A 144179-nucleotide genomic window follows, 5' to 3' on the forward strand; every position below is an offset into this window, starting at 1 on the left:
GAAGGGGGAAGAGTCTGGGACATGTGGAGCGTTGTCCCGGGTGTTGTAGGGAAGGTTTAAAAATAAAGATTTAAAAACCCTTACCAGGCTGATAGAGTTAATCTTGTTATCATAATTTGTCTAGTGTCCTAAACCTGCTTTAAATGTCAAATTAATATAATAGGTGTTATATTGGCCTAATCCATTCATGTACTCTAGTCTGAATTTAGGCCAATATGACAGCATTTATATTAATTGACATTTTAAGCAGGTTTATGACCCTAGACACATTATGATAATTATGATAACGAGATTTAACTCTATCACAGGCAGTGCCCACTACCATACAATTTCAAATCATACATAACCTACTTTCCTGTGTGGACAAATATTCACAACCAATTATATACAGTAATTAGCCCCATTAGCAGTGAGGATCTAAGGATGGCTATAATACGTTTGTCAACGATATCTCAAAAAAAAATATTGGCTGAATTGCCATGCACCTTCATGTTCCCCATTGGATGGCCTTTCCTCTAGCACCACCATTAGGCCAAAATGTCCACTTACCCTCGAGATTATCACTAAATCTAATCGACGGATTGCTATGAATCATCCTGAGCTTATTAATGGTCCTTGGAGAATGAACCCTAACTATTTGAGTGACCCTGTTGTTATCTTTCCTCTGAGCCTCACCCTCAAGCCTCCTCAAGCTTTTGCATGCAAGAGGTCCCATAATCTAACAGGCAGATTGCAAGATGAATCATCCTGATTTTGGTGACCCCATGGCCTTCCTAGCACCACCCTCAGGCCCAAACCTCACTTGTTTTCTATTTCAACATCACTTTTAACTTTTTGTGGTACTTTATTTAATTTAACCTCCAAAACCTTTTGCTGTTTCTTTTCCTTCGGTGAATATAAATGTACCCCCCCCCCCCTTCTTGCACTAATAATAGAAGTGAAGTGAGATGTCGGACCAGATGGAGGGGTTAGAAGCAGTGGTGGAAAAAGTACTCAAATGTTTTACTTAAGTAAAAGTATCAATACTGCTATGTAGACGTAAGACGAGTAAAAGTAGAAAAGTTTTGGTATCAAAATGTACTTAAAATACCAAAAGTAAAAGTACTAACATGTTTGAAAATAGCAGATCTACAAGCTCACAACGCGTCGCATCGCGACGCGTTGTGAGCTTGTAGATCGGCTATTTTCAAATAGCCTAGGTATAAAATAGAGCTAAAGTGGTTAATGTATGTTTCATAATGTAATCATTTTTATCTGAAAAGTAACTAGTAACTAAAGTTTTCAAATAATTGTAGTGGAGTAAAAGTACAATATTTGCCTCTGAGATGTAGTGGAGTAGAGGTAAAAATATTGGAAATTGGAAATACTTAAGTAAAGTACAAATACCTGAAAATTGTACTTAAGTACAGTACTTAAGTAAATGTACTTAGTTACTTTCCACCACTGGTTAGAAGAAGGGTGAAGAATAGGACAGTGGGGGGAAGAATAAATTGGCAGAGATGTGACAAACAGCAGCACATATGAGAGACAAAGGGGAAGGATGATAAATGGAGGAGAGGAGTAAGATCCATTTTTACACTCAGATTTAAATGAACACTCAGGATTTTACTGTGCTGTGGACAGAGAGGCTAGCACACGGGACGTGAGGAAGGAGAGGGGCACTAATAGAGGTCAAAAGCATTAGTTCAGAAATCTGGGTTAGGGCGCTGGAGGCCAAGGCACCTGCGGCTGAGGGGTCCGACACCAATGGTGTCCACCTTGATGTCCGTTGGAATCGTGATGAGAAAATGGTCTCAAGGACCGCTGCTTCAGCAAAACCAGGAGTATTTATCACCGGATTTCTTGAAAAAACGGTATGTTGTTGGAAGTCATCGTCACACGCCCATGCGCACCCTGACCCACATGTGTGTATATACACAGACACACCCACACACACACACAAGCACACACATACACACGCACACACACGCGCAAGCATGCACGCACGCACACACGCACACACACACACACACACGCACATACGCACACGCGCGCGCACACACACACACACACACACAGTATACTTTTACCATCCTCCATTCCTTATCGGAGAGGAAGTGATTGGTGTTCAGCCGAGTGAAGAACGGAAGCACTTTCTTATCTACAAATGGTTCTTGAACAGCTGCACTTCTGTCACTGTCTCTGTTTTACACACACACACACGCACGCACGCACGCACGCACGCACGCACGCACGCACGCACGCACGCACGCACGCACGCACGCACGCAAGCGCGCGCACACACACACACACACACACACACACACACACACACACACACACACACACACACACACACACACACACACACACACACACACACACACACACACACACACACACACACACAATCATGTGCACATTAGTGATGGGCAAGACTGGGCCGAACAAATGAAACAGCATGAATCCTTTTGGATGGCTTTATAAAGCTTATTTTTTATGTTTGACGTAATTAAAGTCATAAACATTTGAACTGTGGATGATGTTTGGAAAAGGGCCGGAAAGAGTTAAAAGCATCCTGGACCTGACTTCCTAACTGTCAGACCACAGTAATTGTTGTGGGCAGTCACACCTTTAACACTGGCAGAACTGTCTGAAGTTAAGTGGTGCCAAGAAAATCCCCACTAGGATTTTGCTGCTTGTACCTGTATGTGTGACACATAATCCCTCTTGATTTAAATTCTTGGGGTGTTCAGATCAATCACAATGTATTATTTGATTGTGACTTATTTGCATATTTACATCAAATATAAAGCCTAAAATAAAAAATATATGTATGTCTAAATAACAACTTTTGGTCCAATAGGAGAGGCAGAAGGTTTCATAAACTACAGAACCAAGCCTGTCACTGCTAATTATTAGATTGTATTTGTGATGGGGCCATAATTGATTCCTCTGTGAATAATTATATAAACAATTGGTCTTATTGGGCTGTGATGTTTGAAATATAACTCCCAAGAATGAAAACAAGCCACGAACATTTGTGACAAACATTTGTAACTCAAAACTTTGCTTCTGGGGGGTCCCTGGAACAAAATATTTTGATATGGGGGTCCGCGGCCAAATACATATCATTTTTGATAAACCATGAAAAGGTTTGCGAACCACTGATTATAGTAACATGTTTTTTTTTAAACTGTCTTCTAAAGGATTTAGAAGACATTTTGTAGAATCGGAACATCAGGCACAATGACAGCTCATCAGTGAACAAACTCCCTCCCTATAGCCTCGTCCTGTAGTAGCATTAGGTCTTCACTGTCATTCAGATATGCAGTATACTGTAGTATCATGTTCTTTTGACATGTAAATATCTTTAGGTTCTGCCCTAAGAAGGGTTCATATGTCTCTTATCGTGTCCATCTAATAACTGTGTACTATGTCTTTAGGCTCTGCTTCGGGGGGGTTTGTGATCTCAGAGTCTGTGTCATGCTTGCGCAGATTGTTCTGGTGCATTGCGGGAGCAGAGCCACACCACCAAAAAATACACTGCACTATCATTGTTATATATAATATAAATAGAAGGTCCTGACTGAAGTGGGTTTACCCCAGAAGTACATAACATTTCTAGTTTTTATAAATTGGTTGAATGCAACACTTCTCTGTAAACAAAACTAACACAACTATTATCAGGGATGCATTGCATATACAAGTGAAATGATTATGTGGCTGTCATGAGAAATTTCACAAGGCCCTCTGTGGACACACAAACCCACGCACGCACGCAGGCGCGCGCACACACACACACACACGCACACGCACACGCACACGCACACGCACACGCACACACACACGCACACGCACACGCACACAAATAGAGAGAAACAACATTAATTATACCACAATATGATAAACATAGCATACTATTGTTAATTACATTCAGTTGATACAATACCTGTTTCAATAAAAGCAGAGCAAAGATGATTGATTGATTGATTCATTCATTAATGTACTTTATTTAGAAAGACATGAGAAAAACAGTACATGGAAGTACAGATTCACAATGCAAGGTCTACTAAACTGGAAGGCTCATAAAGCACTGAGCTTGTTTAAAATGAGATCCCATGCACAAATCATGATGACATATAAGAGACAGACAGATACACACTACTATACAGAACGTCATACAATCAGCTTACAGGTTACTGGTATGAAAAATAAGAAATATGTACAAGCGGAGTACAAGAGGGGGCGGGGGGGGGGGGGGCGGTTTGGTGGGGGGGTTAGGTTAAGACTTTGACAGGGTCCTGCAGTGTCAGTTTGCTTGCCACTGGTTCCGGGTGCCTGACGCAAAAACACCAATGTTTCTGACAGTCTAGGCTGCCTTCTTCAGGGTTTATCGCTATCATGAACAGGAACGGGGCCAGAGTGTCACCCTGTAGGACGCCCACTCGGATCTCAAAGTCTTTGGTGTCCCCGCCCTTGAGTCTGGCTGTATTTTGTCTCTATCATCTGAACCATCTTCTCAGGAACTCCGTAGGCCCGTAGAATGTTCTTGAGTTTACCCCGGTGGATGGTGTCAAAATCCTTTTGGAAGTCAATGAAGGTGATCACCGCTGAAAGGTTCCGCTCCCTGACTCCTAACAGGATCCTCCTCAGCGCCCACCTGTTGTTTGCTCCGGGCGGAAGCCGTTCAGTTTCTCAGAAGAGGGTCTAAGTCAAACAACATTAAAAGTCACTTGAGAACTAGACTGGAGGAGCCAGCTCTATTGAAGGTCTTGAAGGGCGGATCCAAAGCCTTGGGCCTATTGCTTCACCAATCTATGTCCCCCCCCACCCCCCTCCACCCCCGCCTGTGCACGGAACACGCTGACGTCACCAAATTTAAAGCGACGCCCCTCTGCACTCTGATTGGTTAGGAGATAACAAGGTTTAGAAACCACCGTTCCTGCAACGTTCCCCCAGGCTTTTTTTTCTTTCGAAAAAAAAAGGCATAGGTTTCCGAGGCTACTTGAGTACTAAAACCTTGTATTATTAAAACATGGGCCTTTTTCATTGACATGTCCTACCTTTTGATTCTTGCTTGCACCAATCTAACAATGATCAAGCATACAAAGTAACTTCCAGGTCATGCCAGGAGTGAACAAAGGCAGTACTCTCAGGGTTTCCTCCTCTTATTTGCAGGGGTAACCTTCACCTTTCTGAAAAACACACTTCTTAACAGGCCAGACTAGATTCACTGCGATATAATTAGCAGTGGTTGTGAGCATTTCTTGACAGACAATTTATGTATGTGCAGGGTGATAGTTTATGGTGGTGTATTTGTGTGGAGTGGACTGCTTCTTTAGAAAGATATCCCAGCTGTCAGTTAGGTTGCTTTAACACAGCACTTTTCCAATATACCATCTTATTTAATTTTAAAAACGGTGTCTGTGCACTCTCCTATTAAAAACAATCTTAAATTCCCACATGCGGTGTCTGACCCCACTTTTGGTGTTATATATTGATGGAAAGTTTGCCTCATTTACGCAACTTAATAATAATAATGTAATAATGTAATTATCCATAATGTAATTGACCATATTCTTTCATTTACCCCACCCTGCAGGAGCTCTGTATAATATCATTTGAAACATTACTCCGTGCTGGTTGGGGGGGGGGGGGGATTAAGGAACAGTGGGAGACTGACCTTGGGGAGGAATTGTGCGATAGCCAATGGCTATCGCACAATTCTACTTGACCTCACTTGACCTCGTTACTACTTGACCTCATTCATTGTCTCCGCCAGGCCGAAAGGCATGGCGAGAGAGTATGTTTTACCCCCTGTCCGTCCGTCCGTCCGTGTGTGTGTCCTGTCCGTGTGTTACCAGCTAATCTCCGGCACCATTGGCCCGCTCGCTGCGAAACTGCGCACACACACTCCCTCAATACCAATTCAGAACCTCTGACCCAAATTTTTCACATGGGCCTGTTATAGCGCCACCAGGAGGCCGATTTGTGCAAAACCCATTTTTTGACATTACTCCTACAGATTTTATTTAAACGTCATGCAAATCGGCACACAGTATCTCTATAGTCATGTGATCAACCCGGATCTGTCCGATTTCCCATATTCCATCCTGATTGGCTAAGGTTGGCTTCCAAAATTTGCAGGATTGGTCTGTTTAGAACAAAATGCCTCGAATCATGAACGCAGCTTGCAATTTCCGTGAAATTTCACATGCACATTCCCACTAGGCCGAGGAAGAAATGCCACCAATTTCACATTGGCCTGTTATAGCGCCACCAGCAGGTCTAATTTAGCAAAACACATTTTTGGAACAAAATGCCACAAATCATGAATGCAGTGTCCGATTGCCGTGAAAGGCCTAAGAAGAAATGACACCCTTTTCACATAGGCCTATTATAGCGCCACCAGGAGGCCACCTGACCTGGCGGAGACCTGTGCTCCGAGGAGCACTGTTTCTAGTTCCTCATCTACTTGTGCCAAACATATACTTAAAGTTGTCCTAAGTGTCCACTTAACTAATGCTAAATTAGCTCAAATCTATGCTACTATAGACCTGTCCACTGTAAAGCACAACCAACAGACCATATACTGTACATATGTTCTGGTCTTGTCCTAATCTTGCCAAGTTCTGGTCTGACATTTTTAACACTTACTCTGAGATATTTCAAAAAGTAATAACTCCCAGCCCCATTTGTGCACTATTAGGTTTTACACCAGAGACTCAATCTATACAAGGCAAAGCATATGTAAGCATAGCCTTTACATCTTTGCTCTTGAGGAGACTTTATCCTCCTTTCATGCAAAACTCTCCACCTAGCTGTAAAACTAGAGAAAATAAAAATTCTAGGAGCTTTGGACCCCCTCCCTTGATTATTATGAGCGCTTACAGGTGCCACTTAACGAGGAGGCCTAATTGGGTGGAGTACTAGGCGAGACAGCAGGGTTGCCCTTTCCCTCCTTCCCTTCCATCTCTCCTTCCTTTTCTTTTTTCTTTTTCCTTCACTTGACTGTGTCTAAGACATTGGTGTTGGGGAGTGATGGGGGAAGCTCTGGAGGGAGACACTAGTCTCTCTCTGCTGTGATGAGATCTACAATAAAGTATGGAGTTTGATTCCTGACACTGCAGTCCTGCATCTTTCTGAACTCTGAATCTTATTAAGAAACAACTAAAAACTTCCATTTCAATTTGGCACCCCAGATGGGATGGATGCTTTGCTGTGCCACGTACAGCAAACACTCGTTTTGAATCTAAAAAGATGGGAGCAAAACAGAGCAGGAAGAAAATGCAGCGACAAATCGACGACAACTCGATGACCAACGGAAGGCCGCAATGCTACTGCGAGAACACCTTGACAGAACTATGGTGACATTAGCAGATCTACAAGCCAATACTCCTCCCTATGACTACAACATCAGGCAGAAGGAGCCAAACTGCAGGAGAGACACACAACTAACTGTTACTACACCCAAGGAACACCCCATGATGGTATCAGCGGAGAAGAGACACCTGAGCCCATCACAAACAATCAAGGACAGGGGGGAGCAGATGTCACAGAGACACGCGTACTCTGCAACAGTACATGTTCAGCGAAACTGGACACCTGATGAATTTAATGACATTGTGAAGGACCTTCCAGACCCCAGAATAGACGTGGTACGCTGGTGTGAGGCTGTGTTAGATTTGATTGAGATGTATGAGCCATCGGCAAGAGAGCTGGGATCAGTATTTCGCAAAGTCTTTGGATTAAGGTGGCCACGTCTCAGGGGAAACTTTGATGTGAATGCAGCGAGAATTGACATCATCACTGGACAGCTGCAGAATCAAGATGGTCTTTTTGACAGGGGGAAAGCAGCATTTCCAGTACGCACTGATTGGCCGAAAATTCACAGCACTAAGCAATGGGCTGATGAAACCTGTGACGCATACAGGAATAGAATGGAGAACTGCTTTCAGAAGCATTGTGGTGTGACACTAGACAACCCGGCTTACAATGACTTGTTAAAAACTGCCGTGATCAATGGCTTGCGCCCGTCCATCCATAACCGGGTTATGACTTCCTGTGTTGGATGGGAAAGTCGGAGCCTCACTGAGGTGTGGGGACAGGCACAGCATGCTGAGAGGGCATAAGGATCTGGGGCGCTGGCATATCGGTTTTGTTTATGGTTATGTCTGAGTCATAGCAACGTGGCCGTGGTCCAGCCTATATACTGTATGGGCGTATCGGGTTTGTTTGGTTGTCTGAGTCAGAGTGACGTGACAGTGGTCCGCCCACCCTCCCATTAGCCAATTTCAATTTCAAAACATGAACATTCATCATATTTGCCCCCTCGTAGACTAATATTTCCTCACAGGTCGAATTCATTGGAGCTTGTGGAGAATAGCTCTTGAACAAGGTGGGAGTTGGTTATGGCCTAATCTGAAAGGTGCTCTATAAATAAAGGTTATCATTATTAGGATTTTTTTTTCTTTGTGCAAATGCACTGTATGTGTTTACGTGTGTGTTTACGGATACAGTATGTGTGCGTTCATTTTGTGTTGAAATTGTTAAAGAGAAAAGTACCCTCATCATCATGCACTGACCAGTAGCTGTAAGATAGCCAAGCCTCACCTGCAGGTTGTGTGACATTTAGAATGGAAAAGAACCACCAGAAGATGCGAACCCCCCTCCCCATGTGTCATGCTCTATTGACCTGCTCTCTATCAGGCCCTTCCAGTAAATGAGCATGCCCCCCCCCCCTCCTGTGTGGGCCCTGCACGTAGACACGTAGGCTGTGGAGTCGATGGGGGAGCAATCAATGGGACATCAATGTTCCTTATCACTATCTGTCTGTCTAACCATCCGGCTGTCTGTCTGTCTCATGCTGACGCTTGTCAGTCTGATCACTCTGATGGACTGCAAAAGTTTGCATGTGCATCAGTGTTGATTTCGTCGACTAAAACTATGACGAAAAATGTACGTCGACTACCTTTTTTCACTGACGAAAACTAAATAAAAACTAAGCAACGATGACTGAAACTAAGACTAAATATATTTTGTCAACAAATACAAACTACACTAAAATGTTAGGGAGGGACTAGTCAAGAAGAGATCCAGTAGAACTAAAAGACAAGTCATTTTATGTTTGGTTGCGCTCAGGTGTTGCGCTCTGAAAATAGCAGATCTACAAGCTCACAACGTGTCACAGCGCGACACGTTGTGAGCTTGTAGATCTGCTATTTTCAGCTTGCAGCCAAGTGTAAAATAAGCCATTACGACGCCATCAAGGCCTGCCAAAATAATACATTTTAGTCGACTAAATCAATTGTAGATTTAGTCGACTATAATCTTATGATATTTAGTCAACTAAAACTAGACTAACAGTAAAACATTTCACATGACTAAAATATGACTAAAACTAAATGGAATTTGATTCAAAAGACTATGACTAAAACTGAATCAAAATTTGTCAAAATCAACACTAATGTGCATGCCTACAACTAGCAGCGGTGCACCAGAATTGTATATGTGTTGGGTACGTGTACTGTAGATCTTTGTGGGTGTGATGTGAGACATGACATTGCCATAGAGAACTTCAACATCATTTGATGTTCCAATGAGAGGCTGGATGAATGTTGTGTGCGAGACGCAATCATACAAACAGTGGATTCACAAAGTGATTTTGTTAATGAGGGTATGCAAAATGAACACTGGATTTCGATATATTTTATTGCCGTAACACATGTTTTAGTTAAAGTATTTGTCTTAAACAGTATATAAACCAAAAGAACTGCTAACAACAGCCTCCATGGCTGAGAGAAGGAGCTACAGATGCTGAGTGGAGAGACAGACATCAAAGGGGGGCTATGACGACGCTTAAAATGCCTGGAAGCTTAGATAACAAGTGCTGATTTATCAGATAATAACATTAACTCCCAGGGTTTTGATCTGGCAGTTGATACTGAACAAATGATCATGATTCATTCTTAAGTCCAGTAAAATGGGAGAGAGGAGGAGGTTGCTTAACAAAATCTTGAAATATTAATTGAATCAGCATGTTGGCAGATATACAGAAGGGAAGAGTTTCCTCATTTGTCAACAAAAGTGCTCTTGCAGGAGCCCTCATTCAATGCCACTTTGACTATGCTTGCACCTCTTGGTTCTCCAACATCCCAATGTCACTAAAGACTAAGCTTCAGAACTCCCAAAACAAACTGATTTGACTACTTCTCTGCCTGGGGCTCATGGCCCACCTTTTTCCAACACATTTTGCTAGTCTGAGATGGCTCAGGGTAGAGGACTGGGTTAAGCAATTAAAATGGAATTGGTTTTCAAGAGTAGTCAAAGGAGCTCTGCCCTAAATGCCCTCAATAATACCCTCATACCTGACTAACTACCTCACCAAAGTGAGTGACACCCACAGCCACAATACCAGAGGGATCGACAACAATGATCTGGTACCACCCACCTATAGGACAAACATGGGTAAATTATCTTTCTACTGCACTGCCACCAAAGTGTGGAATGTCCTGACACCATCCCTTAAAACATGTGGATCACTGACTTCCTTCAAAACAGGCCTGAAAGTCCATCTTTCAGGTGGCCGAAAGGGGAGGTAAATTCACTTCTCCCATAGAAAGGTGATGCATTAACTGGTAAATTGGGATTAAGTGACTATGACATCAAAGTCAAGGGGCCAATCCCAGATTACTTTTCAGCCTAATTATTAAAAGAAAAAAACAGACCACAGGAAATCCACTGAATGTTCAAAGTTCAGTTTTTTGGGGTGTAATTGAGGTCATAAAACCCCCCAAAAAACATTAAAAAAAAAAAAAAAGTGAAAATGAATGTCATAGAAATAGAATCTTTAATGATATCGTATTTGTGGTGTTGTTTTTTTATGCTATGTTGATTAATTGACTACATAGGACCACAATGGAAACAAGTCCCAAGGACTTTTTTGTGTAATCCTTTTGTCTGACTGTTCCTCGTGCTGTTTACATTTCTGTCTAATAAAGTATTCAATCAATCAATCAAATATACTATTACTTAAGGTGGTAAAAAAACAAATGGTGGTTAAACAGATAATCAAATTAGACCTTTGTCAAAAACAAAGGTATGTGGGGTTAGACATAAGGTGCATGAGCATAGCACCAAGTATAATGTACAGGATATACTGTAGACATTAAGGTGCAGAGTATCAGCGCATGTCAGGTTCAGCCACATACAGTAGTTAACTTTCACTGGTATAATCCAGTGAAAGTCATACTGTTACACTGTACAATAAATGGGTTCCTTGCGCAGAACAAAGAGTGGACTTTGTGTATACTTGCCTGCCTGCAATGTGCCTGTAATGTCCCTGCAATACTTGCGCCTGCAACAACAAACAAACGTCATCTTACATCTTGCTTGTGGACTTGTGCCAAGTGCCAAACTCATGAGCTCATCCTGCATTAACGTGCATTAACGTGCATTAACGTGCTGATGTGATCGAGTACAGCTAGTGTCAGCAACTTCTCTGATTTGACTGTTGACCGTTGGTCCAGGTTCAGAAATTCTACTGTCCGTTGAAGCAACATTATTGTGCTATATATTATAGTTTTTTGAAAATAATTTGTACCTTGTACATGTCAAAATAATCACACTGGCACATATACACATCCAAATCTACAGTATACTGCACAGCACAGTAAATATGCACAGTAGGAATGAATGGGGTGTTAGCTTATATGGGTGTAGAGTGCTAACACGCCAGGAGGTGCATGTCATGATAGTTCATCATGACCAGGGCCGGATTTATAGGAGTTGACGCCCCTGGGCCCCAGTTGGGGGGCCCTGGGCTGCAGCCCACCCTAGCCCAACGGTAAGTCCGGCCCTGATCATGACAGATACTGCTATAGTTTTTCAACGCTTACATCCCCACTTCCCAGTCTTTATCTCACCACCTTTCTTTGCCCCCATCTCTCTTCCAACAATGTCCCCAACTCCTCAGGGGATCAGTGCCCACGTATCTGTCAAACTTCTTCACTAGAGGGAGAGACGCCCATGCACAGGCACAACACCAGAGGGAGCCCCACTGATCTTGTACCTCCCAAATTTGGCACAAACAAGTGGTTGATGATTGATTGCATTCTACTATTCTGACACCAGAATGTGGAGCGCCCTATACCACCAGACATCAAATGTTGAGACTCCCTATCTTCATTCAAAACCACCGTAAAAGAGCACCTGCCCGCAATTCACAACAGGACCTAGTCTTCTAGCTTGCCACCCGAGAGTGTTATCCTTTTAGTATTATATTGCTTGCTTAATTGTACTTGCTGTAGGCTACTGTTTTCAAACTGTTAATAAAGTATTCAATCAATCAAAAAAACTCGTTAGAAGGAGGCCATATTATAATCTGTCAATAGCATAGTGAGTAGCTGTGAACTAAGTGTCTATCAGGACACCCAGGCTTCCCCTCAGGGGGAAGGGAGAACCCCTAGGGTCTGTTTTTTTTTACCCACAATCCAGTTTGCTGTGATGGTGGTCAGTGGTATGGGACTGTAATTAGATTTTGCCAGCTAAGTAATGGCCCTGCAGCCATAAAGCTGCTAAAGTCATTAGTCTAATAGAGGCAGGCCATAATGGAGGGCCGTATTCGGCCACTGGCCCCGGACCATAAAGAGTCTAGATAGACCCATCTCATGCCAATGGAGCCAGCCTTTTGTCTCCAAAAACTTTGAGTGCCAATTTAACCTGGAAAGTGTATGCGAAGGAAATATTTGCATATCCACTTTGTTCAGATGCAGGTCAGTTGGACAATGACAACTGAAGCAATCATGAAAAAAGTATTTCATGAACAAAAATCCTGCACACCGCTCTTGCTCAGCAGCATCAGTTTTTATTTAAATTGACAGACGTTTTGGTCCCTCTGGACCTTCATCAAGAGTGTCTTACCTGGAGAGCGTAAAAAATAAAAAAAAAAATTTGCACCTAGGAATTTGTAGTGTTCCGGTTCGATCCCCGGCTCCTCTAACCTGACTCCGCCAAATGGAAGAAGCTTGCGACACACATTTTGTTTCACAGCCTACTTCCATCTGAGACGCAAGACGCCGTTTCATTTTCACAAGCTACTTGGCAGGCGAGTGGTTGATCCCGCCCCTAGCAGCCTCTGATTGGTTCGTACACACAGCGACCGCGTAGCTTTACTTCCTGAGCGATCCCAGATGCAGGGTGTATTGTGAAACTCAATACCGCCCCCATCTGGTTGAGTCAGGTTACGGCTCCTCCTGGCTGCTTATTAAAGTGTCACACACACACACACACACACACACACACACACACACACACACACACACACACACACACACACACACACACACACACACACACACACACACACACACACACACACACACACACACACACACCAAGGCAATTGCATTAGGTAACCAGATGATGATCTATTTGCATTTAGTGGCCAGCTGGGAATGAGATGGGAGCACAGTTGTTTTGGGAGCGAGGTTTGTGAAGTGATTTGGTCACTGGACATTTTTTTTGATTGATTGAATACTTTATTAGTCAGAAATGTAAACAGCATGTGGTACAGTCAGACATTAAGGCTAAAAGGATAACATAAAAAGGTCCTGGGGACTTGATATTAAAATGCTTTAGAATACTGAGAACAGCAGGCAATCAAAACGAGGGACAGCGAGTGCATTTCACTACAAAATAGTAACTTGAAAGGATCAGCAGCACTCACTATTTAGGATCTTTTATCTAATAACCCAGCAGCAGCAACAAAGGCTTCGTCCGGAGCCTTCCTCAGTGTGATAATTGATTGTGAAGTGTCAAAAGTCCTATACTTTTAGGCACACTGGTTGCCTGGCTAAAAGATTTAAGTCCAAAACGTCCGTGGAGTTCATAAACAAAAAAGTTGTATTCTCTGTAGCCTAGTAGTTGTCAGTCTCTTCAGCATACAATAAATACAATTAAACATAAAACAGTTAAACGCACAGGATATAGACCAACAGCCCTCACAAACACAATCAAAAAACTGTGTGCCTTTGCCACAAGCAACACCTGCGCTTGATTAGGGATCTTGTTAAACACCTGGGCAACCTTGGCCTTGACCAAGCCCTGCGGTGACGGCATGAAATAAGAAATAACAAACATATATATATATGGCTCTTACAGATTGATTGCATAATGGGAATTATAGGCCCAGAGAGAATGTCTGAAATAGATGTAACAGGAAATGATCTATATTATGGATTGTATCATAGCCTAAATATTGTTGGTTCTATATGGACTATATGATAATAATCAACATTTATCAACAACAGTGTGTGTTTCCCCTTAAGAACTAATCATGGCATGCGTTGAAAAGCAGGGATCAGCAAAATATCTTCACTTTCCAGGCTTTTAGACATTATCAGATCCTTGTGAGTACTGTTGGTCTTCTCGGAAAAAGACGTTCAAGAAGAGGAAAGATGCACAAACAACACATGGATGGCACACACACACACACACACACACACACACACACACACACACACACACACACACACACACACACACACACACACACACCACATCCTGCCATGCTTCCGTCTGATTAGTATCCAGAACAGTTGGGTCTTATCGCGTCATCTTAACGAAGCGCCAGATAAGAGGAGCTACATCCCAATAATCCTGCAGACCTTTGCCTACGCCCCAAATCAACCCTTATCATACACGTTACGATAAATACATCACAGAGCCACACAGACTGACACGCGGAGGGAACATGAACAGACAACATGCACTCCATACAAACACACACACTGACACACAACATAGCCTATGAAAACATGCAGAAAGAGAGCCAAACAATGCATCTCAAGAACATCCTCCTTAAAACATATTAAAGAGTTTTTGGCCTACCAACACCCAATATCACAGACCTTCTCACAAGCAGTCACATGCAAAGCCAAAACAATCTGTTTCAGTTCAGCCACTACTACACCATCATGTGTCTACATGTGATCTACTGTATACATACTCACAGTCACAACGTGTCACACCCCACAAAGCTGCCCCTACCTGCTCCATCAGTTCTTCGATCTCCTAATTACATTATTGTAATGTGTTTTTGAAGTGCTCTTAAATAAAATAAAAAGAAAATCGGATTGTGATCAGCTTCAAAGTCCCATGGCATTTACACTAAATTAACCAGGGCAAGGAAAACATGCTAAAGCTGTGATACTTTTGAATATCTCACATTTAAATGATGCCAAATCTGGAGTGTTAATTTAACTCTGAAAGTATGAACATTTACCTTTCCTTAGATTAACACCGGAATGATGTAAAATATGTACATGTGGAGTGGTTTACTTAGAATAGCAAGACATATAGGCCCTACATACATTTCTGCTGGTGTGTTAAGGTTAGGTAAACAAGGAAGTTAAAGCATGGTAAGGGACAGGACTTTTTTTTTAAATATAGCTGCAATATGGGGGCCAAGGAATGCGATAGCAATATGTAAAATGCTATATGCAATACACGTAATAAGCCAGAAACAGAATACATTGAACTTTAGAGAAAGCAGCCCGTGCAGTTAACAAATGAGCATTGAAAACAGTTGAGCAGAGTTCTGAGGGATTGTAGATATTAACTAAAACGCATTTCTTTATCATGTTGCTTAAAATGGCAGTTTTCAAACTCATGTTAAAAAATCTCTCATCAAGATAAAAGTTTGCCAAATGTTTTACTTCATCCACACAACATGGACAGATCCTAGTACTCTATTAGGTTGTAGTTTTTCATCACAATTCCTTGCCGGTCGGTTTAGCCATGGCCTGGATTCGAACCTGTGACCTTCTGTTTCCCAGGCTTCCTTTCTACCCATTCAACTCGAACAGTCCTGTTTACATTTGTTGAAAAGCATAACCTTTTTCTTTTTCATGTGCCATGCCCATGTTTCACTAGAATCTACGTCACAAAATGTTAAACATATACTATCAAAATACCATTTCATCTAGTATTTTATAAGTGCACATGCTTTAATTAATAAGTCATGATTTTTGTTCGGTAAATTACATTTGGACTGGATAAGTCGAACCTTCAGACTGACAGGTAGACATTTTACCGACTGAGCCAATCACAGATTTAAGATTGAGAGAATTTATACAATATTCATTGGCTCATGAAGGCTCATTTTGTTCATGTACAAACTTCTCCTCAACTGGGACCTTAGATAATGATCCATAGATAGTGCGTAGAACGTTTCACGCAAATTGCTCAAAGAAAATCCCAGAAGAAAAACGGATTTAAGTGTTTTTCAAACTGCTCAAAATGGCAGAAAATCTAAGGGGGGCGGAGCTTACTGGCCAAAGTGACAGATGTGTTCCTCATGAGTCAAGGCACATGTGTAAGCAAGTTTCATGGCTGATGGCCAAACGAGGCATGAATTATGCCTGTTTAAAGTTTGTATTTTCAAACTATTGCTATAGCCCCCCTTTGGCCAATTGGAGTAAGATTGGTTTCAGTGATATTAGGAATGACCCTCTACCATGCTGCAAAGTTTCACAAATATATGACTGCATCTATGTGTTAGGGGCAGAAGAATAATTGTCATAAAACTTAAATTTTCATTGGCTCATAACAGCTTAATTTTTTCACTTAAAAACGAAAACCCAACATTTTCTTTAGATATTGGTCCAAAGTTTGTGTGTAGAAAGTTTCGTGCACATTGATCAAACCCCCCAAACCTGTTTTTCATATAATTCAAAATGGTTGGAGATCTAAAGGTCAGAGGTCATAGGTCAAAGTGACACATTTGTTCCTCATGAGGAGACGCATAATGTGTATTGATGTTTTATTGCTGTCGGTCAAACGGTTCATGAGCTATGCCTGTTCAAAGCAATCAAAATTGATTGCTATAGCGCCACACTTTGGCCAATGGTTGTGAGTTTCGTTTCTTCGCCGTTTGGCATAGCCCTCTACCACATTGCAGAGTTCCGTAAAAAAAACTACTGCACGGTTAAACCAGAACTGCAAAAAACGGCAGAAGAAGAAGAAAACCTACAAAAACTAAAGTGTACCCCTAAAAATAATAAAATAAATAATAATACATAATTTTATTGAGCACTTTCTTTCAACAAAGTTGCATGTTGCTTCAATTCACCAGGCTCAAAATGTTTTTGTGTAAAAGCAAGTTCAGAAAGTGAAAAGATTATGTTGATCATTATAGGCTAATTGTAGCTATCAACAATGCAACTACTTCCTGTTAATGAAATAAACCGCTAATGTTTTAATAACTATATCAGCTAATCATAATTATGATAATAGACATAATTGTAAATCAAGTAATAATCATGTTAATGTATGACTTTGTCATAGCGGTCAGATTTTATCATTAGTCATCTGCCCTCTTTCCTTGTTCTTTCCACAGTTCAATTCCTGGTCCTATAACTTTTCTCCCTGTACATCCTTGGTGTCAGAATTATATTTCGTATCAGTGTATTTCAAGTCTACTTAACAGTAATAAATAATGATAATTTTAACTTATGTAGCGCCTTTCAAAAAACCCAAGGATAAATAAACAAACTAGCTCCTAAAAGAATAAGTGTCTCTTCAGTGTGTATACTTCAAATCTACTGGATATCATATAACATTCTCCAGCTTAACCTTGACAAAATAGAATTAATGAATACATACATACATTAGCAGAAGTGCTAAGGGATACAGCTGAAAAGGTACTTGGGGTCTCTTTGGGACAGAGGAAGGAAGACCATGAGACCTAGTGGTGGATATTTGAGGGAGTACAGGATAGCAAATGGAGGAAGAGGAAATGGGATAGTCAGAGAGATGAAGAAAGTAGACAAGAGTACTAGGTGATGCGGGGACGGGGTAAAGTTAAGTTAAAGCAGAAAGTGAGGGGAATTGGTGAGGGCAGCTATGAAGAGAATGAAAAGTGTGATGGCCGTTGTTCCATTTGACATACCCGTTGAGGTGTGGAAATGTTTAGGAGAGACAGCAGTGGAATTCCTCACTAGATTGTTTAAAATAATCTTGGAAAGTGAGAGGATGCCTGAGCAGTGGTCTAGAAGTATACTTATACATTTTCATGAATGTACCCCACTCACCTGGTCTGAGAAAAGGGGGGCAGACACTTCCTGGCAAGCAAATCTGTATTGCCGAAAACAGTCGTCTCCTTTGATTTCTGTTTTCGGAATCAGTGGGGTCAAATAGTGCTGGCATTGTGTCTTTGGGGCTGTTTTGAGTTGGCATAGCCATTTTCATTAATTTACCACTCACCTGGTCAGAGAAAAGTGGGCCGGACACTTCTTGGCAGGCACATCTTTATTGCCGAATAAAGTCCCCCTGCTTTAACACTTTAAATAGTACTTTCCCCCTTATTATATTTGTACGCCGTTTCTCATAACCCCTGATAAGATCCCCCCCCCCTATAAGGTCTGCCCATAATCCCTTATCAGTTGATTTAATCAGGTGCGCAGGTGAGGACCCAAGCCCCAAGAACCGCGGAGAATAGTTGAAGCCTCAGAAGCCTGGTGGCTAAATCTGGTATTGCAGGACTTCCGCATTTGGGAGGCTACTGCGCATGCTTCTATTAGACCCCTTACCAGACAACGTCACACTGATAAGAACCAGTATGCGCGCGCAGGCCGGCACCAAATGAACCCCACCACTCATAAGATGCAATGTAAAACTGGTCACTGCAATCTCGTGTAAAAATGCATCCCATCAAACTTTCAGATGCTGTTTTTCTCCCAGGATAGAGGAAGAATGCTTAGGATTTGTACTGTGATCTCTCGCTCTTGAAATATATAGGTTTCTGTTGTGTAAACAATAATAGAGATTCAAAACAGTTGTCCTCTAAACCCCACCTACAGTTTTTTGATTGATTGATTGAATACTTAATTATAAGTTTGCAGAAAAAAGCACATGACAGTACAGTTCAATACAAGGTCAGAATTCAATACAATATGATTTAAAACCCAAGAAAAACTATGGCTTGTTTCCATTGGGGTCCATTGTAGTCAATTCATAGAGACATTAAATGAGACATACACTACTATGCAGAACATCATAAAAACAAACAAAACAAGAAATATGTACAGTAAAGTTTAAACAGTTCGAGATGGGGGGTGGGGGGGGGATCTAGGCTTTGACTTTTACAGAGGCCAGTTTCGAATTGCAGCCACTGTAGGTACTATTCTTGCTGACCAGAGAGGAAATCCTATACAAAAATCGTGTTCTTTGGTTGATTACTCTTGTAGCCATTTTATCACTGGAAAGGTTTGTCTCTAAAATGGAACCTATGGTAGGTTGCTGTCAGGTAGTGGCTGTCATCAGATCGGATCGGAGCGCTCTATGATCACGGCACATAGCCTGTTCTTTCTTGCGCAGCTGCAGCCCCTCAAGCATAACTTATGCTCCGTCCTGTGAAGGTGTCACCACTGTCGCACACCTTTGGCTCCAAAATTGGAGCCAATCCAGGAAGTAGAGGTACTTCTACTTCCGGGTGCTTCATGCGCTTGTGAGCAACTTTCATTGAAATTAATTGGTGGGGGCGGGGCAGTCCGCCCTTTAGATATAAATTACTAGACTTATGTGAGGACCATTACTTAACCTGGAGGCCACCCAGAGAGACACTGCCACCATCAAAGTGCCAATGCGGTGCCTACCTATCACATATCAATAATCCAATCGAAGTGCACAAATATATATAAACACCATTTGGCTCATACAACATGTATCTTATTAGATTTGCTCGACAAAGAGAAGATTCTTTCTGACGGTGACAAAGAAAAGAAAAGGGATAGGATGAGACATAGCAGCTACAGTCTCAAGAGTACCACGTTAAAGATTCAGTGTCAAAAAGTAATCTATGTTAAAACTAAGCTGCTTAAATAAATAAACAATCTATATTAAAGGCAAGGCTAAGATACCGCTTGAAATAAGGCCTGTCTTGTTCATTCTCAGTGAGTCAGTCAACCTACCTTTAGACATACCAGGAACGCTGGACACAAGGGTAATTATCTGGCACTTAGAGGGGAAGTCAGTACGTGCGCATGCGTGGCATTGCGTGCGTGTCTGTGTGTGTGTGTGTGTGTGTGTGTGTGTGTGTGTGTGTGTGTGTGTGTGTGTGTGTGTGTGTGTGTGTGTGTGTGTGTGTGTGTGTGTGTGTGTGTGTGTGTGTGTGTATGTGCGTTTGTGCTATTGTGTGTGTGAGAGGGAGAGGCCAGGAGAGAGAAACAGGAAAACATAAGAGGAGAGACAGAGAGAGAGAGAGAGAGAGAGAGAGAGAGAGAGAGAGAGAGAGAGAGAGACAGACAGACAGAGAGACAGAGAGACAGAGAGATGAACGGACCTCTACTTGCTTCTTTTCTGATCCTGCTATTGTCATTTGAATTCCATATCTCATCTCTCATCAGTCAGAGTACCTCGGCTGTGACCCTGCTTACTATTGGTGATTGGTTTTAATGTTGATGCATAAGTTGCTTACGTTCGTTTGGAATAGGAGTATCTGCAAAGTGCTGTGTAAATGTGAAATTATTAAGGCAAAAAGAGAGAGAAACAGAGAGACAGAAAAGGAGAATGAAGAAGATCTGAAAATGCACATGGGCATTGATCATTTGAATATGCAGTGATTTTTCACTTTTCCCAAATGTATTTTTGATTGATTGAATACTTTATTAACGCAATTGTTCACAGTACAGTTACAGTCAAAAGTTGTGATAAAAGGATAACACAATTACAGTTTTCATTGTAGTCCATTGTACTCAATTAATCAGTAATACATACCATACAATACAATACTACAACACAATATAATACAATACAAATACAAAACAAAACATATTGGAACTAGAAAAAGTGCTCCTCGGAGCACATGTCTCCTCCAGGTCAGGTAGGTTATTGTGGGCCAGCAAAGCAATGTTCGAAATTCGCCAATCAGGATGGTACATAAAAGAATCTGACAGATCTGTCTTCATCACATGACTATAGAGATAATGTGTACCGATTTGCGTGATATTTGGACAAAATCTCTAGGAGTAATATACATTTTTTTTTTAGCAAAAATCAGCCTCGATGAGTTTCATCAAGGCCCAATTTGGCCTTGTTCCTCAGGGCCTATGTTCCTAAAGTAAGTAAGTAAGTAAAAATCTGCCTCCTGGTGGCGCTATAACAGGACAATCTGAAAAGGGTGGCATGTCTTCCTCTGCCTAGTGGGAATGTGCGTACAAAGTTTTACGGCAATCAGACGCTGTTTATGATTATGATTTGAGGCATTTTGTTCAAAACAATCCACTCCTGCAATCTTAGCCAATCAGGATGGATTATGAAAAATCGGACAGATCCGTGTTGATCACATGACTATAGAGATAATGTGTACCGATTTGTTTAGGAAAAATTTGTAAGAGTAATGTCAAGAAATGTGTTTTTTCAAAAATCTGCCTCCTGGTGGCGTTATAAAAGGCTCATGTGAAAAATGCAGGGCAGAGGTTTTTCCTTAGCCTCTAGGGAGTGTGCATGCAAAGTTTCACACCAATTGGTCCAGTTATATATAGGTAAAAACGTGAATCAGCCTGTTATAGCGCCACCATAAGATTTTGAAAAAATGTAGGGTGGCATTTCTTCCTTGGCCTATAGTGGCAATGTCCGTGCAAAGTTTCTGGCAATCACACTGTGTTCATGATTTGAGGCCTTTTGTTCAAAACACGTTTGAGCCGGATTTTGGGGGAACGAGGTCAGATGATCTCCTTCTGGTGACTGGTGTTATGCCCATGGGCATCACTCACTCTAGAGAAGAAGTTTGACAGGTATCTGCGGGCACTGATCCTCTGAGTATCAACCAACCCAGACTATCAAAGTGAGCTGGGTAAGAGAGGCGAAATGCTAGCATAGTTGAAATGACATTGAACATTTGATCAATGCACTCTTGTTAGTGCAGGAGATCCTGACCCAAAAATGTTGTTCTTTGGTTGACTTTCATTATCACCTTTGTTGCCATTTATTTCCTGGAAAGTGTGTTATCCAAAATACAACCCTAATGGGTTACCAGTTCTTTACTTGTGATTAAATGGTCACCAACTGTGACCGTAAAGTCTTCAAACTTAGGCTATTGAGGTTGATTTTAGACCCTAAAACAATGGATTCAGTTTTTCCCAGGTGTAATGACTTGAATGTAATGAATTATCAGAGAGCCATGTGTGGATATTGTTGAGCTCATATAACTGGGGGCTTTTTGACCATGTTGCCGTGCATGTCACTAAATCTTGTGACACAGTGCCCTCCAGTGGGATATACTGTATTTATGAAGATCGGGGTTAGAGTTTGTGTTAGGGTTGAGGTAACATACTTATATGCTCCCATTACTGCAACAAGCAATGTTTGTCTGTCAACAGTCATGAGTCCGTTTTGAAGTGCCTTTGAGCAACACTGACCCCCAATATGCAATAAATTGCATATTGGGGTTGAGATGAGTAGAATGGAGCTGGGGAAGGTGCTGTGCCAGTGTATTGTAGTTTATTCAATACTCAATAGTGTCATATTTATTAAAACATTGTTTTTAAAAACGACACCCATCCCTAAATGATGATGAAATAAAAGGGCAGTTGGTAAATTAAGAGCTCAATAAGGAATGGTAACCAGAGATGATGTATATCACATATTTTGAAACAAAAATGTTTATGTTTTTAATATTTTGATTTAAAAAACAAATCAGTGATGGGGTAACAAGGCTCAACCATAGATAGATAGATAGATAGATAGATAGATAGATAGATAGATAGATAGATAGATAGATAGATAGATAGATAGATAGATAGATAGATAGATAGATAGATAGATAGATAGATAGATAGATAGATAGATAGATAGATAGATAGATAGATACTTCATTAATCCCTGAAGGAAAATTCAGATATCCCATAGCTCATACAGTAAGGTTAGTTAAAACACATCACAGGTTAAAACTGGCTGAGAGAAGACCAATATATCTGCAATATATATCTGCAATGGAGTCTATTTTCCAATAGATGGCAGAATATCACAGTAATGGTGTTCTATGTGGTCCTAGTCCACCTGAATTCATAATACCATGAAATTGTCATCATCTGTGATTTTAACGTCTGGTTAAGGGAACTATACAATACATTGAAATCTATTTAGATGTTTTATTTAGATCAGAAATATTCAAGTATGTACCCACAGATAATGCCTTAAAAAAATATATGGGTGCATTATATGTCTCTATCTCTCCTCATAATGCCCAGGTGGTGAAAAACTATGACGTGTTAACCGTGTTTGCCAAATGTGGACAGTGTGTGTGTGTGTGTGTGTGTGTGTGTGTGTGTGTGTGTGTGTGTGTGTGTGTGTGTGTGTGTGCGTGCGTGCGTGCGTGCGTGCGTGCGTGCGTGCGTGCGTGTGTGTGTGTGTGTGCGTGCGTGTGTGCGCGCGTGCGTGTGCGTGTGCGTGTGCGTGTGCGTGTGTGTGTGTGTGTGTGTGTGTGTGTGTGTGTAATTAATTAATTAATTCAAATTAAAACATTGAATGCCTGCCACGAATAATAATAATTTTGACACTAATTATAATGAGCTGGCTGCTGTCACTGTCAATCAGTTTCACGTTCACCTTCACCTGACCCCTATGCACCTGACACAGTGACATCACGTGCCCTCAGACCTCCTTTATGCTTTGCAGCTGCGACCACCCAGAGTGAGGTGCTGTATTAATGGTGAGTTCTCACCAGCTCTCACATTAAGTACATTTACTCAAGTACTGTACTTAAGTACAATTTTGAGGTATTTTTACTTTACTGGAGTATTTCCAATTTTCTGTACTTTTGCTTCTACTCAACTACATCTCAGTGGCAAATATTATACTTTTACTCCACTACAATTATTTGAAAAATGCAGTTATATAGTTACTTTGTAGATTTAGATTTGTTTTACAAAACATACATTACCCACTTCAGCCCTGTATATACATTTTGGCCATTTGAAAATAGACTATCTACAAGCTCACAATGCATTGCATTGAGAGCTTGTAGTTCTGCTATTTTCGAAAGATTTGTATACATTTGAAAACTTGTGAAATGGGACATTCTGCATAATGAGTACTTTCTACTTTTGGTACTTTAAGTACAATTTGAGCGCAATACTTTTGTACTTTCTACATTGCAGTATTGATCATTTTACTTAAGTAACACAACGTTTTCACCACTGGTTCTCACAATTTTCATTCGGTTTCATTTGATGTGACAGTGATTGATACCCCCAACCATAAATGGTTGCTTTTACACTTACCTTTCTGTGCAGTTTAAACAAATGAGCCACAATGTGTAGCATCGTGACACAATGTGTGCTTGTAGATCTGCTATTTTCAAAAGATGTTTTTTGAAAACATTCTGCACAATGAGTAGCCTACTTTTACTTTTGCTACTTTAAGTACATTTTGATGCCAATACTTTTATTCAATTTTGAATTCAGGACTTTTAGCCTACTTGTAACAGAGTATTTCTACATTGCAGTAGCCATTTGATACTTTTACAAAATATGAGTAATTTTTCCACCACTGGTTAACCGTTTCCCCACATTTCCAATCGGCTCCTGGCAGTATAGCTCTTTATTATTAATAGGCTATTGCTTTAGGCCGACTTACATTTATTTTTAAATTGCCATTTTCTTTTGTGCCCCCGACATACCTCCCTGTCAAAGACCATCCTACAGGGCAGTGGTTCTCAACCAGTGGTCCGGTGACCACCAGTGGTCCTTGAGGGGGTTCCAGGGGGCCCCCAGACAAATTAATAGTTAAGAACCAAATTGACCTGTAACTGTCTGTAACTCTGGTTCCATTTGTACACACTCAGAGTTAAATGAATACTGATGATGATGATACTACAGTGTAGATTGGGACCCCCAAGAAATCAAAATGGCTGAGTCACAGGCACATCTTTTCAAATGGGTGTCCCTGGGCTAATAGATGTCAAATTGGGGGTCCTTGACACGAAACAGGTTGAAACCCACTGCTACAGGGGACAGTGGAGAGCAAGCGGAGAAGAGGCAGGCAGAGAAAGTGCTGGATGGACAACATCAAGGAGTGGACTGCATGGCTGCAGCTTCCAAACCCTGCTATGCACAGCAGAAGCTCGAGAGCGCTAGAGATCCCTTAACTGCCCAAGCATCCACCATGATACCTGATACCCCTAGGACACCCTAGGCCATGGGATATAAGTGAACTGAACTGAGTGAGTGAGGATATCTGCCCATCAACCCCCCCCCCCCAATACATTTTGGCAAAACTGGCATCTTTTAAGGACAGCCTTAGTTATACTTCACAAAAATATATGGCTTTCAAGAATCTAGGCTTGAATATCTAGCATGATTAGCCTATATATAATATATAGCCTAAAGTATATATATATATATATATATATATATATATATATATATATATATATATAATTCAGTCCCTAGTCTGGAAATAGTAGCCTATACAGGGTGAATCTTAATGCAGTTTGTCAAGATTCATGTTATATTCTGTTTGAAGTAGTTAATTATATAGTTAATTATGTTAAATTATTGTAATTTATTGTTAAATTATGTTTGTGCATGGTGTTTTTGCTAACTTGTGTGTGTGCGCGCGCGTGTGCATGCATGCGTGTGTGTGTGTGTGTGTGTGTGTGTGTGTGTGTGTGTGTGTGTGTGTGTGTGTGTGTGTGTGTGTGTGTGTGTGTGTGTGTGTGTGTGTGTGTGTGTGTGTGTGTGTGTGTGTGTGTGTGTGTGTGTGTGTGGCTACCCTCCAAACCCACAAACAAACCACGGAGATTAGACTCTATAGACTAAAGACTTCTAGAACAGTCCAAATAAGATAAGTATAGGCCTACAATTCCACCATTTAGCCACTGTAATTCAAAATGAAATGACATGATAACACTCTTTATAGTATATTATCAGTTGCATTACACATTAAAGGTAGGGTAAGTGATATCTTTTTTTTTTTGTGTGTTTTGTTAAAAAGGTTAAAGTACTATATTCTGATAGTAATCATTGCTACAGAGTGTGTGTTTGGTCACAGGGGTCTCTCCAGCTCTTTAGTAAACAGAATATAGTGCATTTTCAGGTAGGTGACACATTTTAAGCCAATCAGAAGAGAACACTGAAAATGCATTTTCTGTTTAATAAAGAGCTGGAGAGACATGGGAGACTCCTTTTACTGAACAAACACTCTATAGCAATGAGTACTATCAAAATAAAGAGCTATTTAACAATTATTTTAACAAAAGTAAATCACTTACCCTACCTTTAATGTAGATCCATTTGTCAAAAATATGTCATGGTATATCAGTGGTGGAAAAAGTACTCACATTTTTTACTTAAGTAAAAGTAGGCTATCAATACTGCAATGTACTCTGTAGAAGTAAAAAGTATTGAAAATTGGAAATATTGGAAATATAGCTCAAAATTGTACTTAAGTACAGTACTTGAGTAAATGTACTTTACAATTTGAGGCTACAGCTGGCAGTGGTGTAAAGTAACTAAAGTACTAATTAGTTACTTACACCACTGCCAGCTGTAGCCTGTACTGGTACTGACCACACCTGCTCGGTGTATGTGTAAGAACACGGGTATCCCCTCCCCTCCCTGTAATCAAATCCCCACCCTGAATGAATACATGTAACGCTAGAGCTGGGCGGATGGCCCTGACCCAGCCAGACCGTTAACTTTTATTTTCCAAGCAAACCGTTAAGTTAGCAGCATAAGGTAAAAGTTTGACCCTTATCATAAAGTGTTCACTGCAGTGTCTCTCTTTATCTATGTATAAATATATAATATGTATATGAACATGAGTTGAACCATGTTTTAAAGATTATGATGATTTAGTAGTGCTTTGTGGTGTAGGAACATTTGTGTTGCTGCTGTCACACACCAGGTTCTTAGCTAACAGGCAAATAAAACACTGTTAAGTCCAACTTCCGCCATAGTGTTTTATTTCAATAAAAGTCTTAATATTTTTTTTTATCTGAAATAATTCAGAATATACTAAACCTTTAGCCTCGGATCAAGACTATCATAGATGTATTTTTTTTTAATCGATTTTGACATGTTTATCTACGATAGTCTTGGCTAGCAACCCCCAGTGCGTCCTGCACTTACACCAGTAAAGCCCGTAATTCTACGTATATGTACAAAGAAAATATATACGGTGCTTCTTACCATATAGAGTTATAATATCTCGTGCTTACCCGGTTGCACCAAATGTTAACTAGCGCTTCGGAGTCTTTGTGCAATGTATTAGTCCGCATTTTTCAATAAAGAAGTGTTTTAATCCCGTCTGTGTCGGAAGTTTCCTGTATTCCTCGATGAGCGGTGGTGACGGGACGCACCCGGTGAAAATAGGAATTACACTTAATGTAAACAGGAAGTAAAGGAGGAGGGAAAATGGCGTTCGGCACAGACGGAATTAAAACACATATTTATTGAAAAATACGGACCAATACATTGCATAAAGACTCCGAAGCGTGAGTTAACATTTGGGGCAACCGGGTTATATTTTCTTTGTACACGTACGGAGAAGTACGGGCTTTACTGGTGAAAGTGCAGGACGCACCGGGGGGTGCTAGCCAAGACTATCGTAGATACGAAAGTAAAAGTCAATAAAATACATCTAGTGATAGTCTTGATCCAAGGCTACGAAAACCCTTATGAAACAATATTACATACTATTTAATATGTTCACTTGAACGTTATGCAACATAAGTGGGTAGATACAACAACATACTATAAGTCTAGAACAGGGGTCTTCAACGTTTTCAGGCCAGGGACCCCCTAGCTGAGAGAGAGATGAAGCAGGGACCCCCTACTTTATATTGTATAAAATTGTGTTCCAGATTAAAGTTTTTTTTTTACTTAGTCTTCATTTGTCCCCTCTACACCTATACCTCTTTGCCCAAACAAATCGGCTATTTTCGGCTACTGTTCCCCTCAGAAAAGGAATTATAGGGTTCAAGTGGTTAATGTAAAAAAATAAATCCTATCACACAAAGATTTGGCGGACCCCCTATAGTAACTCTGAGGACCCCCTAGAGTCCCGGACCCCCTGTTGAAGACCCCTGGTCTAGAACACACTACTACCAATGTCGCTTTTACTCTGAAAGTGAGTTCTGCCTACACAGGAAGTCATATGGTGCCGATCGCCCGGTGTGTTGACGCGGGGAGGAGGACGGTCGTCGGTTCAAATGGCATTCGGAAGTTCCATCGTGGAGCACCGGGGGATCCATGTCAGCGCGTTGTGCAGTGATACCAGGGAAAGCCTTGGATAACACACACACAGTGTCACCCCCTGAGATGAAATCACTAAGGTATGTAGGTTAAAGTTTGACTAGTGTCCGGGGGGCGACGGTAAGGGGTGTTAATGTTTGAAAACATGGTCCATTCCTCCCTTATTTCTCCCAGGCAGCCCCTCACTGCCTTGCCTTCACCACAGCCTGCCTGCTGAATTAGCCTACAGGCCACTTTTTGTGTTGCTGTGTTCCTGTCAAACATCCGCCGTTCTGTTCACACCCAGTTGAACGTTTTGCTTCTTGTGTTTTTTGGACCCCCAGCTCCCTCCTCCTCCTCCGGGCCCCGCGGTGGACTATGTGTTGAAGCCTGGATGCGGTGTGGAAGAAGCGGATAGGCATCAGTGTTTCCCCCCAGCCCAGCCCAGGCAGCGGCAGCAGCTATTGTTTTGTGATGGAAAATGCAGGCTGTAGGTCGCTATAGCTGGCTGACTGTCTGTGCAGCCAGGCAGCACAGCAGCGACATTTCAACGGTTTTTGGATGATTCTTCGACAAGGGAGTTGATTTTTTTTTTAAGGATAACCACACTACCTCCTTTTCCTTGTTAGCGGACCCTGTCCGTTTGACAGCGGGGGACACAATGGGGGAGACGAGCCTAGACGACTCTAATGTTAAGGTGGCTGTTCGGGTCCGTCCCATGAACAGGAGAGGTGAGTGTGCTACTGTGTATGCTACTTGTATGATGATGTTTAAAAAAAAAACACTTTAATGTTCCTATTCCGTATAGCAGTACAGTGGTTCTCAACCTGTGGGTCGGGACCCCCACGGAGACCCCCCCACACATGATTTTTGGGGGAGTCCCCAGATGACAGTGCAGTGACAATTTAAGGACTTTTAAGACCTTTTGATACCTAAAAAGAAAAGAATGCAAAGAAAAAGACCATTACTGCATCAAAAGTAATCAACAAATTATACAAATATAAACTATACAAATTGTCAAATAATATAAGAAAGAGGCAACATTTTTTTAAATAGCCGAGCTTGTAGATCTGCTATTTTCACAATATGTGTCAAACTAAGTCCCCAGTTCAAATATGATTATTTTGGGGGGTCATGGCCTGAAAAGGTTGAGAACCTCTCCCTTATAGCAATGTAAAACCTGCTGAGATTTAATATAAGGTAACTTAATGTAACTCAGAGTGTATTGTACAAATGAACCCAATGAACCCGTAGGGTCCATTTACACTCAGTCCATTTTGGTTCCATTTGTAATTTCTCAGAGTTAAATGAACACATGATTTTACAGTAGTTATAATGAGTGGTTACGCTAAGAATATACACCTGCCAATGGGCACATACATTGGCTGTTGTTGGTGTGGTGGGAAGATGTGCGATTAAACCTGTGACCATAGGGTAATGGGGCAGTCTCGCTTAACCACCCTTAGACTTATTAATCACATGATAACTTTGGTGTGATGTCAAAAACGAAACATTGCCTGTTTAGTTATCTATGGCTTGAGTCACTCAGAAACCCTGTCTACTGTCTAGTGGAGGGCATATCTCTGAGTCATAAAGGCGAATCAGCATTTTAACATAAAGCTCTCATTCACTGTTGCGATGGTAGTTCCCATCTAATACGATGACATGTAGGTAAGAATCTGTCTTTCAGCTTGTGATGAGGATGAGGAAGGATGCATGACATACTCATTAGTGGCTGAAACAATGGACCCCTTCAATATGTGTAGGCTGCATTGGGACAGATTGGTTGAATGAAGACAAAAGCACCCTTAGAATAACTTATCACTTTTTAATTCACCTATTTATTAATATATATTGCAATTCTTTCAGGCCTATGTACTTTGTTAGATTACGTGAGATACAGGAAAGAGAGATGGGGACTTTAAAGCCACCAGAAAAACTAAACTTTAAAGCCACCACTTCCCATGTGCCCTTTTCAGAGAAATTGTATATAGTATACAACACTGAACGTCCTGAGCTCTTGTAGTCACCCATTCCCAACATAAGCCCTGGTAATGTACACACAGCAACATGCCTTTCCCAGGTTAATAAATCCACATGCATGCTCAAAGGATAACATTGAGGGGGGGTTAGTGTCTATATGGTCCGTCTCCGGTTTGATACCAGATGGAAGCCATGTGTTGCATATCTTTACCCTCTACTTCCTTGGCGTGTTGTCTCTCCACACTCTTCTATCTAAAAGAAAATTAAGCTAAAAAAGAAAAGAAGAATGACATTCAGTAACAACACAGAGTTTGAAGCACGATTGTTGACATTTCATGGGGGAGTTGCAGTAGTGACATTTCTGGACTGCAGTGCCATGGGAGACCGTGTGTTGCGCAAAGCGGTAGTGCCGCTCAAGCGGAATATGTGACCTGCGGTGCATTAGTGATGAATAGATCACGTGCCTTCTCTCTCTCTCTCTGTGTTTCCCACTCTCTCACTCTGTCCCTCTCCATCTCTCTCTCTCTTTTTGTCTATTCCTCAATCTACTGTCATTTCCTCACCCTTTTTAGCCTGCCTCCCTCCTTCTGTCCATCTCTCTCCCTTCCTCTCCCACGCTGAGTCGGAGAAGTCGGTCACAAGACCAAGGCAGTCGACCCGTGGCCTAGTCTGTGCAGAGAGACTTTCCCACGTGGTTGGTGGTGTTCAGAGAAACATTCTGCACTCAGTGCGGACATTTTTAACTGTTTCTGCAGCATTTTGTCCTTTTTTTTGTCGAGCATGCAAAAATGGCATTTGTAAAAGGTGGCTTTTGCCTACTGTATAGCTGCTGTCCTCCGTGGCCTTTTATCTCCATTGATCCAATCCAATGGCACTTGATCTGCTTTTGCTGCTCTCTTATTCTCCTGTTGACATTGACTCTAGCATGCATGCACTAGCCTCACCTCCCAAAATGAAATGATTAATGCATGCGATCATAGAACTTAATCACATCACACCAGCGGCACTTAATTCCACAGCCGGAGCACTCGTTTTCTCTCTCGGTTCGCCTCAGGTTTTCAAGCAGAGGCAATCTGCTCGGTGCAAGACAAAGGCAGGAAGGGAGTGAGTCTGAATGGGTATTTGCTAATGTTACATAATGCACTGTGTTCCCATGGCTGTGGCCTAGGTGGTCAGGAGGCCTTTCGAAGAACAGAGAGCAGGCTTCAACGGCAGCACACCGCTTTTTTCCGTTTCCTGGCTGATGTCACGGCCATTGTGCCAAACCCTGCGGACGTTAGCCAACAGGCCCGCTGACAGCACGCATGGAAGAAGTAGAAGGTGCCAGTGGAAAGTGGGAAGCTGTTTATGGAGAAAGGCATAGCCACAGATAACAATGGGTACATTTATCCATGTAGCCACCACGTAACCACCACATAGACATCAAACTAGCCCTGATGCCTGCTGCTGGAAGAACTAGCGGTGGTGCTAGGATAGTAGAGGTGCACTGGTATGGTAACACACTGTTACAGGTGCTGGGACGTCTGAACTGAAAGAGCTCTGTCACTCACTCCTTCATTCTCACTCACTCTCACACTGATTAGGAGTGAACAAAATCTGTCTCTGTGACAGTATTAAAGTGTGAGAGAGCTTTCTCTCACAGGCGTTCTCTCTCTCATTTTCAAACTTTACTTCACTCACAGCTCTCAGATGTTGGCATTTGCCCTTCCTGCTTTTTACGTTGTTGTTCTCGTAGACTGCTGAATACATGAAGGGCAGGTTCAGCTCTGTTGTCCTTTGACCCAGGGTTTCCATACCTAAACTTCCATGTCGCTGGCAGGAACAGACATAGTCCAACCGCAAGAAACTGAAGAAAGGGTTGTTTTTTCTCTCCTCACAAACAGATCCAAGCAAGCTTTGTGTGGTCATCTGTTTTTAAAACAGTACCGTCCTGACATTTCACCGGGGTATACGTATATGAAGGTATTTGTGTAATTGTGTACAACAATGACAGAAGTAATAGTAGAATGTATGCCAATTTCTAGCCTACAATGCTGTGTGACTATTCTGGCTAATAGCCTACTTAGACAAGTCTTGCTGGGTTTAAATACTTATGGGGGGCAGTGGCTCAGGGGTAGGGTGGCCGGTAGAGCGGCCGAATGGGAGCCGCAAGGTTCGCAGTTCGATCCCGGGCTCCCCCAGAGATAGTGTCGAAGCAATCTGGGATCCCAAGTCAAATAAAAAGGAGAGATTAGTGTAGAAGTATCCTTGAGCAAGACGCTGAACCCCTAATTGCTCTCGGTGAGCAGGTTGGTGCCTTGCATGGTTTCGGTGTATGAATGTGTGTGTGTGTCTGAATGGGTGAATGTAATGCCCAATCTATGTAAAGTGCTTTGGATAAAAGTGCTATATAAATGCACCATTTACCATTTATGGCCCATAGAAATTAATAGATTAGATAGAAATAAATTCCCTTTTTCCATCATAGATTCAGTAAACCTTGCGGGAGGACCCGATGACACTTGTGTTGTAACAGGTGGGGCACCTGTTACAACATATCAGTGTGCTGAACGGAGATGATGTGCAGGAATAAACGCAAAGCTTTTCGAGTTGGAAGAAGAAGATCTTAAGATGGTTGTGGCAATATTTCTATTAATTCCATATCATTCTCAATTTAATAGAAGGTGGAATCTCTGTATTTTTGACAGTAATGAAAATAATACCGTAAGGATTTCTAAACGCCCTGATATACAGTAATACCTTGATACCTTCCAAGCCTATGTAACACCAACCAGCCTTTCATCTGGTTTATTATGAAGGTCGTAGTGGTTTGTACTGTTTCTTTGAGATGGAGCCATGGGATTATTGCAGCCTAGATGTTAAAGAGGCAGGCCTTTGACGAGAAAGTCACCAGTAAGGCTGTAACATTTCTGGAATATTGACAGATAGAAAATGTCCACAGGAATTCGCTGGATTGTATGGGAATTCATTGAAACATGTCCAGGTTATGTGCACAGGCTCTATTTATTTAGCATGCCATATAGAAACATGAGCCTTTGATCTAACCATAAGCAGATTATTTTGATTTAGAGTTCCCAATTATTTTGCCCTTTTCTTCCCTCAATTTAGTCGTTATGCCAAAGCCTGAATTCCCCACACACTTGTGTGTTGTCTTTTTGTTACTGACAATGACGAGACTGATCCGTGGTGTGGTGGACAGGAACTTAACCCCTGCGCCACCGGAGCACCCAACCATAAGCACATTTTATTTGCAATCCCTTGTAATAGGAAATCAACAACAATTGTTATGAGTTAAACTTTATTTATCTAGCTTTTGATTTTGACAGCAAAAAGCAGGATAATATATCCAATCTGATCACCTTCCAAAAATGTAATTTTCAACATAAATGGCATAAATTTATGACAAGCTTAGTCTCTGGTTGGTGTTTCTTGTTGGCCTAAATATCTCCCATCATGGACGTCTCATTAACTGCTTGGACTTGTGTACTGTGCATATGTGATGAAAGAGTGCACTGTGCTTCAGTGCAGGCAGAAGGTTAAAATTCTAGTGAGTTCCCATTAGATTAATCATTCTGTACATGTAATGGAGTAAATGGACAAGTGCGCTCACTGTGCATGTTTGATTAAATTTGAAGACTGGGCCGTCACAATATGATATTAACTTGAAACTTGCCACTGCAAAACATACGGCCACTATTATACAACTTAAACAAGAAAATAGAATCTACCTACAGTTCCCATGCTTAACCCTGTGTGGACATTTACTAGAAAGCGTCTGTAAATTGTCCTGACCCTAGTTGCTGGTTCATATCATTCAATAGGAAACATACTTCTCTCTCTCAGCAGTTACTTCCAGGTTGCCCTTGTGCTAGGGCTAGGCACATAACCTCCAGTTTGCCCCTAGGGAGCTGCACTGTTGCCAGAACACTGTGATTGTACTGGACAACTACAAGAGGCCACCAGTAGAACACTATGCGTGTACTGGTCAGGCAGCTCCCACCCAGAGGCCACCAGTAGAAAAATGTGGTTGTACTGGTCTGGACAGCTTAAGTGTGAAGACCTTGTCACTCAGTTCTCAGTCAACTTTCTGTGGTTAAATTAAGTAGATGCTTAAATTCAGCATGTTCTCTGTGTTGTCTCCAGAGAGAGAAATGGCCACGAACTAGCAGCCAGAAACAAACTGCCCCAGCCCCACTAGTGCTTAAGCTCATTCCTTTGGCTTTACTTTCTGATTGAGTGACGGAAAGACAGCTGATTTGACCAAGCTGACATTGAGGATGCATCAGAGTCTATACTTAGTCTAGCTGTGCAACTGGCTAGCCCCAATATTGAATGCCTTTTGTTATCAGGCCTCCATGTGGCAGGGACTTACTGCAACACTACTCAGCAGTCCATCAGTACAGTCACTGCTACCGGTCACTGTAGTGATGGAGTGGGCAGTCCACTCCTCTGGCTCTCTCTCAGGCTATGGGGGAGACAGTACAGGGCAGGGGTAGTACAGGAGAGCACTACATTGATTAGCTCCCTCCCAACCAGGCCAACATGGGGGTTTTGTCTCTGATCTGGGTAGACCACAGTTGTTATAGTAGCCAACTGTTAGCATTTAAACATCTTGAATAAGAATAGATACATCCTTTGTTTTAAAACGGCAACAAAAACAGACATAATGTGTGATCTAACTTGCCATAATCCACTTCTTTTTTTAATATATATTTTAATATATATTTTTGTCTGTCAAAAAGACTGGACTGGACTTTTCAGAAGAAGAACTGAAACCACAAAAAAAGAGAACAATATCCAATCCAATCGACTTTATTTATAGCACATTTTACAACGCAAGGTTACCAAAGTGCTGCACAGAAAATATAAAAAGCGAAATACACTACATAGGCTAAAACAGGGAAAAAAATGAAAGAAACATCACTATAGAGTACAAGATGCAGCAGCGTCAGCGGACAGTGAATGAAACCATAGATCAAAGAACTCTCACACGTGATCAAAAGCCATATAAAAGTATGACTTAAGGCGAGAAGTCTCGACGGTGGGGTCCAGTTTCATATGGGAGGGGGAGCTCATTCCATAATTTGAGGGCTACTACTGAAAAAGCTTGGTCACCTCTGGCCTTCCGTGTCATTGGGACGATAAGTTTCAACTGGTCCGCTTGACCGCAATGACCTTGGAGGAGTTATAGACTTGTAGAAGTTCAGAGAGATACTGAGGCGCCAAACCATTCAGTGATTTTAAAAACAAGCAATCTTAAAATCAATTCTGAAGTGAACAGGGAGCCAGTGAAGAGTAGCCAGAATCAGTGTAATATGGTCACGCGTGCGGGTTCCAGTTAAGAGACGTGCCACAGCATTTTGGACTAACTGTAAACGTGCAATGGAGGCCTGGTTTAAGCCAGCATAAAGTGCACTACAGTAGTCCAAACGTGTGGAAAGAAAAGCATGAATTTGAAAACAATATTTTGATTGATGTTTTGCTGACACAGCCTGCTCTAGGACGAGCAAAAAGAATGTTGAAGCTTTTTTTTTACACCAAGCCATCTACGTGTAACACTTTGAATGTATTTATTGTATGTGCTATGTCCCCACAACGATTATTGAAATAATCTACAAGCCCACAACGCATCGCAATGCGACGAACTTTTAGATCGGCTATTTTCACTACTAGGGGTTTGGGCCCATCTAGAGTTCGGGCTACTACACAGCCCTCACACCAATCTGCCAATCAGACCAATATGCCCATATATGGAGATCTCTGTATCTGTCAAGGAAGCTCCCAACACTATGACTCAGACATATTGGTCGGATCGGCAGTGCGGCGTAGGTGTGACCTGAGGGCTGCGTAGCGGCCCGAACCTCTAGTTCAATATTTAATTTGTCCAAAGAAAATGTAGACCACCACTATACTATTCAACATGCCCACAAGCAGCGTTTGTCAATGCAGGCCAGGGATGACGCCACCCAGATGCTTTGTGTACTTACTTAATAGTGCGGCTTCATCACTGAACATTGCATTGATTGCAGTTCCTGCGGCTTTGTTCACAAACCCCACACATTACTTGCTATATCAATAGTTGGACATTGGATAGGAAGGCCATTCCATTGTTGGTGTCTTACAGTATACATTTTTGACTGTACGATACTGTCTCATAGGCACATTCTCTTCCTCAAAAAAACATACCGTTGAGGTGCCTGGATCTGAACAGCTCACCATTCCTTGAGCTGCAGTGCACGGCTATTGGCTACTTATTGTTCTGAAGGCGCAGTGTTGCATCATGGTACAAGTAGGTCACGGCCATGTGAGTGGTCATCAATCTCACGTGTGTGTGTGTGTATGTTACTGCGAGTGTGTGAGTTACTGGGTTTGTGTGCGCATGTAGGTTTTTGCGTGAGTTCTTACTGTATGTGTGCGTGTGTGTTTGTGGACTAATGACTGCGCCCGAGTGGCTCGAGCGGCCCTACTATTATTAACCAGACTAATGCTGGATCGAAGATGAAGGTCATTTGCATTTTTCAATGAGCTTTTCCCACTCGCAACAATTCCATCGGCTGATTGTTGTACCTGGGCCTGAGCCAAAGCTCATTAGACTAGTTGGAATGGTGGAGGACTCCAGTCAGCAGCATTTTAGTTAATTCCCTGCATGTTAGGGTTGTGATGCATTGAAGCACTCAGCAGGAGAAACGCACGATGTAATAATCATGACATTTACTAATCTCTATTGGGAGAGAAATGCATGATGGACCCAGCAGTGGAGGAATAATAATTTTTAGCAGCACTTGCAGTACTGTAGAAAAACAACTTTATTTGTTCATCCATGCGTCTCAACCTATGATTTTCATCAGTGTCATCAAGAACACAAGTTAAAAAATGAAACGGAAATAAAACAACCAATCAAAAGTAGACAGAGAGATCTGGAACGCATCTGTGTCACTTTTTGATTTGAGCTAAAAAGCATTATTTTACACTTTGGCTATTCAAAAATAGCAGATCTACAAGCTCCTAGCGAGTGCCGCTCACTAAGTCTTATATTTTTTTTAAATCGTGAAAATGTGTGCAAGTCTTTGAATATATTGTTTTAAAGCGAACATTTTTAACTCAAATCTTTGCTTCTGGGGGTCCCTGGAACAACATATTTTGAGGTGGGGGTCGGTGGCCAAATACATATCATTTTGGGGGTTTCTTGACATGAAAAAGTTTGAGCATCACTGATGTAGAAACGTTTTTTTCAGAATACTGTTGGGATTTAGAAGACATTTGTAGAATCGGCTTCAGGTCTTAATGGGTTAAGGCAGTGTCCAATTAGGTACAGTACACATGAAAAATATATATGTGACTTACAGTACTACACACAAGTGGGAGGTGAGGTAGGTGTGTGTGTGTGTGTGTGTGTGTGTGTGTGTGTGTGTGTGTGTGTGTGTATACACGAATCCACGGCGCGCTGTCCTGCGCGCCGCCATTGCTGCGGTCTTACGTCCGCGTAGCGTTCAGACCCCAGCAATGGCTGCGCGCAGGGCAGCGCGCCGTGGATTCGTGTATACAGGATATGCATCAACAAATGAAGTAGTCAAGTTACTAGTTTGATTTCCCTCTCAGGCTACTTGTGTAAAATGCACACGTTTATGGTACAGAGAATTGGGCTCCACTTATTTAGTAGATTTGGTATCAGTGTCTTCATTAAGAATAGTATTGTACCTGCAGCACCAGTGTGAGAACAATATCAAGTCTTGTAATGAAAAGTGAGTGCTAACAACGTGAGGGTGAGCGCTAACAAGGCATTGGTTTACCACAGCTTTGTCTGTTATTTGACTGTATCGTGTTATGTCTGGACTCTGTACATTATGATGTTGTTAATTGCTTTTTGCTGCTTTGCCTTAAAGGTTTGAGAGCTTCTGTGACTAACAGGTCATGGGTTTGAACCCTCCAATGTGATATTTCTGTCCACAACATGTGTCTTGTCAAAGGTCAAGGCTTCATGATAAGTAAGGCTTGTTTGTGTCCTTCGTCATTCATTAAATGGTTAATGGGGTGAAAAACAATTACCGGTATGCTTATACCTACATTATGCTATATTTTAATGACACATGCTCGTGCGTGTACACACGCACGCACGCACACACGCACACACATCCAGTCATACCTCTGAGTATCTATGAATAAGAAGCCTGTTTGGCGTTTTATGGTTACTGTTACAAAACGGATATTCATTTAGATTACATTTACACCTGGTATTAAAATGGGATGGGACTTGTGTTAAGAAGTTCCAGATTGTGTTAAAAAGATAGGCTATTATTAGGCCTATTCACCTTTTACTGTGAATGGCTATTATTAGGCCTATTCACCTTTTACTGTGAATGGCTATTATTAGGCCTATTCACCTTTTACTGTGAATGGCTATTATTAGACCTATTCACCTTTTACTGTCAATTCATTCGCCTTTTCCTTTTTTAGGTGAGTTGTATCATGAGGGAAAAAAATACTTTCAGAAATCTTAGCTTAAGTCAGAAAAAAATCACAATTTAGGCCTTTTTAATTGTATTCAGTGATGGAAATAGATTTCCCTAGAAGAGGTAACGATCACCCAGGACACAGAGATGTAAAGGAAGGTAACGATCTGCTAAATGACCAATAATCCTTTTCACAGAATTCACACTGAAGCAACAACATGACTCCTGTTTGCTCAGCGACCCTGGTCATGACCAGGATTATTCCCAGGTCAGACACGGCTCAGTCGTGGTGGGTAAGGGCGAATACCTGGGTTTTGATCAAGGAACCTTGTGGGTTCCAACTGGATCACTACTAGTATGCTGTAGGTGCTTAATTCATAGACACGCTAACACTACCCGCTTTAAACACATCTGTTCCAATCTGTAAACGAGACTACGAGATCAAACCATGGAGATCCAGTGTCTTGCTATCAAGTGGCGTGTATTTGCAGCCCTTTCAGTATTTGAATTTTAATGCATGGAAACATAAATCAAGATAGCAAATTTAATTGAATTTATTGTACAGCCCTGCTGTCCCCTTATTGTCACATCTTTTATAAACAACACAATTCAACAATGTACCTCCATGTTCATGTCTTTATTTAGGCAAATCAGTCTTATCATGAATACAGTTTGAAGAGATGGGTTTTGGTGAATGATCGTTATACACTGTTAATTCAAGACAGAGCTGTTATAGCAAAGGTTTTTCGCTGATTCGGCTAGAGCATACTGTAAGTCCATAACTCGGCAAACTAATTACACTTCAGTGTCACGGCAGAGGAAACGATGAGCCTTATTCCACTGCCTTGTTCCATGTCTCTAGAGATGTTCGCGTCAGCTGCTGTAGATGTTTGAAAATGTAAACGCGCCGTCAACGGTCTCTGCATTGACTGCATAGAGTGTTGCACTCAGGGTTGCCAGATCTGCTTATTATAATTTCCCCGCAAGATGTTATTTGAAAATAGCCGATCTACAAGCTTGCAACGCGTCGCATCGCGACGCGTTGTGAGCTTGTAGATCTGCTATTTTCAAATAGCTGATATATATGTTAAAGTGCTCATGTGGCCCATAGTCGCTTCTTTTGGGCTGGTTTACCTAGACCTGGTTGCTTGTTTCTCTCACAGAATCTGGCAACACTGGTTGCACTAAAAATGGAGTGGAAAGCTAAATACATTGAACTGACCTTGTAGTAACTTTGAGTCTGAGTTAAATCAACACTCTGGATTTGACTGTGTTGTTGTTGTTGGGTCAGCTTGTCATGCTGGTGTGCTAAGAACTGAAGCCCAGGGTGACCTGATAGCTGAGTGGTTAGGGCACACACCACAGGGGCTCTAGTCTAATGATGCCCGACAGCGAGTCCCTGGTTCGATTCCCGGGCCGGACGGACCATTTTGCTGCATGTCACTGAACAGTGTATCTATCTGTCAATAAAGCCTCTCTCTGTGTGCGGTCTTTCTTTTACAGAAAAGGAGCTGAACACTAAATGTTGTGTGGACATGGAGAAGAACCAAACCATCCTCCACCCTGCAGGAGGAAACCTGGGCAAAACTGACTCCAGGTGGGTCTGTCTGCTTCTGATTGCCTGTGTCTTTAACTCACTCTGTATATCTCTATGTCTGACATGCATATCTCTTTCTCTCTCTCGCGCTCTCTCTCTCTCTCTCACATTACATAAACCAACTGAAAGTGAATTCCAGCTTGTTCTCTGCAGTAATTTGTTTAAGCTCTCTTGTCACATGCTAGGAAGCAACCGGCATCATACCAGAGAGATGAGGTGTGTGTGTGCGTGTGTGTGTGTGAGAGCGTGCGCAGCGCACACATGCTTTGTGTGTATTTTGAGAGCACAGCGATTGTATGTACAAGTCATCGGTCTTTGCACTGGGAGTGGATCTTTAATCATTTTGAGAGACTTGAGAGAGAGCGAGTGAGTTAGACGCTGTAGAAGCGGTCCCAGTCTGCTGCTGCGCCTCCTCCTCCTCTTTCTCCTCCTCCTTCTCCTCTTCCTGCCGTGTGTTTGGTCATAACTCTCCGCAGCCTGACTTCCTCCCTTTTTCTCAGCCCTTCCGTTTCCCCGGCAACACAGGGGGAGGTTAACCCCGGGTCAGCGGCGGCGACCGTGGACCCCCCCCCCCCCAATACATGCATGTAATGTAGGGGAGCAGAGGGGAGCGAAGGAAGACGGGACAGAGGAGAGAGAGGGAGGGATAATAACGCACACGTTTGGCTGCAGCATCTGTCGCTCATAAAATCGTGCCACAACCCCAAAAGGCTGACTTTTATGACCGCCCGAACAAGAGACGTGCCATCATTTCTCCCTTTTGTGTCTCCTACTCCCGGTTTTCTTTTACTTTCTTTTCTGCCCGTCTCTGTCTCTCTCTTGTCTTTCTCTCGCTCGCATGTTGCTAGGTCGGACAATAGGGCTGAGGCAGCAGCAGGGTTTACACTTGGAGGGGAATGAATGGATGTGAGCGACCTGCCCGCTGCTCTGCAGCCTGCAGACACTTTAATGGTGGGAGGGAGTCGATGACAGCAGCGTAGCAAAAAACAAATCGCCCGTACTGACACTTAACTACAGATGCCATGATGTCATACTGCTCTACACAGCAAAAACCCACGGTGTTAATTTAGATGAAACACTCTGGATTCGCCTGCATGGTACTGCACCTGTAGCTGCACCTCATATTAACCACTTGAACCCTAGCGTCCCTATTCTGGGGCTAACACTTGGAGAAAATTGCCGATCTACAAGCTCTTGTGAACGTGCAAAGTTGTAAGCTTTTAGATCGGCTATTTTCGGCACATAGTGTAGATTAGAAAAGGGCCTTGCATAGAACCCTTGGGAATCCAGGTAACTAAGTATAGGGGTTTTAAGCAATGCATTATCGTATATTGTGGTATAAGTCAACGGTGGCCATTTTTGGAAGTTGAATTTAATTGGGGGGAAAAAAACTGGATTGTGTCAACACACCGTGGTTATCCACAACGTGACAGCTGACTGAGGTCAGTCACGGCACTTTGTCGGTCAGGGGAAAAGATGAGCAGTATTTCTTTTTTACAAGTGAGTTGATCCCCTAACAAGCTAGCTTAGCTAGTTAGCTAGCTTATAGAAGCAGCTGTGACATAAGCTGCAAAGTGATGTGAGAGTGCGGGCTAACACTAGACACCAACTCGGGAGTCCTGAATCGATGCCCTCCACACCCTCATGTCTAGCATCAGGGTCTTGAGATCTGCATCTGTTGTTGGCTCCACGCAGTGTGTCTATGTAGGTGGTGAATTGAATGTTGAATTGTTTATGTGAATGTGTTGATAATTCTGTTTATATCAATAGTGGAGTGAATTTTACAGTGATGCTGATTATTTCTTTCTTTCTTTTTTAAATAACTGACCGTATGTTTTAATGTAATCGGAGTGCTTGACTAGAATTACCCTTTGTAAGCTATTGTAGAAGGGCCTCAAGTGACCAGCTTTAAGCTGCCATACTGTGTAACCGTTGTATAAGCTCTCATAATGCTGACATTATCCTGTCATACTATATCGACTCATACAGTATACACTAATCCTGTATTCCTACACAGAACCCTTGAGGCATATACAGTATGCTGCTGTAGTCCTACAAACATAGTACACTTAAGGCACCATGGTCTTATTACTGCTTTGCTAACATAGACATCCCATACTGAGGCCTTCAATTCATAGCCTTCTTGATAGACTATATGACCCTATATTCTAGGCTACATCTTTCATCCTGCTTTACTCCAGTACAGATGCTCTCCATAGACATAATTCTATTGACATTATACTCTTATAGACCAGCCTATAGCCGTTACAGTTAACACATACACCTATGCTCCCATACATCACATTTAGCCAGGGCTGTTAGTTGGTTTCCTTAGGTGATCCGAAACCTGATGAGGTCAACTGTGTGTGCGCTTTGTTCCTACATATCTGTGCTGCTATTCCCTGCGTTTGTGTAGCATGACAAGTCTACTGTAACGTCCTGTTAACCGTTAAAGACCGGGAACGCGCCTGTGTCATTTTAGATTTCTTTGGGATATTTTTAAAAAATCTTGAAAATGTGTGCACATTTTTGAATATATATAGTATTTTAAAGCGAACATTTTAACTCAAATCTTTGCTTCTGGGGGTCCCTGGAACAACATATTTTGAGATGGGGGTCCACGGCCAAATACATATTGTTTTGGGGGCCCTTGACATGAAAAAGTTTGAGAACCACTGATAATATAGCAACATAAGTTTTTTTTTTTTTACTTTTACATTTTAGAAGACATGATTTGTAGAATCCCCCAGAAGCAATGATTTGAGTAAAAAATGTTCGCTTTAAAAAACGTATATTCAAAGATTGGCACACATTTTCAAGATTTTTCAAAAATAGCTGATCTACAAGCTCGAGTGCCGCGCTACGAGCTTGTAGATCTGCTATTTTTGAATAGCGAAATAAATCTTAAAATGATGCTTTCCCGGTCTTAATGGGTTAACACATTGATGTTGAACCATCTTCTTCTCTCAGCTGACATTGTCCCCCCCCTGGCTATTTGGTGTGTACAGTATAAACCATTAGGCGTGTGTTCAGCTCAATCCAAGATGTGTGCTAGCCTGTACATGTCCTGTATACAGTGCAGTCAGATCAAGTTTGGCATAGGCAGTAGCCGAGCGGTTAGGTGAATCAACGGAGAGAAAAAAAGCTCTCAACAGATACAGCTGGCAGGCATATGAGCACTTGTGTATCAAAACACATTGCGTTTAGTGCGAAGCAGGTCATTGTCGTAAAGAAACACATCTGCCATGCATCTTTTCCTCAGTGAATAATAGGTCACTGGGATTTTTGGAACGAATAAACGTTATTAGAAAACCGGTTGCCAAAAAAAGGTCAGAGGGAGAGTGGCTGGATGGCTGTAGTAGGTGGCTGGAATGAAAAGAGTGCGCTGGTGTTGCCATTTCCAGTGGGGATGTTAGGAGGAGGAGTTGGCAGCAGAGAAAATTACTACTTTGCACTGAAAGGTGTATTAACAAATAAGTCAATGGTAAGTGGTTTACTAATAGCTTGTTCATGATAGCTTGTTCATGATGATCTATTAACTATTTATAAGGCATACTTTGACTCATTAACTAACAGTTTGTGAATGATGTCTTATAAGGGATAGTTGTTCTAATTAACCCATTAAGACCTGGGGCCGATTCTACAAAATGTCTTCTAAATACTAACAGTTTTCTGAAAAACTATTGTTTCTATATCAGTGGTGCTCAAACTTTTTCAGTCAAGGACCCCCAAAATGATATGTATTTGGCCACGGACCCCCATCACGAAATATTTTGTTCCAGGGACCCCCCCAGAAGCAAATATTTGAGTTACAAATGTTCGCTTTAAAATAATATATATTCCAAGATTTGCACACATTTTCACGATTTCTCAAAAATAGCAGATCTACAAGCTCATAGCGCGGCACTCGGTGCCGCGCTATGAGCTTGTATATCTGCTATTTTTGAATAGCCAAAGTGTAAAATAATGCTTTTTTAGCTCAAATGAAAGAGTGACACAGATGCGTTCCAGGTCTTAAGGGCTTAAAGTATTAACATAATATTATATTTTATATAACATTATTGGCAGGACTCTTCCTGTAGTAGTGGTTCCATTTTACTGAAGCACACACATGGAGATTTAACCTAAACGTATCTTTCCTTCTGCGGTGGCGACCCCCAGGTTGAGAGCCTCCAGGTTATGGCACCGTGTCCTCCTGAAGTGTTTGATAAGCACAGAGCCTTTTGTCCTGTAGCCAACCAACCGCAGCAGTCTGTGGAAGGGACTCTTATCCCTGCCGGAGTTTGCATAGTGATGTAAGGCCTTTTATTTGCATTTTGAGTGGTGAAATTGAATGTTGACTCACTCCCAACTGCTCTCTTGCTTGTTCGTTTTGTGGTCAGTAGTGAAGCTAGTAGTGTGCAAGGCAAACACGACTAGTCCTGTCTCCCAGAGAATCCGCAGCGTGCCCCCGTAGCACCGTGTGCACATCTGTATGTGAGATCCAGATGTGTTGAGAAGTTATTTTGGATGACGTCATGCCAGACAATTAATCATGTCAGTTTATCAGTTTCGCTGTTGCTATGCTAACCCTTCCACTAGACATTTGAAATTCTTGTTCTGGCCTATATGCACCCCTGAAGCAAACAAAAGCCTTTCAGGGGGCTGGGTTGGAGCTACTCTGTAGGGCAGTGGTTCTCAAACTTGTTTGTGCCAAGGACCCCCAAATAGACACTTATTTGACCGCGGACCCCCATTTGAAAAGATCTGCCAGGGACCCCCATAATAGAAGATTTTTACGGCTCTCTAGCAGTGATTTCAACCATTTTAATCCCCCAGTTTGACATGTATTAGGCTACGGACCCCCATTTAATGGCATGTATGTCTCTGGGACCCCAATTCGTATTGTAAAATCAATGTTAATTTAACTCTGAGAGTGTACAAATGGAACCAAATGGACCCTAACGGGTCCATTTGGTTCCATTTGTACACTCTCAGAGTTACAGACCCATAAGGGTCCATTTGGTCCCTGTCCATCCTTTAGCTGGGGAACCCCCTTAAGTACCCCTGGAGGTCCTCGGACCCCACTTTGAGAACCAATGCTGTAGGGGGCCTCAGGATTTTGACAAAAAGTATATTGTAATATTTCTGAGTGTGATGTCTGGAACACCTCTCCTATTCAGCCTCGTGCAATGTAGATCGGTATTGCAGTTTCATTATACTTTGGGTTATGAATGATCCGTTCTCTGTCGTTGGATGTGGTTGAGCTCATCATCCAGTCACTCAGGAGAGGTGAGGACTTGTTAATTAGTGGGCAAAACTGACTTTTTCATCCACTGCATCTGACAAATTCCCAAATTCCCCTGCCACAATCAAACTTTTAGTGAGTCTCAGCTATAGTATCCACGGTTGACTGTTTCTTTTACATGGGCCATGTGTGCACAATACTATCCATTTGCAGTTACTGTTGTGCCTTTGTCATATGTCAGTAATACTGTATTTATACTGTACACAAGTCACCAAAGCAAATCCCTATACATTGTCATATTCAGCAAATCAAGTGATTCTGGTAAGTGCTGCTTTTCACTTCCATCTCCCATAATCCTTCTCTCACCATCTCACTCCCACATGCACTTCATGTAAAGAATCTTCTTAGCAGTTATTTCTCCTAATTTCATTTCCCAGCTCTTCTCGCTTATGTCATTCTAGGGTACTTACTTACAAGCGCTAAAGCTCTGTCTGAGCCTTGTAGTCATTATTACTATAGTTGGCTGGATTGTAATATTGAACTGAAGGTCTAGAGTTGGGCAAACATCTCTATTTCATCTTATTGCCACTAACTGAGATGCCAATATATGATCCATTTGTCTTATACAAACGAGACAGTGTGAGAGGAGTTACACTCTGATGAAACCAGGTTGCCTTGTGAAACATTGGTTCTATTAAATTGCACGGATTGAATCTCTGAATGTGTGATCATTTCTCTGAATGATGGCTGCCTAAAGGTTTCAATAACTGAATGATGGCTGCCTAAACGTTTCAATAACTGAATGATGGCTGCCTAAACGTTTCAATAACTGAATGATGGCTGCCTAAACATTTCATGAAGAAAGAAAGAACCTCATGCACGAGTGCTGTGGGATAATTTATTTTCACATAATAAAAATTGTGTTTTGCAATCAAATCAGAAACAATATTCTAGCATTGCATCGACTAGATATATTGAATGGATGGATCAGTATAGATCGATGGATGATTCGATTACACCCCTTAAAATATCTTAGATTCTATGGGGAGTAACATTTGCAAAATTGTTTGTTTCTTAAGAGCATGGTGGGCGATGTGATATTTTATGTAGTCAGTTCTGTTTAGTTTCCTTACTATTCACAGAGTGAAGAAGGGTAAATGGACCATACAGTAATTGCACTGGACTTTCTACCAGTTACATTTTACAATTTAAACCCATATTGCATAAATTACCATAAAGATCGATCGCATTAACATTGGTGGCGACTTATCTTCTCGGAGTGTGAATACACAATGTCATTTTCAGTCGGCACAACCCAGTGAAGGTCACTCTGCAACTGCATCAAGTCTCCCTCAGAGAGTATACTGTCAGCTCTGATATGTGAAAAATGTGTCAACATAACAAATTGTACCTCAGCCATACTCTGCACCACCCCACCCCTCCCTCCCATCTTCCAGCTTTTCTTTAAGTGTCATCTTTTTGCCCCAGCTGTGGATAGTCCCAGGGAAATGGTAGGGTGGGATTAAGGGAGAGAGAGAGAGAGAGAGAGAGAGACCGACAAAGAAATGAGGGGAGAGAGAGACTGAGAGGGGAAAGCATCCATGCGAGCAGTTATTTTTTAAATGACAATCAGAGGAGGAGGGAGGAGAATGAAGGATACAGGAGTGTTGTTGGGGGGGGGGGGGGGGGGGGGCTCTCTCACGCCTGCCTTGCTCTGTCATCTCATTGGCCGACCGGTCCTGTCTAGCCTTAACCCATTAAGATCAGAGGCTCCGATTCTACAAAATGTCTTCTAAATCCTAACAGTTTTTTGAAAAAAACGTATGTTTCTATATCAGTGGTTCTCAAACGTTTTAATGTCAAGGACCCCCAAAATGTATATATATTTGGCCGCGGACCCCTGATCTCAAAATATTTTATTCCAGGGACCCCTCAGAAGCAAAGATTTGAGTTACAAATGTTCGGTTAAAAATATAAATATATTCAAAGATTTGTACAAATGTTCTCGATTTTTCAAAAATAGCAGATCTACAAGCTCGTAGCGCGGCACTCGGTGCCGCGCTACGAGCTTGTATATCTGCTATTTTTGAATAGCCCAAAGTGTAAAATAATGCTTTTGAGCTCAAATTGAAAAATGACACCTATGCGTACCAGGTCCTAATGGGTTAATTGGGGGTTGCGCACCCCGATCACCGTCGGTCGGTGAACGTGCCGTGACAGCTGACAGTACAGCTCACGTCAAAGAAAGCAAACGGAACATATAGAATACTGTAAGTTTGCTGCCTCATTTGTTGCTGTGGCAAAGAGCAGAGGCATGTTTGGGGTGATATATACGATAGACAAACAAAGCCAGAGAATGATAATTATCATCAAACGCAAAAAGTCATGTCGAGGGAAAATGACAAACAGACACCCAGGGGTTTGTTGTTGTCTGAACAGCCCTGTTCTCCTCTGGATGAACACAAAAGAAAAAAATAAGAGGGCCTGGAACATAAATCACGCTCTTATCTCCAGATAAGCTTCGCCTCATGATGGGGTCCCGTCTCAAAACGCATTCCAAAAACGGGGGAGGCCGGTTTAGAATAACCCCTCGGAATGAATTAATGCGCTCATAGAAGTAATTTAATGCCTGTGTTTTTCGTATTGTGGAATAGTTGTGAAATGTCAGTGAAATGTTGTGGTACATAACAGCCAGCCTGGCCGCTTGATAAAGAATGTGCATGGGTAAAGGGAAACAGGTGTGTGTGTGTGTGTCAGTGATGTGTGTCAGTGATGTGTGTGTGTGTGTGTGTGTGTGTGTGTGTGTGTGTGTGTGTGTGTGTGTGTGTGTGTGTGTGTGTGTGTGTGTGTGTGTGTGTGTGTGTGTGTGTGTGTGTGTGTTGTCTTTGTCTCTTTATGTGACGTGGGTGTGCATGTTAAGTGTGTCTGCATGGTGTATGTTAGGGGTGGGACGACATATCGATATATCGCGATACTTTCTCCCGCGATAAATAATCGATATACTGCCGAAAAAAAACAATATTAGTTTGTGATACGTTGTTTTTCCTACTCTGTATTTGTGTAATGATGATTTTGAACTGTTTGGTGCTATTTTATGTGTTTATGAATTGAATATAAGGACTATCGTGATATATATCGTTGGTGAAATTTCTTCGAATATCGTGATGTATATTGTTAACGTGGGCCTAATATCGTGATATATATCGTATCGTGAGTTACCCATATCGTCCCACCCCTAGTGTACAGTATGTGTATATATATGAATAGTCTTTGAGAAATGGCCAGGCTGCATCACGTTGTATATTCCACCACTGCCTACTGTGTTTGTGAGGTCTTCATGTCTATCATGTCTATATATAACTTAACTTTGTATGTCTAGGCGTGCGTGTGCGTGCGGGCGGGCGTGTGTGTGTGAGTGTGAGAACCTGCTGCTACCTCTCTGCCGCTGGCCTTGTCTTTTCCATGCGACTGGAGCCAGCAGCATCAGTTCTCTGATTGACTGCTGCCTTCATCCAGTGGGTGGAGCATCACTGCCTGGAGGAAGGGAGAGGGGAAGAGGAGGGTGAGGAGAAAGATTATGAGGGGGCAAGAGGAGGAGGAGGGAGAGGAAGGAGAGATGTGTGATGGAGGAAGAGTGCTGTAAGAAATACAACAGCATAAATACTGTAAAGGAGGAAATGGAAGAAGCAGACATTGGCCTGGCTTGAGTTGTGAGACGACACAATGAATGACACTGATGAAGGCCATTTAGACTGCAGCATCAAGGTTGTTTGGCTGCTTTGCCTTACAATACATGCCTATGTTAACCTGCAGATGAAAGTGCTTTTGTGTTAGTGTCATTTATGGAAAAAAGGTGTTTTTTTTTGTCACAGTTGGTGGTTTTGCACAGAATCTTCTGGTGTATTGTATTGACGAATTTGGTATCGCTACAGGTTTTATGCAGTCCTCACATGTAGAGTTCGGGCCTCTTAACGCAGCCCTCACACCTACGTCGCACTGTCGATCCGACCAATATGTCTGAGTCATAATGACAGGGTCCTTGTCACAGTACCCATTGTACATGCCTACCTTATGCTCATATGGAGATCCCTGTATCTGTCAGTCCGTGTCCCTTTTATGCCCATATATGGAGATCCCTGATGTCATCAGTAGGCTTTATGTATGCCCATTTATGGGCATATCTATTGGATCGGCGATTTTGGACAACTGGATATCCGTATTATGCGTATACTGTATATGGACATATCGGTCAGATTGGCGGTTATGGACAACCACATATCCGAATGACTCGATGGTGGGGACAGCACTCCTTCGAGTACTTGTTTGAAGTCGTCGGTCCCATATATGCACATAACCATGTATAGCCTAATGGTTATGTCTGAGTCATAGTGACATGCCTATATATTGGTGTACCGGGTTTGTTTATGGTTATCTGAGTCACAGTGACGTGGCTGTGGTCCTGCCTATATGTATATACATATATGGGCGTATCCGGTTTGTTTATGGTCATTATGTCCGAGTCATAATGACATGGCCGTGGTCCGCCCGCCCACCGGCCCTCCCATTAGCCAACTTTAATATAGAATAGGATGGTGTGTAACTGTATACGAGGTCAAATACTATTTGCAAGTTCTTGTATAGTTGTTCGACTACTTCGGTGCAAGGTTGAAGGAAGCAAGGAAATCGTCCACTGACCACTCCACACAATTCATCATTACAACTTAACAGTATGCTTGTTTTTGTCCTCGAGGGGATTGTCAAATCACTGTGTAACTGCTTATGAAACACTTTGAGCTGCATCTAAACTTGTTTACATATACTGTAGGTCATCAGTGTTATTGTTGGCGCAACTCACCAGGTACACATTAAGTGACCAGTTTTGGTGTAGCGGCAAATCAACATCTCTGGATACAATGTCCACGATCAAATGTGTTATGTGTCTGTTTCTGGTGGGACTGGTTTGGTACTGTATATTAATAACGCTCTGCAAGTAAATTATTCTGAACTTCTGTAGTCGCTTGAAGGTGTGTTCATTAGTGAACTTACCAAGTGTAGACTGTTGTTGCCAGGATACCAATCTGTTTAGTGAGAGATTGGAACGTTCCTAAAATGCTTTGGAGGAAATGACATCAGGCACTCCGGAGAGGAAATGACATCAGGCACTCCGGAGAGGAAATGACATCAGTCACTCCGGAGAAGAGGATCAGCTGTATCCTAAGGCATTCTTGTTATGATGATGAGCTAATTGCCTTACTGTACATATGAATGGAAATGTTTGTGTGTCTCTAATGACATAAGGTTTTCCTTCCAAAAATCCTGTTTTTAGCATGGGAATTGATAGGAATGTTAAGTTATTGTCAATGTTAACACTTTCGTTGCCAGAGTTTTATTAAAACAGATCCATCTGTCCCTTCCATTTAAGAGGCACCGTGGGTGGTTCCAAAGTTGCGCTAGCCCCTTGTGGAAAAAAACGGAAAACATTGAAAACACGTTTTTTTTCCTGTGTTCGGCACCTAAGCGCTACTCTTTGAAAACACAGTAAATCACGGTTTTGGCACCCAATGTGTTAGTATTATTTGTCTGAATTTGAAGGATGGCATGTTATACTTGCTCATCCAATTATATCGCTGTTCCAAGTAAAACATTTAATCCACAATGGAAGCAAAGCTGTGCTTGGAGATGCATTGAAATGTGAACTGAATTACGTGCCTCATATCCACGACCCTTTCCCTCCTTTAGAAACCCTCCACTGAGTCTCACTAATGTTGCCTAAAAGCTATTTGCACTTTCCAGACAGGAACCAACATCCCTCACACATGGCCGTGCCCCACTACAGTACGCACCAAAAAGGACATATGGGGGAAATACTTTGACAACTTAACAGTGTTGAGATCACCGAGATAATTATATTACCGTTATACCTATCAAACCCTAGTACATTACATCCCAAACGCCTCTTATGGTATTTAGGTATTTTGCAAAAATGAGTTTATTTTTTCCCTAATGTGCTTGTGCTTAGGCCTGTCACAATTATTACATAATCGTCTTATCAGAATTATTTTAAATAATCGCAATTATTTTTGCATAATCGTCATAATCAATTCCATGTAAAAAAAATGTAAAAAATAGTGGAAATAGCAGATCTACAAGCTCAAAACGCATCGCGATGCGACATGTTTTGAGCTTATAGATCGGCTATTTCCACTATTGATATTTTGTTAGTTTATTTAAATATAAAGTCATTATTACGAAGTCTAAAAGCCAAACAGGATTTTTATTCAGAATGTTTCATTAATTTTCAACGACAGAACACAATGAAATCGTTAATCGCAATTATATGAGTGACAATTAATCATCAACTTAAATTTGTAATGGTGACAGCCCTACTTGTGCTGTGGATCCTGTTGTTTGTGGTCATTGGACAGTCTCTCTCTGCATGGACTTAATCACGTGACAGTCAGTATACTAACCTTTACTGACCTCAGTGGACAAACGTAGTGAAAGAGGAGTTGATGTCTTTCTTTTTACGCGAGCACAGGTTTTATGGTTTAACAGTGCTCGTAATGCTCATTAACCTCCTTCTAAAATCCTCCTTCACAGCTTGGCTGATGGAACGAGGTGTGCACAAAATGTCACCGAGCCTGTCAGTTCAGGCAGAACATCAATCAAAGGGACAGGATGTGTGATGGCATATTATTACCCATAAGCAGCTTTAGCAGTGTAAATAATTTGCCTCGGGCACGGGGAAGCATTTTGCCATTTTTAGTTTGCTGCATTCATTTGCATAACGATAAGGAGCAGTGATGTATTCAACATGCAAAAAAAACGACAACCCAATGCATGTCAAGACTCTCCACCCTCCAACCATCTGGTGTGTTGTTGAGTAGAGACAACACTAGTGTCGTATTTATTTTAAAGCATATATACATAGTTTTATGTCAAACAGCAAACTCTTGTGAGTTTGTACATCTTCTATTTTCACAGAATGTTCACCGAGTTCCGCGCTACGAGCTTGTAGATCTGCTATTTTTGAATAATCGTGAAAATGTGTGCAAATCTTTGAATATGTATATTATTTTAAAGCAAAAACATTTTTAACTCAAATCTTTGCTTCCTGGGGGATCCCTGGAACAAAATATTTTGAGATGGGGGTCCGCGGTCAAACACATGTAATTTTGAGGGTCCTTGACATGAAAAAGTTTGAGAACCACTGACATAGAAACATACGTTTTTTCAGAAAACTGTTGGAATTTACAAGACATTTCTAGAATCGGCTTCAGGTCTTAATGGGTTAAGTGGTTCTTAATCACATTCACCTGGCATGTGTCCTAGATATATAAATGAGTCCCTGTGGACCCCCGGGGTCCGGGAATTGAGGACCAAAATGTTCTTAGATGATGGATGCAGACAAACGTATATCGGCAACAACACTCAAACCTCCCCAGCATTCAATTGGTGTCTGTCTGGCATAAATTCTTCTTCCCGGCACTGGGGTTTTAGAATAGTCTAACAGATTTTCTGGGCGTTGTGTTGTGTTGTGTTGGGTGAGGCGGGGCGGGGGGTAGTGCACAGGCTGACAGATCTTGAGCTCGAGCAGCCGTATGTCCATATATCAGCTCGGATGCCCCTCGTGCTTTATGGCCCCAGTTGCCAGAGCCATGCGGTTCTGCCAAGCAAACAGATGTCCAGAACTGGGAGCTTAGCAGCCCATGGTACATCAACACACACAGACTAGCAGACAAATTTAGACTAGGGCTGCGTCCAACAGTTAACCCATTAAGACCTGAGGCGATTCTTATTTATTTTTTCTAAAACGTTTTTTTGAAAAAAAAAAAAAAGTTTGACGATTTAAAAAAAATTGCAGATCTACAAGCTCATAGCGCGGCACTCGGTGCCGCGCTATGAGCTTGTAGATCAGCTATTTTTGAATAGCCAAAGAAATATTCAATTCAATTCAATTTTATTAAAGTGTCAAATCACAACAAGTTGTCTCAAGACACTTTACATGTAGAGAAGAGACCCAACATCCCACCCTGAGCAAGCAATTTTGCGACAGTGGCAACGAAAAACTCCCTCTTAATTCAACAGGAAGAAACGTCAGGCAGACCCTAGGCTCTAGGGCGGGGGCCTTCTGCCTCGACCGTGTTGGGGGAAAGAAGATATAAATATAAAATATAAAGTGACACAGATGCGTTCCAGGTCTTTAATGGGTTAAAGGATGACTTCACCCTTTTTCAACCCATTTTCATATAATTGGTCCTCACTAATGCTCATATGGTACCATTTTTGTCTGAGTTCGGTCTGTGTCTCATAGGAAGACTGTGGACATTTCGGAAACCCGCCTACCAGTGACATCATCGATGGGGATAATCCAAGCTAATAGAAACCGCAGGCTTTCTATTTCTGGAAAGTTAGCATGCTATAATGGAAGCCATTGTTCTCACGTTAATAAATATCAAAATCAGAAATGTGAAATCTTGTTTGAAAAAAAAAAAACCTGCCTAATGACTATGTCATTGGTAGGCAGGTTTCTGAAGTGTCCACAGCCCTCCTATGAGACACAGACCGAGTAGAAAGAAATGGTAACATTTTATCATGAGCATTATTGAGGACCAATTATATGAAGATGGGTTGAAAATGGGCGACGTCTTCCTTTAATTGAACTAATTGATTTAATTGATCTAATAAATCTTAATTTTGATAAAATCATAAAGTTTCAAAAATAGAGGAAATAGCTGATCTACACACTCACAACCTTGACTATAAAAAAAAAACACCGGCATGAGTTGAGTGGTGCTGCAGACACAGATGGCATCAAAAAAGTAATACGTAGAATAATGGCTAAGAAGATTATCGATAGTTGCTGCTCTAATTGGGACTCAAGACGTACATAACAAATACACAGAAGGACAGGCATACATCTAAAAGTCCAGCTAGAATGAGTTGTGTAGGTGCACGTGTGAATGTGCATACCAACTACAATACATACAGTGTACCCACAAAATGGAAGCTATCTGTTTCTTAGGTCTCTTGCTGCTTTTTTTTCTGATTGCTGAATGAATTATTTCTTAAAAATGATGAGCACATTTATTATAACCCTTTGGTTCTACCAGTCTATAAGCCAGTAAAAATCAACATCAGAATGTCCAGTTTTCAACCTCACCAACCTGAAAAGGCTGGTTTCTGCAGGTAATAGATCAAGTAATAGACAGATTCCTTTAGTTGACTAAGAATTACTTTTGTTGAGTGCAATTAACCCATTGAGACCTGAAGCAGATTCTACATGTCTCCTAAATCTCAACAGTATTCTGAAAAACGTATGTTTCTATATCAGTGGTGCTCAATCTTTTTCATGTCAAGGACCCCCAAAATTATATTTATTTGGCTGCGGACCCCCAGAAGCAAAGATTTGAGTTAAAAATGTTCGCTTTAAAAAAATATGTATTCAAAGATTTGCACACATTTTCATGATTTTTCAAAAATAGCAGATCTACAAGCTCGTAGCGTGGCACTCGGTGCCGCGCTACGAGCTTGTATATCTGCTATTTTTGAATAGCCCAAAGTGTAAAAGAATACTTTTTAGCTCAAATCAAAAAATGACACAGTTCCAGGTCTTAATGGGTTAATGCAGACCAATTTCATGGTGATATTTTCACATTACTAACTGGCACACATTGTTATAGGACATACAGTGTCTGTAAGCACACACGCAACACAACACACACACACAAACAATTGCTGAATACAATGCATGCAGAGGAATTTGTGAAATTGGTCACAGTAAAACTTGGCACACATACTGTACTAGGATATGTGTGCATGTCCGCGGCTCCATACACGCACACGAGAACACACACGGACACACTCTAAATCTGGGGCGAGTGGCCAAGAGCATCAGGGTGGAATCTGATGCCAGCGCTGACATACCCTCCACTAGGGATTTTCGGTATTTTCTTAAAAATGCAATATCAGTTAAATTGGTACTGTATGGGCAAAATAATGTCAATATTTCTTTAATGAGCTGAAAAAGCCTAAATTTGTGATGATTGAAGGTCGGAGATTCAATACCGCAATATCGGTATCGGTATCAGTATTGATCGACCAGTTAGACCATGCAATAGGCTCTATGCACAGCAGCCATATTGGACAGAAATTGGGCCCCTTCCTTGCTTCCTTCACATGTGTTACCAATGATACTAATGAATGAATCTGTTCCATTTAGTGTAGCACGGTGGTTCTCAAACTTTCAAGGACCCCATAACTCTGAGAGTGTACAAATGGAACCAAATGGACCCTCCCGGGTCCATCCTCTCAAGGAATCATGAGGGTCCCTGGACCACACTTTGAGACCCACTAGTATTTCTAGTGAGCCAACATGCACAATATCAGCACCCCTGACTCTGTTTGACCAGAATGGAACAGAGCCTTCATTAGTATCATTGGTAACACATGTGAAGGAAGTAAGAAGAGGCCCAATTTCTTTCCAATATGGCTGCTGTGCATAGAGCCTATTAATCGGTCATCATATATGGGGCAAAAATATCATGTCGTTCATCCCTAATGTTCGTGCTTCCCTAGTATTCAGTCTTTGTGTCCATTCCATTGCATGGCTTAGTGTCAGCCTTGTTGAGTCAGGTGATCGTACTCTTCTTGAAGTGGTTCACTGGGTTATCTTGTGCCGGGGAGCGAGGTTCCGATTCTACAAAATGTCTTCTAAATCTTAACTGTTTTTTGAAAGAACTTATGTTGCCATGTCAGTGGACCCCAAAATGTATATGTATTTGGCCACACAGACCCCCATCTCAAAATATTTTGGTCCAGGGACCCCCCAGAAGCAAAGGTTTGAGTTACAAATGTTCGCTTTAAAAATATATATATTCAAAGATTTGCTAAATAAATCTCGATTTTTCAAAAATAGCAGATCTACAAGCTCGTAGCGCGGCACCGAGTGCCACGCTACGAGCTTGTAGATCTGCTATTTTTGAATAGCCAAAAGTGTAAAATATGGCTGTTACGAACATTCAGGGCATACTTAGGAAACATTCAGGGCATAGTTGCCAGCAATAGCCTATATATGGAGATCCCCATAGATGGAGATAATAGACCTGCAAAGTCGTCATAGAGACCCAAACGTGCCATATGTACGGAGTCTGACATCAGCGAACCCTTCCCCGAAACTCCATGTATAGACATAGCCATCACGTCCAGGGCTGAAGTCTTGATCCCATATTTGACCATAACTAACATCGGCAGCTCCATATATGGAGACGTCTGACACTATCTGACATCATCATAGTGATGTCAGGACCGCAAGCCAGCATTATAAGAAGAGGCTCGAAACCTCTCAGATAGGGACATTCCAGAGCGATTCCGAGAGACATCTTAACTCTCTCCCGAGTACCAGGAGATTGGCTGGCCTTACAACCCAGTTAATCACAGATTGCATATTCAGGACGACTAGCTGGCCTTACAACCCAGCTAGGCCTTCAAAGTAGCTCTTGAGTCCGGTTCTAAAGAACCAGTCGATTATCATTGTTATATTTGGTCCCTCGAGCCGGATTCAAAAGCTTACTGTGAAGGAGCAATATGCCAAAAGCCACAAAGAAAAGGAAACAGGCAAGAGAAGGCAGAGTTCCAGTTCCTCCTCAACCGATCAGGGTTCGGCACGCAGGAGACGCTGCTCGAAGCCTAAACGACGGTCCCGTATGGTGACCCGTTCAAGGCAGAGCTCATCGGCGACCGATCAGAGTTCGGCACGCAGGGTAAATTCCTCCTCAACCGATCAGGGTTCGGCACGCAGGAGACGCTGCTCGAAGCCTAAACGACGGTCCCGTATGGTGACCCGTTCAAGGCAGAGCTCATCAGCGACCGATCAGAGTTCGGCACGCAGGGTAAATTCCTCCTCAACCGATCAGGGTTCGGCACGCAGGAGACGCTGCTCGAAGCCTAAACGACGGTCCCATAGGGCGACCCGTTCAAGGCAGAGCTCATCAGCGACCGATCAGAGTTTGGCACGCAGGAGACGCTGCTCGAAGCCTAAACGACGGTCCCATAGGGCGACCCGTTCAAGGCAGAGCTCATCAGCGACCGATCAGGGTTCGGCACGCAGGGTAAGTTCCGCATTGAAGAGACACTTATTTACTCAAGCGTTTGGCAATTAATGTGTTTATTGTGTGTACTGTAAAGCGTCCTTGGGTTTCTGAAAGGCGCTATATAAATCCAAGTTATTATTATTAAGTTCCTCCAGCGACCGATCAGAGTTCGGCACGCAGTAGACGACACTCGAGGCGCGAACGGCAGTTCCAGAGGGCGACCCGTTCCAGGCAGAGTTCTTCTTCAACCAATTGGGGTTTGGCAAGGAGGCACCGGTCGAGAACTCCCGTTAAGCGGCGACATGGCCCTCCAGGGGAGACTTTCTATCGGGGACCGGTACCCATCATACCGGTGTTCGCCTCTCCGGATCCTAGAGAATTCACAAGATTGAAGGGAGCATTGAATGATGCATTCCCTCCCAACACCTCAGAACGATTCAGGTTCCGCATTTTATGCGACCATCTGAAGCTGGAAGAAGCCCTCCTGGTGGCAGAGACCTACGTAGATCTCACCGGGCCAGGGATTGCGGCCTACTCAAGAAATACTCACAATGCAACCTAACCCATCTGGACATTCTCCATGACGTACGATCTCGAGAATGGACGAAAGAAGGACAGGGGCCTGGAGAGGATGAACACCCGCAGGTCTAGAGACAACCGCAGGTCGAGAGCCGTGACAATCAACCAACGACCAACGACGGATCACGACCTGTCACCAAGATCATGCATACCACCGATGGGTTCCTTTACGTGGACCATTCTCCCAGAGGATGGTTTTTTGTCTGGACAGCTTGAGGTATGACGTCTCAGAACTGTGAGGGAGCTCCAAGTTCTGCACGGGGCGGCAAAATATCCTCCTCATGGGGCGGCGGGACGCATCTCTACTGCAAGTACTGCATGATGAGTCAGAAATGATGAGCAGACGAAGATGGAGACACAGCCAAATCCTCGCCGACCAGTTCTGGAAATATTTCTGGAGGTATTACCGATCAAACCTCCAAGTACGGCCGAAATGGCAGACCGAGATGGCAGACCGAAAGGAGGAATAGGAGAAAGAAGCGGATGCTAGGGAACATCCTGGAATGTTTACGTATTTCCACCGGAAATCCGTGGGGCGGCGTATGCCAGGAATGTTCTTGAAATGTTTACGTTTTTCCATGGTAAAACCGTGGGGCGGCTGTTACGAACATTCAGGGCATACTTAGGAAACATTCAGGGCATAGTTGCCAGCAATAGCCTATATATGGAGATCCCCATAGATGGAGATAATAGACCTGCAAAGTCGTCATAGAGACCCAAACGTGCCATATGTACGGAGTCTGACATCAGCGAACCCTTCCCCGAAACTCCATGTATAGACATAGCCATCACGTCCAGGGCTGAAGTCTTGATCCCATATTTGACCATAACTAACATCGGCAGCTCCATATATGGAGACGTCTGACACTATCTGACATCATCATAGTGATGTCAGGACCGCAAGCCAGCATTATAAGAAGAGGCTCGAAACCTCTCAGATAGGGACATTCCAGAGCGATTCCGAGAGACATCTTAACTCTCTCCCGAGTACCAGGAGATTGGCTGGCCTTACAACCCAGTTAATCACAGATTGCATATTCAGGACGACTAGCTGGCCTTACAACCCAGCTAGGCCTTCAAAGTAGCTCTTGAGTCCGGTTCTAAAGAACCAGTCGATTATCATTGTTATAATGGCTTTTTAGCTCAAATCTAAAAAGGACTGGGAGTGATTGTGTGGACTGGTGGTGCATGTTGCTACACTGCCGTGTGGTTGATAACATGCTGCTTTGTAATGGCAGCATACTGGGAGTGTTATCAGACGTGATGTGTAAATGATGTGTAAAACATGCTCTGTAAATGGATTCAACAGAGGGGATGATAAGCAAAACCAGTTGCGTGTTGGATCGCATGTGAAAAGTGTGACTGTGAGTTGATTGAGCGTGATAGTCAAGGGGATTGGTTGCATGACCTGAAATTAAATGGTTATAGGTTCACAGACTGTCAAACTGATTATGATGCTTCTTGTGCCCTGGCCTGGGTCTATTTCACTTCTTCCTAGAACGGAGTCCGATTCGCCTTTTCTAGAATGTCAGTCTCTGTTCTTTGAATCCATCATACTCTGTTCTTTGAATCTTCTGTGGTAAGCACCATGTTGGGTAATCTCTGCTCCAGGTGCTCAAAAGAAAATCATTGTAAGAACATCCTTGGCGATAAAATCTATAAGTCTTTATTTATGTGTGTGTGTGTGTGTGTGTGTGTGTGTGTGTGTGTGTGTGTGTGTGTGTGTGTGTGTGTGTGTGTGTGTGTGTGTGTGTGTGTGTGTGTGTGTGTGTGTGTGTGTGTGTGTGTGTGTGTGTGTGTGTGTGCGTGCGTGCGTATTCTGTAATCTAGCAGCAAGAGGTCATGGCCACTTAGGCCTTTAATTGCTCAGTGGGTTTGTTGACAGCACACAGGAATCCAGTTCATTTAACTCTGAAAGTGTAAATGAATTACTCTTTGGTTTTAGAGTTTTAAATTAACACTGTGGTTTTACAGTAAAATTAACACTGTGGGTTTTACTATGTTGGAGCACTGCTGCTGTTGTCTGTTGTGGAGAAGTGATTGAATGTCACAGCAGCAGTATTTTGATGGCTTTGTACTGTAGCTGAGCATACTGTATTGCACGCCCTACATCATGCTTTCATGGACCATGTGTACTGTATATGTGGTGGTGTATCATGTGTTTTCTTTTTGTGAACATTTACTGTAAATATGTGTAAGTGATAGTCCAATATATCAGATTGACTGATATACAGTATGGGCCATATCGGTGCATTTGTACCGTATCGGGCTCATGCTGACATGGCAATTTTTTTTAGGGGTCACGCAGGCTATGCTGCCGGTCCCTCTTGCATCTCTGAGTCGTCTTATCTAACCTTCTATCTTCCCATGCATGACAATTGGGGCGGCCATAGCTGAATGCTTAGTGAGCCAGGTCCACAGGTAGGATTCCGGCTCTCAGCAATGTGTTGAGAAACGTCCCTGAGCAAAACACTTAACCCCTAACTGCTCCCGCGCTCCTCTGTGGGCAGCACTCAGCTGGGTGAAGCTGAAAACTGAGGTTCCCCCCGTGGGATGTGATGGGTATTAAAAAAAACAAAAATACATTTTGGCACATAGGTCCAGTCCTATATGCCAAACTTCCTCAACTGGCATTGTGTTGGCCAGCAAGGCAAGTTTTATTTGTATAGTACATTTTTCAACACAAGGCAGTTCAAAGTGCTCTACACAAATCATTAAGCATTAAGACAGCACAATTAAGACAAGGCAAAGCCAAATAAACATTATGAACATTAATTATGGGACGTTTGAGTATAATAATAAAGACAAACTAGTACAACAATAAAACGGAAGAAAATACAATTACAAAAGGATTTTAGCTTTTAAAGAGCTAAGGCTTGTAGTGGACTTGCAGTTTTTTGGGAGTTTGTTCTAGATATGTGGTGCATAGCAACTGAACACTGCGTGTCCACTTTCGCCTGTTTTCGGTCGCCGATTTTTGAGAGGGGGTGGGGGGGGGTGGCGGGGCGCAAAAACATCTCGCCTGCCCTAAATGTAATTCCTGGGGACGCTACTATTTGCTATTATTTTGGCCCTAAACCAACAGTAGTATTTTGAAATCATTTATTTTGCAGACAGGGAGCCAGTGTAAAGATCTAAGAACTGGAGTTATATGATCCGCTTTCTTGGTAATAGTAAGGACTCGAGCAGCAGCGTTCTGAAACTACAGTCGTCTGATCATTACTTTCTTTTGGGAGACCTGTAAAGACACCGCTACAGTAGTCAAGTCTACTGAAGATACAAGTTTGTCTAAATGTTGCTGAGTCATAACTCCTTTAATTCTTGTTATATTCTTAAGGTGATAAGGACTATGTTATTGTGTTGAGTCCATGACTACTACACCAAGATTTGGTACTAATTGTACCTAATTATGGTCCGAATGGTGGCGCTACAGCAACACATCAGTCATGTGTGCTATCACTTTGCAACTTTCACTAAGGTGTAGTGTAGGGTCAAGTTGAGCAGAGTGTTGAGTTGGTAGCAATTGTGCTGTCCAATATACTCTCTTCTTCTCATAAACCGTAAAACTAAAACTTTCCCCTCTCTTTCTCCACATATTTTTCTCATTTGTTGACAAACTGGCTACACTGCATCTTTAGACTGTCTTGAAATATCTTTTTTTTTTATACGGTAAACAATAAACATGCCTTTCTAGAATGAAAGACACGTGTGCAGACAGTGGAATCAGATGCCTTTTAAAGGTACAAGAAGATTCTATCAGCCTGCCAGTTTGCCAAAATATTGGATACAGTAACAGTATCGGCCTTGACAAATCTGTCGGACGACCAGGTTCTTGTGTATTTACTGTACAGTATGTGTGTGCTTTCCTAAGGGTTTCTTCCATTCCTCCTGACACACCCCGGCTGATGACTCAGCACTCAGTTGAAGTGGTGAACGCTGGAATTCCTTCCTACCATCAGTCATCCCCCTCACTCTCTCACCCCCTCACTGTCTCACCCCTCTCACTGTCTCACTCCTCTCACTGTCTCACTCCTCTCACTGTCTCACCCCTCTCACTGTCTCACCTCCCTGACCGTCTCACTCCTCTCATTCTGTCACCCCTCTCACTTTCTCCCCAGTGATTTTAAACAGCTAGCTTTTGAATGCTAACTGGTATGGCTAGTGGCTACGCTGTATATTTAGCTTTAGCTGGAAACACAACATGTCTTTTACACATGTACTCTCAAACAGGCTTTGCTGTGTTAATGTGCATCCTAATACCAGTCCGAGCCTGAGGCCTGTGGTTGGACTGTCTGAGGCTGTGTGTGTGTGTGTGTGTGCATATGCGTGGTGAGGGTGGCTCAGACGGTCTGCAATGTAGTTCTGCCTCTGGCCTAAATATTTGCCTCTACATTACTGACTTCTGTGTGTTCCTACTGTAGAAAGACAAAGCTCTTTACTTCATTTTGCGTACATTATCTCCCTAGTCCCTACAGCCTATGGGTGCTCTCATTATCTGGACATAACTTTCAGTCTCTCTTTCTCTCTCTCCCTCTCGTGTGCTCTCTCTCGCTCTGTCTCTCCTGTGCTGTTGTTAACCCAGTTCCTTACTCAGTATCTGTGCCCTACTCTTGATGCCTCTGTTGTTTGCCCTTCTGTTTCTCTCACTTACTCACACACACTCTCTCTCTCCCTCACTCACTCTCTCACTGTCTCTCTCTCTCTCTCTCACTCACTCACTCACTCACTCACTCACTCACTCACTCACTCACTCACCCCCGATCTACAACTCAACTCGATCTACAAAATTAATTGCAAAAACGAACAAAATCGACCAGAATGTATTTAGTATTTGATCAATGTAGCTAGGGATTATATTGTGTGTGCATGTTTAAACCAGTGTATATACTAAATTAAATGGACCAGAAGGCTTATACACTGACTGTAGATGCAGTCTGTGTACACTGTAGTAAATGTCAAAGCTGTGGTTTGAACCGTGTTCTAAATGTTTTCTCTTTGTCTGTCTCTCTCACCTCCTCCGTGTGATCCCCATGTGAACTTGTGACCTCTCCTGCAAAACATCATCAGGAGTCAAACCAAGGTAACACACACACACACACACACACACACACACACACACACACACACACACACACACACACGGTTAGTTAACCACTTGAGCCCTATTTTATACTTCGTTGTACGAAGGTGTCACGCAAGAATAGCAAAAAACAGCAGATCTACAAGGCAAGCTCACACACATCACAATGTGCTGTTTTTGAATAAATGTCCAGATTTATCGGCGATGAAATTGCTCACAAAAATACTCGCAAACAAATATACTGTACAGTAGTTGCTGCTTCCTGACAACTATTACATTCTATTGCATTCTACACACCCCATAATGTTTTTAACCACTTTCAACCTGGCGTCACTATTATCGGCATGTAATAGATGAAAATGTTATTCATGATTTATTGTATTTGTATTTTCCCCCAAAAATTACTATTTATTTTTTGAAAATAACACACTTGCCCATGACACTGCCTTGTGCACAATACCTTTGAAAACCACTGGTCTATAATAATGTACTTTTAACTGGCTAATGCTTTGTTTATTCATAATGTCCACGTTACTTTCTTTCCCTCTGTAATCCCTCTGAGAGACAACTTGACAAGTTGGACTTCCGGGCTTGTTTGAAGGCTAAACACAATGTGTATAATTCTGTCCAAACTTCTAAGTTCCTAATGCTGGTACCTGCATGTTTGGTGTTTTACCCTTCATGTTTCGCACACAAAGATCTAATGGGTATTCATTGTAAATGTCTTCTGCACTGTTTATCCTTGGGATGTGATTTTCTTTCTGGTGGCAATGAAGCCACTATTCCTCTTTTAAAGTTGTCTGTGACACTGTAACTGTCTTGCAGTTTGATTGTCACACTCGGATCCTTCTCTTTCTGTCTTGTCTGTCAATTGATGTATTTTTCCCCTTCTGTATCTCTTTCAGACCTTTGCCTATGACTACTGTTTCTGGTCCATGGATGAGTCTGAGAAGGACAAATTTGCAGGTAAGCATATCCAGACACAATGACAAATTTCTTAAGAAACATATTAAAGGGATATTTCACTTTCAAATAAAATAAACACAAATCCCAAACGCCTCACGCATTAGAAGATCCTTCTAATGTGTGAGGGGGGCGTGATTTTACCATTATTTATTCATTTATTTTTCATACATTCTTCTAATGTTTATTTTATTTAAAAGTGAAATATCCCTTTAATGTTTAACAAGTTCCTATTTATCGTTATCACAATGTGTGTGTTTAATAAATGCATTCATTTGATAATGCGTGTGTGTATGCAAACAGTAGATAAATTGATTCCCATGTTTCACCATTGACTTTGTGTCACTGTTGGGATGTATTATTAGGATGTTATTGACAATAACTCCCTATTTTGCTAAGTCATTAAGGATGCACTGAAGCCATAGTCTGATTATGGATTCAGATTGTTTGCTCAATACACTGCTATCAGTTTCATATTCCCCATGTGATAATATTTCTGAAGAACATATTTATAGCTACCCATTTGTGTGTGTGTGTGTGTGTGTGTGTGCGCACGCGCAGTTTGCTGTTGTAAATGTCAGCTGTTGTCTGAGCCATGTTCTAAATGTTATCTCTCACCTTTTCTTTCTTTCTCTGTCTTCCGCTTGTCTCTCTCTGCCCCCCCACTCCCCTCTGTATGTGTAGACTGTAGACTATAAACTAGACGGTATAATGTAGTGTTATTAATGGGCTACTGCCCCTCTATTCATCCTTTCATCTCTAATAGAGTCTGCAGTTCACATGTAAATGTCACATAGATCTGCTCGTTGGATTTAACGATTCGTTTCAAAGAGTCCTTACTATCAATATAGAGGTTTTTACTGTTGTCATAACCTAATTTAAACTGTATGTAATTATACGTTCCATGCTGTCACACAGTGCCACGACTGAATGTCCCTAGCGTTTGATGTTTCTTCCTTGTTAGTGTATAGTACTTGTTGTCAATGTAGTATACAGGGGCAAAGGGCTCCCTTTGCTTCTGAAATCACTCACTGAAATTGATTCAAATGCTACTTTGTAGGTCCTGCCTACATATGCCCATATATCGGCAGGACCACGGCCACGTCCCTTTGACTCAGACATAACCATAAACAAACCTGATACGCCCATATATAGGCGTACGCGTGTCACTATGACTCGGACATTAGCCATAAACAAAGTAAACCTATTATGCCCATATATAGGCATATATGGAGATCCGGTTGTCCAGAGCAACAGATTTGACCGCTATGCAAATAATATGGTCATGTGCATATATGTGGCCGACTGACTCGGCATGCACATTGTCAAAGACTCGAGGGAGTGCGGTGTCTGCCGGTGAGTTGAAGGTTATCCGGTTATCCAGAAGCGATAATCTGACCGATATGTCCATATTTGGACGTGTGGATATCCAGTTGTCCACAGCCGCAGATCCAACCAATTGGCCTGAACTCTAGTTTTACAAAGTACCCCCAAATATTATAAAATGCCGTAGATTTTAAACTAGGGAAATGTACCTCTACAAAATTCCATACATTTCCTACACTGCTTAAAATCCATAATGAATAGATTAGATAACATTTCTAATAGATTTTTAAAGGAGACACACCATGAATTTCACTTTTTTTTTAAAATTTTTGTTGGTATTTTTTGGGCTCCCCAGTGTCTCTTGTACCCCAAAAAATTTTTTTTTTTAACATTCAGTCATTCATTCTCATTTCAGAGATTTTCAGAATGGGCGTGTCTGAACAGGCCATCTCAGAATGGCATGTTTGCTTACATCACGAAACATTCTGCCCATGTATTTTGACAGACAGAATTGCTCAGTAGCACCCCACTGCCCAACAGGATGTTTTGGTATTGCAGCTGAAAGTGCTTTATAAGCCTGAGAGAATTGACTTGGGATGAGTATATCTGAGTGTTGATTTAGGCTCAAACCTTTTGAAAATGGTTTGAGGGACATACACCATATGATATTAAATATCATTTTTTTTTTTTTTAATTCATGGTGTGCCTCCTTTAAAGATACTTGTTACCAGTATTACTTTTAGGCTGCATAATAAATAACAAGCTGTCAGTTGTTTGCTTAGCCGTTCTTTTATTGGGAAGTGAGTGCTGCTAACAGCACATGCTGATTCAACATGTTGCTCTATGTGTTCCTACTTTGAAAATCTACCGCCGCTTCATTGCCGTTGCGATCGATAACCACACCGGATAACTGTCGTCTCGGTACGCTTGAGGCCACGGGAGGCCACCGCGAGAAACCCTGCATATAGTTTACAGCAACAATAAAACGCTGATTAAATTAAAACTCCTGACTTTAATCCTGGTGGGACGCTGTGTGATGGCTAAGCCGACTGCCATGTCTATCACACAGACTCTCTGATGTCTCTTGTCTTCTAAATCCACATTTATCTGAAAATGTGTGTTTCTATATCAGTGGTGCTCAAACTTTTTCATGTCAAGGACCCCCAAAATGTATTTGGCCACGGACCCCATCGCGGTCCCAAAATATTTTGTTTCAGGGATCCCCAGAAGAAAATATTTGAGTTACAAATGTTCACTTTAAAAGAATATGTATATTCAAAGATTTTCACACACAATTTTCAAAAATAGCAGATCTACAAGCTCGTAGCGCGGCACTCGATGCCACGCTATGAGCTTGTATATCTGTTATTTTTTCCAAAGTGTAAAATTATGTATTTTTAGCTCAAATCTTAAAATGACACAGATGTGTCCCAGGTTGTTCTATCTCCAGTGTACTGTCAAAATGATAAAGCAACTTCTTAAAAATAATCTTTAACCGCTTAAACCCTATATACTTCATTGACCGGGGTCCCCCAGGGGTCAATACTTGGTCCCCTCCTTTCTGCCTCTACACCAAATCTCTTCGCGAATAGCCCAAAGCTCACAAGCGTCACAACCTATTTTTGCATAATGTTCCTATTACGACATGTCCACAATGGTGACGCTAGGGTTCATGTGGTTTATAGAAATGTCTCAACATCCTTTTTTCTTTTTGATCCGATAGCTCAAATGTATTTAATTGAAATGGCCATTGTTTAACATCTCTGTGTGTGTGTGTGTGTGTGTGTGTGTGTGTGTGTGTGTGTGTGTGTGTGTGTGTGTGTGTGTGTGTGTGTGTGTGTGTGTGTGTGTGTGTGTGTGTGTGTGTGTGTGTGTCATTTTGCAGGTCAGGAGGTAGTGTTCCAGTGCCTTGGGCAGAGTCTTCTACACAATGCCTTCCTTGGCTACAATGCCTGTATATTTGCCTACGGACAGACAGGTAAAGTACTCATCAACACACTCAAGCTCCTGCATCAAATCCCTGTATCAGTCGTTTACTTAAAAAATATATGAATGAATAAAACCCTCTGGTACTCTTCTCAGCTCTCTCCATGACGTTTGTATGATCATACAAACGACTCTTGACTCTATTACTCCTTTCCTATTGGCTGATTGGAATGTTTCTGATCCCCGGAACTAAAGCCTGTTCCACAGTTGCTGTGCACCAGCTAATTGGCTAGAATTTAAATAGAAATGCACCAGTATACATTCTCTCTTGGAACTGGAATTGAGGAGTGGTGAGAAGGGTAATCATACCAGAGGGGTGAGAAACAGGCTCTGTGCATAACTTTAGTCCCAGTTTTCAGAAGGTGGCACACCTTGTTTCCTGTTCCAGTTCATCTTCTCATAGCTTCCTTTCGCCGCAGATTTGAACTGGAAACGCATGTGAAGGTGTCGTGTGTGTTTCCAGTTCAAACCTGCTGCTGAGCCAATCAAACAAAGCTATGGGAAAATGAACAGGAAACGGATATGCTATCTTTTAAAAACTGGGAACAGACCCAATGTTCGCTATGGTCTCTAATGGTGTCTAATGTCCTTGTTGTGGGATTCTCACATTCTGAAGATCTAGGAGCCAGAGATGCTAACATTAAAACATTAAATTGCCTATCCGCAATCTCACAATGCGTCATGCTGCAATCCGTTGTGAGTTTTTTGGTTGACATGTCCAGAATCGGGACACTGGGGTTCATGTGGTTAAATGTTTAGAGGAGTCGGGTAGGAAGCAGCGCTAGTTGTCTTGTCATCTTAACTGATTGGTAAAGCACTTGGCAAACCTTTTTAGAGAGCTTCGCGTAAGCAAGTTTCCATTGAAACCAAACTTTTATTTCCATAACTTTGTTCATACTGTATGTAGACAGCTGGTAAACAGGGTTTATCAATAGTTCTCCCATTATGGTGACGGGTCCTTCATAACAAGTTGTACATGCAGCAAAATTCAGTGTTTAATCTATTACACGATCTTCAAATGCTATAGATAGTAAAAGTTGACAACAGGAAGCTGTCACCTGCTCTTCAGACAGGAAGGGTATTCGACCAATTATGCAGTGTTCACAAAGAATATTTTTAAAAATATGTTTTTAATTATATTTCTGCTAAGCAGCTAGCTAGATTGCCTTTGACTAATGTAGTTTTCAGTAGGAGTTATTTACATGACTGCAAAGGCAAAACTGAGGAAATGATGTGCTTTATTTTTGACTCACTTTCAGAGTTGCAGACCGTTGAGTGAAAGCATTTGAACATTGTGGGAGCCAACACACCTTTCTTGAGACACTATAGTACAGCAGAATATATAATAACCGGGGGATCGATATAAGGAATCCATCCTTCCAGTAGAGAAACATTATGTTTTTGCAACGAGATGTTTGGAAAGTGCCCATATGGTGAATATTTCTTGGCCAGGTCTTTCTACTTGTAAGCAAGTAACATCATCACTCTCATCTTAGGCTGTGTATTTGCTCATGACAGTAACGCTTGCTATGTCGTGTGCAGTGTTGCCAGATTCTGTGAGAGAAACAAGCAACCAGGTCTAGGGAAAGCAGCCCAAAAGAAGCGACTATGGGCCTAATGAGCACTTTAACATTATACATCAGCTATTTGAAAATAGCAGATCTACAAGCTCACAACGCGTCGCGATGCGACGCGTTGTGAGCTTGTAGATCGGCTAATTTCAAATAAAATCTTGCGGGGAATTATAATAAGCAGATCTGGCAACCCTGGTTGTATGTGCATGTCCCCTGACTGTACAGGTGTGTCTGTCGGTACGTGCGTGGGCTTGAACGCGTATACATCTATGTGCGTACAGAACATAATGTGCGTGTCTTATCTTCCAGGTTCGGGGAAGTCGTACACCATGATGGGCTCTGTGGACAGCCCCGGTCTGATCCCCAGGCTGTGCAGTGCACTGTTCGAGCGCACCGTGCAGGAGCAGAGAGAGGAGAATAGCTTCACTGTGGAGGTCTCCTACATGGAGATCTACAACGAGAAGGTCCGAGACCTCCTTGACCCCAAAGGGTACGACACACACACAACCCTCTCCTCGCTTTTCCACCTCCCAAATCTGACCTCTTGAAAGCATGTTGGTTCCAGAAGATAATTCCTCAATATCAAAGGTCAATGAGACACTTGTTACTGGGTTTATGCTATTATGTGACATCCAAATGAACTACTTGAAATGGAATATGCACGATAGTACACACACTAGTCAGCTGTAGCTAGCAAGGGAGCTACAGTAAGCATAGAAAAGTCACTAGTAAACCATAGAGCGACTATTTAAACTATAAACCTTTGTCATCCACATTTTTTCTTTTTTTATTCTTTTTTTAAACGTCCCGAACCCAAGATAGCGTCATCCGAAGATTTACTGCTCCATTCACTCCCTGGTTAACTTATTACTTTACAATACTGTATCTCGGCTCCTTTGTACTTTTTTTTTTTTACTATGTGGCGAAACATGCTATTTTCATCTGGGTATAACAAGAGAACGGGAGGTCACGATGACATTTTTTTTCCTCCACGTAAGCACAGTGATTTCCTCGGTGATTAGCATTATCAAAATGTTTAAAATGCTGGCAAAAGTTACCTTCCAGTATTAGAAAGCCCCTGGTAGTGAATGTGTTAATAGTACTTCAAGCAAGGATGCCAAATGGTAAACTAAATGAAACAATGGCGTAAGCTATTTCGATAAACTGTAAAAAATAGACGGATTAGGGCCCGTTTTTATATCGTTTTATTTGAATTAACACTCCAGATTTTACTGTGCACCGTCTCGTCTCACTAGTATATAGACAGGGACAGGCAGCTGGCTGATGTCCACAGAGTTCATGTCCAGCAGGCTGGCCGTAAATCAGGATGTCAGTGAGCTATTTTAGTTTCAGAGCAGAGTTTTACCATTATCAAAAAAAAGTTGACTTTTTGTACATTGTCGGTATTGGGGAGGACTTCAAGTTACATTCTCTGTATGACAGATGCTATACAGATGAGGTTTATCGTTATGAATTTCTTTGGCTATTCAAAAATAGCAGATATACAAGCTCATAGCTTGTAGATCTGCTATCTTTGCTTCTAAGGAAGCAGTTTTTTTTTTCTTAAACGTTTTTTTTTGTGGTGCTCAAACTTTTTCTTGTCAAGGACCCCCAAAATGATATGTATTTGGCTGCGGACCGCCATCTCAAAATATGTTGTTCCAGGGACCCCCCAGAAGCAAAGATTTGAGTTACAAATGTTCGCTTTAAAAATATATATATTCAAAGATTTGCACACATTTTCTGGATTTTTCAAAAAAAAAAAAGATCTACAAGCTCATAGTGCGGCACTCGTGAGCTTGTACAGTATATCTGCTATTTTTGAATAGCCAAAGACATTTTAAAATGACCCAAATGATTAAAAGGGTTAAGAATACATCATCTTTTCAGTGGCTTGTATCCTTGAGCGCTTTTTTTTTTTTTTGTTAGTTTCCTGCCCTCTGCTCGCTGACAGAGAAGTGGTCAATGTCTCCTCATAGAGTTCATGTCCAGCCTGGGTCGTCAGTAAATCAGGACCCCGGGGGGCCCCTATCCGCATGGGCCTTTGTGTTTCTGTCAGCAAAAGGGCCTCCTGAACCCAGACACCGCCGACCTCTGACCTGCCCCTGTCCCCACATGACCTTTAACCTTGTTAAAAACGGCCAGTCCAGCGGCATACCATCTGACAGCCATATGGAGCTATAGCCATGTAGTGCAGAACGATGAAGCTCTGTCTCTCTAGGAGGGGTTTAATAGGGTATGGCTGTTTTTTCAGCACAGGGTTTTATTAGATGGACTGGTCTTTAAGGTTATTGACATCTCAAGTGATGAGTGATAACAATGTAAAACATAAGCTTGGGGAGACAACATTGTCAGTGAGATGTAACCATAATGCAGCGGTGGGCAGCTTTGATGATGGAGAGGGCCACTATATTTCCACACTCACTCCAGAGGGCCACATTGCATATACTGACTGTCGGGCCATTCTATGTCACATAAAAGTAGCAAAAATAGCAGATCTGCTATTTTTGAATTGGAATCCTGAAAAGTAAAATTTGTATTTAATTTCAAATGCATTTAGTTATACTTATGTTAACTTTTTTTAACTTAAATACATTGGACATAAAAAAGAGAATAGAATTGTAACAGCTGAAATCAATAATATATCAGTATTCCGATATTAACCTGCGGGCCGCATTAAGTGAAGGTCGGGGCCGCATGTGGCCCGCGGGCCGCTAGTTGCCCATGTACAGTATGCCATAATGTCACAGATCCCCATGACGACAACAAAAAAATGCACATTCAACACCCCCCTCCTATTAATTTTACCTGTGTATTGTTTCCTAATTTGGCAACTATACAGGGCAGGCCGTACACATTTAGGAATCACGCATAATATAAAAACAAGTCTTGTCTTTTTCCTTAACTCTTTTCCTGCCATTGACGAGATTTCTCGTTTTTCTCTGCATGGCTCAGCCTGCCATCGACGAGAAAAACGTTATTTTTTTATTTTATTTATTTTATTTTATTTTTTCGTTTATCACAAAGGAAGCAAGAGATAACGCGATGCGAAGATTTTCTGCTCCATTCACTTCAATGTTAAAAAATAAACGGAGACAAAATTCACATTTTACCTATTTTTGCAATGTATTTTCTCTGGGGGTAGATTGTGTATATACTCAGGCAGTTAAAGAGTTAATGACTGTGACCTATATGGACTAGGGGTGGAAAATATATTCGATTCAGCAATTAATCGTGATTCGGACATGGACGATTATGAATCGATTCACAAATGTCAAAAATCGATCATTTCTTTCATCATATCGCTAATTGCACAGAGCAGCAGCCATATTTTGGTTGGTTATCAGAATATTGAGAAGCCTTTGTTATAAGTCAGTATTATTTTACAAAAAAGGACTTGTTTATTTTATTGTTGGTTTTCTGCAATTGTTGATGTTGGCAAATATAACCTTCCAGCTGACAGTGACACATCTCTTCCATTAGTTTTTATTATCAATAAAAGATAATGGAAGTAAATTAATCGCGAATTGCAATAATCGCAATTTAATTGAATCGTAGCCCTCGGAATCGAATTGAATCGTCAGGTACCTTCCAATTTCCTAATATGGACGTGTCTTTTTAAACCACATTTTCATGTGTCTTTTTCCAGGAGCAGACAGGCCCTGAGAGTGAGGGAACATAAGGTCCTGGGACCGTATGTGGACGGCCTGTCTCGGCTGGCTGTGGCCTGCTATAAGGTAACGGCTCTTATGTCAGATGCTAATGTTACACACTTTAAATGTATTATTATGCCCTTTTACAGAAAACTGGCTACATAGGCAGCAAACTGTGACCTTTACAGGTCTAATATTGCACTGTTCAGAATGACATTTTGCTGTGCACGTGTAATCTCTTTTAGCACACAGCATACAACAATCATACACAAGACGACCTGATTATACAAGTCCCTACAAGTTTAGTTTCTGTTATTCTAGCGAGAAGGTGATGCATTTTAATGCACCACTCACCTGGAATTCGATTAATCCATTAAGACCTGGAACGCATCTGTGTCACTTTTTGATTTTAGCTAAAAAAGCATTATTTTACACTTTGGCTATTCAAAAATAGCCGATATACAAGCTCATAGCGCGGCACCGAGTGCCGCGCTATGAGCTTGTAGATCTGATATTTTTGAAAAATCGTGAAAATGTGCACAAATCTTTGAATATATATATTGTTTAAATCGAACATTTTTAACTCTATTCTTTGCTTCTGGGCGTCCCTGAAACAAGATATTTTGTGATGGGGGTCCGTGACGAGAGACACTACTGATGTAGAAACAATAGTTTTTCAGAAAACTGTTAGTATTAGAAGACATTTTGTAGAATCGGCTTCAGGTCTTAAAGAGTTAAGAATACATCATCTGTTCAGTGGCTTGTATCCTTGAGCGCTATGCTTTTTTAAAAAACATACTATATAGAGTTACAGCTTTTATGTAGCTGTATTTAGTTTTTTTGTGTTTTGTTATTATACTGAGAATTGGGCAATAGTATAGATTATTGTGTTTTTATCCTTGGTGATATTGTGTCAGCTATATGTTGTGGAAGTGCTGATGTGCTCTTTCCTTTTATCACCAAATACATTCATTAATTCACAGCCCGATTGTTGACATAATGATTGTTTTTTTTAATTATTTGATTTGATTATCAGAGAGATTTAATAATGAGTTACTTTTCTAAACAGGCTTGGATTGTTTAGCGACAGATTAACCAATTAGATTGCAATACCTACTGTTCATAACTGATAACCATCCTAAATAAGACAAGTGCACATACTGTATAAGATCAATCACATTGTCTTCCAATGCTGCTATCAGCGTCAACCTTAGCAGATGTTCTGTTATTACATCATCCATCCAGAATGTTATATAGAACATGGTTTGTCACAGCAGCCATTCGTTTACCTTTTTTTGTATAATTATACAGATGACAGCTTTGACAAAACCTCTTCATTCAGTATGCATGTTTGTCAAGATTAAAGCAATGTTCTTTAGTGTGATTATGGGACCTTTACATTACTGCCGACAACACTCAGTTGTTTCTCCATCCTACTGCATGATAGTGAATGTTAACCCATTAAGACCTGAAGCCGATTCTACAAATGTCTTCTAAATCCCAACAGTATTCTGAAACAAACTTATGTATATCAGTGGTTCTCAAACTTTTTCATGTCAAGGACCCCCAAAATGATATGTATTTGGCCGCGGAGCCCCATCTCAAAATGTTTTGTTCCAGGGACCCCCAGAAGCAAAGAATAGAGTTAAAAATGTTTTAAATGCTTTAAACAATATATATTCAAAGATTTGCACAAATTTTCCTGATTTTTCAAAAATAGCAGATCTACAAGCTCGTAGCGTGGCACTCGGTGCCGTGCTACGAGCTTGTATATCTGCTATTTTTGAATAGCCAAAGTGTAAAAAAAATGCTTTTTTAGCTCAAATAAAAAATTGACACAGATGCGTCCCAGGTCTTAAAGCAATGTTCTTTAGTGTGATTATGGGACCTTCATTACCGCTGACAACACTCGGTTGTTTCTCCACCCTACTGCATGATAGTGAATGTTAATGATGACACTTATTGTCATGTGCATCAAGCATTGTGTTCTGTGTTGACAGGACATCGAGTCTCTGATGTCGGAGGGGAACAAGTCTCGCACCGTCGCCGCCACGAACATGAACGAGGAGAGCAGCCGGTCTCACGCCGTCTTTAACGTCATCCTCACACACACACTGAAAGACCTGAAGTCTGGGGTAAGACGCACGCACGCACACACGCATGCACGCTGAAAGACGTGCAGTATGGGGTAATACGCACGCATGTACGCATGCATGTACGCGCACACTCTCACGTTTAACGTCTTTATTTGCGTTCACATTTAACAAGAAATTCTTGAACACAAACAATAGTAGATGCACAAACTTGGTAAAATTCAACGACAAGTATTTCAGGATACAGATCACGGGTACAGGAAGCATCGCACCCTCCATATTATGGCGACTGCCAATTATCACAGACACTGAACAGAATTTTGCCAATGCCTTAGCTCTTGGCTTGGGCATTCCTGCAATCTGCAGGCCTCACAACTGATTTATGGTCATTACCGAGGCTTCCAAATACACACACACACACACACACACACACACACACACACACACACACACACACACACACACACACACACACACACACACTGAAAGACCTGCAGTCTGGGTTAATATGCACGCGCACACACATGCACTCACACACTGAAAGACCAGCAGTCTGGGGTAAGACACGCAAACACACACGCGCACACACACACACACACACACGTGGCTTTAACATGCGTTTCATATCCTGACAGCCAGATTGCATGTACCCTGCATTCTTTCAGTTGAGTTTGTTGTATTTAATGTTTCCGCAACTAATTTAAAAGCTCAGCAAACACTGTCTGGTTTTTATTTGTGTCAAGGTAAAAATGTGTGTGCTTCCCTGACTATGTAATTGTTAGTCTAACCTTTTTGCTTAAAATGAATCTTGCGGTGGTGGCACTTTTTTCTTCGGTCTGTAGAAGCATCTTATTTTAGCTGTGGTGATCCTTCCTTACTCTCCTCTGCGTAACCTAGATATTCCCAACCTGTACTACTACTGAGTCATTCAGTATTTTCTACTACAATCCCTTCAACTTCTTCATACTGTCATATGGATGGAAAATTGTGCCGTGTTTTCCCATTGTAGCCGAATCGGGAGCGGTACTGGCACCTGCCATCGTTGAATGGGAAAACATGGCAAAGGCTGACTAAGTCAGTGGTTCTCGAACTTTTTCGTGTCAAGGACCCCAAAAATTATATGTATTTGGCCGCCGACCCCCATCTCAAAATATTGTGTTCCAGGGACCCCCAGAGCAAATAGAGTTTGAGTTACAAATGTTCACTTTAAAAAATATATATTCAAAGGTTTTCACAATTTTTTCACAATTTTTCAAAAACAGCAGATCTACAAGCTCATAGCGCGGCACCGAGTGCCGTGCTATGAGCTTGTATATCTGCTATTTTTGAATGGCCAAAGTATAAAAGGTTAAAGTGGTTAAAATTATTGTGACGCTATATTAACACATTTTTCTGGGGACCCCCCTGGAAACCCCCCCCAAGGACCCCTGGGGGTCCCCGGACCCCACTTTGAGAACCAACGGACCAAATAACTAGTGTTACATGTGCATTTGGGTTGAAAACATCCACAGAGAGATCGCTACTCTAATCTAATAGGCCACGGCCACGTGGATTTTAGTTTGGCCAATTCGAGATGACATCAGCAACAGCTTGGTTACATACAAAGGTTAGATTGAGATGTAGTATTGATGAGCATTCCAGTCTTATCCAAGGCGAGAGAGGGAGAGAGAAAGAGTGTGTGTGTCTGACTGTGTGGAAGCCTGGTGAGCAAGGTTAGTGTGTGTGTGTGTGTGTGTGTGTGTGTGTGTGTGTGTGAGAGGGGCGGGGAGGAGCAACTGTGCTCAGCTTTATTTATACTTCTCCAATTCACGCTGCGTCACCAATGCAATTGGCGACAAATGCCGTGTCTCCCACGATACGTATATCGCATATGACGATACCTCGATGAAGGTACTGTACATTTTCAATATATCGTGCAGCCTTAAAGCCTGCAGTACCGAGTGCGGTAGCGCTTGTAGCCGGAGTTGCACGAGAATCTGAAAGTTGGTCAGTCCTTTCAGCCTGTCCTACTTTGCCCAGTACAAGGTCCTCCTGCCTGAGCACTTGTTTCCATGGAGGCCGCCCGGCCCAGGACACAGTGTGGTCTAAAAGTGTGGCAGGAAACACTGTTAATAATTAACGGCTATGTCACTCAAGTCTGTCATCTGATCCGCTGTGTGTCTATTTGCTCTGTTTACACCAGCCAGTTAGTCTACAGGGCAGGACTCGTGAGTCAGTCATTGTTGTTTCTCACGAAGTCATTGACAGTTGACTGGCTGCTCAGTTTTAGCTATAGTCCGAGTTGAGGCTAATTTATAGATTTAACCCATTAAGACCTGATGCCGATTCTACAAATGTCTTTTAAATCCTAACTGTTTTTTGAAAAAAAACGTATGTTTCTATATCAGTGGTGCTCAAACATTTTCATGTCAAGGACCCACAAAATCATATGTATTTGGCCGCTGACCCCCATCTCAAAATATTTTGTTCCAGGGACCCCCAGAAGCAAAGATTTGAGTTAAAAGTGTTCGCTTTAAAAATATATATATTCAAAGATTTGCACAAATGTTCAAGATTTTAAAAAAAATAGCAGATCTACAAGCTCGTAGCGCGGCACTCGGTGCCGTGCTACGAGCTTGTAGATCTGCTATTTTTGAATAGCCAAAGTGTAAAATCATGCTTTTTAGCTCAAATCTAAAAATGACACAGATGCGTTCCAGGCCTTAATGGGTTTTAAAAAAATATATTTTCTGCTGAAAAGAAAAAAAAATCTATGAAGTCATTCGATGACGAACAATTTAGCCTTTAGCCTCCCCCTGTTTTCCCTAGTCAGCCAGACTTACTCACTGAAGCAGCAAGTCAGTCAGCTGACCCAGCCCATTATCCACATAACACACAGAGGGAGCCGGTCTGTTTGCCAAAGGACCTCGGAGCGTCTGACAGCCAACCAGCCCACCAGACAGACAGTCAGTCAGTCAATACAGTATGTAAGGCAGTCGTTGAGTCAGTCAGTTGGTCAATCAGACAACCAGATAGCCAAAGCCCAGCAGCCCGGGGATTTTTTTTGTCTGATTGTCTCATCATAGTGAAACGTACTGATCTGGGAGCAGGCTGGTGGTGGGGAAGCTGATAATGAAGGAACCCATTCAACAGCTTCTTATCTATGGCACTGCTTTAGCAACGCAACATTAAATACATACAGGTCCAGGGCAAGCGTCTCCATTGGCCGAAGTTTAATCATCGGACTCAGATTAAAGTATATCTGAACTTTTGAATGCTTTAACTTAAAACCAACACTGCTCAATATTGATTCATTTCACATTTACAATGGCTAGTTTAAAGGTTTGTGAGCATCCATGCAGTTATCTTATCAGGGAGTCGGTCATGATGCAATGACACTAGTGCAGGGGTCTTCAACAGGGGGTCCGGGACCCCTAGGGGGTCCTCAGAGTTACTACAGGGGCTCCGCCAAATCTTTGTGTGATATGATTTTATTTTTTTACCTTAACCACTTGAACCCTAGCATCCCTTTTCTGAGGAGAACTTTAGACAAAAATAGCCGATCTACAAGCTCACAACGCCTCGCGATGCGAGGCGTTGTGAGCTTGTAGATCGTCTATTTTTGGCAAAGAGTTATAGGTGTAGAGGGAAAAAAGAACAGTAAACGTAAACAAAAAAAGTTGAATCTAAAACACAATTTTACACAAAATAGAGGGGGTCCCCGCTTCATCTCTCTCTCAGCTAGGGGGTCCTTGGGCTGAAAACGTTGAAGACCCCTGCACTAGTGACTATTGTCCACTCTCCAGTCACTTGTCTGTAGTGTTTTCATGCCACCTTATGGTATCGCCTGAGCTCGCTTGGAACTTTGACTAAGGTGATTTAAAAATAGTACCAGCCAGGTACTATATCCACAACGTTTGCCCGATGGAAAACAAAAAAAGGCGAATATAGTTGACCCAGTACCTTGCATGCAGTGAAAAAGCACCGCTTGACACCAAAAGTCCTATAATTGTCCCTGGAACAGTGGCTGTGCTCCTGGGGGCCTCGTCAATGCGGCACATCCTGGGCCCAAGTGAAAAAATGTAACACAGGCCGAGGGGTCAGGGCGCACCAGGCTATTGTGAAGTAGTCTGACTCTTGGCCCAGTGTGTGGCTTTGCTGCCGGCCTGATCTACTTACTGGACAAGGAGTAATGACCTAATAACACGTTCCCTCCACTGGAGAGACGGCTGTGAATTCTATAGTTTTTCCCAAGTCCAAAATCTCACACTCAAAGCATGTGAAATAAGAAAAAGTAAATGCTGAGATACAAGGGTAAGTGTGGCTATTACAAAACTTCAAACGCATGTGAAACTGTTATTGTGTCATTGTCAACATCTGTACTCAAGCAGTGGTAAAGGAAAACAGGCAAACATGAGACAATCATTTAACCAGATGTTTAGTTAGACCTGGTGCTCATTTTGTGAGTTGTACAGGACAACGCTTCTACTGTATGTCAGCTATTTTCACTATTTAAAAAGAAATGGCCAACATGTACTGTAGGTACACCAGGTTGAAGGCGGTTAAAAAGTCTGGAGAGGGGAAAGGAGTAGATACTGTAGAGAGAGAGAGGAAAGGCTAGCTATGCTAAAGATAGCATGGCATACATCCTTTAGAGTTATAGACTGAGGGAGAGCCAGCATATATATGTCTCTCTCTCTCACTCTCTCACTCTCTCTCAATTAAAAAAATACATTTTCACTACCTTAACATCAGTCAACTTATGCATTTTGGAAGTAAATTGGTCCTTTTTTTACCTGTCAAAGAGTATGGTACAGTAGACTAACTTACCACACAACTAAAACGAATAGATTCAAAGATTTGATTTGCCACATGATCATACATGTACATACATACATACAAGTGAAATGTTGATGTGGCTGCCTGCTAGAACGTTGACAATGTCACATACAGTGTACAAATAATAGAAGGTAATAAAAAAGTTTTAATACAACTACGGTACTGTTAGTAGTTGCGGAAGGAGGCGCGGCGGCCTCCGCCCAAGTGGAGCCTACTATGTAACTCGGCTCGGCTTGTGACTCTGTCTGTGTGTGTGCAGTATGTGTGCAGCCGCGCCCCCATGTGACTCACGCTCTCATTGGCTCGCGCCCCCATGTGACTCGAAACTCTGTGACTGAAATATAGCAGCTGCACTACCTGTGTGCAGCCGCCAGAGTGCGCCAGAGTGCACTACTACAGTGTGGCTGAAATATAGCAGCTTACAGTCAAGCTGCGTTCGCTTCCAGCGTTCGCGCGTCTTACTTGTAGTAATACATCAAGTAATAGAGTGTCGTTAAATCAAAACGATTACAAAAACAGCATTGATATAGACCAATATTGGTGTAATGAATGACCACAGAAACTACAGTAATACAGTACATTCCCTGCATTATTGATGTATGATAGAGACTATAGGCTACACAGAGAAAAACTAATGAATTTAGAAACTAAACATCTGTGTGCTATGCCTTATGAAAAACATGACGTGCAGCAATTACACAAGAGCTTAAAACACAGGTACAGCAGTTAAAAAACCTCTTGCCAAAAATAGCATACACAGTGCAAAATGGTAGCCTATAAAAAGGATATCAGTGGTGTGTCGGTCTTGTATCAGTCTGTCTCCCCGGATCTGAAAAGTACAAACGTTCTTGTTAAAGTACATCAAACTACGTTTAGACAAGTAGGCCACGCTGTCTGTTGCGTCACATGTAAAATACAGGCAAAATAGCTGTAAAAACGAAACATCTAGGAACAAAACTCTACACAATAACTAAGTGTACGGTAGATGTAATTAAAGTGATTAGCAGAGAAACACATTTCTCTACACACACAGATCATCAACTATAGCTTCACTGCAATGATGTGCGGGGAAATGGAAAGGCCCTTAAGAATAGTGTTGCCAAATGATGGGTCTTTTCAGTTTTTGTTTTTTTTCCTCCATCAACCAAATAAGACGTTCACGTGGTATTGAGGCAATATTCTTGTAATAATCAATCATTTTCTATCCTCAGTGTTGCCAGAATCCTCCATAAATCCCGTAAAGCCATAGATGTCAGCCTGTTTGCACCACATTGCATTTGTGAACACCAGCAAGTGCTTTCTCACCAACACATTAAAGCTCTGCTGTGATTGCACCTGCTTCACACTGATGATTGTAAATTCTTCATCCTAGTTTCATAGAAATGTCCACAGCAAACCATGAAATTTGAGCATTAAAAGTTATTTATGACTGTTTTGCATTGTCTGTCCAAGCACAGACATAGTAACACCCCCCACCTGCTCTCGCTCTCTCTATCTCTCTATCTCTCCCCCTCTCTCTCTCTATCTCCCTCTCCCTCTTTCTCTCTCTCTGAACAAGGGCAGTCTTTGTTTTCACATCACACTGTAATCTTCCTGCTCTTTTCTCACTCAGCACGACCTCCGGACGCGCGCACACACACACACACACACACACACACACACACACACACACACACACACACACACACACACACACACACACACACACACACACACACACACACACAGTCCCCCGCGCACACACACACAAAATACATGCACCCACCAGCAATCTCCCAACACACACACAATCCCCCTGTATGGTCTCTCTCTCACACACACACACACACACACACACACACGTTCACCTGCCCACCTCTCTCTCACACACATGCATGTAGTATAGCTGTCTGTGTCCTTTCTGTTTTACTGCCATTAGGCCTGTCACAATTATTACATAATCGTCTAATCGCAATTATTTTATATAATCGCAATTATTTTATATAATCGTAATTATTTTATATAATCGCAATTATTTTATATAATCGTAATTATTTTATATAATCGCAATTATTTTATATAATCGTAATTGTTTTTGCATAATCGCCATAATCAATTCCATATTAAACAATGTCATATCTTTTAAAAAAAATCAAAAATAGTGGAAACAGCAGATCTATAAGCTCAAAACGCGCCGCGTTGTGACGCGTTTTGAGCTTATAGATCGGCTATATCCACTATTAATGTTTATTTTTAAGTATAAAGTAATTCAATATGTGTAGTCATATCTGCCCTGTGCAACTTTTGTTTACGAAAGCTAAAAGCCAAACAGATATGTAATTTTTATTCAGAATGTCCCATTCATTTTCAACGACAGAAACTAAAAGCAATTATTTGAGTGATGATTAATCGTCAACTTAAATTTGCAATCGTGACAGCCCTAACAGCCATTGCTTTCTGTCTGTCTGTCTGTCTGTCTGTCTCTCTCTCTTAGCAGTGTGTTCTCAGAAACACTACCAGTGAACTCATCATCATCATTAATATCACTCTTCCTTTCTCATATCTGCCCCTCCCCCTGCAGAGCATTCAGGATGCCCAATCACACAGAACAATAGCAGTGTTGTGTATACTGTGTGTGTGTGTGTGTGTGTGTGTGTGTGTGTGTGTGTGTGTGTGTGTGTGTGTGTGTGTGTGTGTGTGTGTGTGTGTGTGTGTGTGTGTGTGTGTGTGTGTGTGTGTGTGTGTGTGTGTGTGTGTGTGTGTGTGTGTGTGTGTGTGTGTGCTGCACTGCACGCTGTATGGAATGTCCTCTCGGCTAATGAGCCTTTTAACGTGCAGTACTGTACATCAGCCTGACTAGCAAACCCGGGGCTCTGCTGTACTCTAACTGTTCATCTACTGTACATCTGTTGTTGTTGCTTCACCGGAGTGAGGAGCCACACAGTCTGCCATCTTAAAAGAAATGCACAAACAAACCCTGTTCTAAGATGATTTGGCCTTCAGCCATGAAATTAAAACCCAAAGTGCTGTTTACACTTTCTCTCTCCATAGGAATTCATTACATTTGGTTGCTTGTAATGTCAGTTGTCTTCAAATGTAAGTTTGTGACCCCCCTCTGTCTCTGTCTCTGTCTCTGTATAGACGAGTGGAGAGAAGGTCAGCAAGTTGAGTTTGGTGGATCTGGCTGGCAGCGAGAGAGCAGCCAAGACCGGAGCTGCAGGGGATAGGCTGAAGGAAGGCAGCAACATCAACAAGTAATTACACACACACACACACACACACACACACACACACACACACACACACACACACACACACACACACACACACACACACACACACACACACACACACACACACACACACACACACACACACACACACACACACACACACACTCAAATTACATGCAATGCAAATGTATGGACAAAACATGCATATGGACACACAGAAACACATGTGTGTACATAAACACAAATGTTTGCATATACATACACAACAAGCACGTGTATGTATGGTAAACCTCTCCATTATTCAACAAAATACGAAAAGTGGGACGGCCGGGTGAGCTAAAATAAGTTGCAAATGGTGATTATGGTCCGGATCCAGGTTAGCTTTCTACTGCATGCTGGAGGAATTACTGTTGCACGAGGTGGTTGACAAATGTGTGTGTGTGTGTGTGTGTGTGTGTGTGTGTGTGTGTGTGTGTGTGTGTGTGTGTGTGTGTGTCAGGTCTCTGACTACCCTAGGGCTGGTGATCTCAGCACTGGCTGACCAGGGAGCAGGCAAGAACAAGAACAAGTTTGTTCCTTACAGAGACTCTGTTCTTACATGGCTCCTGAAGGTAATACACATGCAAATACACATACTGTACACACACGTAGACTAGGATCACATGCAAATACACATACTGTACACACACGTAGACTAGGATCACATACAAATACACATACTGTACACACACGTAGACTAGGATCACATACAAATACACATACAGTACACACACGTAGACTAGGATCACATACAAATACACATACAGTACACACACGTAGACTAGGATCACATACAAATACACATACTGTACACACACGTAGACTAGGATCACATACAAATACACATACAGTACACACACGTAGACTAGGATCACATACAAATACACATACAGTACACACATGTTCCCACCAAGTAATAACTGCATATTAACACCGGTGATACTGTATCGGTAACACCGAATGCCCTTGTGCATAATTCAATTACATTTTATTGACTACTTTAAATAACTTCATTACCGTTAACCAGTACGATACTTGACACGCCTGGTATTGGATTATTGGATTATGATATATAAGTAGTCAGACAATATCTCCAATCAGAGCTTTAGGATAAGCATCCATGATGTCACAAAAGGCAAATACGATTGGATGGCACATTGAGTAATATTTTCTACACATCGTTGTGGAGTAACTAAAACACTCGTACTCATGTTCGTACTGTCAAGTACACTTCAGAGCCTTCTCTCTCACCCCACTACTCTCGCTAACGTGGCATATGTCAAATGGCTCCGCTGTTACTCACTGTGCTGTGAGTGTGAACAACCCCTAGAGTAGACTCTAGGTGTAGACTCAATCGGGGGCAGACGGATCAATCACTTACAGTTTATAATAATGGTGTCCGTCATCCAACGTCCATCATCCGATCCAAAGATGAACTAAATGGGTTTTATTTATACTTTTTTTTTTAAATATAATAATAATTTAACACATTCACTGCCATTGACGGACATCTCCGTCATTTAAAATCCACCCGTTCACCGCCATTGACGGATATGTCCATCATTTCAACAAAAAAGAAAAAAGAAAAACGGGTGAAAACGTCCAGAACCCAAAATTCCAAAGATTTACAGTACTGCTCCATTCACTTCCTGGTTAACTTATCACTTTAAAATTCTGTATCTCGGCTCCTGTGTTTTACTTTGTATTTTTGGCGAAACATGCTATTTTCAACTGGGTATAACAAGAGAACGGGAGGTCACGATGGCATTTTTTCCTTGTTCATGGAAGCACAGTGATTTCCTTCGTGATTAGCAACCATCAGGGGATCGATCATACTGGAGATAAAATATTCTGTGGTTCTTGAAAAATTAGTCAGAATGCTTAAATCCATTCAGAAGCTACCTGCCAGCATTAGAAAGCCCCTGGCAGTGAATGAACAATAATTGATTATAAATACATTAAAATGGTGTTATTTTCTCAGTGGGCAAGTAATGTTATGTATGTGTATGCCTGCATAACGTGGAACACCGGTTACATCAGCTACTGCAGCAGCAGCTAAAAACAGAAATGCACACACAGACTGACAAAGGTGCTTGTAAGGTGAATGTAGTAAAAGGAACTCTGAAGATTTCGCTTTTTACAGACATGACATTTCCTCTCTCTCTTATCTCTCCGTCACCAGGACAGCCTCGGTGGGAACAGCCGCACGGCCATGGTCGCCACGGTGAGCCCCGCGGCCGACAACTACGACGAGACGCTTTCGACGCTGCGCTACGCCGACCGCGCCAAGAGCATCGTCAACCACGCCGTGGTCAACGAGGACCCCAACGCCAGGATCATCAGAGAGCTGCGCGAGGAGGTGGAGAAGCTCCGAGACCAGCTCACACAGGCCGAGGTCAGAGAACGCAAACTAACTCTATATGAGACAAAGTCGGAACACATTTAAATATATGGCTAGACAAGAAAGAACTTGTTTTCTCAAATGCAAGGAGTTTTACATTTGAGGAACGTAAAAAAAACGGAACACATGAATATTCATATAAGCGATGAATAATATCAAAAAGGACTATAGTAAGCCTTGGCTGATATTGCTTGCGTTCAGCTTCTTCTTTTAATTCCAGTTGCTGTGCACCGCTCTGCTGACACTGCATTCACAGCATCGCAAATGAAATTTAAGTGAATGTTTGCTGCATGAGGCCGAGTGTCTGTTATGCAAACTAGAACGCTATAACCCAAGTTGACAATGGCTTTTATTTTGGTTTGCTTGTTTGTGAGCTGATCTGAATGTAACACGACTGTGGTAGCCTGGCAACAAAATATATCACAGCAAATGTAGGCCTGTGAAGTGTGAATTCAATCAAATTGTTATTATGTTGTGGCAAAATGTGTGTTATCTGAAGCACTTATAGGGCATGGTATCTTCATGATAAATCTGGTGATTTATGCCCCTGTTATGTGTGTGTATATATATATATATAGACGGTAGAAAAGTTGGGAGTGAGACAGTGTAAGAGAGATGTACTGAAGGAAAGCTGAGAGACCCAGTATAGGAGCCGAACAGCCTTTTGGCGTGTAGTTGAATCGCAAGGGGGCGGGGGGGCGGGTGGGGAGAGAGTCAGCGCACTGAAGTCAAGGCACAGACTACTGTGTTGTTGACGGACGGATGCACCCTTATGAGAAACAACAAAAAAAAAACTTGGCAAAACAGTTGCGTGAATTAGCGCAAGATGAGGATAAAGGAAACATTCAGTCTAAATGTCCAGTTTGCTAATTCACAACTACTGTGCCAGATAATCACCAAGAGAGTAAAAAAAATAAAAAAACGTTTCAGTCATTCAGTCCGACTTCACTGTAGCCTATAGTAGCCTTTTCCTAAATTATATTTGTACTTAGGCTGTCCTGAAAGTTTATAATATTTAGAGAAATTTAAAGTTTCAAATACAAAAGTAGTGGTCGTAGTTGCGAATTACTGGACATTTAGACTGAATGTTTCCTTTATCCTCATCTTGCGCTAATGCACGCAACTGTTTTGCCAGGTTTTATTTTTGTTGTTTGTTGTCTGTCAACAACACAGTAGTCTGTGCCTTGACTTCAGTGCGCTGACTCTCTCCCCACCCGCCCCCTTGCGCTTCAACTACACGCCAAAAGGACGTTCGCGTATAGGAGAGACAGGCAGTAGGAAGTACAATTGATCCCACATCAGAAGGGTTAGTTCCGGAGGCGAGCATCTTCACAGCTAACACAATTGAATATCCTTGAAATGTCTCAAGGGGAATGATATGAATTTAAGTCTTTATAAGGACCTGTGGCTGGTAAAAAACCCAAATTCCTCAGATGCTTGAGCCGTTTCACCACCGAGATAGATAGGTTAGCTGGCCAAGTGGGCGGCAGACTAGAAACACACTGCAGCCACATCTATAATTTACCAGCTTGTGGTGGATATTAATAATCCTACTCTGAATGGAGAAGTGAGAAGCGGATGGAAAAATACAATTGAGTGGGCGTAGAAAGAGTCCAGAAAAAGACAGAAAATAGCTGTTGTCTTTTCCTGTGGCATAATCCACATTTCCCATAATCAAACGGCTTCATTACAACAGAACATTGTGCAGCCCAAGTAGGAAGACAATAATATTTAGTCAGTCTGGCTCAGAGTTTTGCAAGCTATAAGTTTCAACGTGTCTTTGTAACATCTTGTGTACAAGTACATAAGAGTAAATGTTTTTTGTACTGTTCCTCTCCTCTCCTCTCCTCCAGTCTATGAAGGCTCCAGATTTGAAGGAGAGGTTAGAGGAGTCAGAGAAACTCATCCAGGAGATGACTGTCACCTGGGAGGAGAAACTCCGTAAGACAGAGGAGGTTGCACAGGTAAAACACATCATTACAGATGGTCTTTTCTTTTCCATCGCTATTTTATGACTATCCAAGGGGACTTCAACGTTTTCAGACCAAGGACCCCCTAGCTGAGAGAGAGACGAAGCAGGGACCCCCTCTATATTGTATAAAAATTGTGTTTCAGATTTAACTTTTTTTTTGTTTACTTGGTCTGCTCTTTTTTCCCTCTACACCAAACACCTCTTTGCCAAAAAATAGCCGATCTAGATCGGCTATTTTTTGGCGGACCCCCTGTAGTAACTCTGAGGACCCCCTAGGGGTCCCGGACCCCCTGTTGAAGACCCCTGGACTATCCTATTCATATCTTCTTAATTTGTTTGTATTATTATTATTAACATGAATATTAGCATCATGTTGATGAAGCTCGAAGTACAACAATTTCGCCTGAACCTTGAGCTAGATAAGACAAAAATTACTCATGATTGGTGTTGATTCAGTGTTTGTGTGTGTGCGTGCGTGTTTCTGTTTGCATATTTGTGTGTGTGTGTGTGTGTGTGTGTGTGTGTGTGTGTGTGTGTGTAGGAGCGTCAAAAGCAGTTGGAGAGTCTGGGTATTTCCCTCCAGTCTTCAGGGATAAAAGTAGGAGATGACAAGTGTTTCCTGGTTAACCTCAATGCTGATCCTGCACTCAATGAACTGCTGGTCTACTATCTGAAGGTACACACACACACACACACACACAGACACGTACGCATCATAAGACATTTGCTCCATGAACGGTGCATTTACAAACCGGTTCAGCGAGCAGAACAACACTGTGCGGTCGGTAGTGAACGTGAGCTTGTCGTTGTGCGTTCCAGGATCACACAAAGGTGGGTTCAGCAGACTCTCAGGACATCCAGCTGTGTGGGATGGGCATCCAGGCTGAACACTGTGTTATCAACATCACCGCCGATGCTACAGTCATGCTCACACCATACCGCAACTCCAGGTAAAGGACCTGGATGCCTGGCGTAGCTGTACATCTGGCCTTCTGCCCGTCTAGCGTTTTGTCTTGTTATATGACGGAGTGTGTGTGTGTTTTCAGAACGTGTGTGAACGGCTCTCCAGTCACCAGCGCCCAACAGCTTCACCATGGAGACAGAATCCTGTGGGGCAACAACCATTTTTTCAGGTACGGGGCCAGCTCTGTTCAATACAAATGTGTGATGTCCATGTTTTAACTACACACTGGAATGGACTTTTTTTTCATCATGAATAGTCAACTTCATGTTGACCAATTCACACATGGGAGCTGCCCAGTACGACCACTATATTCTAACTCTGGCCGAAAACGAATTAAATTTCAAAGGAATGAACTGAGCATCAAATCTATTCTCAACATCTCTCTCTGTCTGTCCAGGATCAACCTGCCAAAGCGCCGTGGTCGTGGGGTCGAGGATGAGGAGGCCGAGGGTGGTCCGATGAAGAAGAGTGGCAGCAATGAGCAGCTGGATGGCGATGGGGACACGGCTAGCGAGGTATCCAGTGAGGTCAGCTTCTCCTACGAGTTCGCCCAGACCGAAGTGATGATGAAAGCCCTCGGACAAAACGGTGAGGAGAAGCTGACATACATCACATGGATGGACGGACGGAAAAGTAGAAACATAAATGATGGATGAATTGATAGAAACATCATGGATGATGGATGAATGGATAGAAACATGGATGACTGTTAAATAGACAGATGGAAACATGGATGATAGACAGATGGGTGGATGATTACAGTAAACAGAAACATGCGTGGATGGGTGGTTGTGAACAAAAACCCTGTTCTCTTCCCCATGCAGACCCCATGCAGGCGGTGCTGCAGTCCCTGGAGCGTCAGCACGAGGAGGAGAAACGCACGGCCCTGGAGAGACAGAGGCTCATGTATGAACAGGAGCTGCAGCAGCTCCGCAAGAAGCTGCACCCCGGCGACCGCCAGTCTTCCCAGAGCGGCGCTGGCGCGCCACAGCCAGGCCAGCCAGCCAGCCAGCCTCAGTACCGCAGCCTGGAGAGACTGAGCTCTGGAGGCATGTCACACTCGGCCAGCGCCCAGAGCAGACTACGACAGTGGAGCGAGGAGAGGTCAGGACACTGGGGGTGGGGGTGGGAAGATGGTATTGGATGGACGGGTCTGGGTGTTAACGTTACCCCTTTCTTAACTCATTCACTGCCAGAATTATTTCTGGCCCGTTTGAACACCGCCAAGATTTTTCATTGAAAATAAAAAAGTACTCAGGAGCCGAGATACAGAATTTTTAAGTTTTAAGTTAACAAGGAAGTGGATGGGAGTCTATATCTTCGAAAAATCATATCTCCTTGGTCTTTGTGTCAAAAATAAAATAAAATATATATATATATATATATATATATATTTTATTTTTTTTTAACGTCGTTTTAGTCGTTCTTGGCAGGCATGGCTTATGGACAAAGTCGTTTTAGTCGTTCTAGGCAGGGAATCAGTTAACGTTTACGTATACCAGGTCGGCGTCGACTTGCCAATTACAGTGTGACCGTCCCACCAGGTTATGGAATGAAAACGCAAGACTTAAAGGAGTAGTTCACCCAAAAAATTACTTATTTCCTATCAATTACACACCCCATGAAGCCTTGAATTCGTGGAGATTTTTTTGTTTTTTGACGCATTACTGAGCCAATAATTTGATGACCGGGTGGCTGGTCAGTAGAAAGACTCTGGAGACTCTGCTGGTCCTCAAATTATTGGCTCCATGAATTCAAGGCTTCATGGGGTCTGTTTTTGGGTGAACTAAGTGAGCGGGTTGAGTTCAGCACTGACTCCAGATGAAAGTAATGAATCTAATTACAGGTGGAACCATACAAACAAGTTAACCAGCCATTCTGTACGTGTCTACAACGCTAGTTCCACACCAGAGCAGTTACAGTAGCATTTTAAAATTGTATACAAATCTTCCTGTGTGACTCTGTGGGTAGAGCAAGGCACTAGCACAGCCAGGGTAGAGCTTTAATTCCCTCAGTAGCTGTAATAAAATCATGATTTTAATCATGCATAATGTGTTAGATATAAATAAAAATAGAATGCTCCATCAACACCCATTACTCATAAATTCATCTAAAGTTTGTTATAAAAACGTATTTAATATAACATTTTACTTGGCATGTTATTTTACACAAAAATAATGAAGGAAATGAGAGTAACCCTCCTCTCTCTCTCTGTCACCCTCTCTCTCCCCCTCTCTCTTTGCGTCTCTTTCTCCCTCTCTCTCTCCTCCCTGCCTTTCTACTCCTGCAGGGAGGTGGTTTTGACGAGGAGTCTGAGGAAGTTAAGGGAGCAGATTGTGCGTGCCAACCTGTTGGTTCAGGAGGCAGGCTTCATCGCAGAGGAGTTGGACAAACGCACCGAATACAGAGTCACCCTGCAGATCCCTGCTGCTAACCTCAATGCCAATCGCAAGGTAACACACACACACACACACACACACACACACACACACACACACACACACACACACACACACACACACAATTTTCAATTCAATTCAAAGGGCTTTATTGGCATGAGAAAACATACGTTTACATTGCCAAAGCACAATACAACAATACAGCAATACAATCAAAACAAAAAATGTACATTTGAAAGTCAGAATCTTCAATAGATCAATTTCTATGTACCAAGATCACTGGGTGCAGGTATAGTGCAGGAATATACACAATGATTAGTCTTTAGGGTGGTTGTGTTCCGTTCGATATCCTTCTCCTATCACAGCAACTCACAAATCTTGCTGCTGTGTTTGCACATTGTTGTACTTCGCCCAGCAGATATGGGAGTTTTTTGTCATTGGTCATGTTTTCAAAATCTCTGTGTGTGGTTGTAATCTGTGGGAAGTATGTGTCTCTGATGTCTTGGTACAATGGACACACACACACACACACACACACACACACACAGTGAGACAACACGCAGAGAGATGTCTCCCACATTAGTTAAATTTAGACGTTTTCAAATTGTTTTTCCTTCTGTGAGCTACTCCACTTCATGTGAATTATTTTTTAGTTATCGGTGTCTTACTATTCCCATGGTTATTGAGGGGACATTTCTTTGTAAGACTCCCATACCCGTGATGAGTACAGCTGCTTTTCACAAAGCTTGGCAAAACATTTTAAATACTCAACTGATCAACTCCCAAATCTCTGCTATTATACTGTATGACAGCACTGCACAAAGAGAGATAGATCATATACTATATGACAGCAATAATCATGTAATTCTACTAAGGTCCTTGCTTTAAGCTGTAAACAAGCGAGTGACTTGCTCAAAAACGTATTAAAACCTATTAATGTGCTGTGCAGCTGTTGTGACATGCTCATTCAGTTGACAGGAATGTGTTATAAACCAGATTGTGAGGCAGAAGTGCTGCCAGGAGGGACCCTCCTATTTCCACGAATGTATGTGTGGTGTCTCAATACTGACCTCCTCTGGCAAGGCTTACTTACAGTACTTAAAATCCCCAAAAGGTAGCACATCCCACATTTCAAATCAATAGAGGACAAACTACTCACATTTCCACTTTTTGTGGACGCTTCTTCAGAGCATTGCTCTGATGAAGGCTCTTAGTTGAAACGCGTAAGTTTCGCTTATTGGTGTGTGCCAATAAAAAAGTGGAAATGTGAGTACTTTGTCCTCCATTGACTTGAAAATTGGGATGTGCTACCTTTTGGGGATTTTTTTTCAATTCCTATTTTTGATATGTATACTGGATGTTGATGCGCAACCTCTTTTTCTTATTTAGGCTTTTAGTTTCCTCAGCTATTCAAGTTTGTCATTGTGTGTGTGTGTTTGTGTTTGTGTGTCTGTGTCTGTGTCTGTGTGTGTGTGTGTGTGTGTGTGTGTGTGTGTGTGTGTGTGTGTGTGTGTATAGCGTGATGCGGTGTTGAGCGAGCCAGCGGTGCAGGTTCGTCGTAAAGGGAAAGGCAAACAGATCTGGGCTCTGGAGAAGATGGAGAACAGGCTGGTGGACATGAGAGAACTGTATCAAGAGTGGAAGGACTATGATGACGATAACCCTGTGAGTCAGCAGTTCTCAAACTTTTCCGTGCCAAGGACCCCTAAATTGATAGTATGTATTTGGCCGCGTGGACCCCCCCATCTGAAAAGACTTTGTGCCAGGGACCCCCAGAAGAGCAGATTTATGTAAAAATAAAATCAAAATCATTCAACATTTTCCAAACATCGATATTTTTCACAATTATTCAAAAAATATCAGATATACAAGCTTGCATGAGCTTGTATATCGGCTATTTTTGAATAGCCAACATATAAATGGATAAAGTGGTTAAAATGATTGTGATGCTATATTAACTACTTTTGCTGGGGACCCCCTGGAACCCCCCCAATGACCCCTGGAGGTCCCCAGACCCCACTTTGAGAACCAATGCTGTTAAAAGTAACCATGACAACCCTGCAAGGAACTATGACCCATACAGAGCTATTGGTACACTTGTCTTTCAGTGATAAATCAACACTCTGGGAACTCTGGTAATTTGTAATAATAATTGCGACGGTCTTCTGTGAATCAATGCAAATCAGCCATGTCTATAATTTGTAAAGTAACAGTTCCAGGGCAGTAAACACAGAGGTCATCTGATAATACTAGTCCCACCACTAATTTGTGGTCATATTTATTGTACCATTTTGCCAAATTGCTTTTACATTATAGTTTACCCCCACACAGCAGTTAAACTGAACGTTAACCCATTAAGACCTTAAGCCGATTCTACAAATGTCTAAATCCTCAAACGTTTTCATGTCAAGGACCCCCAAAATGTATATGTATTTGGCTGCGGACCCCCATATCAAAATATGTTGTTCCAGGGACCCCCAGAAGCAAAGATTTGAGTTACAAATGTTTGCTTTAAAAAAAATATATATATATTCAAAGATTTCCACAAAATCTCGATTTTTCAAAAATAGCAGATATACAAGCTCATGTATATCTGCTATTTTTGAATAGCTAAAGTGTAAAATAATGCTTTTTAGCTCAAATCTAAAAGTGACACCGATTTGTTCCAGGTCTTAATGGGTTAAACTGAATGCTGTTGTTCATCATATCCAGGTGGATAATGTCAGTACATTTGAGTAAAATACAGGCTTTGCTTATCCCCTGCAAAAGCGCTGCACGGATCACAGATGTGATAGGCTAGACTAGTCCTGTGCAAACGGCTCTCAAGTCTCTATATTCATCTCAAGACTTTCTCTCCTTGCGTCCTCTAGGTGATGCGTTCATACTTCCGTCGTGCAGACCCGTTCTTCGACGAGCAGGAGAACCACAGTCTGATCGGCGTGGCCAACGTCTTCCTGTCCAGTCTCTTCTACGACGTCAAGCTGCAGTATGCAGTTCCCATCATCAACCAGAAGGGGGAGGTACGGATACACTGCACTTAAGAGCCCTACACAGCTAAAAGAGTATTAATTCCATCAACGATTGACCCACACAACTTTCCATTTATTTTTCAGTGGTCGATCAAACCAATTGGGATGGTGTTAATCTAAGTCAGAGAATGTAAAAAATGCACAATGGATTATTCAGTGAAAAGCCACCCAAACTATCATTGATACTTAACTCATTCAGTGCCACTGGACGTCTAAGACGTCCGTTGATATAAGCCCCGAGTGCCACTGGACGTCTAAGACGTCCACATTTTTTTTTTTTTCAATGTTCAGAACCCAAGATACGATGATTTGAAGATTTGCTGCTCCATTCACTCTTTGTTTAACTTCTTACTGAAAAAGGCTGTATCTCGGCTCCTAAGCACTTTTTTCTACAATGAATTTTGGCTGTGGCACTCAGAGCCAAAATTCCATTAATAAGCTGGGCACTGAATGAGTTAAGCAACATATACAACAAGCAATCTTTTCAATTGATTCCTTTTAAGGTCCCGTATGATTTCTCTCCCCTCTCTTCCTCCTGGTGTCAGGTGGCGGGGCGTCTCCACGTGGAGGTGGTGAGAGTGGCGGGAGGCTTTGATGATGGCATGGCTGGAGGAGAGGACGAGAACAGCCCCGACGGAGAGATGCAGGACCGCAAACTGGTCTGCATGGTAGGAGACACACACACACACACACACACACACACACACACACACACACACACAAACCAAAAGCACCATTCTTCACCGCACGCAGTGGTGTAAAGTAACTAAGTACATTTACTCAAGTACTGTACTTAAGTACACTTTTGAGGTATTTATACTTTACTTGAGTATTTCCAATTTCCAATACTTTTACTTCTACTCCACTACATCTCAGAGGCAAATATTGTACTTTTACTCCACTACAATTGCTTGAAAACTTTAGTTACATAGTTACTTTGCATATATACATATATTACATTATAAAACATACATGAACCACTTCAGCCCTATTTTATACAGAGGCTATTTGAAAATAGCCGATCTACAAGCTCACAACGCGTCGCAATGCGACGCGTTGTGAGCTTGTAGATCTGCTATTCTGCTAGATCTGCTATCAAACATTTTCGTACTTTTACTTTTGGTACTTTAAGTATATTTTGATGCCAATACTTTTGTACTTTTACTCAAGTAACATTTTTAACACAGGCCTTTTACTTGTAACAGAGTACTTCTACATAGTGATATTGATACTTTTACTTAAGTAAAAAGTCGTAGTACTTTTTCCACCACTGCAATACAGCTGCTAATGTTGAGTTGTCTTCAATGTTGTCTCCCGTCCAGATTAAGATCCTCCAGGCCACAGGTCTTCCCCAGTACCTGTCCAACTTTGTCTTCTGTCAGTACTCCTTCTGGGACCAGCCGGAGCCCATCATAGTGGCCCCTGAGGTGGACCCCTCCGCCTCCTCCCCCAGCAGTAAAGACCCTCACTGTATGGTGGTGTTTGACAGCTGTAAGGTGAGAGGTCACTAGGTCTCTCTAGGGCCCAGCTGATATCCACAATTATATACCGCGATATCGCAGAAATATCGCAATATTCTATACTATGGAATGTCTTTGTGTCCTTCTAGGAGCTGGCAGTGACAGTAACAGAGGAGCTGATTGAGTACCTGACAGAGGGAGCAGTGGCCATCGAAGTGTACGGTCACAGACAGGCTGATCCTGGGAGAAATCCTGCTCTGTGGGACCTCAGTATCATCCAGGCCAAGACACGTACACTGAGGGACAGGTACGCGCGCGCGCTCGCATACACACACACACACACACACACACACACACACACACACACACACACACACACACACACACACACACACACGCCTGTGGTCACCGACACACAAATGCACATATGCAGTATATTCTGTAAGATTGTGAGTGTTCATTTATTGACTTACTTTGAGAAAGAACAAATGGATGAGTGAACCCTGAGGATTTTACTTTGCACACCAAACCTTTGTGGGTTTTCAGGATCAGACACCAACACTTAATAAAGTGTTGAGTAAAATGGAGAGACGCTTAAACAGGTTAAGAGTCAGATATTATATTTATCCCTCCTTGAATTAGGGGTGATACAAACCCAGTTGTCCGAGAACGAGACGCATCTAAAATATGTCACATATAATTTAAAACACAATAAAACAATATCCTTTAAAATCACTAACAATATAATTAAGAGTGAAAGAAATAAGATAACGTGACTATAGTAAAAGCTAGGTGGAATGCCATTGTTAAAATAGTTACTTGCACAGTAAGTAGAACGGGTACCGTCCAGTACGTACTGGTTTAACATGATAAATATTCTAGTATGAAAGTATTTATATGTTAGACTGCATAGCATTGCCATGATACATTACACAGGTTTATAATGAGGTTTATAACACAAACGTTACGTGACAGTAGTTTTAGATGTGTTCTTTATCTTTTGATAAGAGGACGGCTATAAACCAATTTCTTGATAATAAATAAAGATAATAAAGATAATAAATAAAGGTCAACGTGCAAAGAAATGAACTGAATACACCACATCCAAAACATCAGATTTGAATTCTCAAATTTGGTTCATTTACTGTATGCCTGGATTTTTATACACCCAAAACCTCCAATCTAATCACAAGATTCAAGATGCATCTTAATGTCCGCTGTACAAGAGAATCCACTGAAATGTGAGGCTGACATCGTGTCCCCCTGCAGGTGGAGCGAGGTAACGCGGCGCCTCGAGTTGTGGATTCAAATCCTGGAGATCAATGAGAATGGAGACTTTGTTCCTGTGGAGGTCGTACCTGCTAGAGACGTCCGCACTGGAGGCATTTTTCAACTACGACAGGTTTGTGTGTGTGTTCATAAACTTTAGCCACAAACAGACATTTGGTTACCACAGAGCAGCGCTACTACGCGTGAATGAATGTGTGTAATCGTATGAACGTTACAAACCTCCTGTGTTGTGACACGGAACAGAGCGCAGCAGCGAGCAAACGGACATCACCCGACTATGAGCGCTTAGTAAAATCACCGTTTCAGTTGAAAACGTTTTCACCTTTTAGGTGAAAGGGTTATCACCTAAAATGGTAGCGCGCAGCCACCTTTTACAGGTCCATTTGGTTACAATTGTACACTCTCAGAATTAAATACCGGAAAGGTACTTTTTTTTCTTTTCTTTTTCCTTTATTTATTTAGGGAAGCCCATTGAGAGCAAGCTCTCTTTTTCAAGGACGCCCTGATAACAACATATACAATACATACATAATGAGAAACAATAACAAACATTTGAATCACAGTACAATGTCACAGATGCAAATAAACATAGTGTTACATGAAACAGGTGCAGTCACTATGTAGTGTGGCCTCAAGAAGCACCTGAATGTCTCTATTGAGACCAATCGCACCAGTTTCAGAGAGTCCTGAAGTTTGTTCCATTTGTGTGGAGCACAATACATGAAAGCAGTCTTTCCTTGTTCACTGCTCTTACGAGGACTGGTATATCTAATGTGTGTTTGTGAACGTGTTGAATGTCCAGTAACCTAAAAGGAAGTTTACCACACAAGGCCTTATAAATAAATAACATACAATGTTGCTCTCTACGAACTGCGAGAGATGGCCAACCCACTTTATCATATAAAATACAGTGATGGGTGAGATAATCATCGCCAGTAATAAAATGCAAAGCACTGTGGTAGACTGCTTCCAGAGGCTTCTGTGTGGAGAGTGAAGCATGCATATACAGTACAGTATATCCCCATAGTCAAATACAGACATTATTACAGATTGAACAATAGTCTTTCTGCTGGTAAAAGAAAAACAGGATTTGGTTAAACATTTAAATAGGTTAACAAGATATTTAAATGTTTGTCTTCCTCTCAAACCGTGCAGGGTCAGTCCCGTCGTATTCAGGTGGAGGTGCGTTCGGTGCAGGACTCTGGGACCATGCCCCTCATATCAGAGGTGTTGCTGGCCGTGTCTGTGGGCTGTGTGGAGATCAGACAGTCCAGAAACAACCAGAGCAAACCCATAGAACCCGCAGGGCCACAGGAAGCGGACGACATGGACAGCTACCAGGTCAGAGGGACACTCATGATGTGGATGCCTTCTTTCATTCAGAGGGAAATTAGTCGGACATGTCTACTGTTACGCAGCCTGTTAATCTGTACTTTACACGTGTGTGTGTGTGTGTGTGTGTGTGTGGTAGGAGCGTGACTTGGAGCGTTTGAGACGGCAGTGGCTGGAAGCTCTCACCAAGAGACAAGAATACCTAGACGAACATTTACAGACCCTGGTCAGCAAGACAGGTAACGCATACACACACACACACACACACACACACACACACACACACACACACACACCATAGATCAGTGTTTCCGAAACACAGGGTCGCGGACCTGTTTTTATGTTGTTGTTTTTTATAATAATAATAATACAAAGTTAATTCTTTCCAAAATAACATACATAGCAGATACAAGCTCACAGCGTGTCCCGATGTGACGCATTATGTATGAGCTTATAGATCTGCTATTTTGCATGTGTATTAGGAGTGTGAATATAAAGTGTATTATAGGAGCACATAGAACATGACTTGTCTCGTTCCATCGTGTTGTGATGCTGTGCAGAAAAGACAGAGGACGATGTGGAGAGAGAAGCTCAGTTATTGGAGTGGCGTCTGACGCTGACGGAGGAGAGAAACGCCGTCATGGTTCCCTCTGCAGGCAGCGGGATCCCTGGAGCTCCTGCTGAGTGGTAACACTTTGTCTGTATATCTGTATGCGTGCACAGCTAGATTCACAGTGCTGGTTTAAGCATGTGAACCCTAGCGTCCCCATTCTGAGCATGTAATAAGCATGCGAAAATAGGTTATCTACAAGCTCACGAAGCGACCCGTGTGGTTAAACCTGAGAGTGTATGAATTTGTACACTGTCAGAGTTAAATTAACACTGAGGATTTTACTGTGTGCACAGTGTTAGTTTAACTCTGAAAGTGTAAAGATAAAGTTAAACTCACACTCTGGATTTTACTGTGTGTGTTTAATGTTTGTATCTAATTGATGGTACCATTTTCCTGTGGTTAGGGGATAACACTTTTCATTAATAATTGATGACAGAGTTTATAAGTATGCCAATACCCCATCATTGTAAATAATGTGGAGGGTTAAAGCTTTTACATGTGTTACATTAAGGTGACTATTCTAATAACCCAGTTTACATAGTTTGGTTATTAGTAATCTGGTTTCTGTAGCTTTGGTTTTATTCAATATATAAATAATAATAATATATAAATGGAAAGACTGAGCAATTGTGTGTGTGTGTGTGTGTGTGTGTGTGTGTGTGTGTGTGTGTGTGTGTGTGTGTGTGTGTGTGTGTGTCTGTCTGTCTGTCTGTCTGTCTGTCTGTCTGTCTGTCTGTCTGTCTGTCTGTCTGTCTGTCTGTCTGTCTGTCTGTCTGTCTGTCTGTCTGTAGGGTTCCTCTCCCGGGGATGGAGACCCACACCCCTGTTCTCTTCCTGGACCTCAGTGGTAGGCCTGCCCTCCCCATCAGCATTGTTTCCCTATTCAGTAACTTTGGTGTAAAAGTACTCTACTGCCACAACTACTGATAATGATGCAATAATGTCATTTCTCTCCCAGCTGATGACCTGGGTTCTCAGGATCAGTTTGAGGTGCCTGAGGCCGGGGGATGGGATGCCACTCTGAGCGGAGAGGATGAGGATGACTTCTTTGACCTGCAGATAGTCAAACACTATGACGGAGAGGTTAGGAAGGCTGTGTGTGTGTGTGTGTGTTTGTTACTAGTGAGGGTCAAATGTCCCAACTATATTAGAATTTGAGAAATGTTCCTGGTCCTCACCATAAAAATGTGTTTTGAATAAATTATCAAAAAATGTGCCGCGCATATTTCACATCAAACTATTAACTTGGTAATGCCTCATTTGTGTAGAACATTTACACCTTGATTTTAAATGTATTGCGTTGCTTTATTGCCTGGTTATATTGGTGTTCTGTGTGGATGTTCTCATAACACAAACAGCAGTTTAAATGAAAGTGAATTAATCACACGAAATAAATGGTGCCAGGTGTGTACAGACCTTTTAGGCTTACAAACAGGAAAAGATTCAGGTGGGAAGTTTGCGCCGTATTGCGAACTAGTGAACTAGTAGATCTGCTATTTTTGGTACATGACACCGGTGTACAACTGGGTATAAGTCAGGCTTTAGGGTTAGAGATAAAAATGCTGATGTCTTCACAAGTAGATGAATACAAACGCGTGTGTGCGTGTGCATTGTGCATGCTCGAGTGTGTACGGTAGTTTACAAGGGTCTAAAGATTCTATTATGACTTGCTGCCACTTCTTCAGTGTTGATTTCGTCGACTAAAACTATGATGAAAAATGTTCGTCGACTACCTTTTTTCACTGCCCAAAACGAAATTAAAATGAAATTAAAACGAAAATTGTCAAATATATTGACAATTTCGTCAACAAATAAAAACTAGACTAAAATGTTAGTGAGGGACTAGTGGAGAAGAGATCCAGTAGAACTATAAGACATGTCATTTTATGTTTGGTTGCGCTCGGGTGTTGCGCTCTGAAAATAGCAGATCTACAAGCTCACAACGCGTTGCACGGCGACGCGTTGTGAGCTTTTAGATCGGCTATTTTCAGCATGCAACCAAGTGTAAAATCAGCCATTATGACGCCATCAAGGCGACTAAATCAATTGTAGATTTAGTCGACTATAACATATGATATTTAGTCGACTAAAACTAGACAAAAACTAAAACTTTTCAGATGACTAAAATATGACTAAAACTAAATCAAAATGTGCTGTCAAAATCAACACCGCACTTCTTCATCATCATCCCTCGCTCCCTCTGCAGGTGAAAGCGGAAGCGTCTTGGGATTCAACCGTCCACGAGTGCCCGCAGCTGAGCCGCGGGGGTGCGTGGCTGGAGCAGCGCGTCTACCTGACGGTACGGTCGGTCGTGCAGCTCAGCCACCCGGCCGACATGCAGCTGGTGCTGCGCAAGCGCATCTGCGTCAACCTCAACCCGGGACGGCAGGGCTTCGCGCAGAACTTCCTGAGGAGGATGTCCACCCGCAGCACCATCCCCGGGTGCGGGGTCACCTTCGAGGTGGTCTCCAACATCCCCGGGGTGAGGCTTTGAACCAGGGAATAGAGCAGGGGTGATGCAACTTTGATGATGGAGAGGGCCACTATATTTCCACACTCACTCCACAGAGGGCCTCATTGCATAATACTGTCTCGCCGTATTTTAACTCGCCATTCTATGTCACACAAAAGTAGAAAAAATAGCCGATCTACAAGCTCAAAACGTGTCGCGCCGCGATACGTTTTGAGCTTGTAGATCTGCTATTTTTTAATTGGAATCCAGATTTTTTTTTTGCTATTTTTTTATTGGAATCCTGAAAAGTAACATCTTTATTTTATTTCAAATGCATATAGTTATACTTAATTATGTTAACTTTATGAACTTAAATACAAATACATTGGACATAAAAAAGACAATAGAATTTTAATACTAGTCATTAACCCATTTAGACCTGAGGCCGATTCTAAAAACGCCTTCTAAAACCTAATCTAAGATTTCTGAAAATGTTCAAATTCTTACTAAAAAATTGTATACAACATGATGTTGCTATATGTATAGCAACAACTAATGAGACACAGAGGTGGCTCCCGGATTCAAAGGTATAACAACGTATAGGTGGCAGCAGGTCTAAATGGGTTAAGCTACTAATATAGACTAAAGTAATTAAAGCGGGTCATGTTTGCAAGAAGTTGGTGTATATGCTGTTTCAGCTAAGTTATGTGTGCTAATAACACAATGTGGATTCAAACAGTGCATGTGTCTTGTCAATGTGCGTGCTAGTGCTATGGAGATGCGCTTTATGAGCACCCTCCCACTCATAAAGCGCAGTGTGTGTGTGTGTGTGTGTGTGTGTGTGTGTGTGTGTGTGTGTGTGTGTGTGTGTGTGTGTGGACACGGGCCCTAAATGAAAGTCCTTTATGAAAGTTTGCAGCGTCTTTATGTTTTGCCGCTGTCTCTGTCTCTGCCGGTGTGTGTGTGTGTGTGTGTGTGTAAGCCAAGTTAGTGTAGCCAGCCGCTAGAGATCCCATAGCCTGCGGGGCTGTAACCATGACGACAGATCCCATAGCCTGATCTATGAAGCTCCGGTGTTTTCACCAAAGCGCTAATAAGCAGCTTACATTTTGGGGAAGTGAAAAACGGCCTTCCTCACAGTCTGCATTATGCAGAGGTCAATGCCTGTGTGCAAGTTGAGATCAGTTGCCCAACCCACTGAGGAGAACCATGCGGAACAGAGTGGCTGACTGACGGACAGAGGTTTCCTTTAATATGTACTGTAGGATGCTGAATACTAGAAACAAACATGATGTAAGTGATGTACAACCATGTGTATTAATTTTCAGCATGTCAAACAAAGTAGGTCTTGTGATAACTCTGAAATCTCTACTAGACCTCTTAACCCATTAAGACCTGAAGCCGATTCTACACTATATGGTGCTCAATCTTTTTCATCTCAAGGACCCCCAAAATTATATGTATTTGGCTGCGGACCCCCACCTCAAAATATTTTGTTCCAGGTGGTCCCAGAAGCAAAGATTTGAGTTAAAAATATATACCATATTCAAAGATTTACACACATTTTCACGATTTTTCCAAAAATAGCAGATCTACAAGCTCGTATATCTGCTATTTTTGAATTGCCCAAAGTGTAAAATAATGCTTTTTAGCTCAAATCTAAAAATGACACAGATGCGTTCCAGGTCTTAATGGGTTAAGATCACTGTGTCTTGTCCAAGTTTTGTACAGTAGTGTAGTGTGTTAATATTAATGAAATGTGCTGGTTCCGTTTCTTTTTTTGCTGTCAGGATGCCCAGTGTTCCGAGGACCGGGAGATGCTAGCCAGGCAGGCTGCCAGCGCAGAGAACCCCAAGTCAGCAGACAGCCAAGTGGCCATAGAGAAATACCTCCGCAGTGTTCTGGCTGTTGAGAATATACTGACACTGGACAGACTGCGACAGGTCAGAAGACACACACACACACACACACACACACACACACACACACACACACAGACACACACACACACACACACACACTCACACTCACACACTCAGGTTAACAGAGATATAGTTAGACATGCAGATCTACTGACAGACAAATAGACAGTCAACAAACACTGTCCTGCCCATAGAGAGTATACTCACACTGTTTGTGTGTGTGTGTGTGTGTGTGTGTGTGTGTGTGTGTGTGTGTGTGTGTGTGTGTGTGTGTGTGTGTGTGTGTGTGTGTGTTTCAGGAAGTGGCTGTAAAGGAGCACCTGGCAGGCAGAGGGAAAGGAAACCGGCGCAGTCTGAGCTCTCCTAGCGTCCACCGGGTAAATATTTCTCTGTTACTGAAGCAGTCTGTAGTAAGACTGCACTATATATACATACCTACATGCGCGCACGCACGCACGCACGCACACACACACACACACACACACACACACACACGCACACACACACACACACACACACACACACACACACACACACACAGTATATGTAAAGGTATGACTCTCCAGTATCATTATTGGTTGTTTGAGCAGCAGGCTCCAAGATGTGCTCATTAACCTGTGAGACAGAGGGAGGGAAGTGGAATAACAGTTGGTTCATACACATAGCAGTGATAAAACTACTCAAGTCACTGCCCATCTTTCGCCGCAGGCTGAAAACCCACCTCTTCAGGAAACACTACGCTTCCTCTTCGCCTTGCCTACGTGGTTGTTAACTAGTTGTACAAACTCTTGTTTTATTGGATCTTGTTTATTCGTTACACTTATTTGTTTTAGCTCTTGCTCATTTGATTTTCCTATTTGTCTCATCTGTTTATGAAAGTAGGTAGCTGATATATTGCACTTTTACTTTAGCGCTAGGTATACTCTTGGTTGCTTCTTGTATTAGAAGAGAATGCACTTAATACTTCTGGTGACTAGTAGTTTCGTTCCCTACCTATGTTGAATGCACTTCTTGTAAGTCGCTTTGGATAAAAGCGTCTGCTAAATTACTGTAATGTAATGTAACACAGCCATTGTGTTCTTCAGTATGGAATGACCCCTGTCCATGCGTGTGGCTTGAAGGTGACAGTGCTTACGTTTAATACATTGTCCGGATTGTGGCCACATTGTCCACTGAGATCCAAATTCGGTTCAAGCCAGACCACCTTGGCAAGTGGTCGGACTCATTGGATCACAATAAATGCAAAATCCAAGAAATGACAACGTACTGTACCTACAGTTAAACCGCCATGAAACATGACCGGACACCGCAGCTGTAAGACGATAGGCTGCCTCGTTGGCTGCTGGTGTAACATTTGACATTGCGTTTTCTGTCCTCAGCTGTCAGGAAGTAGACAGGACCTGGCCTCAAACTGCATGCTGGACGATAATAAGGTAAAACAAACACACACACACACACACACACGCCTGTGGTCACCGGCACACAATTGACATACAGTATATAGTATGCACACTATTATAATACATCATACACATACACAGTGTGATCCAGAGGGTATACACGTACACACTCCAGTTTATCCTTTCTTCTCTAAGTTGAACTGAACTTCTCTTGTGTCTCTTTTGTCAGAGTCGTTGGGAGAGTCAGCAGGACATCTTCATGCCGTCTCAGTACTACCGCAGCCTCCCTCGTCCATCTCCTTCCTCCTCGCCCACGCCCACTCCCAGCCAGACTCCACCCCCCAGCGCCTCCACCACCACCTCCCCTCAGAGCCAGGACCCCGAGCAAGGTATGCTGCTGCAACACGACCTCTTGAACCCATCCATCCCTCCCTCCTTGGCTTCTCACAGTCTGCCTGTGCTCTGTTCACTTCACTTCACTAAAATGCAGTTCAATTCAGTATAAGTCAGTTCAATTCAATTCAGCATAGTTCACTTTGATTCTATTATATTTAAAGTAAATAATTTACCCAGCAAATCATTGAATTTATAAATCAAATGCTAATAGTAATTATTATTTCATTGCTGTCCGGCAGAAACCAGCTAACTCCATTTTGTCGCTTTTGCATTTTTTTCCATAAATCAGGGCCATTGAACACCCTTTACGTCTGTGTGTTGGTAAAACAAATATTGAACCAATGAAAAGCATTAAAAAGCGCTTCTGACAAAACCAGCTAACTCCATTGGATCCTCAAACTTTCTGCTAAACCAGCTAACTCCACCGGGGTTAGCTGGTTTTGCTGACTCCAGGCTCCACCCCCTTTTGACCTCCAACCTCATTGTGAGCTTGGATTCAGCTGTTCTTATCAATGATGAACAAAACCTCCTAACTCCACTTTTTTCATTTCCTGTAAAATGAACATTTTGGAGTTAGCTGGTTTCTGCCGGACAGCAGAGATTTCCTTTCACTAGTCACTGGTTCTCGTGTCTGAGGCTATACACATAAACACAGTACACACACACACACACACACACACACACACCTATTTTACTATCCTCGTCTCCACTCCCTTCTTTCCTGAGAGAAGCAGTGTTTATTGTACCCCTCCTACGACTCCCTCTCTCCTTCCTTTTCTTTCTTCTGCTGTGACCATCCATCTTCCTTTCCTCCCTTCCACGCCTCCATTTTTTCTAAACTCTTTAAGTAACCCTGCATTATTTCACTCTCTCACCTCTTTTTTCTTTATTTTTTCTTTTTGAGAAATGCCACACCTCCTACCAACCTATCCCTCCTAATCTTTCCGATTGAAAACAGCCTCTCTCCCTCCTTCTTTGTCTCCTCTCCTTATCCCTCTTTTCCACTGAGTTTGATCCGTCTATTTCTCTGCTCTGACCTCAGCTTAACTTTGACCACTCAGCCGTTCCTTCTCCACTTCCTGCTTACAGGATGTACTTCCTGCTTTATCCATGGCCTCCTTTCTACACCGGGTATTAAAGTGCATCCTGGATGAATGGATTGTAATCAAGATAATGTAATAATGAATGAAGTTCAGTTGTATTAGTGTACAACACAAACAGAGAAAATTAAAAGCATCTCACATTGTCATTTCTGTTAGGACTATGTAGATTATAACTTTTATTATTACTGTTACAATGAGAGCAGATATCTCACCATCACAATCGTTTCAAGGAATCCACACAGAACACTTAACACGGATTTAAAACAGCTACAGTATTAGAAATATACTTGTGTTGCTGTCGTTTTGTCGCATCAATAGTCCAGAATTCAATGCTGGCCTCAAAAGGTGTTGCCAGCACGGACACGATCATTAAATGATAACACTGTGTCACAAAATAACTCCTGGAATACGTTGAAGATCATGGATTGATGATTACTGAATTTAACATACCTGACTTTGCTCCGTACTTGGTCTGCTCTTGTTTGCTTCCCCACCAAATCTCTTCGCCAGTAATAGTACATCTATAAGCTAGCAACGTCAGGCGTGGTGAGCTTGTATTATCGGCTATTTCTGGCGATTGTTACCCCCAGAAGTGGTTAAAGGATGTAAATATTAGGATGTGCAGTACTGTCTGTCTGATTTCAAACTGTGAAAGATCTGCTTTCAAACAGGATGCATTTTGATACAAAGTTTATATTATATCTGGATATGAGATCCATATTGATGTCAGGGGAAAACGGAGCCCGTGAGTCCACCTTAAGTCTTGTGTAAATCATTCATGTGTTTTAACTGGTTTTAGAACAATGTGTTTTAACTACTATTAATTTTTCTCTTCAACGTTATTCTCATCTGTTCTATACGTACATTTTCCCTCTTTAAACTATTGTCTCATAGTAATGCAATTTCTGTGTGCATCACAATTCAATTCAGTGTGGCATCTGGGAAATATCTGCTTGTTTCTCTCATTTATTAGGAATTAATCATTTTTATGATTAATTTGTAATTTTGTAATCCATTGAATATAAATGTTTGGTTTTAAATAATTGTGATCGTCTGTGCCTGTGACCAGCTGCTGTCTTTATTCCTCTTAGTCTAGTGGGTGTCTGCATTTGTTTTGTTTAGTTTTTGGCATTTCTTGGGCTTGCTTTCAATTTCCTGTCTTAATCTTTCACACTTAATCTACTTTCCACACCTCCTTCTCCTGATTCTTCTTTCCCTCCTGCTGTTCCTTCCTCTTCCTCCTCTGCTTGTCCTCTGTCACTCGTCCTTCCGTCCCACCCCGTCCCTCTCTCAGGTCGTTCAGGGTTAGCTGCTTCTTATCTTTCAGTCAAAGCGCTGGTACCCCAGATGCCCAAACTCCTCAAGTCTCTGTTTCCGGCTCGCGATGACAAGAAGGACCTGAGGCCTTCACCCCACGCTCCGCAGGTGAGCTTTATATCTTCACACATGTTTGAAGACAAGGGCTTCAAACCAGGCTGCTCCTACAACTCGCACTCTGGAGGCCACTGTACACAGTAAAATCCTCAGTGTTCATTTTACTCTGTGTACAAATGCAGCCAATTGCAGGTCCGTTTGGTTCTATTTGTACACTCTCTGAGTAACAAATGGATACATTAACACTGAGGAGTTTACTGTGTATTTATTTTAAAAGTTGCTGACACACAGCAGACCTCAAGCAATGTTTCAGAGCACTCAACACAAGTTGTTGATCAAAGTAGTGCAAAGACATTAACTTCTTGTGACCCCATCTAGCACATGCCTCGAATTATGACATCATCTGGAGGGGATGACAGCAGAGTCAGAACGGAGACGGTAGGAGAACATCCTCACTCTTTTTCCTCCCTCCTCTCTCAACCGTGTCTCTCTTGCTCGCTCTTATTTCGTCTCTTTTCCTTTCTCTACCTCTCTGTCACTCTTCTCCAGCTATTGCTTTAACTCTCTCTCTTTTAAAGTTCATGTCAAGGTGTTATTTACTGCCAGTTTCTTGTTAAAACAATGTTTTGAATGCATGGTCACTGTCAGAAGACTTTCTAAATGAGCTCAACATGAGAATAAAAAAGTCTGTATTGTTCTGCATGCATCTCCCTGTCCTGAATGTGTCTCTCTCCCTCTGTGTCTGTGTGACGGCCATCGCCACGGCCCACCCATAGGTCCCTATGCTAGGGCGGAGCATCGTCGCAGCCCCGCCCGCCAAAGACAGGTGGGCCGAGTCTCCCGAAGCCCCTCCTCCTTCTCTTCCCGTGCATGACCCGCATGACGCCACGCCCCTCAGCCCCCTCAGCCAATCGTCCAGCGGCTACTTCTCCACTAGCGTGTCCACGGCCACCCTCTCCGACGGCGTGGCCGGCAGTGTTGAGCCCGCCTCCCTCCACCCTTCCTCCTCCTGCTCCTCTCTCCTCCTCTCCTACCCGCTCGACACCGCTGGGGGGGCGAAGGCCGCGGAGACGTTACCCACAATCCCCCAGCAGCCCCAGACACAGCAGCAGGGCGCTGACAGGAACGGTGTTGTTGCCTCTCCTCAGTACGATGCAAAAATGGCGGCCAATCACAATGCCGTGGCCACGGGGAAGTCCCTCTCTGAACAGAGGCTGGTGAACTCTGGAGGCGGAAGAGGAGGAGAGAGCTTAGAGAGGCTGGAGATCCTGGACGACGAGGAGCGTTGCCGCGATTATGTGCTGCCGGATTGGCTGGCGGAAGGGGCCTCCGTCACTGTGGGGACCAATAAGGCAGGGACAGTGCGCTACGTGGGGACCACAGAGTTTGCTGAGGGGATGTGGGTTGGAGTGGAGCTGGACACACCCGCAGGTCTGTACAGTTTAATGCTACATTCACACCACATACTGTATGTCAGTCGACATTACAGCACACTCTGGAGGTCGGGAGCTAGGATAAAGAACGTCAACGTCTGCTAGTGGACACTCGCTGTGGAATTAATACTTAACATTACTGCCAACCTTTTTCCAAAGCAGACCGTGGTTTGTTGGTTTGATTCTTGATCTGGAGGTTTCAATTCCTTTTCAGTACGAAATGAAAATCAAAGTGCACAAACTTGAACTTGCTTGAGATAGGTTAACCCAACACACTAAATATCATTATGCATTTTAAAGCACAGATTTATTAAAAACATCTGAAAATAGTCCCTGGATAAAAATGCGCAGTTATTATTATTTAGCCAACATTTACTCCGTTATTCAGGTAAGTTCAGTAACATTTTAATAACTTACTTAAAATGTAAACAAACAAGCATCTAAAAATAAAGCCATTAAAGCTGCAATCAGTAACTTTCATGTCCTGCCCAGGATGCGAACCCCAAACCCCAGAATTTCTTCTGCTGAGCTAATATTGTTATAATATAGTATGTTTGAGCTGCATGTGTTCAGTAGTAAATAGTACATTTATATATACAAAGCACTTAACAAGGTGCATTACATTCACCTATTCACACACCGATGGCAGAGGATACCATGTAAGGCACCAACCTGCTCATCTGGAGCACTTAGGGGTTCAGTGGCTTGCTCAAGGATACTTAGACACTAACCCAGGGGGAGCCGGGAATCGAACCGGCAACCTTCCAATTCCAAAGTGACTATACCTCCCAAGCCACTGCCGCCTTGGTGTTTTGAGCTTCATGAAATACAACCTTGGCGACCGGTAGTGGTCCTACCCGACCACAGGATATAAACGTCTAAATAGAAGAGCTGATAGACCAACTACCACCACAGTTGTATTAATTATATGGCATTAACAGGCTCTACCATACAGAATAGTCAAAATAACATTATCTACTTAAAAATAGCAGAACTGCAAGCTCATAGCGTGGCTCATAGAGTGCTGCGCTATGAGCTTGTAGATCTGTTTTTGGTTTTTTTTATCCTGAAAATGTGTGCAAATCTTTGAATACATATATTTTTAAAGCGAACATTTTTAACTCAAATCTTTGCTTCTGGGGGGATTCTACAAATGTCTTATAAATCATTTTTTTAAAACAAAGTTTTTCATGTCAAGGACCATCCAAAAGGATACTGTATGTATTTGTCCGCGGACCCCCCCCATCTCAAAATATTTAGTTCCAGGGACCTCCAGAAGCAAAGATTTTAGTTGAAAAATGAATGTATGTATGTGTGCACGCTGGGGTGTATAATAAGCATGTGGACATGCACGCATGTACTGAACTGTCCTAACACCACATGTCCCCATCTCTCTCTCTGCACCGACCCCCCCCCCCCCCCCCCCCCCCCCCCCCCCTCCATCCACCCTGACTCCCTCCCTCCAGGTAAGAACGACGGCTCGGTAGGGGGTCATCAGTACTTCCGCTGTAACATGGGCTATGGTGTGTTGGTGCGTCCCGACCGGCTGTCCCGCCGGGACCGCTCCCGATGGAACGGAGAGAACCGACGCAGCGGAGGAGACTTCTGCCCCCCCGTTCCCGTCCTGAGGGGAGGGGGCGGGGACGGCATTGGGGCGACACGCCGCGGAGAGAACCGCAAGTCCTGGAACAGCTGAGAGGGAGAGCGACAACATCCCAGCACACCCCCTTTGTCCCCTGTCTCCCCTTGGACCAAGGGGCCGGATGGGACACATTTGACTCCGCAGATGGACCCCTTGGTCTCAATAGAACCCCGACTGACTCCTCCCCGTCCCCTATCTATGCAACAGGCTCGCTGATTTCTGAATACTGCCCGCCTGGGCACGTGCCCCCACCCGCTTCTCTGGTGGGACAAAGTATTACATCCAGTACATCCGTTCAGTGAATGGAAGTCAGTGGAATGACTCATCCGGTTCTTTTGAGAACGAGTGGAATTAAGTGGGATAGACTTGTACACAGTACATGGAAATCAGTGGTTTGTGCTGAGCAAATGCTTCAACTAGAAGCCTATTTATCGTGAAGGGGATGTATTGCAGGCAATGTGTGGCGTGGAAGGAATATTTATAGCAAATGCAACCCGAGGGAGAGAATGGGCTCCATGAATAGAAGTCCCCATGGGAAAGGACTGCTCAGAGTGGACGCAAGTCAATGGGAAGTCTGAGTGTTATTATTTCTGTGAGTTTCATTGGTCGTGGATTGGACGTGCCCCCCCCCCCCCCTTTGCCAGTGGAGCAACCAGACTTAAATCCCCTACCCCACCCCTCCTCCACTACTGCGCTGCTGGTCTGGATGACACGACTCAGTTACTTCCTCAACCAACATGCCATCACTTCCCAGGCTTCGCCTGTTGGTTTATTATCTTACTGTAAGAGGGAACAAAAGCCTATGAGTGAACCTCCTCCTCCTCCTCTTAGTGAACTCTTATCGACCCCCCCCCCCCCCACCCCCCAGTATTCTGAACCGGTCCATTTTGCGGACTGATATCAGACTAGTTTTGTGCGAGTCATCCCTCCTACCCGCCCGCTCTCTTTTTTTTTTTTCATTTGAAATGATCACAATTCTTCCAGAATGTGCCTTCATCAAGCAATGAATTTGTTTTGGGTTTTCCTCTTTATATTTTTATTTCCCCTTCTAAGTGTTCTTTTTGAATGAGCCCTTGTGCCCCTGGGGGTCTGGTCATGAGAATGCCTTGTGGAAAGTGTGAGGTGATCTCAGGAACTGTTTTAGGGGAAGATGGATTATGGATGGATGGTTTGCAGGTATGTGTGTATGTATGCCTCAGTGCATGTGTGTATTTACGTATGTATATTCTGTATGCCTCAGTATGAGTAAGTGTTGCAACTGTGCAATCATTCTTATGTTTTGAATTTTGACAGGAATTACACATGTGTCGACTTGGTGTCGTGAGTGGGAGGCGTCTTTATTGGACAAAGCCATTCTGGGAGACGGATGTTTATAATGGGAGTATTTTGTGAGGAAGATATTGCACTGGAGAAGACTGTATTGCATCCATAGTGGTATGGCGGAACCCATCTATGGTGGACGGAGCAGACATAGAAAAAAGTGACAATGGTTCATTGTTATCCACTAAGGTCGTCGCACACACACAGTAAAATACTGTTTTCATTTTACTCTATCTTTAAGTAATTTTATTAACCCTCACGGGTCCATTTTTATACTCAGGAGTTGAATGAACACTCTGGATTTTACTGTGAAGTGATGGAATTTCTTGAACCAATTGCAGTAAGCTTCTCATTGTGCTGAAGCCTTAAAAAAATATATATATATATTTTAACCACAGCAGTCTAATTTTAAAGATGAAACTGTCTGAGAGAAAAGCCTGTATACAGTATTTGAACTTGGGGTCACAGTGGTGAAGGAATTCATATTTTATATTATAATATAATATAAGAGACATTTTGTGGAGAAAATGCACTTGCATTGTCTCGCACAGCAACCATGACACTGACAAAACCTTTATTCGACACACATGCCACTGACATTTTGAACCATTTAAGTGCACCTTCCCTCTAAGTATTAAGAGATTAAACCTTTTAAAGAAACATTTGAACCACAAAACAGGTTTTTAACTGATCCAAACAAATGTGGTGAAAGTCCCAATCATTGCTGAAACATACAAAAGTACAAACTACTGCCAATAATTTGTTACATTTATCCACAACTCCTAAAGTATTTGTCATGGTCAGCGGCTGTACTGTATACTGTCTTGGTTCAAGAAATACAAGTGCACCTCCACTATCAAAAAAAGACCATGTTGCCGTAGGTATTTGTGGTAGCAGATTGGGACATTGCCAATTTACAAAAGCAATAATGGGGAATTTCAGCTATAGTTTGTACACTCCACCAGTTGCGTTGTGAGGTAACCAAACATGGTCTGGACATATGTTTTTATTGTATAAAAGTAAACTTGCTGGTTAAACATTGAAAATGGAAGGTGAAGTTAGTAGACCATGGACTGAAATGTTTGTCCCGCCTGCTTCATGGGCTGTTATGTTGGCTCTGTGGTGCTGAGTATGTGTAACTGGCGAAATAAGGAAAGTGAGCGTAATGTTAAGTGCTTCTGGTGGTGTATTTTTATACCTAAGTGTAGAACAAAGTGTTTTCTATGCATTTTAGCCAAGTTTTTATGCTTTGGTTATGAGGTTTTATGATGATTAATGAAGTTGTCTCACCAAGTGAGTAAAAAGAGGTTATGTGAGTGCTATGTGAAGAGGAAGATGGATCTATTTTTAGTGCTATATTATTTAGGGATATGCATATACCGCTTGGTGCATGTAAAAATGATATCACATCCACAGTAGCTAGGATAGGCTGTTATTAGTTTGGATGCAAGGATTTAAACACTATCCTGTCTATCCCTGTTGATACTCAAAAGTTCTGTTAAAGCTACATTTACATGGCAAAGTTGAGATATGAAAATGAATGACCCAAATGTGCTCAGAATGAGGATCTGTAACTATACCCTGATCATGTACATCATTCATTGGATGTAAACGCTAGTGCAGAATCATCTGCATATAACTGTTTTTTGCTATTCCTTTTATCTTTCTTCACATCACTTTTATCCTGTGAAAATCGATAAAGCATTGTTTAAGCAATTCAAGAAATGTTGCACATAATGATTTAATGGAAATTGTTGCTGCTATGAGTGCTGTATTTGTACCTTTCAGGAGATCATTTACAGTATTTAACTGTTATGACCATCTCAGATTAATTTGAGTCAGCAGAGCTTGTTTATATAAAAAAAAAAAAGAATGTTAAATTGTACTAATTTAAGACAATGTAAAGTGAAAATTGCAGACTTTACAAAATAGGGATTAGTTAAAATCTTTGATAATATCACCAAAAGAATGGTGAAAAATTATGTAATTTGCTCATTTTTGACTCGTTCGCTTCCAGCCTAGCATTCAAAGTTGTATTTAAAAGTAATTTGATTGCTTTATTCTAAGTTTCCCTAATAGTGCAAAGTCAAATTTCAACCTATTTGATTATTTTGTTTGAAGGCCAATATTGTTAATGTGAAGAAAATATATTCCTAAATGAGGCACTTTGTGATTTGAGTCAGGTAATAGAGGTGGTAAAGCATGTTTTGGAATTTACCAACCGACAGATGCTGGGTATGAGAAAACAAGTTGGCAGTACAGTACCACTTACTTTTGTTATACTGCAACTATACTATACAATTGAAATCATTGAAAGATTAGGAAAAGAAAAATATTGGTCTCTCACACTGGGTTGTCAGGTTCAACTTATCCAATTACATGTGAGAAAATCTATTTATAAAGACAAGAGCGCCAATGTTGTTACATTAAAAACAACAAAAGGTATTGGGGAGGGGACTTAAGAATGAACATCTAGGTTGAACAATGGTTGCAAAATCCAGTACGGCTGCTATTGGCTCGACACCCTCAGGAGGGGAGGAGGAAGGTGATATCAAAACATTTTAGTGTCTTGTTGTTATTATGGCCTTAATGGCCAGGAACTGGCAGGTTTATAGGTTGGACGTTTGGTAGATTGGGGGTTGGTTGTTAAGTTGGTTAGAAATTGGGTTGATTGATCCATGGCTGTTTGATTTGAAGTACCAAGTGTTGGTGGTGGTTAGGTTGAATGGAGGTTGGGTTGGACGTTGTGAGGTTTTGAAGATGACTGGGTTGATTGCTGGCAGTTCTATTGGTTGGTTAATGTTGTCATATCGTGGTTCATATTTGTATGTGGTAATTGAAGGAGGGGAACTGTGTGTGTGTGTGTGTGTGTGTGTGTGTGTGTGTGTGTGTGTGTGTGTGTGTGTGTGTGTGTGTGTGTGTGTGTGTGTGTACCTGCTCTGGATTTACTTGTCTCCTGATGCTTTTGCCAGGGTAGGAAAATACCACCGGTCTGTCAAATGCTGGTAAATGTGCTCTAATTCTCTATTCTAAAAATGTAGTTATCTAGAAACATTATTTACCGGCAATTTTGGTTTGGGGGAACTTTGGGGATCCTGTTTTCTTAAAAAGTCAGAACCCAAGGTTCCATGTGGACTGTATAACAACCAAAAAAAAAACGAAACGGTTGAGGATTTTCCTCCCCTGGTGTGTTGTCATGGAGACCTTTTTGAGTGTTGAGATCACTTCAGGCTTTTAAATCTTTCTTTTATGTTGTGCCTCAAAAGCAGTTGTGTTTATTCATCATTCATACGCTGTCCCATATCCATGTTCAGTGGTGGAAGAAGTATTCAATTTTTTTTTACCCAAGCAAAAGTAGCAATACCACAATTCAGAAATACTCTGTTACAACTAAAAGTCCTGTACTCAAAACTTTACTTGAGTAACAGTACAAAAGTATTTGCCAAATGTGCAGTACAGTACCAAAGTAAAAGTACTAACTCAGAATTTGTCAACATTTTAGGAAAATAGCCTATTAAATTCCAATTTTCATTTTGTAATTGCCTAAGTATCACATAGGGTGTACTTGGTTAATGTATGTATTTTTTATAATCTAAATCTGCAAGTAACTAAAGCTGTGAAATAATTGTAGTGGAGTGTAAAGTACAATATTTTCCTCTGAGATGTATAGGGGAGTAAAAGTATAAAGTATTAAATATGTAAGTACTCAAATAAAAGTACCTCAAAATTGTACTGAAGTATAGTACTTGAGTATGTGTACTTTCCACCACTGTCCATGTGTCAAGTAATACGCACACGAGACTAGAGCTAAGAGCTGGTGAAGACAATTTCCCAAAACAATTTATATATGTCCATTTGGGGGGAGGGGGGGGACATTATATACGGTATATACTATTACATATATAGGATCCTGTCTGTAAAGGTGTTATCATTTTTTCAACCCAAGAATTTATTTTTATTTTGTAACTGAAGTGTTTTATGGTGGAGATCTCTCTTTTTATGGGGGAGGGGGGGGGGGGGGTGCTCTCTCAAAATGTTACCACATTTCATCAACGGTGTAAATGCAGGTGTGAAAGTCAAAGGAGGTTTCCAAATATAATTATGTTTTAGATTAGACCCCAAACTACGTCGTCTTTATGGAATATGGATAGATGTGCTCTGTCCAGTAAAGCAGTGGTTCTCAACCTGTGGGTCGGGATTTTGAGGGGGTCATCAGATGACAGTGAAGTGACAATTTAAGGACTTTTTAATACCTACGAGAAAAAGACCATTACTGCATCAAAAGCAAAAAAAAAAACAAAACAAACGATGCTGTAAAAACTGGTCAAACATTGTTGGCGTTGTGAGCTTGTAGATCTGCTATTTTCACAATATGTATCAGTGGAACCGAGTCAAACTAAATCGAATGCCTCAACTCCTACATTCCAACTGCTTATCTGGGTGGGAGGGTCCCCAGTTTAAATATGATTATTCTGGGGGGTCACGGCCTGAAAAGGTTGAGAACCACTGCAGTAAACCAGTGTCCACCAGGAACCTCTTTTTACACAATAACATCCTCAGTGTTCATTTAACTCTTAAGAGTTTACAAATGAGGATTTTACTGTGCACTGGCCAGCAGATGCATGTCGGACCCACATAAAAGCTCAATTGAAGTGCTGCACTTTTGGCAAACGTTTTTAACAGCTGGCGCCCCCCAAAAATGACTAAGCCATAATCGCTGTCGGGAACACACAGCTAAAAACAAGACAGCTCAGTGAGGAGAGGTTACTGGCTGGCAGAAATATACATGATATGGAAATTATATACGTATATTCATACTACAAAAAACACCATCCACTTCAGCACATGGAGTACTGTAATCACCCATCATTTATATCGCATTATCCAGAAATGTAGTCGGGTGGTCGGATGGTGTGAGCTGATGTTTAGGGTGTACCAGTCATGGTGGCTGGGAGACAAGAAACCGATTAGATTCCAACCTTATTGAGCAGCCTGCACAATTGGAACCATCCATTGTCATTTCTTTGAAATGGTCCCCAAACTAAGACCATCATAATGGTCTTAGATTTCAGCTCATAACCTGATAGTGTTGTCCATATTTATAACTGTCAGCCGTTTTCATTGCTTTTGATGTGGATAATGTTTAAACATACAGTCACGTATGTTTGATTTTTACGGTTGTGCTGTCTGTACACATTTTCTGTCCCATCGCATCTCATATTTTCAAATTGTGTTAAGTTCTTGTTATGCTCATAATGTAGACCCAACACCTTTGCGCCTTTTGGTTTGCACTGGTCTTAATGCATTTCCTGTTAATTGTGGGGCGTCCCTGGGGTCCAGAGCAATATACCTCCTGCCTTAACATTGACCCAGAGACTGGGCTTGAAACAATAATAACCCTTCCTCTATCAGCTGTCTAATCCAACACATTTATGCTGTATTCCTACCTAAAACAAGTAGCATAGAGTTGTGTCATTGTGAGTGAAACACACGTGCACTGTTTTCTGTTACCTCTGTGTGGGACTATGGAGGGGAGAAAGTTGTCACATTGCCCCCTAGTGGCTGTGTTCAAAGCTTAGTGATGGGGCAACCACATACACGCAATGCCCCCAGTTCCATTCCAGCAGGAGACCTGTGCTGCATGACCTTCCTCCTCTCTACATTATCCTGTGTAAATAACAAAGAAGATGCTCAGTATGAACAAAAGTCTTGATTTCTTAGAGAAATGGAATATTTGATGTTCTCTGCATTTACTTCACTATGAATATGATTCCATTCTACAAAAAAAGAAGAATATTGTTTGGAATTGCTTGCACACTGGTAAAGATGAGAGCTTGCTTTGACTGTGGAAGGGACAGCAGTAAATTGCAGAGAACATAATGGACCTTACTGACAAATAGCCATATACTGACAATTAGTCATGTAATGTTATTTTCTTCAAAGGAGTTACCGATGGTAGATTCAAAGGTCTGTTTCATTTAAGTATAGCAGAGCCTTTTCAGTGAGCCAACATGCACAATAGCAGCACCCTTACTGTAGTATCATTTCTAAAACCAGTGAAGGAAGTAACACTACACAACTATTTGTCAATATATGGCTGCCATGAAAGAGGTATATTGCAAGGTTGTAGTTAAGTATCCATAAAGAAACGCATAGCATCAGTCCATTGGGATCTGAGCTCAGTCCATGCGGATTTTCTCAGGAATGAACACAGCCAACAGGGGGCGTTAGTTGTCACTTTCCCTTGCCTTGTGCTTTTGGAAGGACTTGCTACACAGCATGGTGCTTCTGTACGGACCGAGCCCACTTGTAGAGGCTCAGCATTTCTTCTCAGTAGCCCAGATATAACACTGCCCTGCCTGGCTTCAACACTGCCAACAGGAACCCCTGCTGTTTAATGCCACAATGACCAGCAGTCAAATGCCGGTCAGCCCTCGCTGTGGCTGCTACTGCAAACAATGTGCCAGCCACTTAAGGAGGGAAACCAACCATCATTTCACCATCCACTTTTGTAGGGAAACTTGGGGCAATTTGGGTATTTGCCAGCAAATGTTCTTTCTGAGGGTCAAGTGGTCACCATGTTCTGTGTTAACTACTGGTGCTTGTGTTGAGGTCCATCTTTTCTTGACATTTCCTTAAGCCTCTTTTTGTCTGGGATGGGGGATTGTGTCCCGTACTAAACTGGCTGTGTTGAGGCAGGGCTGGACAGCTAGGGGAGTTGGAAATCACTTTATTCACCAAGGCGACAAGGATTTGATGCAATGTGACATTTGTAAAATCTCACTTCCATTTCTTTTCCTCCCGCACATTCAACTGACATCGCTCTCATTTTGTTTTCGTTCAGGTTGGGGCTGAATAAGGTCTCAATAATTCTGGTCCAGTTGTATTGACAATGTCTCTAAAATAACCCCCAAAGGGGGTAAAAAGGCTCGATGATTTGCAGGTGATTTTCTGCCAGATTCCAAGCTGTGAAGACATGACATATATTTAACACCATATTCTTGACCTTCCTACGTTGCTTTTTGGCAAAGTCTGTGTATGAGGGGTGTATGGGTTGCAATCCACCAGTTGAGAAACTGGTTTGTACAGAGAAGAGAGACAGTAATGTATGCTTAACCTCCTAGTCTGCTGATGTCAGCCTAGCCAGTCGATCAGCCTCCTGACCCATCTTCCTCTTTCTCAACTCACGAGTGTTATCAATACAACCGATCAGCAGTATTATATCACCATCATTATCAGTAATAATATTTATCAATAGTAATTATTCCGCTACTGTTGATTGCGTGTGTCTCAATGTTTATTTGTGTTGTGTGAATGTATCTTAAGAGTGGTTGTGTGTTTGTTTGTATGTATGTATGTATGTGTGTGTATATATGCGCATATTAAGACTTAAAAAAAGAAATCTGAGCACAAGTTTGGGTTTTGATTAATTTAATTGTTTTATGTAATTCTATGCTGCAATCCAAAGAGGAATCATGTATTATAATGCATTTATAATTTTCATTTTTTATCATCTGGACAATAATCTCCCTGGTAAGAAAATAAAATAAAAAAGGAATGATTTACACATTCTTTCTTGTGTTTTTTAAGTACAATAAAGGATGGATTGTGAATATTTTTGCTAGATGGTGGGATTCCAATTTCTGAGTCTTTGTCGGTGTTGGAGTACACTTCAGGTCACTCAAACCTATGATTTTTTTAGTGTGGCTATGATTAGTGTGGCTATGTAACACTAACATCTGGGCTATTCTGATGCTTGGACAACTGAGCAGTTAAACCCTTGCCTATCGGGTCCGGTTCTAGGCATAGGCACAGCGGAGCAACTGCCACACCATTGAAACATCCCTAATTTAAAAAAATAACTATTAGTCCAGGCGTTTCGGGCCATATTTTGATGGAATCGTGCACTTTACGATAAAAGCATGAAATTTGGCACACAGTTAGGGCATGCCATAAGGAACATTTTTGGCTATAGGGCCATCGCAGATTTGTCCTGTGGTAACCATGGCAGCCATTTTCCAAAATGGCCTCCATCTGCTTTTATTTTACCAATAACTCTGGTGCTAGACCACATAGGATCTTGATTCTGGTGACTAATCCTACATTTTCAAGTATGAGGAATACATTGGTACTATTTACAACATGCTAGTAACTACCTAACTAACTGCAGTATATGAGGAGGCTGATACTCGCATCATATTACACCTAGAAGATGCTGTGAAGGAAGGGTATAGCAAGGTGACAATACGCACAGTAGACACGGATGTGCTGGTCCTGGCAGTAACGGCAGCCCAACGCCTCCACTAAACTGAGCTGTGGGTTGCTTTTGGAACTGGGAACAGTTTCCGTAACTTAGCAGCTCATGAGATGGCAAGGGCATTAGGCCGATGATAAGCCTTACCCATGTTCCATGCCTTTACTGGATGTGACACAGTGTCATCTTTTGGAGGCAGAGGCAAGAAGACGGCATGGGAGACCTGGAAAACCTATGGTGACGTCACACGTGCCTTCAGTTCCTTAGCTGCCACCCCAGACAAAATAGATGACTGGATGGAGCCTCTGGAGCGATTTGTGGTATTGCTCTATGACCGCATTAGCGGCCAGGCATCAGTGAATCAAGCACGGAAGCAGCTATTCACCCAGGGCAGAACAATTGATGGACTCCCCTAACACGAGATGCACTGATTCAACATACAAAGAGGGCAGCCTACCAAGCTGGCCACTGCTGGGGACAAGCGATGGTTGCAGCCCCTGAACTCCCATCCCCAGGTGAATGGGGGTGGAAGAGGAAGGAGACAGGTGAATACAAATAATTTCATCCACTTCTTTACACTTGTAAACCTGTGATCTGACAATAAAGCTGATTCTAATTTTGACAGGAGGATGGGAAGTGCACTGGACCACACAGAAGCGAGCCTGGCCTGTCGGGAACTCCTCCGCTGTGGTTGCAAAAAGGGATGCAGTGGACAATGCAGATGTGTTAAGGCAGCATTTCAGTGTACTGCCCTTTGCTACTGTGGTGGACTGTGCAACTAACATTGTGTAGATTATCTGGCTTTATTGAATAGACCCCTTAACAGACGACGTCACACTGATAAGAACCAGTATGCGCGGAACCAGTATGAATGAAACCCATTCTATCAGGTCTCGCTAGGACGTGCCTCACTAGCCAACACACAAGAGGGGGTTGGGGTGTTTTGAAACCAGCGCACCCCAAAACAACAGGTTGAGAATGTATTGCGTGAAACGATCACCTGTGCGTCCAGTCTCAATGTTGGTAAACACATAATTGGTCTATATGCCATTAGGCTATGACTCATGAGTACTCCATTGAAAATAATTATGCAATACTACTACTAATAAAAGAAACAGTGAAGTACTGCATTCTTGACTCTCAGTTTGAAAACATGTACTGTACTACATCATTACATATTTTGATGGGTTATTTAATTTAATTAACTTAATTAATAAAATAACTATTTGAAATGCTACATCCCCAAATTCAGACAAATGTGCCTGTCTGTTTTTCAGTGCTCTGTAGGAGCTAGAGTAATGTCATTCAACTGAATTGTCAAGTAACCACCATTCAAGGAGCCATTTTATATGGGTGCGTCTGAAATCACATACTAACGTACTATTTAGTATGCCAAATTACTTTCCGAAAGCTTATAGCTACTAAATAGTAGTCTATGTGAGATGCATACTAAATTCATATGGGGTACTTTCCTAAAGGCATAGTATGTCCAAAGTGAAACCCTACTGCTTAGTACTGTAGATACTCAATCTGGGAGATTAGTAGATACTAAACAGTAGGCTGAAAATTAAAATTGCGGTAAGACTATATTAAAGTTGGGTCTATAATGCATTACACACATTATCATGCGCTTACTGACTGGTTACTGACTATGTTGTTGACTATGGTTCTGACTATGGTTACTGACTATGGTGCTGACCAGGGCCCTATTCCACGAAAGGTGAATTAGAGCTAAAGCCTGGCTAAATAACACCTATCCTGGCTTAATTTAGCCAGGATTAGGGATGAATCGGTTCCATGAAAGCTGAATTATCTTGAAGATTAGTTTAGCCAGTTCACCCTGGCTAAGTTTAGCCATGACTCGATTCCACGAAAGAGAATTGAAGCAAGCCTACCTTAGTTACCATGGCAATTTAGCTGTGAAGTTAGCCTGGTCAGGAGCAGGCTAACAGCCAAGCTTACTTAATCCAGTGCCTTTGTTCTTCAAGTTTTTCCACAGTTAATTCAACACATGTGTTTGTATATGGACTCATTTTAATAACCCTGCATTCAAATAAAATGAAATAAATACAATAAGATATAATCAAATTATTATATTACTGAAATAGTGTGACCATGAATCATAATTTTTTAACAATGACTCATGTGATATGTCATTGTCACTCTGTTAACACTATAGTTCATATTGTTGTTAGATGTTTGATAATATATTACAGATTTTGTTAAATAAAAAATGTCTGACATACGTCACCAAACCTCTACCAAAGTGGTCTTGCAAATGGGGGGTTATTGCGCGTCTAAGTCCAGAGCTCGATGAATGTTAGACTAAAAAAAGTCACTACCAATCAACTTTAAATTGCCTGAAACGTACTCCTAACAGGTTTTTGGGGGAACATTTTTTTTTTCGTTTCGGTAGTGACACCATTGTGTCACTACCGAAACGGAAAAAAAATTACTAAGTCCAGAGCTCGATGAATGTTAGGGACCAAAAAAAAAGTCACTACCAATCAACTTTAAATTGCCTGAAACGTACTCCTAACAGGTTTTTGGGGGAACATTTTTTTTTTCGTTTCGGTAGTGACACCATTGTGTCACTACCGAAACGGGAAAGAATTACTAAGTCCAGAGCTCGATGAATGTTAGGGGCCAAAAAAAAAGTCACTACCAATCAACTTTAAATTGCCTGAAACGTACTCCTAACAGGTTTTTTGGGGAACATTTTTTTTTTCATTTCGGTAGTGACACCATTGTGTCACTACCGAAACGGAAAAAAAATTACTAAGTCCAGAGCTCGATGAATGTTAGGGACCAAAAAAAAAAGTCACTGCCAATCAACTTTAAATTGCCTGAAACGTACTCCTAACAGGTTTTTGGGGGAACAATTTTTTTTTCGTTTCGGTAGTGACACCTCAATATTTTGAGTTTGGGTTTGAACCCCTAACCTCTGGTTTGAGAAGCAACATATCTCTAGCTCAGGGGTGGGCAACTCTGATAATGGAGAGGGCCACTATATTTCCACACTCACTATGCCATTCTATGTCACACAAAAGGTTGCGACACGTTTTGAGCTTGTAGATCGTCTATTTTAGCTATTTTTTTTATTGGAATCCTGATTTTTTTTTCTAATTTTGAATTGGGATCCTGAAAAGTAACATTCGTATTTAATTTGAAATGCATTTAGTTATACTTATATTCACCTTATGAATTTAATTACAAATACATTGTACATAAAAAGACAATAGAATTGTAATACTAGTCATCAAGCTACTAATATAGACTAAGAGTAATTAAAGCGGGTCATGTTTGCATGTTTGGAATTGTAACAGCTGAAATCAATAATATATCAGTATTCTGATATTAACCTGCGGCCCGCTTTAAGTGAGGGTGGGGGCCGCGTGTGGCCCCCGGGCCGCCAGTTGCCCATGTATGCTCTAACTGCACCACTGGGGTTTCTTAGTTGTCTAATGTCTTGTATGCTCTTCAGCAGTGGTGGGAGAAGTAAGGCCCAGCATCGCTATTCTGGCGGCAAACATTTGTCAAGATTTACAATGTGTCGACGTGTTGTAGATTGACAATTCTTTGTGAAAAGATTTGGTGTAGATGGTAACAAGGCAAGCGGGAAAGTAAAGTTGCAACTTTACTAAGAATAGAGGGTTTAAGTGGTGAAGTTAATGTAGAAATACACTGTGCATCTAAATACTAAAAGGATAAGTATTTCCTTCTCATCTGAATGTTTCATGTCTCTTTGGCTCAAGAGATGTGTCACTGTTTATGAACCAAAGAGTTTAAGGTTCAAAGCTCCTAAAGAACATTTTCATTGTCCATCTCAATTCTGAAAAGGTGGTTTAAGTATTATGTTCTCAGTTGCATGGTTCATGCCACCATGGCTCAAGAGAAAACTCTGGGGTTTATAAACCGAAGGTTTAAGGTTCGAAACTCCTGGAGCACATTTTCACTGTCCATCTAACTTGTAAAAGGTGGTTTAAGTATTACGTTCTCTTTTGTATTATTTATACCTGTGTGGCTCAAGAGATAAACACAGGGTCTGAAAACAGAAGGTTTGGGGTTCAAAGCTCCTGAAGAACATTTTCACTGGCCATCTAAATTCTAAAAGGCGGGTGAAGGATGACGTTCCCTATTGTAACTTCCATGCCAGCGTGGCTCAAGAGATAAACACAGGGTCTGAAAGCAAAAGGTTTGGGGTTCAAGGCTCCTGAAGAACATTTTCACTGTCCATCTAAATTCTAAAAGGCGGGTTAAGGATGACGTTCCCAATTGTACTTTCCATGCCAGCGTGGCTCAAGAGTTAAACACAGGGTCTGAAAGTCGAAGGTTTGGGGTTCAAGGCTCCTGAAAAACATTTTCACTGTCCATCTAAATTCTAAAAGGCGGGTTAAGGATGACGTGGCGGGTTAAGGATGACGTTCCCAATTGTACTTTCCATTCCAGCGTGGCTCAAAAGATAAATCAAAGGTTCACAAACTAAAGGTTCGAGGTTCAAAGCTCACTCAAAACAACTACTAAATAAAAACTAAAAGGGTAATACAACAAAAAAACAATGGAGCTGTGGTCAATACAAACTGATGATGAAAAAAAACAATAAAAAAATGTCTCAAACAAATTCATGTGAAAAAAAACAGTGGCCATAAAATCACAAAAAATACTAAAATAAAAAGATTTAATTAATATGTACATTTATTAAGCTCCTCCCCCTGGAGGTGGGCTCTGAGGCTTTGAGGTTATATTTAAAGTTCAAGCGAGAGGTGACAGGTCAAAAGATGAAAATTCACAGCAAACACCTCTACCCCTGACAGAATGACTGGATCTACTAGATACACCCTCTGATGATCAGGGAAAGGGTTCATTATGACACGACTGAGATTTAGGTTGTTTAAAACCATCTGTTAGAAAACGTTTACTCTGGCTGAGTCTGAACCCAGATTTACACTTTCATTGAAAGGAAACAGAGAGATGTTTCGTAATGTCATAAAAATTCATACCCTTTTTGTCATTTATAAATTCCTTAGTTTCAGATGATCAAAACTATAGCAGTTTTGGTGTTAAATCAAGTAGGCTACATTGTTCTCACTTTGGACTGGACATTAAAAAATATGTCTTAAGTTTTCAACTATAGTTCCCAGAGGTGGGGACTTGGACTCGAGACTCGACTTGACTTGAAGTCCCGATTTTGATGACTTTAGACTTGCTTGACCAAATCAAAAATAGACTTGGACTTGCTTGGGACTTGAATGCCAAAGACTTGAGACTTGACTTGACTTGAACGCTAAAGACTTGAGACTTGACTTGACTTGAGCCCTCTTGACTTGAAAATTCAAGTCTTTTCAAGTCACTTTCAAGTCACTTAAGCAAGCCAAAAATGTTTAAAAAGTGTGCATCAACTATAATGTTATTAGTCAGAAATCCCAGCCGTCAGTGACACCTAGTGTAGTGTTGCCAAAGCTGCTTATTTACCCTAACTTTTGGACAAAATTTGGCTCATGCTACCATGGCTCAAGAGAAAACTCTGGGGTTTATAAACCGAAGGTTTAAGCTTTGAAACTCCTGGAGCACATTTTCACTGGCCATCTAACTTCTAAAAGGTGGTTTAAGTATTACGTTCTCTTTTGTGTTATCCATACCTGTGTGGCTCAAGAGATAAACACAGGGTCTGAAAGCAGAAGGTTTGGGGTTCAAGGCTCCTGAAGAACATTTTCACTGTCCATCTAAATTCTAAAAGGCGGGTGAAGGATGACGTTCCCAATTGTAACTTCCATGCCAGCGTGGCTCAAGAGATAAACACAGGGTCTGAAAGCAGAAGGTTTGGGGTTCAAGGCTCCTGGAGAACATTTTCACTGTCCATCTAAATTCTAAAAGGCGGGTTAAAAATGACGTTCCCAATTGTACTTTCCATGCCAGCGTGGCTCAAGAGTTAAACACAGGGTCTGAAAGCAGAAAGTTTGGGGTTCAAGGCTCCTGAAGAACATTTTCACTGTCCATCTAAATTCTAAAAGGCGGGTTAAGGATGACGTTCCCAATTGTACTTTCCATGCCAGCGTGGCTCAAGAGTTAAACACAGGGTCTGAAAGTCGAAGGTTTGGGGTTCAAGGCTCCTGAAGAACATTTTCACTGTCCATCTAAATTCTAAAATGCGGGTTAAGGATGACGTGGCGGGTTAAGGATGACGTTCCCAATTGTACTTTCCATGCCAGCGTGGCTCAAAAGATAAATCAAAGGTTCACAAACTAAAGGTTCGAGGTTCAAAGCTCACTCAAAACAACTACTAAATAAAAACTAAAAGGGTAATACAACAAAAAAACAATGGAGCTGTGGTCAATACAAACTGGTGATGAAAAAGAACAATAAAGAAATGTCTCAAACAAATTCATGTGAAAAAAAACAGTGGCCATAAAATCACAAAAAATACTAAAATAAAAATATTTAATTAATATGTACATTTATTAAGCTCCTCCCCCTGGAGGTGGGCTCCCTCCATGCTCCTCCCTCTCCTACCGGAGCTAAAAGAGGGCGTGAGGAGGGAGGCGGGCTTCATCCATGGTTCTCGCCTTAAAAAGACCGAAAATTGAGATCTTCCCTGACCAAGATTCAAACCCACAACCATCTGCTTGTGAAGCCTATGCTTTACTCTTGCACCACCAGGCCTTTCACACTAATTAGGATTTTGAGGTTATATTTAAAGTTAAAGCGAGAGGTGACAGGTCAAAAGATGAAAATTCACAGCAAACACCTCTACCCCTGACAGAATGACTGGATCTACTAGATACACCCTCTGATGATCAGGGAAAGGGTTCATTATGACACGACTGAGATTTAGGTTGTCTAAAACACCATCTGTTAGAGAACCTTTACTCTGGCTGAGTCTGAACCCAGATTTACACTTTCATTGAAAGGAAACAGAGGGATGTTTCGTAATGTCATAAAAATTCATACCCTTTTTGTCATTTATAAATTCCTTAGTTTCAGATGATCAAAACTATGGCAGTTTTGGTGTTAAATCAAGTAGGCTACATTGTTCTCACTTTGGACTGGACATTAAAAAATATGTCTTAAGTTTTCAACTATAGTTCCTCAAACAGTGCTGTATTATTGACCACAGATCCTCTATGATTAACTGAATTAAGTTTAAGAAAATACCACTTCGCACTCATGGCATGCAGCATATCAATCAAAACAATGATCAATTATAGGCCGAGCTCCATACTTCGTTTTGAGGTATTCTAGTGACTCAGGGATAACAAATTACATAAATTCAACCACTTAAATGTAATGTATTTATTGCAACAACCAACCAAGAGTGTTGCAAACGGCTGAATTTGTAACAAAATGAGGAAACTCACACAAACAAAGAACGTTTAAATGATTTTATTAAAACTAACTTAACCCCATATGGGTAACCGGTGAGCCTCAGGGCTCAATACTAGTGTATTTTCTGTTTTGTATTATGAGGAAAGTTTTGATTGAAAATAGCCGATCGACAAGCTCACAACGTGTCGAAGTGAGCTTGTCGATCGGCTATTTTCTGCTAAAGCTATACCCACAATACGGATACTGGGGTGGTTAACAGTGCTTAAAGGGCAAGACCACTTTGGTAGAGGTTTGGGTTGTGTAGTTACCTTGCCATGATGCATCTCCAAAGGTGGGCAAGAAATCTAAAATAATTGCTCCATTGATAATAAAAAAAATATGCTCCTCATTGAATTACATTGTAGGCTGAAACAGCTCTCAAAGTCACTCTTTTAGCACAAACGAACGCAAATAAAGTTGATTCAGACTATATAGAACATCACCAAACCCAGTACCGTTTGTTTTTTAAATAAAAATGCTGACATCGTGTTGATTTTGCTATTTTTATTAAAAAGAACTCGGACTGGATCCGCGGATCTGGATCTTCAAATAGTAAAATCAACAGGAAGTTGACATTTTTATTTGAAAAATAAACAGTACTGGGTTTGGTGATGTTCTATATTGACTGAATCAGCTTTGTTTGTGTTCGTTTACGTGTTAGCTTTTAGATCAGCTATTTTGGTGATCACAGTGGTGTCACACGGATTAAAGTGATAAGGGTCTCAGTTTGGGTTTTTGAAAACATGGTCATCCTACTTTTGATCCCTGAGCACCTTGTTGAGAAGCATACACCAGACTTTCGTACAGACATACAGACTAACTTTTGTTTCGGTAGTGACAAACTTTCGTTTCTGTAGTAACATGCATACCTCACTTCTCAGCTGACAAGCACGACATCACTCCACCAGCCCTACCTCCCACACCTTCACCACAGCAGCCTGACAGCCAAGGTAATGACTTCTGTTGTCCTCATCCCCTCCATGCAGTCTTTCCACTCTACACTATTTCCCACCTATAATCTCTCATCACCAACATAAGCTCTGCCCAGCACAACAACACACCACCACTTCTTTTGTCTCACTGATTCACATATATCGCATTACTGCTCATTACTGGCGCACACTTTCCCATCATGACTACACTCACCTTCTCGCACATTCTATGTCCACCCAAAGCACGCCACGTCTCCCACCTGCACTTAATCCTTTTCATCCAATGTGTACCTCATATACTGTACATGCCACATCACTTCTCAGATGCCGGTCATGATGCCACACCACAACGCCAGCTTCACACCCCTTCATTGCAGCTGCCTGACAGCCAAGGTAGACTTTACTGCATTCCCAAACTTCCAGCCATTCTCTTCGCAAAAGCATATGTACAACCTTTTCCCTCACATCACCAACATGCACACAGAGGAACACTGCCAGTCTGTGTGTCTGTCTATGTGCGTGGCCCTTTATCGTCTGCAACACGCAGCCGTCCTTGCAATAATCACATCCACATGCCATTACTGCTCATTCCACTACCTCATCTCTAACTATCTTCACTTCCCAGCTCAACTCCTCGCACAGGACACACACCCGCACGACCAGCAACAGCCGCCAGACACACGGACACGCACATTCACCCAGCCCCATGCCACAGGTGATGACTCATGCTATTACATTGACCTCCAACACATTCTCTTCACTTCAGGGACCTCTTTATTTCACATCCTCACCACATCACCCTCACCTACTTCTCTTCCACAGTACACCTACCATGTCAAAAACACATTGCTCATTGATGCCTTTACTTGCCTTTCCAATGCAACAAATATATCCACCTCAACTGTCTTCCATTATTAGGTGCAGACCATCAACCCAATCGCCTCAGCACACACCTGCCTACTGGCACAGAACAACAACACCATCAACACAGTCACCACACACCGGAGCACGCTGCACACACAGCAGGCCCTTCCTTGCAGCTGCCTCACAAGCAAGGTACTGCCTAATGCAATTCTCATTACTTCCACTCATGCAGTCCACTGTCATCCATGTACTACCTACTCTTTCACATCACCACCATGCACTCACAACTACAGCCTGTGTGTCTGTGCGCGCGTGTGTGTGTGTGTGTGTGTGTGTGTGTGTGTGTGTGTGTGTGTGTGTGTGTGTGTGTGTGTCTGTCTGTCTGTCTGTCTGTCTGTGTGTGTGGCAGTGTCTGTGTGTGTGTGTGTGTGTGTCTGTGTCTCTCTGTCACACAGAGTGTCTGTGTTTCACTCTATTGTCTGCACGACACAGACGTCCTTGCGCACATCTGTTGTCCTCAGGTGGACGTCCTCTGCTGTTGCATTGGCCTTCACATCACACCCCTCGCCACATTCTTTGCCCTCATTGCCTTTCACCTTCACATTGCTTCACCTCCACAAACAGCACCACACACTATATACACCGCAACATACATGTGTGTGCAATTCTTTCAGTCTCCACCCCACATTCCTATGTACATCTTCACGCCCCCAATATCTATCACTTACATCACACAGACTGCCTTACTGCCAATTCACGCACCTCTCATCCACACTGCATAATGGCTCCTCACACTACTTCATAGCCAACTGTCTTCACTTCTCAGCTCAACTCCTCGCAAAGAACACACGCTGCCAGCAGCACCAACCGCAGCCCAACACCGAGACGCTCCTTGAGATTTTGCGCCAGGCTGCAGCCACAGCACAACCTTCCTTGCAGCTGTCTCCCAAACAAGGTAATGACTTATGCTCTTCTCCACTCTTGCACACATTCTCTCCACTGCACTGTCCTACACCACATCACATTCCATTTCACATTCCACTTATTAATCTAACTCCACTGTCTTTCCTTCTCAGCTGCACACCAGGAACACACTACCAGGACTACCAAGATGTTATGCGCTTCACCATCGAATATCTCAACACCCTCTGCCCCAGTGGATTTCCCCGCCACATCATCACTCTCAAGCCTGGAATGCCCTTGATGCTACTCCGCAACATCAGCCCTAAAGACGGACTGTGCAATGGCACCAAACTCTTCTTCCAGAGGTCCCTCAACAACAAGCTCCTGCTGTGCACAATCGCAGCCACACAAAAGGAAGTCTTGATCCCTCGCATCAAGTTCCTTCCTGAAGCTGGACAGTTCCCTTTTGACTGGGCCAGACGACAGTCTCCGATCCGCACTGCTTTTGCCACCACCATCAACAAGTCCCAAGGGCAGACCCTCAGAAGAGTGGGAGTCTGGCTACAGTCCCCTGTCTTCAGCCACGGACAGCTTTATGTTGCCAGTTCAAGGACGGGTGACCCAGCAGCCCTGACATTTGCCATACCACACCAGACAGACCACACTGAAAATGTGGTTTTCAAACAAGTGCTTCTTCCACATTGAGGTAAAAGTCTTGCATTCTTCCATGTGCCATTTGTAATTGCTCTACATAATTGACAATACCTACCGCTTCAAACACAAATCACTGTCTTCACTGTCACATGATCCATGGTGGACGTCTCACATTGTGTGCTTCCTTCCCGCCTTCTCCATTTCGCCCATTCTGCAGCCTCTGTCATGCATGACTATCTGTGTAACCTCAGCCCGTTGCAACTTCCCTTCATGGTCAAGTGCTCCTTCACAAAGAGGTACGTCTGCTGCATTGTCACATGTGCCATTTCTCATTCATCTACATAAGTGCTGCTGACAATGACGCAAATTACCACTTCACAGACATTTCACTGCCTTGCCCGCACACCAGCGCCCGTTCCAGAGACCATCTCACAGCAGTCCTCCACCACATGCAGTGGCCCCCCGTCAAACAAACAATCCACTTGAAAACACTACTATTACTACAGTTTTCCCCCCTAATCAACGTGACGATGAGCTGACCAATTGGTGGTTGCCAAAGTCGTTGTGATACAGGGATACACTTTTATCCCGCACTGTTCCAACAACTTCTGGCACCACATAGGTCACAACCCCCTTCTGCTCATCACACAGCACCACAACCGCTGTCATCAAAGTCACCGCTGCCATTCAGCCAGTCTGCAGAGCCTCTCATGACAACCTGCGCCACCTGCCGGCCTTGCAGCTTCTTTCCTGGACTACTGCTTCGTCCCCCTTGAGGCAAGGTTCATGCATTGTTACATTCCTTTCTCATAAATCCACATAACTAATAGTGCTGCTGCTTAACACTTCACACACATATCACTGCCTTTCCTTTCACATAATCCCTCTTCAACATGTCACATTGTGTGGTTGATTCCTGGCTGCTCTTTCACTCCCATTCTGCAGGCCCTGCGTTGCCAATCTCTGGAACCTGATGACGTGCCAACTTCCTAACATCATGGACATCTGCTTCTTCCCCATTGAGGTACATATGTTGCATTATTCCATGTGCCATTTATGCTTGCACTACATAATTGTCAAGGCCTACCACTTCACACAAAAGACGCTGCCTTTACTGTTACATACTCTATGCTGGCCATCCACATTATGTCCTTCTTCCCGCCTTCTGTCTTTCTCCCATTCTGCAGGCTCTGCCATGAATGACATCGATGGAAACTGCATCCCTCACAACATTCCTTCATGGGGAAGTACTCCTTCACAAATTAGGTACATCTGTTGCATTGTCACCTGTGCCATATCTCATTCACCTACATCACCGATGCAGACAATGCTTCTCACCACTTCACTAATACACCACTAGCTTATGTTTCACCTGTTCCCTGATGGACATGCCAGACTGCGTGCTTGACTCCTATCTTCTCCTTCTCTCCCATTCCGCAGGCCCAGCCATGACAAGCTGTCGTCCTCAGCACGTTGCTACTGTCTGCAACACCTGCTCACTCCTACATCATTTTCAAATACAAAATCTTCATTCCCTTTCATGCAAATAAACTCCTCACTTCGTCACATGCAATTCCGTCTATGTCATTTATCTCACATTATTGCACTTCCTTTTCACATGTCATCACAACACATCTTTTCAAAATATCCATTCCTATGCAAGGCCCAGTAGCAAACAAAAAAGCTCACAACCCCGCAAGCTATTCCGCCCTACGTACACACAACACTCACTCACACGATCAGGTGGCAATAAGGTGAGTCTGCAATGAGCTAATATTCACAACGACTCTTTGCAAACAACAGAATCCCACGATCCACCTCCCTTAAAGGAGCATACATCCCATCTTTATGCCCACTCTGTGCTACAGCGACACAAACACAAAGACAGACACACGTAGGCACCAGCAAACGCAAAGCCCCGCGCAGCGGCTGGGGTCTCGGGGGGCTACGCCCCCCGAGACTCTAGTAAATGGATAAAGTGGTTAAAATGTTTATGATGCTACCTTAACTACTTTAGCTGGGAACCCCCTGAAATCCCCCCAAGGACCCCTGGGGGTCCCCGGACCCCACTTTGAGACAGGCTAAGAAATTGTAGCTGCGTTAGCATTTGGAACCGTATCCATCACACTGTCAGAGCTGGTGTGTGGACTTCACGTCTGATAAACCATTACAATACCAGTGGTCCTCAAACTTTTACATTTCAAGGACCACCATAACGGATCCATTTGGTTCCATTTGTACACTAAAGAGTTACAGACCTGTAATGGTCCATTTGGTCATCAACAATTATAATGATAATGAAGGATCCCAACCCTACACAATGAACATAAAGAATAAAACAAACCATGTAAGGGTAAATACAACATTATGAACATTAAGATAAAATAAACCACATAAGGGGAAATACAACACTATGAACAAAGAATTAAACAAACCATGTAAGGGTAAATACAACACAATGAACATAAAGAATAAAACACAAAACCATAAAGGGTAAATACAACACTATGAACATAAATAAAACAGACCATATAAAATGGTAAATACAACAGGGCACTGCAGGGAATTGAACCCCATCCCGGTAAACCAGGAGAACCACACCAGAGCCTTTGTTTTTATGTTATTTACAAATCACATGGTAACATTCACTCATTTACATTTCAACAGTAAAGTCACTTCACAATTTTCAATGTAGATATTCATCTATACTCTTTGTCCAGAGTGACTCACAATAAACAAGGTAAACACATACATAGAATGCAGAGACAGTGTAGTGTCTCAGTAAACTAGGATCACAGGTAAAAAGAACCTAGCATCAGTCTAAACGGTATAATAAATTAATAATCTGTACATAGAAACTATAGGATGCCAGGTCAACAAATGAACCCAGCATCTGATGTATTTTTTACTTTAGTGGAGTATTTCCAATTTTCAGTACTTTTACTTACACTCCACCACACCTCAGAGGCAAATATTGTACTTTTACTCCACTACAATTATTTGAAACCTTTAGTTACTTTGTAGATTTTGATTATTACTACGAAACATACAAACATTAACCCTATTTAAACTTTGGCCATTTGAAAATAGCATATCTACAAGCTCAAAATGCATCTAAGTGCTACAGGATGAGGTGGAGTCTGAAGATGAGTCTCTTCACATTACAACAATGATGAGCTACGCTGTTGGTCACAGAATTCCTGAAGCAGCACAGCTGTACAGTTACAGATAATGAGCCTATTGAGATCAGATACGGTAATGTTTAGTGATATAGCGCCTTTATAAAAAAAAAAAGAAGAAAGCAATAAATAAACAAATAAATACAATAAAAAAAACATCACATTCAAATACAGTAAATGGAAGTTAAAACAAAACATACATTACAACTGAAATATTTTTTGTGCAAATATTACATAATTTCCAATGATATTATCCATCAAAGACTAATGCTATTATGTAATTTTGACAAGCCTATGAAGTCATGACGACCAAGAAAAAAACAGGAAAACAATAACCCAAAATACATGTCAATAATTAACATTACAACAATAGAAAAGGAGAAAAACTAAAACTAAATACAGATAAGATACAATAATTTGATCCCTTGGAGCACTTTATGATCATGAAACGAATAAAATAAAAATAGCTTTTCTTTGTCTCCGTCTAAGGAGTTTGTGGAGGGAGTCTTTTTTTCTGCCAGTTTTGCTTTGTTTTTGAGACCAGCTACAGTCAGTAAATATTCCTCTTTTTCCTTTTAGTTTCCTACAATAAAAAAAAAAGAAAGAAATGTACAGAAATAAAACGTTATTTTTCAAAGGAACCTCATATATTTAAGGAAACACATGGAACCAAATGGACCCTTGTCCACTGTTTCCCAAGTTATGGGTCGGGACACAATAATGGGTCGTGGACACATTTTCTTGGGTCATGAGTAAATAACCCCCCCCCCCCCAACCTGTTAATTAAGTATTCAATCAAAGCTTCCAGCAGGTGATTGGCCTGTGGATTACGGTTCATTGAACATTGTAATGTATTAAATACATTTGAAAATGACATTGGTTTGTTCTGAATGGAGCAGATATGACATATTGGAATATTGTTGATGTCCAAAAAACATTATAAAAAGTGAAAATAGCCGATCTACAAGATCAATGTCACAAAATAAAGAAAAACATTCAAAATGATGTAATTTAAGAAAATGCTAAATAAGAAATTCCATAAATAAAATAAAATAATGAAAATCTACAAGAGTGAAGATCTACAAGCTCAAACTAATTTCATAAAGTAAATTAAAAAAAGAAAAGCAATTCCATAAAGTAGGGGAATCATTTGTTTAACATACAACTTACATTTAGTTGAAATTTAAACCAGCGGTTCTCCTCCTAAATATTTGGCAAAAACATTAAGATTTAATATAAAAAAGTTATACTAAATAAATAATTTATACTAAGTTAGTACCAATGGATTGATTGGTCTTTAAAGCATGCTCTGAAAAGGCCCACCCATCTGTCCACTTAAAACGGCTGCCATGTTAAGTGGTCAGATCCAGAATAAGGTTGAGAACCACTGATTTACACATTTCAAAGATCTACAACTACAGCAGAAATGAACATTTAATTAAAGATCTACAACTACGGCAGATGAAACCACATGAGCAACATGTAATTAAGTTTCTTAAGATTGTCATTTTTAGAGGAACTTTATTTTATTTAACACTTTTTTGAAGCTCTGTGGACATTGTTTTAATAAAAACCTGATAAAGCTTTTAATCAGGTAAACGTCATTTAGATCATATTTGTTATCAAAAAACAAAAATGTCCACAAAACTTACAAGTGTGAAATAAAATCTCGACTCCTCCAACCAATTTTATATTTTTGAAAATTGTAATAATGTAATCATTTACAGACCATAAATGCGTAGCCATGTTAACATCTTTATAAAAAATAAAAAACGGTTGAAGAAAAGACTCACTCCACAAAAACCTTATGGAAAACTCCTTAGACAAAGACTAAGTAAATATATTAGTGTTTTAATTTTTCATGCTCATAAAGAGCTCCAAGTGCTAAAAGTGAAAAGTGCAGCAGCAAACGTTTGGGTCAAAGGACCATCGTCATTGCCTCGCCTACTGACCGCCGTGAATAATCAAGCTTTACCCGCAAATGACAACACATAAATCCACATCACATACAGCGCCTATGGTCATATGTGATGTGGACTGACGTGATGAAGACTTACCTGCAAATGAATTATAAGTGACGTGAAATGATAAGACGAGACGCAAATCAAATTACGCAAAATGATACAAGACATAAATCCACATCACATACTACACTACACTACACTACACCAGACATACACTATGGGCATATGTGATGTGGACTGACGTAATGAAGCTTTAACCGCAAATGATTAGATCTGATGATATAGCACTGACGATGGTCCTATGACCTAAATGTGTGTTGCTGCACTTTTCACTTTGAGCACTTGGATCACTATGATCATGAAACAAATAAAACAAAAATAGATTTTCTTAATCTCTGTCTAGAAAATCTTCCTCTTTCCTTTTAGTTTCCTACAATTTTTAAAATAAAACATTTACAGAAATAAAAAGTTCTCATATTTCAAAGGAACCTCATAGATTTAAGGCAACAAATGGACCCTGGTCCGCTGTTTCCCAAGTTATGGGTCGGGACTCAATTGTGGACACATTTTCTTGGGTCATGAGTAAATAACCCCCCCCCCCCCCCCCCATGGACCTGTTAATAAAGTATTCAATCAATCAAAGCTTCCATAAGGTGATATCCGTTGGTTCTGCACGGAGCAGATGCGACATATTGGAATATTGTTGCCGTCCCAAAAACATGAAAAGTGAAAATAGCCGATCTACAAGATCAATGTCACGAAAATAATCAAAATCATTCAAAATAATGTATTTTAAGAAAATGCCAAATAAGAAATTCCATAAAGAAAAGAAAATAGAGTGAAAATCTCCAAGAGTGAAGATCTACAAGCTCAAACACAGACCATAAATGTGAAGCCATGTTAACATCTTTATACAAAAGGAAAACCGGTTGAAGAAAAGACTCACTCCACAAAAACCTTAAGAAAAACACCTTAGACAGAGACTAAAAAAATATATTAGTGTTTCATTTGTTCATGCTCATAAAGAGCTCCAAGTGCTAAAAGTGAAAAGTGCAGCAGCAAACGTTTGGGTCAAAGGACCATCGTCAGTGCCTCGCCTATTGACCGGCATGAATAATGAAGCTTTACCCACAAATAACTAACATAAATCCACATCACATACTACACTACACTACATTACGGTCATTATGTGATGTGGACTGACGTGATGAAGCTTTAATTGCAAATGATTACATCTGATGATATACTGTAGCACTGACGATGGTCCTACGACCTAAATGTGTGTTGCTGCACTTTTCACTTTGAGCACTTGGAGAACTTGATGAACATAGAAAAAATAAAATAAAAATATATGTTCTGAGGAGTTTTCCTTAAGGTTTTTATGGAGTGAGTCTTTATTTCTGCCAGTTTTCATTTGTTTTTGAGATCAGTCAGTAAATATTCCTCTTTCCTTTTAGTATCCTACATTTGTTTTACATGAATAAAATAAAATATTTAGAGTAGTAAAACGTTCTTATGTTTCAAAAGAACCCGATGCATTTAAAAACAAAAATCAAAGAAATTCCATTTAAAATATAAAAAAAAAAAAAGAGTAATGAAAATAGCAGATCTACAAGCCAAGCTTGTAGATCTGCTATTCTCACTAGGTCCCAGGGAGACATCACATTTCTCTTTTGGGTCTCGAGCTAAAACGTTATGAAAATCTTTACACTGGAATGTTTACATCCCAGTGTGTTTTTGCCATTGCTTGTTTATTGATAATTTCAGATCCAGATTCAAACAGTGACTATTTTTTTCTGGGGTCAAATAGTAAAATTTGAATGAATTAAAAGCACATATAAGAAGCAAGCAAAATAGAACATGTGCTATTTCGTGAAAACAACAAATCTAATCTTTCTAATAAATTAGAAAGAAAAAAAAGAGGTTGTGAAAATAGATTTACATGCTCGTTGTGAGCTTGCAAATCTATTATCTTCACTAGTTTGGGTCCTGAGCTAAAAGGTTTAGGAACCTCTGCAGTGGCACAATGCCTGGTAGCTGTTAAATATAGAGCTTACACATTTTGAATGACATCAGTTATTACTGTAATGTTTAGAATGCAATCAGTTATGACTAATGTTTATTTTATTTTCCAGGAGTAATACAGTCTACAGTGACTGAACTGCCTCTTACACAGTGTCACAGTGGCTGCTAGCTGATGCCTATGAGTTCAATTCAAAGTTTACAATTTAAATGGTGCATTTATCTATAGTACCTTTAACCAAAGCACTTTGTAATGTGCATTACATTCACCAACATACTTAGCAGGGGGAGAGATAGAGAGATGAGAGGGATAGAGAGACAGAGAGAGAGATAGAGAGACTCGTATAATTTACATCATTTGTGGGCGATTGACATAAATTATACGAGGCGCATATGACGCAATGGCAGCAGCATTCTTTGCTTCATGTTCTCTGCATCAGTCTCAGTCCAGCATCAGTCCATTTTCTTCATTATTCTCCTGCCAAATGACGAGCATTGTACGCAAACAACGTGAAACGAAGTCCACATCACATACTGGTCATATGTATAGTTTATATTATTATTATTATTATTATTATGTGATGTGGATTGACGTGATGAAGCTTTACTCGCAAATGACGGCACAAATAACGAGTAACTACACGTGATGCACATGCCGACATCCGTCACACACCTTCACATCACATACTGGTCATATGTGATGTGATTTGGCGTGATTAAGCTTTAACGCAAATGACGCAACCTAAAATCAATTGTGCCAATATTTGTCAGCAACAGCATGAATGACATTAGTACACAACATACAACACTATGAATGACATTAGTAAACAACATACAACACTATGAATAACATTAATACACAACAAACACAAGCAACAGGAATAACCAAAGTCATTAACCCTTTAAGACCTGAAGCCGATTCTACATGTCTCCTAAATCCCAACAGTTTTCTGAAAAACATAAGTTTCTATATCAGTGGTTCTCAAACTTTTTCATGTCAAGGACCCCCAAAATGATATGTATTTGGCCGTGGACACCCATCAAAATATTTTGTTCCAGGGACCCCCCCAGAAGCAAAGATTTGAGTTAAAAAATATTCGCTTTAAAAATATATATATTCAAAGATTTGCACACATTTAAAAAAAGAATCAAAAATAACAGATCTACAAGCTCATAGCGTGGCACTCGGTGCTGCGCTATGAGCTTGTATATCTGCTATTTTTGAATAGCCAAAGTGTAAAATAAAGCTTTTTAGCTCAAATCTAAAAATGACACAGTTTCAGGTCTTAATAGGTTAAATGCATATGATATGAATGATGGCCCTACATCTCTTCCTGTTCTGACCTACTGTAAACAACGGCGTGTACCTCGCCTAAAAGAAAAAAATGCCGACCGATGTGAATGACGAGCTATCCGCAAATGTCGTGAAATAATCACAAAATCACATAAATCCACATCACATTAACTGACCAGTAATGTGATGTGGCCTGACGTGATTTACTCGCAAATAACCTTAAACGGTATAACGCCAATCATATTACGTGAAACGACACACGACGTAAAGGACGACATGCATCACATACCTCCACATATGTTCATATGTGACGTGGACGTAACGTGATGATGTTTTACCCGCATATGTTGTGAAATGACACAACACAACACATACATCACATCAACGCACATCACATACGGCCCCCCTGTACGGTCATATGTGATGTGGGCTGACGTGATGAAGACTTACCTGCATATGACGGAAGCGACGTGAAATCAAACGTAATTTTTACCCGCATGTGTTGTGAAATGACAACACATACATCACATCAATCCACATCACATACTACACTACACTACACCATGGACTTATGTGATGTGGGCTGACGTGATGACTTACCTGCACGGATGTGACGTGAAATCCTGAGACGCGACGCAAATCAAATCAAAACGCTGGCCGTGACCCAATAATAAAAAAACACTGGTCCAGTCCCTTCTTACTTATTCTTCACGAATGACGGGCATTGAACGCAAACGACGCAAACCGCTGGCCCGCCACCCGTTAAATGACGCAACGCAAGCGGCACTAAGCGAATGACGCTGATAGTGCAAATTTTACAGTTAAAACTAAAAAAGGTCTACTTGATACTATGACAGGGCAAAAAAAAAAGCTATATTTTTAACTTTATCAAAAATAGATAAAGCGCAAATAGGTTTAACTATGTGAGTTTGCTATGTGACCAAGAGCCACATATACTATACCCTGTCACTATATTATACAACCTAGTATACATATACTGTACCCTGTCACTATATTATACAGCTTAGCGTGAGCCTACATATACTGTACCCTGTCATTACATAAACAGCCTAGTATACGTATGCTGTCAGTACTACAAATGGAACCAAATGGACCAGTGACGGGTCCATTTGGTTCCATTTGTAAAAAAACACACAAAGACACACTAGGGGGAAAAAAAGTAATAACTTTATTAAAGCAAATAATAGAGAAGAGAAAAGAGGGAAAGTTAAAGTATGGAGGTCAGGTAGAAACCTTTTATGTCCAAAACTGTTACTTTTTAACCCATTGAGACCTGAAGCCGATTCTACATGTCTCCTAAATCTCAACAGTTTTCTGAAAAACGTACGTTTATATCAGTGGTGCTCAATCTTTTTCATGTCAAGGACCCCCAAAATTATATGTATTTGGCCACGGACCCCCATCAAAATATTTTGTTCCAGGAACCCCCCAGAAGCAAATATTTGAGTTAAAAATGTTAGCTTTAAAAAAAAATATATATATATATATATATTCAAAGATTTGCACACATTTTAACTATTTTTGAATAGCCCAAAGTGCAAAATAATGCTTTTTAGCTCAAATCTAAAAATGACACAGTTCCAGGTCTTAATGGGTTAAAATGGACACAAAAAATAAACTGTGTTCCAATGGATCCAATGTAATTATCATGATCTTTGCTTTGTGAGCTTGTAGATCGGCAGTTTGTACTGCTTTAGTGTGTGACACTGTAGTATGACCAAGTAAAGAAATGTATTTACAAAAAATAATGTTTAAATATGGAGATACAAGGTTTCTGCCCGACAACCAATGATAGACCGTGTCACTACTAGCACTTACCTTCAACAGCAGCCACGACTCAAACAGCAGCAAATGGAAAAAAAAACACTAAGAAAGGAAGCAAATGTCACTACGCACATCATTTGCTTTATTTATTAGTTTGCACAGACCTACAGCACAGATGGATGTAAACACAGTGTTAATGGGGCTACATGCTACCATAATGATACCAGACATAAATCACATACCTCCACATCACATACATTTGTACACACAAACCACTAGTGAAGAACTAGTGCAATAGACAGGCAAGAAGAAAGAAATGTGTTTGTGAAAAGAAGTAAAGACAAAAATAAAAAATCGATCAAATAACTCAGACACAAAAGTGAATAAAAACAAATCATTTTGCTATTGCTTTATTAAAGCAAAGAACAGAGGAAAAGAGGAGAAGTTACGACCACATATGGTCGTATGTGATGTGGACCGACGTGACCAAAGCTTTAGCCGAACAATTACGTGAAACGATAAATAAAATCACATAAATGTGATGTGGACAGACATTTGTCATTTGTGGCAACGCAAATGACGTGAAACTATACGATAGACGACGCGAATGACGACATACATGGTATGGTAGCATGTAGCATGTAGCCCCCTTAACAAGCAGCAGCAGAAATCAAAAGGTTCCTACCTTCCTGCCATCTACAGACGTCTTCTTCTTGTCAACTTCATGTTCTGTAAAGACACAAGAAAAAGAAAACAAAAGGTTGAGTTGTGCCGGCCCTACAGGGTGACATTTTGGAAGCCATAGTGACATGTCATAACCTAGTCACTGACAGGCTGTGTCACCATTATGACATTTTACTTCATTAATTGTCACACATAATTGCAATTAATGATTTAATTGTGTTTGTTTGGCATTGAACATAAAAAATATATTTTTAGCTGGCTTTTGAACTTCGTAAACAGGCCAGATATGACAAATAACTTAAATGAATGCCATATTACCCGACTTGACTTTCTAATGTAAAAGAAAAAGCGATCTACAAGCTCACAACGTGTCGCGATCACGGCACGGTGTGAGCTTGTAGATCGGCCATTTCCTCCATTTTATGAACTGGAAACTATGACGATTTTATGCAAAATAATTGCAATTACCTCAAATAATTTGCGATTATGTAACCGGAAGAGTGGGCACCTGGGACAAGTGGGCACTTCAATGTGTAATTGGCCATTTATTTGGGTCACGTGACGTCTGTTTACGTCCTGGTTTCCATTAGGAGGGGATCAGTCTATTTTCTCCATTGACTTACATGCATTCTGCTCATCAGACACAAGCCAACTAACGTCTTATTTCGAAAGGTAAAGTTATTCTAATACTGTGTGCTGTATTATTATCTTGTTTTCTTGATGATGTTATTGTTCTTTTACATCTTACCATTTGGAAATTGACTTTAATAGATAGATTGCGAATGCTAGCAATGTTACCTGCCTGTGTAGAACACATCACCATACAGTGGTGTAAAGTAACCAAGTACATTTACTCAAGTTTTACTCTACTGGAGTATTTACAATTTCCAGTACTTTTACTTCTACTCCACTGCATCTCAGAGGCAAATATTGTACTTTTCACTCTACTATTGCATGGTGAGCTTGTAGATCTGCTATTTTCATAAAACTGGGACATTCTACATAATAATTACATTCTACTTTGGTACCTTAAGTAGCCTACATTAACATTTTGATACCAATACCTTTTACTCGAGTACATTCTGAATTTCTGACCATACATACATTCATACACACATATGCTACAAGTGAAAGTCAGAAATTCAGAATTTACTTGAGTAAAAACTATCAAAATGTTAATGTAGGCTACTTAAGGTACCAAAGTAGAAGGTACGCATTATGTACATACATACTGTATGTAGAATGTCCCAGTTTTCAAATGTATAAAAAAAATCTTAAGAAAATAGCAGATCTACAAGCTCACAATGCAATAGTTGAGTGAAAAGTACAATATTTGCCTCTGAGAGGCAGTGGAGTAGAAGTATTAAGTACTAGAAATTGTAAATACTCCAGTAAAGTAAAAATACCTAAGAAATCGTACATAAGTACAGTACTTGAGTAAATGTACTTGGTTACTTTACACCACTGTATGGTGATTATATATATATTGGTATAAAAAGGAAATGCTAAAATAAGCCTATGTGTTCTACACAGGCAGGTAACATTGCTAGCATTCTCAATCTATCTATTAAAGTCGATTTCCAAATGGTAAGATGTAAAAGAACAATAACATCATCAAGAAAACAAGATAATAATACAGCACAGAGTATTAGAATAACTTTACCTTTCGAAATAAGACGTTAGTTGGCTTGTGTCTGATGAGCAGAATGCATGCAAGTCAATGGAGAAAATAGACTGATCCCCTCCTAATGGAAACCAGGAAGTAAATAGGCGTCACGTGACCCGATGTGAATAAGGCCTAATACAGCCACTGTGGGCATAAAACAATACGTTGAAGGGTATGTTTAGGTCTGATAATGATGTACAGTACACATGTTCACATCATGTATACTTTACATCACTTAAGACCATTTAGCAAATTCTTAATTTGTTTAACATTTGAGAAACAAAAATAGCCAATTTAACAAAGACGTGCCCACTATTCCTGTATCAAACACCATTTTCAAGTAAATATACGATGCTTAGCATTTAATCCAGTTTTAGAAACAACTAAACAGTGGCTCTCAAAGGTTTTCATATCAAGGACCCCAAATGAAAATGCATTGGACCAAGAATTGGGCCTCTTCCGTACTTTCCTTCACAGGTGTTACAAACGATACTAATTAATTGTGTACAGATGGAACCAAATGGACCCGTAATTTGTTTCCATTTGTACACTCGAAGTTAAAGGGATATTTCATTTTTTTTTTAAACGTTGGGTCATTTTATCGTCTACTCAGGCTTTTGTGAGCCCCCCAGACCGTTTTTAAGTTGCTTGATTCAGTATTTAGACATTTGATATTCATTTTATCAGACACGCCCCCTTCCTATACAAACCCATATTAACTTCAAACTCCATTTTTAGCATGTTAGATAGGAAGGGGGCGTGTCTGATAAAAATGAATATCAAATGTCTAAATACTGAATCAAGCAACTTAAAAACGGTCTGGGGGTCTCACAAAAGCCTGAGTAAACAATAAAATGACCAAAAGTTTTTTGAAAGTGAAATATCCCTTTAAACACCCGTGGGCCGTTTGGAACAGAGCCTTCATTAGCATCATCGGTAACACCTGTGAAGGGAAGCGAGCCCAATTTATTTCCAATAGACGGATTTCCGCGCGACGTCATCACAGAGCAGAATGCGCAATCTGCGCATGCTCGGGGGAAACGAATTGTTGCGCCGTTCACTCTGTTGTTATGTTCGGGAGTTAGATAGCCATAATTCTGCTATTATAGGCATAATAGGCATAATGCTGCTATTATATACAAACAGATCCAACTTCCGACAAATCATTTTTATTGAGTAAACAAGATATTACAAACGGCATAATTTAATCTACTTTCATTAAACC

The 144179-nt window shown here is 41.6% G+C and overlaps 1 protein-coding gene across 1 annotated transcript; it reads left to right on the forward strand.

Moving 5' to 3' along the window:
- Nucleotides 1-28230: 28230 nt before the first annotated feature.
- On the forward strand, nucleotides 28231-114036 carry kif13ba (kinesin family member 13Ba). Its single transcript, XM_084042852.1, has 39 exons — nucleotides 28231-28318; nucleotides 28562-28948; nucleotides 40154-40247; nucleotides 63213-63225; nucleotides 64131-64191; nucleotides 67400-67492; nucleotides 69384-69564; nucleotides 72724-72811; nucleotides 74728-74862; nucleotides 82759-82871; nucleotides 83350-83461; nucleotides 85072-85284; nucleotides 87144-87254; nucleotides 87804-87938; nucleotides 88082-88212; nucleotides 88309-88395; nucleotides 88624-88814; nucleotides 89051-89330; nucleotides 90517-90679; nucleotides 92144-92290; nucleotides 93496-93645; nucleotides 94200-94322; nucleotides 94977-95150; nucleotides 95264-95421; nucleotides 96384-96516; nucleotides 97560-97745; nucleotides 97876-97975; nucleotides 98297-98423; nucleotides 99141-99196; nucleotides 99308-99432; nucleotides 100556-100831; nucleotides 102592-102744; nucleotides 103023-103100; nucleotides 104103-104156; nucleotides 104353-104512; nucleotides 106917-107047; nucleotides 107375-107434; nucleotides 107773-108427; nucleotides 109896-114036. The coding sequence occupies exons 2-39, from the start codon at nucleotides 28879-28881 to the stop codon at nucleotides 110123-110125; spliced, it is 5547 nt and encodes a 1848-aa protein (XP_083898978.1). The 5' UTR covers nucleotides 28231-28318; nucleotides 28562-28878; the 3' UTR covers nucleotides 110126-114036.
- Nucleotides 114037-144179: the final 30143 nt, after the last annotated feature.

Source organism: Gymnoscopelus microlampas (assembly GCF_963454915.1).
Source record: "Gymnoscopelus microlampas genome assembly, chromosome: 1".
NCBI classification, from domain to species: Eukaryota; Metazoa; Chordata; class Actinopteri; order Myctophiformes; family Myctophidae; genus Gymnoscopelus; species Gymnoscopelus microlampas.

What these genes read in the sequence shown, in the direction of transcription:
- kif13ba (XM_084042852.1), top strand. Translation starts at nt 28,879, where the DNA reads ATGGGGGAGACGAGCCTAGACGACTCTAATGTTAAGGTGGCTGTTCGG. An exon ending in AGACAGAGGAGGTTGCACAG is followed by an intron (nt 87,255 to 87,803) that starts GTAAAACACATC and finishes GTGTGTGTGTAG; the next exon opens with GAGCGTCAAAAGCAGTTGGA. An exon ending in TGCTGGTCTACTATCTGAAG is followed by an intron (nt 87,939 to 88,081) that starts GTACACACACAC and finishes TGTGCGTTCCAG; the next exon opens with GATCACACAAAGGTGGGTTC.